This window comes from Nyctibius grandis, chromosome 8 (assembly GCF_013368605.1).
Source record: "Nyctibius grandis isolate bNycGra1 chromosome 8, bNycGra1.pri, whole genome shotgun sequence".
Lineage (NCBI taxonomy): Eukaryota > Metazoa > Chordata > Aves > Nyctibiiformes > Nyctibiidae > Nyctibius > Nyctibius grandis.
In genome coordinates, this window is record NC_090665.1 from 6061141 (window position 1) to 6205319 (window position 144179).

The following is a 144179-nucleotide window of genomic DNA, read 5'->3' on the forward strand; positions in this document are numbered from 1 at the left end:
GATGATGTTCACATACCTTGCTGCTAGTTTGGATGACTCTTCTGCTTGCCTAACTTCATCAATTGGCAGAGCACTCTAATGTTTGAATTGTTGATTTCTTAAATGGAGATGCCTTATGAAGTACCTGACCTTTCAAGTATGACAGTTAACCTGTTGTACAGCTGCTTATTCCAGATATTTTATATGTGGTGGTGTTTATAAAGAAATAGAATTGAGTTTCTGTGATTATGGTCTTCTGCAGCCTCACTGTAACACAGTGGTATGTTACATGGGTTTATCTGAACAGCAAGTTTAAAGGCTATAACTAGCTTTGACCACCAAAAATGATCAATTGAATTCTTTGAATTTCTTTGAAGTGGAAGTCTGAGGAAAATAATTACACTCCATTTTATTAGGGCTGTTAAACAAACCAACCCCCAAAACCCCACACCTTCCACATACTTGGTTAACGAATCATTATTTAATGCGTGGGATTATTTGTGTGACATGGTAACTTGAGGGCCCAATTTTGGTGTGTCAAATTTCAGAGCTAGTACTTGTAAGGCTTTTACCTGGCTTTGTCATGTATTTGTGTCTTCCTTCAAAACTAAATCTTCACTTCTTTCATTCCCGTCTGAACACTTAGTGTGATGCAATGCTATCTCAGGAACTATCTAAATATGTATATTTTTGCATTTCATTAGCGGTTTATCTGTCTGTATTAGCAGGAGTTCTCAGCTTCTGATTTCTTTTTAACCACCAGTGTCTTGTCTTATGTCTATATGTAATTAGTGATGCTTCTGAACGTGTCAGACTTAACTGTTTTTTATCTCTTTTTGCCAATCTAAGCAATGTAAATAAACTGTTTAAAATAACACTGCTTATGGCTTTGATAAACAGGCTTTTATGAGTGTCTACTTTGTGTTTTCACATAAAAAGCGTTGTGTTGGGCTCCAACCTACACGTGTACAACTTGGTTCTTTTTTGCCTTAATATACTCACCATTCTCCCCTCTTTCCCTGGATATGTGTATCCATGGGTTTTTTTGTCCTAATCCATTCAATCCATCTGAGCTAAATATGCACTGACACTTATATAATAAAGTGGCTCTAGGAAATAAACTATTCAATAAATACTACGCTAAAAAATCGACAACTGTTTTTGGTTTCTTTTTTGTTAATTTTGGAAGGACATCTTCCTGGTCAACTCCATGCAAACTTATGATGATATCAGCCTATCATTATTCCTCTGGTCTTTAATTTCCAAATTATTTGTATTTAGCTTCTATGTCAAAACCAATTGAACCTCTAGTGCTTACTGTATTGCCTAATCTTGTCATTACCACTACTGCCCAGCTCTTGTTGCTGAATGAATGGAAAATGATTGTTCCGTGCTGAGTCCTACTGCTCTCTGTTGCTTATAACTTTCTGATGGAGGAACTAGTTTTGCTCAGTCTTGCTAACTCTTGAAGAAGGAGATTAAGGAGGAAGACTATGCCTGCCTCCAGCGTGACTTTACCCCCTTCTGCATTCTGGATGCATTATGATCTTAGCCTGTTATGTCAAGTTTCAGCATGAGTTGCCCCTATTTTTATTAAGAAACAGGTGTACTGTTGAAAAATTAGGACTAAGAGAAAAATGGCAGCTCAGTCTCCTTGTAATTAAATGAGGTGATTTAAAATGGACAATGTATTCATTGCTTTGTCTACTGCTTCTTGACTATGCTCTAAGGTGATGTACTCTAGCAGCAGTTAATTGAAGGCACACTTGGTCCCAAATGGGTGAGAGGATGCCCTACCACTGTGTACCTTAGGGTTGTACTGAAGCCCTTAACTGCCTTTTGGATATTGACTGGCAAGGGACCAGAAGTTTTTCAGTGAGAGAGAAGTGAAAACAGTGAGATTTTGGCTTAAAATAACAAGCTGATAGGTAATAATTAACACTGATTTGCTGATTTGACAACTTCTTCTCAATCTAATTACCCAGAGTAATATAACGAGTCTTTTGTATAGTGGAGAAAATAGTGGGAATCATCTGACCCAATTTTAGTAAGGCATTGTCTTGTGTGACAGTATTATGTTTGCTAGCAGAGGGGAAACTACTAGTGAGCGAATACAAAACTGGCTGATCTCTACCCATGGGAAAGCGAATCTTAATAGTATCTGTTGTGGTCATATCGAGTGGGGCTCCCCAGGGCTCTGGGCAGTATTTCTATTGACCGAGTGGGTAATGGAGGGGGAGAGTGTGCTTATTAGTTTTACAGCTGTCACACAGCAGCAAGAAACTTGAGTACATGACAGAACAGGATTAGAGGTGGAAATAAGCTTTCTAAGTTAGAGAAGTGCTCCAGAGAAATAGAAAAAAGCAAAATTAAGACATTTCTACAAATGAGAGGTTTTCCCCTACCTTCTCCATTTCCAATACTACATGCATATGCCATAGCATTAGAACAAGTACATAATTTTGGGGGGTATTTTGGTTGGTGTTCTTTTAAATTTTAGGTGAGACTGGTTCTCATAAACCAGAATGTTAAACAATAATACATCTATCTGTTAAGGGATGTGCCTTGTTGAGCACCAGTAGTCATCTGGTTTTGTACAATACCCAGCTTCAGTCGTGATACGGACAATTCAAATCTCCTGAATAATTTTTTTAAACTTCAATTCAGAGAGTTCAGTTGAATTCAGTATAATTTCTTAAGTCTTTATGCTGAGATTTCTGTATCAGTAAAACTATAGGATCTATTCTGCAGCTCTAAGGAATAAAATCTGGGATAAAAAGGACATTTCTTTCTAACTTAGCTCTCATTCACTTACCATTGTGCAAGAGTTAGCCAGCCCCCATTCAGTATACAGAAGAATTGTTTTCATTCAGACAGACTAGAACTCTCTGAAGAGGAGGTCAAAAGATGATCTTTGTTTAAAACACAACCTTCTCTTCTTGTGGGCTGTACAAAATCAAATAGTTCAATGAGCTCCTGCTCCTTTCTACAAGAATCCTTACTCATAACCATTGTTCTAAATCGGTACCACTTAAAATTGAAGAGCAGCTATCAAAGGAAAGGGTCTTCTGTTGGGTGGGTGTCAAGTGGGGATATCTCACTGTCCTGATCCAGACTTTGAAGGAGAGTGCAGTTTGCTAGCAGCATGCTTGCTCACTTCCCTTGTTAATATGTCTGTCTTGAAGTTCTGGGTAGTAGTGCTCCAAGGAGAAAATTCCTTTGAGTAGGTGTACTGTATGTACGTTGCCACGGCGTTTATTTAAGTATGCCCTTCGACATTTTGAGAAGAGTATGTATTGTGTTACCAACCTACGTTACTAGTTGAAATACAGAATAGTGCTCAAAAGTTTTATGCTATAAAGGGTGGTTAAGAAGCCTTTTTGCTATCGAGTGATAGTTTGGAGGGAGTACATAGACCAAAGCTTGTACTGAGGCAGGGTGACGTGTAAGGAAGCAATAGTTTGTTTGCTTGCTTAAAAAAATTAGAAAGAAGCCAGCAGTTGGCCAAGAGACCCGAGGAAGTCTGGGATACAGGTTGGAGCTGAGCTCTTCTTTTGTTGATATCTGACTCATGTGAACTTCCTCACGTAGCTGAGTCCAGGCTTGAGCAGTCCAGCCATTCACAAACCTATACCTAGAATTCATAAATCCACTCAGGGCAAGCTATTAAAGCATTTACGGACTAAGATGATTAATCTTTTATAGGTTTTTGTTCAAAGAGAAAAGGTGGAGAGATTACAGCTGCTTTAGAGCACCTGTTTGTGAATCTGTTGTAGATTCAACAGGACGGCTTGACCTGTATTTTGCAGAAAAACAGTTGCTGTTTCAAAAATAGGAGCTGAAAACTCAGCTGTGAGATGGATGTTTACAACCTCTGAAAGCCAGCCATCAGAGACAAAACAGGGGCTAGCTAGAACGTACTTTAAAACCACAAAAGCTATTGGGAGCTTAAAATGTTGGCTGAGTGCTCTATGCAGCTGACATTGGAAGGGTGAAGGCAAACTGATGCCACGTTCTTTACCCTGGGACCAGTTTTAAGCGCAGAGCCAGAAACCTGCTCCCTCCCATCAGTAACGAAACCTCAAATGGAAACGAGAACACCACAAAAACAAACTGATTAAACATCTAATGAAATAGATGTAACACTGTCAGAGTTAGGCAAACAAAAGTTGTTTTTAGATAAAAACATTACCACTATTTAGGGCTGACTTTTCAGCTAGCACAGAGTGTTCTGTCAGCCTCTATACAAATGCAACCATGCCTTTATATGCCTAATTTAGGCAGTTAGAAGTGCAATTACCACCCTCCCTGCAAATTGTAATTAGTTTAAGCTGTCTTGGTGCCTTTATCAGCTGATCCATACACTGACTTTAAGTGGAGTCTGACTGCAATGGGAGCTACCTGCTGTTGTTGAAGCAAGTTATATGTATGTAAATACATATATGTATTAAGTAGTGAAAAAAAGATACTTACAAAGAGAGGTGAAACATCCTTTTGTTTTCACCCTAGTGTGGGTACTTTATATTGCTGAAATTAAGCAAAGTTCTGATATTTATATTAATATGGGTAAAAGAGGAGAACCTTTATACCTCTCATTCCCCTTCACCCTCCAGTGCCTCAGTTTCTTCAAGGGCTGAGGAAGAAGGAAGTGGCTTTGGCCTCATGCTAGAGAGCCCAGCTTTGCTGCTCAGCTTACCAGGAGCACTGCAGAGCCCATCTTATTTTGGGGGAGGTAAAATCTTGCACGTCTGGAAGCCCAGAAGCAGGCTGGGTTCTGCCTTGCCAGCTCAGGTTTCCCTGGCACTGGTGAAGATCGGGTAAAGGATGACTTTTTGCACTTCTCTTCCACCACCTCCTTCCCCATCCAGAGATCGAGGAAAGCACAGCAGCCTGGTAAGCACACTATCAATTTATTAATGGATTCTTTAAAATGGGATTGACTGGAATATAAATTGTATTACCTGAGCTCTTGGAGATTTTGTTTCGCATACAGTTAAAACGGGTAATGTTTCTTTGTTAGTGTTTGGAGATACTACCTACTTCTCATAAATATTCAGCTTCTCTCTTTACCCAGTCAGTAACTCACTGGCTGTGTTGGATTGTAAGTTCCTACATGCTTTCTGCTGCTCTGTGATGGCAAAGGTGGTATTTCAGTAGTTTCTCCAATGTTTTAGCCTGGAGGGAATGTAAATATAAGCATAAATGATTTTGAAAATATGCCTTTTTCTGTGTTTCAATGGCTCCTGCGTTAGAGTCGGTATGGCTGACAAATCAGCACTGATTGCTAATTAAAAAGCTGAATGTATTAAGGAGTTTCACACTTCCATTTCTTCCTCAGATTGAAGCTCTAGCTGTATGAGTGAGTGCTAGTGAAGCTCAAATGGATACAGTCTAATTACTTGCCATTTTTGCTGTGACTTAACAGTTCATGAATTGCAGTAACTCTGACTGACTTACTAATTGCTGATTACTAATTAAATGGCAGAACTTGGTTTTATGCACCTCTGGCTTTTACCCCCACGAAAAGTGACACTCCATATCTTAACAAAAAAAGCTTTCTCTCTGCTTGTTTGTTGATATGTAAAAGCTGATGCTCTCATCCCTCTGGAAAACAAAAATTCTTAGGGCACGTTTAACAATAGTGGTGGATAAATATATTTCAAAAATAAAGTTACTGCTGTGTTGCTTATAAAGGAGGCTTTGGAGAGAAACTGTTCACGGCAGTATAACAACTCAGCATGTTTCCTGGCACTCTCATTCTCTTATGGATCCCCTCAGCCCTCATTTAGTGAGCATAAAGACCAATAAGATTTTTAGCCTTGTATCTGCGGACAGGGACAATTCATTGACTGCCACAGGTACTCCCTGGGTCACCCAGACAGGAGAACAAATGCAGGAAGGGAGTGCCTTTCTTTTTCTTTCTCTTTATTTGCATTTTCTATTGAACATACTCGGAATTTAATCTGGTTCTTGAGAGGATTGCTACTCTCCTAATCTGTGATATGTTTTAATTTGTCATAGTGGTCTGTAGAAATGAGCTGTTGAGGTTGGGAGTTCTTCTCGTGCTGATGGTGTCCCTGTAGTCCTGAGTGGCAGCGGGCAGAGTTATGGAGAGCTGGTAAACCGTATAACTGCTATACCTTTCCTCACTAAATGCCCAGAAACATTCAGTTCTATTCCAGTCTTTAAATCAAGAATAAGAGCTCATTAAAATTGCTGCAGATCTTTTCAACTCAACACATTAAATATATGGCAGCCTGATAAACTTTTCTTTGTGCTGATTTCAGTCACTGAATTTTATCACAAAAACACAGTAAAACTTTTATCCCCCAAAGAACAGCTGCACCTCTGAAAGAAAATGATGCTTCTCTAATCTCTTTCAGTTTGTGAGCATGCCCCAAGTGTGTGAATATTTCAGTGCATAGTTTGTAAAAATCCATCAGAGATAATGCTCAAGAGCAAGGGTCAAAAGAGATGGTATGTTACTTGAGATCCCATTTATCAAAAAGCACAGTGTAAAAATCCTTGGCATATAGGTGATCTTAATGGTCCCTTCTGGACTTAAAATGTATTACAGAGAGAAACCACAAAGTCATTTTTATAATTTAAAGCTTTATCTTTTCTTTGTTAGTAATTATTCCTGTCTGAATATCACTGTTATATTATATTATTACTGTGAGATAATAAAAAAGACTCTGCGTTATTGCGGTCAATACCCGTAATAAATGTAAAATTTGGCATTCTAATGGGTAGCAGAAAGGTCCCTTTCTCTTTGCCTCCACTTCTCCCATCTAAAGTAAGTATTTCATATCGTTGCTATTAATAGCAACTCAGAGTAACACATGTGTACAAAGACAAGAATATGGCAGCATCTGAAAATCAAACTATCCAAGGTCATCATACCTGAACCACCACAGTAACGTTTAGAAAATCTTTATGAGGAAAAGAAGCTCATGTGATGTCTTGAAATTAGGTCTTTTGACTACAAGACTTCAGAAAACTTTTTCTGATACTTTATGTCATTCATGATGGTGTGATCTTTCAAAAAAAACCTGCAAGATTTTACAAAGATGTACAAAAACCCAGAGAAACGGGGCAGCTGCTTTCACCAGGCACTTGTGAAAATCCACCAAGACCTACTGTGCCTCATTTTCTACATGTGCCTGGGACAAGTGAGATCCACCTGCCCTGGTAGTCTCGGTGAATACTGAGATAAAGCCTTCTGCAGCTGACAGCCCACGGGATGAAAAAATTCCACCATTTCCTCTCTTTGACTAGGACATGACTGGAATGACTCAGCTCACGGAGTTAGTGTAGCAAGCGTGACCTTTTTAAAGACGACTGCCGTATGGAGCCTTTTTGCCTCTACTTTCTCCAGTTTTCCTTTACTCAAGAATGACCAGCTTCAAAGAAAAAGTTCACCGCTCTAATTGAATATTCTCCATATTGAGAGGGGTAAAACCAAACATTCTTCTCAGTTTACTCACGCATAAACTAGAATCATCCAAGTGTGACATCTGAAAGGAACTACATGATTATAATCTGAAATGAGAACAAAGTTCATCTTGTGTGATTTCTTATTTTTCCCCTGCAGACTTTGAAAGAGATTTCAGAATCTTAATACCCATTAAAGCTCAAGAAAGCCAGGGCTATGTGCTCCTGTGTTAACCTTTTTAGTATTCTGCTGGCTAAGTCTCTGTCCGTTCCACCTTCTCCTCCCAGGTTAATGGGGTGGTTAACAGGGGAGGACAGGAATGATTGGCCAATCACACTACAAAGAAACTGAAAAGGTCAAAGTAATGCGCTGTGTTATTCATGGACTATGCCTTGCCAAGATATCTTAGATCTCATGTCCTCTCGTGATGAATTGCAACAAGAACAAGAAACAGCCCAACATGAAATTGGCTCTTGTGACAATGATTGCGGTTCAAATTGAAAAATGTAAAACTCTGGCCTGCTGTTGTTCTGGGTTTTGAGATTAAAGATGTGCAATCACATCTAGCCCCTGAATAAGCAGCATGTTACATTTGTACGACTTCTCAGCTGGGTTTTAAGTACAATACAGTGTATATGTATATAGGTTCTTCTAATTTTAGCCATGGACTTTGTTTTGGAAGTACTGTGTGGTGCCTAATATCCCTCCTGTGTCTTCTGTATTGATAAAACTCATTATTAGTTTATAGATTTCTTCACATGAGACTTCTTTTTAAGTGGTGTTTTGTTTAGAGATATTAATATGCTAATTCCTAAGAGGCCACCCAGAGTGGACTGTAAAACAGTCCTTGTTCTCAGGAGCTTGCAATCTCTATAGTCAAATTTGAAGGCGAACTTGATGTAACCATTCTTTTCTCCTTCATCTTTGGTGTGAAACGGAGATGGAGGGAGATACTGGCAGAGGCAGGAGCGTGACTGAGGTGCTCCAAATGATTTTCTGAGCCCTGTCCCTCTTATTGACTACAGAGGGAGATTAGCAACAGCAGACTACTGATTTAACTCCTAGCAGTGGATGCCATTAGTCGATCTCCTCATTTAATCCCTACCATGGGATGTCATGAGTGCATCTCATCTTCTTCCTCTGGTCATGTGTTTAAATTAATACTTCAGCTGTAGACTTATTCTCCATCACTTTGAATCATAACCTTGTATTTTTCAAGTATTTTTATCATATTCCTTTGACAGAAGAGACTTCACAAACAGTGAAAGTGAAAAATGTGTTTTAAGACCAAACACTGTCTGGTCTGCCTTCTCTGAGTCGTAATTAGTGTTGTAGCCCAACAGTAAACATATACCTAACACCTAACTGCTTGTGCCCCTTGTCCCTTCCAGGGCTTAGTACAGAAGTTCTGGCGTTTACAAGGAAGCAAGGATTGCAACAGCAAGCAGGAGAGTTACAAGGCAGTCTTAGGGGAAGAGGGTATTTATACCTTTTTTTTTTTTTTCCTTTCTTTAAATGGGTATATTGTTCTTTGCTTTTCATTGAGTGGTTTCAACTGACATCAGTTGCCTGGGGCCATTGAACTTAGCTGTCAACAGATAAATCATTTTTGTGACAAAAAAAATCTGTGATGGAGGGAAACAAACCCCCATCATTCATTTGGAAACTAGTCTTTGAAAGAGAAGTGACCTGAAAGTGGAACTCTTGGGGAGTGGTCTCAGATGTGTCCTTGTGTATGAGACTAAAATAGCCACAGCAACCACGGGCCAGACTGTTTTTAATGTGCCCTTAACCAAAAGGAGGATGAGGAATGAAGTCCAACTTGTAATAATATTTCATGAATGAGAGGAGCCATGGTGTACATCATCACCCTGTAAAAATCACCAGTTAAGAGGCCAGAGAATCATTATAAGACAGCCTGCAACTTCTACGAAAGGCAAGTTAATTATTATTATGTGTGGTAATTTTTGTAGGTGATCTTAGTGAATCTCATGCTTTAGAAACTATACTGCATGCAGCAAGCATCAGAAATCCACCCCTCGCTCCTTCTTCCCTGTTGTCCAGTCAAAATGTGATATATTCATGGAGTAAAGTTGACTCTCAAAGTGTCCTGAATAAAATACTATGCAGATTTGGGCCAGGGGATCTATGGGTATTTTTGGAAAACAGCAACGCCCTTCGCCATGGCAGAGGCTCCTTTCATGTTTGCTTTGTGTTGTTTCATAGCTGACTTCATCTCCTGACAACTGCTTTAGTCTGTGGCTGTCTGGAGGCTAAAGGGCACCGTAGCCAGGTGTTGGCCTAGATGTTTCTGACACCTAACAGATTGGGCTGTGACCTCTCTCCCCCTCAGTGATGTATTGATCTGCAGCATAAGACAGGTTTTGCACCTTACCCGATCTCTGAAAAGTGAAACGTCACATCTTGTCTCGGATCTGGGTCTCACAAAGCTCTGCGATGACACTGGTACATCTTTCTCAGTGCACTTGGATCAACTTGTTCATGTTGCACAGGCAACTGTTTTTCACTAACAATGTTGCTTTTTTGTTCCCAAAGATCACCTGTTTGCAGTGCACTTTATTCTTTTTCATCATTCTATGTGAAAAGACCTGATTTTGCATTAAATATTGCAGAATTGTAAGCCGTCTTGCATCAAATTAAGAGTATTTTCTTAAGAGCCTCATGATTTACCCAACTGTGAGTTGACTGTGACTCGATGATCCGTGGGGAGCAGTCTTTCTGATTTAGTGTGTGTCTGCTCATCAAAGATGGATGATTGCCACTATGTGTCATAAAACTTCATCTGACAAAGCCAACTCCATAGCAAAATAGTGTCGTCTCCAAAGGGCAATAATTCTTTGTTTCTCTGTCCCGCATGTTTAAGGAGCTCAAGCTAGCTCAGAATTTTTCAAAAAGATTTCTTTATACTTATTCTGTTAACAATGAACAAAAGACCATCAAAGCTTTTGCCAGCTCTTTCTTAGTTTTCAAAAATCGTTTATGAAAGCCTAGGAAGATGGTCTCTAGCAGCTAAAAATCTGTAGGATTTAGACTCCTATCTGTGATAAATAGCTAAAGGGAATTAAGTGGCTAAATACCTTTGAGGTCCTGGATTTTTAATTAAATCTTAGGACTGGGGGCTGGATTTTTCCTTCCTTTCTATCTTTCTGTTTTCAAGTCACCCTTGAATGAGAAAATATAACCAAATGAACGCTGTTTTTATAGGGTGAGATTATTTTCTTACAAAGTAAACACAGTGAACGAAAAGGAAATACCAACCTTAGAAAAGACTGCTCACGTCAGGTGGGGGTGCCTGTCAACCATCAGCTGATAAGGCGATCTCTGTTGAAAAGTAGGTGCGTTGCTTTGCTCTCTGATGACAGGTCTGAGGGGATTTGGGAACCTGTGCTCCCTTGAAGACCAAAGCGATGTAAGATGCGCCTACGTGACAGACTGCTGCCGTGGGAGTGCAAGACGTGTCGCTGATCCTTAACCAGGAGCTTCGCACTGGAGAAGGCAGGCGCAGTTATTCTCTTCCCTGGAGTGTTTGTGCATTTTTTAAAAAACAATTACCATCCTTAGGGTATGGACAAAAGTGAAGGACTTCACATTCTTAACCATGGGGCAACAGCTGGGCTCCTTTTTTTTTTTCTTTCTCCTCTTGTAGTGTCACGTTTCTTGCACTCGTAGTTCCTGCAGCCCTAAGGTGCAGGATGCCACTTTTCACCTATAGATCATACCAATATCTGTAGTGTAAAAGACATTAACCTGGAAAGAAGGTGATGTGAGGCTGAATTCCTCTTAGCCGAGGACGGACGGATCCCTGTTTTCAGTGCTGCTTGGGCAATAACCAAACCAGGAGGATCTTGGAGAGTTTGGATGCAGAATATTCTCAGAGCAGAAAATACAGGGCCTTCTTTGGCTGTGTGTTACTATTTAAATAAACAAGACGATTTAAAATAAGCCTTTTACCGGCATTTATTCCAGCCAGTTAAGAGTAATGAAATGTAGGAGTGTCTTGCTACAGATGATACCCTTTAGTGAGGGGAAAGATCATTAAGGGGAAAGTTGGCTTTTGTTCACAGAATCACAGAATCACAGAATGTTAGGGATTGGAAGAATCTATTGATTGACCTATCAAATATCTACAGTGTTAACGTTCTCGTTCGCTGTATGCGCATGTCTTGAGGGTTAATAAGGGACAGTTTTGTATTTCCTAGGCTCCAATATTGCTGTGTACTTTGAGTCCCCTTCATTTTCACTCTCTGCTTCTTGGCTGTTCTCTCCCTTTTGTTCTTTAGGTAATTGTCTTCTAATTGGTATACGTAGTCTTCAATTAGTCCAATCTGCAATTGTAAAGAAGTGGTGTCAGAAGCATGTCCCTTCCCCTCTATAAAAACTTTTAAAAACTTTTGCAATTAGTTTATTTCAAAGCTAATTGTCATTAGAAAGAAAAATACATGAAGGCACCTCCATATAATTGGCTGGAGTAGCAGTACCTGATTTCGTAACTTATTTTTTTCTCCCTTTCCATTTGGATTCAATTCCTTTACTGCTGTGGAATAGACTCTTTCATTGAAATCTGTACACTGAAAACAGGAATTTATCACAACTCTGTCTTTAAATGGCATTGAAAACCAGGCACTTTAAAAGGAAGGGGTGATGAGGAAATTAATCTCAGGCAAGTTTTTCTTGATAAGGAAAGAGAACAGAGGCTTCTGGCATTTATATGCCAAAAATCAACACAAGGAGAAAAATGAGTCTTCCACATTGCGGTGGCAAGAACCATTTTTCTATTAAATCAAAATGAAGTTCTGAATAAATATGTTTTCCCATGAATATAATACACCAGAGAATACAGTAAATGAATAGATGACCTCAGTGTCCCTTCAAAATAAAAACGTAATTATTCTAATAAAGAGTACATTCAGATGGACACATCTTCCTTGCAGAGGTGATTTCAAAACAACCAAAAATATAGATTAATAGTACTGTGTACAGGTATTCTGTAAATACCAGGCATTCGTATTTTTATGGCTGTCTCGCCCCATACCTTACCTTTATTCACACCCTTTGTCAGCTTTTGCACTATGCAGCATTTCTGTAAGGTGAAGATGAGAATCATCTCCCTTCACGCTGAGTTATATTCAAGACCTAGACCCTATATAATGTGAGGATCTAAAGAATCAATCTTCCAATTGCATTTTAAGCTGAAATATTTAAAAAAAAAAAAAAGAAGTCCTAATCTATCATCCTGACACGCATTCAGTGGAGCGTTGCTTCTTTAGGCACAACACAGAACAGCTGACTGTGAATTAATCTGAGCGTGGCTTCCTATTGTATTTATTCATATATTGAGCTGTTACTGAAGTGCTGCTCAGCCCTGAACTCGAAGCTGTGCCATGTGCTCAGGCTATGGTTTGTGCTGGTGAGGGGTGTGCGTGTGTGAGAGAGACAACAAGGCAAGCAGGAAAGTTTGTGGACAATTACTTCTGCCTGTCTGGGGTGCTGAGGGCACAAGGAAGGCGTCTGGGAGAGGAGCTCTGCCTCCCCCTCCCCACGAAGCTTGCAGGGGTGACGTTTGCAGCAGATCGGCTCTGCGTAGCACCGTGCATGATGCCGTAAAAAGAGTTTTCTGCCACGCTGGTGAACCTTGCTGGGCACTTGCTCGTGGGCTTTTGCTCCTGTTGCCAAGAGATGTGTTGCAACAGGAGCAGGGGGAGGTTGGGGCTCTCTGAAGGCAGCCTCGCAGGCTGGCTCTGCTGTGACTTGCTGACAGTATAAACATGCAGAGGATTAGAGAAAAGAATCATTATGCTAGCCTCATTTTTAAGAAGCTGAAATAAAAGCTTAGGAAATCATTGATCTGGCCAAAAGCACATGGGAAGTCTCAGAAAGACTAATCACTTAGTGCCAAGCTCCAGTCCGGAGGCTTAGCCATATTAAAAACAACCACCAAAAATCCAAGATTCTTCTGCAACAGACCAAATTAAAATGTCTGCGTAACTTTCTTCTGCGGTTACCAGTAATCTTTTCTATTTTGGGGGTAGTGCTTGCATTTGGGTGAGCACAAAGGGTGGTAAGAGGAAGGGAAACAGGTCCCGAGTGATGGGTAGGGTGTGGGGTAAGGGCAAAGGGGGCACCAGAAAAGCAACAATTTTTACAGCAGCTCCTTTAGGACCATCCAGCGGTGCCTGCACTGCTGGTCATGCCACCAGAAAGCCCTGGTGGAATGATGTTCCTACCTCGAACCATGGCTCAGCTGCTGTTGTGTGCTTTTCATATTTATAGAATACTTGTCAGCTCCAGCCCCCAAAATAAGTTCTAATATGGCATATCAGGGGTGGGAATAATAGTGGCTTACATAATTGCAGTGTTACTGACACAGCTGATGAGTTGATGATGTTATTTGCACAGCAGTGATGGCATTCAAACCCTCGCCGACTTACAATTACAGTGTATGCTCCGAGCCCTAGCATGATTTAAATTACGATATGAACACAATGAAAATACAGTCTCCTGACAAGATAAACGGGGGTGGAGGGGAATGGCTTAAAAATCTCTTTTCGGTGGCTGCAGTGTTCAGTAGTGCTTATTCATGGCTTTTTAGCTTGCACATTTCATTTTAAGAAAGTAAATTGGAAGCATTATGTTCTGCCTTTTTGCCTTGATTTAAAACCTCCCTGTGCCCGCTCTTCTGCTGTCTGACTGTGGTGAGCCACCTTCGGGGCTCTCACTGGGAAATGCAAATTTTTAAAATCAATAGCTTCATTTTTTTTTTTTCCCCACTCTTATTCTTTCCTTCCCCGATAACTGTTTAAATAGGAATCCATGTGGATGGGAGTAGGTAGAAGGACATAGTTTGTAACCAGCCCAAACGTGATTAGTGTTAGAGCTACAGCTGGTGTAGGAAAGTGGATTTGGGAGAAGACTTATGACTTACTCCCAAGCAGAGCAATAACTGGCCGCAGACTGATGTTGAGATTGAATCCCAGGGTTACATAGCCAAACCCTGCACCGAAGCCCAAGCATGGAGCCCTGCAGCACTTGGTTCACAGCGGAGCATTCATTACTGGTGTTGCCAGTGATTCACATGGGGCTCATTCCGGGTCTGATCCCAACCCACACAGAGATCAACATTGTTGGGTCAGTCCTTTGCACTATTTGTACTTGGTTTATGTTCCCCCACCTCTAATTCCCTGATCCACACAGTGTCCATGTGTTGCCACAGTGTGTGCTTGGGAGCTGGTCAGCAGCATCTCATCCCATCTACAGGGGCTGTGCTCAGCTCTTGGTAGCTGAACTTGCTGCTTGACATCCTTGGAGTGAAGCCCCTTGATAACTCTCCTGAACACATGAAACCATACTTCTCCCACCTACCCAGCTATACTGTGTCTTTATGGTCTTTTTCTCAAGTGCCTGGTGACCTGAGCACTTATGAAGACAAATTGGGCTTCAAGCTATTTTTAATCTTCCACTGCTGTGACATCTTACTTTCAAGATATCCTGAGTATTTGCCTCCTCAGTTACTCCCAGCAGTGCAGTGGCAGCATTTCTACTTTGGATCAATGTCTACAGCCCTGGCCCAGCCAGAGGCTCCTCAGGGCATGACTGCCCCTCCATTCAAGTTCCTCCTGTTTCTTCCTCGTTAGCTCCTGATTTCAGGCTGCTCCTGACCCTATTTCTTTCACTGGATTTTTCTGTTTTTCTCTCTGTCATTAGTCTGGCCCCTGTGATCAGCTGGAGGGAGCAGGAAAAAAAGGGAAGGGCCAGAATGAAGATCAAATGGAAAGAAGGAAGAAATAGAAATAAAAGATGCCTTTAAAGCAAATTACATGCTTAGTCCATAGCACATCGGTGTGGTACCTATAGATTCTTTGGGATCAAGCTAAGCAGAGGAGTGTAGGGGTCTGGGGACAGAAATTTAAAAATGAACCAGGTACTCAGTAGCATTTACTTTGTGCTCTTTACGTTAATACTGGATTTATTTTACATTGCCCCAAAATTCTCCTTTGTGCTTCAAATTCTTACATTGATAATATGTTGTGGAAGATATCAGTGGTGGAAATTGTTGATTTGGGGATCGGCAGAACAAAAAGCAAGCGAATTAACACTGAGAAAACACCTGGCCTTCTGTAAGAGTATGGATGTATAGTGTTGGTGTTTCAACTCTCTGCCTTCACTTTTATACCCATGAGTCCAGGAAGGTCCCTGGGGAATCAAAGCAATGGGCTAATGCTGGGTCTGCATGCCTAGTGCTTAGGGGAATTAAGTTAGGACGGAGAGATCTCTGTGCTGGTGGCTGAATGAAAATGAGAAACAGGACAAGAAAAGCAAACTTGTTTGGCCCACCTGAAGGAAATTATACTACTTTTTAAGGCAGAGGAATGAATGGTAAGGACCTCTGTGTGTGCCCGTGGACCAAGAAGGGGCCAGCCTCAATGGCACAGTCTTGCTGTGTTGCTGAGGCACCAGCACAGAGCTGCAGCACTGACAGGCCATGTCACAGAAGTATTTATGTTCTTTAATTCTTGGGGAAAATCAAGTGAATGGGTGAGGCTGTGTCTTTCTCAGTGCCACACATCAAGGCAGTTTTATTCTGACACAGAGCACGAAGGTGAAAAGCACAATTAGTGCAGCAGAAGTACCTGGATGGACTATAAGTCAATTAGTCTGCTCTGAATTCCAGTTCTGAGTTTGCTGGGAAAAGAAAATGACCTGTGGCCCATGTGAATACTGAGGTGATTAGCTCATTCTTAACTGAAATGGTTTTATATTGTTCTCTAAGGTTGGACAGAATCTGTAAACACTTATGGTTTTGGTACACTTAATCTAACGCCGTTTATGCAATGAAAACACAGAGTTCTTTGGGTAACAGGCAATGCAACAGGATTAGCTGGAGGGATGAACTGCAGAGGGTCTGATCAGGTGAGGCAATATATGGTTTCCCTTTGGCTTAGGATTTGATTCAGACCTGCAGGAGTTTTTGAAGATGACATTACATAGATCCACACAAAGATAAGGGACAACACAGGCCTTGTTTGGAGCATGTAAAATATTTCTAATCCTGCCCTTTTGTACGTGTTGTCCAGTGATGGATAAAGGGGAGAGACTCGCTGCTGTGAGCGTTCAGCCCTGCTCTCTGGATGCCGTCCTGATTGATTCGCTCACGGCGTGGAGGGATATGTAAGCAGCACTTGCTGGCTGCAGCTGAATTACAATCACTGAAAGATTTCAGCGTGAGGGACCTCTGGAGGTCATCTAGACCAACCTCCTCCTCAAAGCAGGGCTTTGTGGGAAGTTCACATCTCCTTCTCTGAAAAACTTACTGCATTTCTGGTGATGCCCTATCAATCAGTCATTTCTGAACTTGCCTGGATGCGTCTGGTTTTGCCCTGAAATACCACAATGCAGGTATATTCTTTGCCCTTCCTACGCACTCATTGCGATAAGACATCCCACATACGGTTCCTAATTATGTGATATGTACCAGCTACAATGAGGGAACACTGCAATACTATTCATCATTCAGCGTGGTTTTGTCCAAGTCCTGATGGGCCACAGATGTCATGAAACTTGTCAACCTTTGCTGCAAGGGGGCTGATCCAAGGAACAGATGTCTGTGGTTGATGGCTTACTGATGATCCAAAGGGAGCTTTGTGGCTTATCCAAAAATGGGGGAGCTATTCTAGTCACAAGCTAACTTGAAAGCACATGTGTCTTTTAAAAGATCGGCATGAATTTGAATACAAACACAAAATATCACTTATAGTACCTGCTAAAGAGCCTAGAATGAAATGAGAAAGAGCCAGGATCCCACAAGGACAAACTCCTGTAGGAAAATAACTTTGTGTAGAAAAAAATGTAGATGGATAAGCAGCAAGTCAACTCTATAAACCGTAAAATCATAAAACAATGTCTCGCATGGATGCATGTGTATGCATTCTCTATAATGCCCAATCACCCAAACTTCCTAAATCCCAATACAAATGAGGGGAGTCACTCTCAAATAAGAAACGTGTGCTTTTGAAAATATATGCAGGAGCTATAAATAATATGTAATGGCAAAAAGGTTCTTCTGGCATACAGGATCTATTTTTATTACTTGGGAGCTATTAGTGATAGAAGGCAAAGAGCTGCCTTTAAACATGAAGTACCTCTCAACATTTTCCTTTGTCTCCCAGAGCTGCTTGCTAAAGCACTCTGTGGAGTGAATATAACCAAAGGAACACTACTTGAAGGGCCTATGAGTAAGTAGGGATGGCTGTATAGAGTAAGGAGGAAAAGCGAGGCATATGCCTGAGAAGAGCTACTGATATTTTAATAAAAATGAAACCCCAATCTGTACCTTCCATTAAGGTCAGTTAGAACAAAGGTTGCTCAGTATACAGAAAAAAGTAATGGTTTTTCTGTTTGTGCATTAAGTGAAGCACATTTGAGCTGCTATGGCTGCTTTTGGAAGGGAGGGGGTTTACGCAGTGGCACAGGATCTGAACTGCCACGGGCAGGCCAAAGTCATTTCCCTACATTTGCTCAGTGATGTAGCCCAACTGACTGTGCAACTCTCTCCTTGGACCTGCTTCTAGAAGTATTCGTAGCTTCAGATGCTGATGCCAAAGATAAACGTGTTGTCCCTCATGCTCCATTCCTGTATTTTCACATGCCTCATTCGTATGCACTGCTCTTCTCTGAAGAGAGAAGGCTGACAGCCAGCTCCGTTGTGCATTTCCGTCATAAAGGAATGAGTTCAGTGAAACACTGAAAACCAGCATTTGCCAGTAGGTTCTTAGCACACTAGCGAAGTTCCAATGCTAAAAGCAGATGGAGGAAAGAGTGTTTGCTGATGAGGAACAGAATAAAAATAATACTGATGATGGTAACGAATTACATTTATTAACTACCTTACAACTCAGATGATCTTTTTGTACTTTATAAGCCCTCCTGAAATCGCTGTCCAGCGCAGTGTTTACTAAGAGCTGTCTTGTTGAGTCATGCTATTTTTCACAGCAGTAACAATAGCAGGTAGCAAGTGTTTATGGGGCTGGAGACCTTCTCTGGTAGAGGGCACCAGGTAAGGAGACTGCTCATTTATAACTGACAGCATGATTAGCAAGGGCTGGGGAAATGTTTATCTAAATCCTTATGTGGGGAGTGTTAATGCCCAGAATTGCCTGTGATTTAACTGCCAGGCAGCTACAACCAGCTACATTATTCCAATGTTTAGGACATTTACTGCTCAGTTGCTAGATTTGCTGCTACTTAAAATTATTCCAGTGACTTATTGCACCCTATAGCTTGGTGGAATAGACCAAGGCCTTTCTCATCACAAAATACTCTTTCCCAATAGCATTAGCAGGGTTTTGTGTGAGGGCCTAAGAATTATGGATATAGATGATATCTGTTATTAGACCAACTGATTTAGCTGGAGAAAAACATGGTTTTCTATACAAAAACTTTCATGCTGGTGTGGAACAGCAAACTTGAAACTTCCCATGTCTGCTTCAGACTTGAATAAACCCTTGTGTGCCCGAAAGCTCACTGTTTCTTAGTAATCACAGCCTCTGTTTTTATATTGCATTGCTGGTTTAGCTGTGATCGGGAGGCAAAACTGCTCAATGTGTGGTCACTAAATAGCTCAGCTTTATGTTAGATACCAGTGTCTGGAGGGTGGGAAATGGGCAGGATGCAATTGCTTCTTCCAGTGTAGCTGAGGGCCACATAGGCATCTTGCTGGGGCATCTTTTCTTTTGTGTGTGAGACACAAAGAACCAGAGACTCACAAGGGCAGGAACTGATTTTAGGGACCAGGAGTATTGATAACTCCTGAAATCCCATTGTCAGCCCTCTCTTACACAAAGAGCTCTGCGAATGCTGTCACGTTTTTGTTGTCCCTACAGTGGGGCTGAATTCATCAATGGGACTCTCTGGTTGCCTACATCTCTTTTGTACTGCCTCAGATGCAGTGGGGCAGATCTCATTTTCTGCTCATGCACTCTCCTAGCTTCCTCTGCCTGGTCTGAATACTTCACTCAGTGCCAGGTTAGCAACCTCTGCCATAGGTGGTTCTTCTCTGTCTCGAGGCTGTTGCTGATTCCGAGTTAATCCTTTCCAGGATGTCTAAGATGTTTTCTCCAATCTTAGCACGAAGCCAGTCTTTGGTCAACTCTAACAAAAATTTTTGCATTTCTACCTAGTTGCTCTGCTCTTCCTTTCCTTCACTCTCAGTCTACCTGAATCAGTGTCACTAACGTTTTCCGTTTGTATTTGCACTTTTCTGAATTTGTTACACATTAGTGTTATACATTAGACTTCCACTCCTGTTGCAGAAAATGTGCTTTTCTGCACCCTTTCGCATCCTTTGCCTTCCCCCTCCCTTTTCACAGTGGGTCCATGCGTTCATGAAACACCTGGCTGCATCAGGGCCCCAAGACAAGAACAAACCAGAAATCAGTTTCCTAGTTCAGGAATAGCCAAGTTGAACTAATAGCCAAGAGAGTGTGCCAAAACGCAACAACTTTTGAAGCCTGCATACTCTGAGAACGAGCGCAGTTCCCGGTGGCTGTGGCGTGGGCTTGGATGACTTTACAAGACGTTACAAAGTCATATACATCAAATAACTGTCGTAGTAGCCAGCCCAATATTATTCAACAACACGTTCGCTTTCCATCAACACACAATGAATCTCCCTGCTTGCTCCTCTGGCTGACCAAAAGCCTAGCAAGTCTATGGCCCTTTTCCATGGCTTGATTTTCAATTAAGAGATAATGTCAGTGGAAGAGCACAGTTCATCAGATAGTGTTCCCCTGCTGTTGCAGAAGGCAGAGGTGTAGTAAGCAGAGGTCAACTGCTGAAAATCTGTGTGCCTGGCTTAAAAGATTATATGATATCTTAAGCCAGTTTTACTTCATTTCATATTCACATATATTAGTGCAGCTTTTGTTACATACTTATCCTTATGTAAGTTACATCTGTTCTTTTATTCACTCATCCATGTTTGCTCTGCTTTCAGATTTATGAAACAGGCATTCCACTGAGCTCAGCAAATGATGGGCATAATAACTTATCTAAATTGCCAAGTATGTGATGCCCTTGAGGTAAACTCAGATGTGAAGGTTTTATGAAATGTCTCACATGTGGAAGTGTAGGAAAGTTTATTTGCCAGCTCCTGTCTATCCTTTGGCTGTTCAAATGATGTTAAGAGTATCCTATGAAACTGCTATGAAAGCCTAGGGGTTAAATGGAGGAGAGAAGTAGAACTACGTTATTGTCTTCATAGGGGAAATGGAACCATACTGGCACTTGCACTTATTTGGCTCTCCTCTCTTTGGATGTCAAAAGTTTCTGGCTGATAGGCTCTAAAGTATCTATTTATTTAATGAAATGCCTCTCACTGTAACAACATAGTGAGGCTTTATTAATGAATTTATTCTTGTGAGATAGGAAATTAATCTCTTTTTATTTCTTTATTTTTTCCTCTTACAAGACTGCAGAGAAGCAAAGGCTGTATAGAGGAAAGAGGGAGCCTTCCTGCTATTTTATGTATCTGAGATAGTCTAAACCCCCCCGCCTGTCTGTAGCTGCTATAGAGTCCTGCAGTGGCCGTGCAGAGACCTGGTTCCTTGAGTTACTCAGGGACTTTACTGCTAGTCCCAGCATTTGTGTTCACATCAGATTTCACTTACATCATATATAACTGTCAGCAAAGAAGCTAGTCAATAATGGCCAGACCTGGCTATTACAGTTGTGCCCCAGCTTGCTTAAGACCCAGTGGCTGGATTGAGTTGAATTATCAGGTTAGTTCCCCTCAATCTCTCTTGGAAGTTTCCTGCTCATTGCTGCTGATCCTTGTGCATTGGAGGTCATTGCTCAAATGTGGCCACCAGCAAGTTCAGCCTGGGAATTTCTGACAACTATGAAAAGAAGGGAGGTGGTAAAAAATTTTTTAGGAAAATGTTCCTGAGGTAGACTGGGACTCAGTCCCTCTGTTAATTGCTTGAAAGGTCTTAGACCCAGGTGCCACCTTCCCCAAATTGCTAATACAAAGCTCCCATTTTATCCAGGGGACTGCAAGGAAAAGTGTTGGTAAAATCCTGGAGAAAAGGGATTTTGGGAGACTGACCCAGCCCATTTTTCCTGCCTCCGAGGCATTCTTCAAGTAGATCTAGTACGTGGGTAAAGCCTCTGTAGGAGGATATTTCTTAATCTCCCAAGTTAATCCAGGCTCTCCTGGGTCAGCTCTCCTTGTGCCTGGAGCATCTGTAGCCTGGTAATCCTGAGAAAGGTACTTTCTGTGCAGTGATCTTCTCTTTTCTCCAGCTAAATATAAGGTCATTTTTCATTTCGTTGTATTTAGAGCTTCCAAAAACAATTAGCCCATTTGATAAATTAGTTCGCTTAAAAACACAAATTTGTCAGTGAATTGGATGAGCAGCACAGCACCCAAAACACTTGAAGCTACACATATATTACCACTTTGTCATTCCTGTAAATTCAAAATTGCCCACATTAACTTCCAACTAATTTGGTAAGCCCTCTGCTGTGACAAAGGGAAACATGCTTGGGTGTCAGGCTTTGTGCCCTTCTATGTCAGATTTCAGCCGGAATGAATTTTTTATGGCTGGCTCTAGAATATAAAAGTCTGAAAACAGTGGTTTGTAATGGCCGTTCTGACAGACCCTTTAACCATTTGGAAAATAGGCACTGCTATAATTCTGCTGCATTAGAGAAAAATTGTGAACGCTTTCATTAGGTGCAACAGCTGGTTCTGTTGCAAAAGCCAAACTTCATTGGTGGTAGCATAGCTGTCAGCTTTCCAGAGTTTTCCATTTATAGCTGATTGTATAAACTCCTTTATGTTCTTTTTTGCTTTCCAATATATGTAAATTAATTCAATAGCAAAAATACAAATAACTACCTTGTAACTAGATCTGTGTGAAGGTTCTTTGTAGGCTTCTACAATCACCATCATGCGATGAGCAAACTGAGAAACACTGAACTTTTCAAAATGGTTCTGGCACAAGTGACATACTGTAATCCACACCACATCAATTTTTAATCATCACACATAATCCTCCTTATTAGTAATGTATTAGAATTCTTTAATCTAGTGTAACATTCTTAATTACATCTGATTTAAAAAAACCCACACAAACCAACAAAAAAACCCAACAGAAAAATCCCCAAGCTCCCTAAGTGTTTTCCTGTCTCCTCTATTAAAAAAATTTTTTTTTGAGGAACATGCTGAATATGCTGAAATTAAATTTTGGAAAAAAGTAAAGTAGAAAAGAAGTATTTGATGATGCTTTTCATGTCTTTGTTCTGATATAATATAGAAAAATATTTTTGTATTATGAAACAAACAGTGAGTTCTGCTTGGAACAAGATGCCTCAAATCAAGATGCCTCAAATCAAATATTTGAGTTGTCAAAAATGAAATGCAAAACCATGTTCAGAATGTAAAATTTTGAAGCACCAAATTTTAAAAGGGCAGAGAGCAGATTATCATGGATTCAGTAAATTTTATTCCTGAATATTGAATTACGCAAAGATTCATGTGGCATAATATGGGATACCAGCCCATTTTAAAATGTTAGCTTGATTTCCATTAAGATTATACTGAAAGTAAAAGTATTCAGAGAAATATAAAGGATGTATGTACATGCATGTGAATACTCTGAAAGAAAATACTTTGTTTTACTGAATTTACAATGAAATATTAGCCAGTGTCTGTTGCAATATGTAGGAATCTTTTTAGTACCACCAACAAACTTTTAATGAGCCTTTAATAAATATTTAGATATCTGTGCACTTGGTGTGACTTTCAGCCACGATCCTTTCTCAGCAGCCTCTGAACTGTGGTCGTTCAGAGCTGTGAAAATCAGGCTGCTTATTCAAAGACCTAACTGTGGATTAAAATCCTGACTTTTGGAAAAACTTTGGAAAACTATCTTTGATATTTAAGTCTATTGTTTGAAAATGGGAAGGATAAGTGCTAGAGAAGTACAGGGAATAGTCTATTTGTAAATAGGCTATTTGTAAATATATCAATGACCCTTTGCATTCATCTTGTTATCAATGTTTATTATATATGGCAGGAAATATGTATGTAATTGTGTAAATATAAATAACGGCATATCATATGTAGCGTTTGTGTTGCAAAAGGTTCGCATACGATCTGTAGGTAGGTGTGAGAGATTTAGAGACTATCCTGGTGCAATGTAAAAGCAGTATGAATATTTATCCTTTGTTTTGCCTCACGAGCATTTGAAAGAGATGAAACCCAGTCTGTCTATAATTGTGGGCATTTAGGTTTTCGTTACTTCCTGAAAACGTTCTGTACTTGGAAAAGTTTATTAAGAGCCACTGATCTGACAGCTAACCAAGGCAATACACCTACACAGACTTTATCTCAAAGGAGATGCCTTCTGAAATTTTAATTCAAATCACTTGGATATATGGACCCTGAAAGTGCCTGGACCTTCCACCCCTGTGATTTGTTTCAGATATCTCTGTCTTATTTGCTTCTTCTGGTTACACTGACTCAGTGCAGCCAGGGTTTGGGTTTTCAGTATCTTCCCTGAGATCTGTCTGTAAACCCTAAATCCCAAAGAGGGACGATTTCAAGTCCTACCAGTGCAGAAATTCAACCCTATGTTCTCCAGCCTCCCCTCCCAGCCACAACCTAGAGTGAGCGTGTGATCCTCTGGGATCTGACGGAGCCGTAAGACGTAGGGTAAGACCAATGCTTTGAACCTTTAGCAACGTTCTCCCTTCCTGGTGATGTGTTACTGTCCTTTTCCTCAGAAGTGGCTGCGTCTCTATGGTGTTGAATGCCCAGAGCTGTGATTTGCTCTGGTTTGAAAGCCTTTGTAAAAATGTAAGATACTCCTATTACATCCCAGCCTGGCCTATTATTCATAATGTCGGGTCAGATTCATCTGTACAGAGAATCAACACAAGACTCCCTGCATTTCACAAATCCTTTAAGTATTAGATTGACCAGTTGCTGTTCAGAGACTCCAGAAAGGCATTTACCTGTCTTTTACCTCTCACATCACCAAAGCGTCATCTGAGCTCCACCAAGGGACCTAATTTGTCAGGCTGAATTTTATTCCCTAACAACTCCCCCCTCCACACCCCCGATTAACACAGTGCCCCATATGACAAAAATGGAAGAGAAATATAATTATCAGCCAAAAATAAGCTATTCAGGTTTGGGTTTTTTTTGCGTTAGGTAACCACATGAGACAATTAACATGGACAAAGATCAACCATAGGGGCTAAAGCAAATAGTAAATACGTATTTGTGGCTCGTGCCTGAGCACTAACAGAGTTCAAGGCACAGCGTCAGGTTTCAAATGGCACCCACTTTCTTTTCTACCTTTTGAACAGATATGACTCAGGTGGACATTTACTCCCCAATGAACAATGTACTCTCCTGCCCTTTGCTGCAGGTTCTTACCTTCTGAATTTTATTCCACACACGTCCTTTATCATGTCTTCCTTCAAGGGTGTCCGTGGCATCTGCCATTAGCAACTGCAGCTGTGGCACCAAGATAAAAATTATCAGCGTGGAATTCAAACAGAAATAACTTCTCTAAACACACAGATTAAAACCTAATTAAAAAATCATTTGTACGCTGATGATTTTATTACTCATCTTTCACACAATGAGCACTGCCACCTCATCTTTGCTTCAGCCATTACACTGTATTATTGTGGATATAAAGTACTTAACAATGGGAAAAAATCCTTTGGAAAATTTGTATTTAAGTCTACATGTTTTAATGCAGTAAATATTTATACTTAGTAGAAGAAGACTTGGGTTGTAAAGAATAAAGGCTCCTTCATTCTTTAGCTGTCTGGGATGTTGTGTCGTACATGGATGCTTTTTAGTATTTTCTCCCAAGGCCAATGTATCATAATTCAAGGCAGCACGTAAAACCTCACAAGAGGACAACATTAAAGCTGAGATGCTTTTACTGTAGCTGGAAGTATCTAGGTCATTTTCCCTGCTTTTACTATCCTTTTTCTTTGGCAAACTCTCCCTTCTCCCCATCATTCAACATAACAGAGCATAAAACCAAGGCTGACAATTTCTAGTGTAAACTATAAAAAGAAGCTGTAGGAAAATACTTGCTAATCAGTCCTTAGTGTTAGAGGGAAGGCTCAAATTCAGGTTTGTTGTAGTATTGCCTCACTCCAGTACCCTTTGAGGTTAGTCATAGTATTGCCTCACCCTGCACCCTTCCCAACACTTGAAAAAGGTTCAGTTGCTCTTGATTCAGTGACAGAGAGACAAGGGTCGGATCCAGGGTGTCCTCCTGTAAGCAGCCATCAGCGTCAGCATTTAGAAACAAACTGGGAGAAACTTGTATTTAATAGCTGTGATATTGCCGTGCTCTATTAAGTCTATTCCGAAACGTTTAGCTGGTTAAAGTGAACCCAAACAATAGTTTTTGGTGTCGCTTCCTGAATTTGTTACTAATTACAAGTAATTGGACAGTATAAGCGTAATCATTCATAGAGAAATTGCATCTCTTCTTTCTGTACCTAGGCGGGCAGCAGTCTAATATGAATACATGAGGTGATGAAACTTAAACCACCAGTGATTAGGCTCATCTGCGCAAGATATAAAAATGATGCCTAGAGTTTCAAGGAGCAGATCTGTATTTCCTCAAGTTTCCCTTCGCGTTCAGGTTTTTGAAGTTAAATTTCTTTGTCTCTATGCCAACACTGGATAAAGGATGCAGGAATCTTCTTTTGAATCTCTAAATAAATTTGCTATCGTCAGTTCCAGCCTGCTTTCGCTGTGCTTGTGCAGCCACTAAGTTGAATCTTATAGGTCCAAATATTTGATGAAAACTTTTAAGTCATGCATCAGTATTCATGAAAAACAAAACTGCAAATTTCTGCCTCTGACTTTAATGCGAACAGAGTCAAGAACCTGTCAGAAATTTTCCATCACCGTACTTTTATGACAGATAATCTCCTTCTATGAATCCAGAATAGACCCAGCCCAGAGATTAAGGGAATCAAGGGCAGAATGGGCAAAGCACAGATCCTATGTCAAACCAGGCAGAGGAGGAGCCAGTCAGGGGAAGGGGGGGGATTTCTCCATTGCTTTTCTTGGAGTGATTCTGAAGAACTGGTCGAACAGCAGCCACTGAGGCAGGGCCCAGGACATCTGTCTGTCACCCCCAAGGGGCCACTCGGACAGTCCAGCCAAGCTGGGGACCTCACTGCTTTGGGCAAGAAGTTAAAACAAGAAGCCTTTCCGATTAAAGTTTCACTGATATTGATATATCTCAGTGAAAAGTGCCTAGTGTGTGCTCTGGTTTTAATTTTTATCACCCAGAGTTTTTCACCAGCTCTATTGGCAGAGAAATTGTGTATGCTACAAGAGCGGGCGGTTGGCAAACCACAGTCATTCTGCCAAAGCTGATCTTTTTTGGAAAATCCCCTCCAAGGAAAAATCTGCATTTTTAAAAGTATCTTGTCCTCATTTGATTTTAAATTGAAATAGATTTCTGCTTTTTTAACAAGCTTTCATCTTGATTTGTGATGTACAAATATGGTGACACTGAAATCATAAACCTTGGAAAGATTTTCTTCAGGGTTTTTCCCCACTTATATTCAACTGTTCAAGCTAACAGAAATCTTTATTTTCTCAGGGTCTATGAATAAATACTGATCTAAAAAGTCCTCAGTTGAGGTTCTCTGTGCCATAAATTAGGACTCTATTTATTTAGTTATGGGAAGCCATTTACACAGAAGAGTTTATAAATGATATGCCTTTGGGATCCTTGCTGTATCAGTGCAAATTGCACTATTACAAATTCAATGTGTTTTAAAGTTTATACAACTTACATTGTATGTGATAATAAACATTTGGCAACTTTAGCATTTTCTAACTCAAACAATTTAACTGCTTTGCTTGGTCGTAAAGTCTTATCTCAGTTTTACCAATGTAAATTCAGAATGACCTCAGAGGAATTACTTTAAATTTTTATTAGTACAAGTGAGATTAGAATTTGGCCAGCTGAGTTTTCTTCACGCAAAAAATTTAGATATCTCTTAGAAATGTTGCTGAAGAGTGAGAAGCACATGGAGTCAGTATGGGTGCTGTGATTCTGACCCCGTGGACATGGGGGGGCTGCCTCTGTAGCATCTATTCAGAGCTGCTGAATCACGCCAGTACAGCCCAGTCCTGCTAATGTTCATCCTGCCTGGACCTTAGTGAAATGAGGAGGATGACAGGTAGGCTGAGCAAATGAGGATCTTTCACTCATTCCCTGGATCGTTTGGGTGTGCAGACACAATGATGGGCAGCAATGTTCTGTGCTTGAAGCAGTTGGGAAATGGTCCCTACTGGCATAAGAGGAGCCTGTGCAATGCGGGTTGGTGCCATCAGGAAAGGTAAAGCCCATTAATCACTCCCTGGTGAAGCCACTCTGCAAGTTCTTGCTTGCAGTCTTGTGCCTTAACACTGCGGTGCCTGAAGTTTACTAAAATATTCTAGCTACGAAGCATCTGAGTTACCGTTTGCACAGACAGGCTAAAGATATATTGTACAGGAAGATGACAGGACAAAGAAAAATAAATGAATGCTGAATTAATACATTTTAATGCTCTGGACAGAATAGCTGGTAGAGATTTTCTGCCTTTATTCTTTTAAGAAATATTTTTACTTTGGGCTCGGTAAACAAAGCATATGCGTTTCGTTGAAAGATTTACAATCTGTCACTTAAATCTCCCGGTATGGACCCTCGTCCTGCCCAGTCTGACTCCTAAGAGACTGAAGACCTTTGTCTTGGGTGGCCTAGAGCCTCCCCCAAAAAGCTTTCCAGGGAAGTCAGGCTTATGATTACTACACAACAAGATACAGGCAGCAGTGCAATAGCCTGTGCTTGACGTGTGATGTACTGAAAATGTTGTACCCTGGAGAAAAACCTACCACTGAAATATGTACCAATAACTCAGGACCCTTTAGTCAGCCTTGAAATGTGGGCCTGCTGAACTTCAATACAAGAAAATTTGCATCAAAAGGAGAATGTCTTTTAATAACACAGTTTCTTTGCAATGTCGTTTCCCCTTATCTCAAGCCCAGGCTTCAAAGTCTGGCAACCACCTCCTGCAGTTGCAGGCCGCTGCTCGTCTTCCCCAAAGCAAGCTGCTGTGAAGCTTTAATTCTACAGAGCTTAGGAGCTTTGCAGGGCTGCAAACAAACGTCAAGGGACTGGCTTTGGGAAAACAGGAGTTTTTAGTGAACCGAAGTTGGATCATCAAAATTGGACTGCATTTAAATGAGGAGCTTGTGGATGGAAGGACTTTATTTTTTTTTTTTTTTTTTTTTGCTAGAATGAAATGCTTAAAATTTGCATGTATGTGAGCTCCCTCCCTCCCCCATCAGAAAACCTGCCAGCCTCGTGGAAGAATAACCATACGGTACTTTCTGGTTGCTGGTCATCGATAAACTATCAATCAAGCTACTAATGACACTAGTCTTGCCACAGCCCTGCTAGCATCACTGCCCTCATTTTACAAAGGGAAAACAAAAGCATAGCAGGTAGACGGGCTTATTCAGAGACAGGGAGCAAGTCATAGATGGAGCCAGGAAAGAAAATATTTTCTCTCCTTTCTTCCCTTTCCTCAGCTTTAACTAGATTCGGCCTGTTTTGCTGCAGGTGGTTTCTGATGTTAGATATCTTAAAGTAGCATGATCTGAATAATTGCAATCATTTTCCCAGACTGATTTGGGGAGGTTTGGGAGAAAAGAAGAGGTTTTAAAAATATGCCTACAGATGAGTCATGCTGGTTCTATAAAAGTCATCCTTGCAGGTGATTAGCACCTCCTCTGACAAGGCACTGCAGTTGGATTTTAAAACTACTTCAGGTCTGCACATTCAAAAAATTACTTCCAGAGCAAATTGCAGAGCAGTGCTCTGCCCCAACCCTTCCCTGGCTCCCTGCCTCTAAAGGCCAAAAGAAGTATCAGAAATAAATACTTACCAGTTTGACATCGTGCTGACTGATGTCCTGCAGGTAGGGAAGGGTTGCTAGCTCAGCCAGTGCTTGATTAATCACTTGGGACTGTTCCTCGACTCTTTGCAAACGGCCGAGGAGGCTGGCGTAATGCAACTTCTCTATCCCACGTGAGCACGGACAGCGATTGTCCTGTTTTCTCAGCAAAAGCAAGTGGGTTAGTGGAGAGTCGGAGAAAACACACTTATCCTTTGAGTCCTATGCCTTGAGGCTTATAATCATATATATTTTTGTTGGTAATACTACAAGCAATATGGCATCGAGCACCTTTAAGATAATGTTGCTGACAATCTTTATAGAGGGGAAAAAAAAAGGACTTTCTTTGCACAATGTCTCTGGTAGTACTAGAAAAATAAATATGTAGTCATATGTCGAGGGGAGACAGCAGATAACAAACATGAATGCAATTTTCTCATTTGGAAATGGCTTTTCCATAATCCCCCCTGTTAAATATTATCTGACGACTTTTATGGATTGCTTTTAAAGTTTCAGTGAAGAGGTTGAGGAAACCGTGCAGTGTGTCAGCTTATGTTTGTTTGCAGACTAGGCAAATCCATAGTTTTCAAATATATAACCTTCAGGGACTAAAACCTGCAGAGGTGGTCTCTGATCCTCCAGGCAGCTAAGCACATGGTAAACTTTAAGTATGTGAATACAGAAAGTCAGCCAAGTGCTTGCATAAAATCTCAGCACCTGCTGAAGTGTTTGATGGATGGCAGCCTTACCACCATATTTTCAAAAGTATTCTGGTGCCAAAAATGCAAATAAGCACCCTACTGAGATTTTCAAAAGCAATTTGGCCTAGATTCCCAACGAGATGTAGCCATTGCATATGTGAATGCTCAGCCCTTCAGAGTGAAATTTTCATTCATCTAATCAGGGTTTTGAATGTGTTTAAGTGCCTGAAATTCCAAGAATTGGCATAGATTTTCAAAACCATTTCCAGTACTTTTAGCAGACCTTTGTTCTGGCAGTTGCCTATGGTGGCACGTTGATGCTGCCATTTACATACACTTCCAGGTAGGGGATTTTAAGTCCAATTGTATATTGAACAGGGTGAATGGAAAGTTTTGAATGACATTTATTTGTCAATAAATGACGTCCTGTTTTTAAAATGAACTTTGCTTGGCAAAAGATCTTTTGGTTTGATGTTGATCTTGGTTTTGCAGAAATTTGCACTAGGCAAGCATGAAGTTTTATCAAAATGACTATCAACATAGTCCTTGTATCAAGTCTAAGAATTTAATAACAATGCTGTTCTTGCTTTATGTACACCTTACAAGAATAATAATGGAAAAAAGCTTAGTTTTCTTTTAACCCTAGAAAAATACAAATAATCCTAGTATAGTTAATTTTATCCCTTCTAATATAATAATATAATTGTAAAATAGTATAAAATAAAAGACGATGCACTGGAGACCAATGACAGGAATGCAGCTATAATCTGGGAGCTCCAGATACGAAAGCAACTGAAAAGCTGAGCCAATGAACTGGTATTTCCATTAGCTGAAGGAGAGAATCAGGGAAGAGGAGCTCTGGTCAGCAGTTCTCTGGTGTATTGCAGATAGCTCCAGTCAGCTGTGTTTGGAGAGGTTAATTTAAACCCAAGCATCATGGAGCAGAAATGCCAGCTCGGTAGGAGATACCTCTTTTGAGAGAAGTGTGGTTTGATTAGTCTATTAATGAAAATGCCAAGAGCTTATTATTCTTCTCAATAAACATCATACAGGGCTAAATTCCAAAGAGAGCAAACAACTGAAAAGGGAAGGAGAGATAAAAGACAATGATAACAGAAGGTCCATTGTCTATAAATAGGTTCAGATAAGACTGGGGTGGCAATTAAACCTCTTATAATTCAGGCTGAAGGTCTGTAGTGTGTTTCAGCAAGAGAAGAAAAGGCAGAAAGCCTAACTGGTTCTAAGATGGATTTTACTCAATTTATGAATAGGAGATTATGTGACACAAAGGTGTATAATAGCAGCTGATTTGACTTGCAGAGTCAGCAGAGCCCTTCCAGGCCTACCTTCTCATGAACTTCTGTTGACCCACCTCTAAGAAGGGAGACCAGGACAACCTTCTTACAAACTATTTTTAACATTTTAAGAGTCTTTTTCTGAGGACCTGACCTAGTATTAGTATTAGTAGGAGCCGTCAGCAAGAAAAAAGATTCCTGTGATCTCTGATATGAGAAATTGTAAGCTTGACACAGTCTAGCTAGCATGGCACTAAAGCAAGGAACAAAATGGAGCCCCATCTCCACCTGATCATTGAAAGCCAGATAGCTGTGTCCCCAGATAGAGCTGTGTGCATTAAAATAAGGAGAAGCAATCAGTTAATGAGAAAGAGAGCTCTTATCAACAGGAAATAGTCTCACAACATTTTAGATTCAGCAAAAGGTTTTTCCCTGCTATTCTTGAATTCCACCCAAAACCTTTTTGTGTAAGCACTAAGAAATGATTATATTGAGTCATCAGCTAAGAAAGCAGGTAAAAATCCTCTCTCATCATGCTGTGTTTGTTGGGGGCTTCTCCAATGATTAAGAAAGTAAAGGCAAAAAGAAAACTTTTTTTCTCTGCTTGGCTCTCCAGAAAAATATGAGAGCAAGCCACTTAGCCATGGGGAAGCAATTGGGCATCTGTGCCAACATGCACTCTGTGGACATAGCAATGCCATTTAAGTTTATAGTAGGTTGGAAGTAAATAAATAAATAACCAACAGCAGGGTTTTTTTTTGAAGGGATTAGAGGAGGTTGAACATTGTCAGAGGTGGCGTTTCAGTGACAATGAAAAATGCAGACAGAGAAAGTAAATAACTGCTGCTGACAGGAGAAAAAAAAGTTCCACGGGGAGCTAAACCACATGATGAGAATTACATGAACTATAGCAGAATTCAAGGGGCTAGTAAGCTGCAGTAAAAAACATTAAATAAAGTGGCCAAGCAATCAGATGAAGATGAAACCAGCTCAGGTAGGCACAGTGAAGTTTAAGTAAAGAGCAAACTTAAATGGAGACTTCAGTGGAAAAGAGTTGGCTCCTTTAGCAAAGAGAAGAGATAGATACACATTTGAGGAACGAGGTAGCAAAGGAACCAACAAATATGGAGTATGTATACGGAGTCACCGTTGCATCCTGGTTAGAAATGCAGTAACATATTAAGACAGGAAATTATTAAATTATGATGCTGTTACTTGCTAGATGAGCCTCACCCCTATTGTCTGGTATTCCAAGGAGAATTTAAAGAAAAAAGTAAAAATGAGCAATTGGTGGGCTTTCTCTTGAGGACTTTAGAAAACTTTTTGCTGCACGAATTGCCTTTAAACTTAAAAAAAAAAAAGAGGGGTTGTTTATCCCCAGAGGCATCTTGGAATACCATCCTTCTAGGAGAGAAATAAGGTTCTTCTGCCTGAGGATCAGCCGTGGGACATTTTCATTCCTCTGACCCTGAGATGAAAAAGCACCTACAAAAAGCAGATCAGCCTGTTTTGGATGCGGTTTACCTGCTATTGCTGAATACCCAGCACTAACAACCAGAGCAAGACATGACAGGGTTTCATTGCAAAAAGGAACCAGAGAGCATGTGAGAGGAGTGAATCATCTGTCCTTTCATGTATTGAGAATTTTGGGATAATACCCTCCACTTTTTGATTTTCTCTATGCTCAAGAAAGGAATCATCTCTTATGCCACTTCTGTTTATAAATCAAGTTTAATTGCTGAGTGCTAGGAGTGCTAAAGAAAAAGAAAAGCAAAGTGGCTGGTCAGCCTGGATTTCAAGCAGGATCTACCACATCCAATACATGTGGCATGTTTAACCATCAGCTTCAAGAGCACCACTTTGCAAAAGTCTGGAATGGCCCCCAGTAGTTCTTCTTTTCTATTGTGGACCCTTTACCATTACTTTTCAGCTCAAAATCTGAATGAAGTTATGTCTTGCAAGCAGCTCTGCAGTGTATTGCGATAGCAAGTGGAACAAATCCATCATAATGTTTCTTTAATGCCCTTGGTATCCTCCAGAAAATGTGTATGCTGAAATCTGTATGTAGTGAATGCTTTCCCTCTACTTAAAAAATAGACAACAGAACAGTGAGATCTGTAAATGTACACATCATGCTGTGAATCATATGGTAGGTTTTGTTCATCTTTGTAATATGAGCGGTCTAACAAGCCTCTCTGTCCACTGCTTCTCCTGTTAAGTAGCATCATGTGCCATCGATGTGGGACTACAGCAGGAGAAAGGCAAACTTGGTGTGTACAAAGCAGCAGGAATTACCCCAGTGAAATCACTTGGTAGAATAACCCCTTGTCAGGGCTGGTAATCTTGACTGGAATACGAGTAGCTGAAGGTCTGACTGATATATATTTTTTAAGGCACATACAATAAGCTTTGTGTCATGGTATGTATTTCTGGGTAGATGAGGTCTATGGCGTTTCCCCACCAGCAGCAGATGATGCTGCACAGGGACCAGACTGCAGCATCCTCTCTCAAATGCTTCTTACTTTACAATACACAAACGTCCCCTTGATTTAAATGGGACCGGCTGTTCTTTATGAAGAAGGGGGACCAACAGAAAATGCTCTGCTCTTTTAATCTTTAACTTCACATCGCACCAACAGTGGTGCATGCATAAATCATATAATTATCTCTAGGTTGTGTAGCTGCAAAACTGAGGTGGCAGAATTGACTTATATTAAGCATTGCCATGGCTTAATAAGCTCTGCTTTAGCACTAGAGATGTTTTTGTCAAAAAAAATCTGATTAGGACAAGCATTTTGCATTGTATGTTTGTGTCTGCAAATGAAGAGGGCAGAAAGGGATGTTTGTTCTATTAAAAACAAATACATTCTTTCATCTTCTTAAAGTAAGTTGTAAAGCTAGAGTCTGTATCTGAAGGTTGTCTTCCAGAATTTTTTAATTTAGTTTGTGTGTGAAGGAAATAGGATGGAATCATATTTCTAGCCTGAAGAAAATTTTGGAATACTTTCAAGGAAGCAAAAGTGGCCAAATCTCTGCCAGGTCCATAAAGAGATTTTAATCACCAGCAGCAGAGCAGTTCTGGCTCTGTGCCTATCTGTATTATCAGGTATAATTGGCTTTGTCATTTGCTCTTAGGGTCAGAGGTTCTGTCTGGCCCAGATCATTCAATGCTATGAAAGCTGAAGGGAAAATGAATATGTTTCCACCAATAATGGATGTGGAATTGGCAGCTGTTTGTTCTAACTCAGTGATAATTTCTTCTGTCTTGGGGCTTTCCTCCTCTCCATTAAAGCTCCCATACTGACTCCCTTGGTGGCTGGTTATAAATCTATAGGACCATGATTCAGACCTGTTATCCCATTCTTGCTGCTGCTGGAGGTGGCACTTGGGTAGACCTTGCCTGAACCGTGTGGATGCTATGCTGACCTCTTTGAAAAAAAGGCAAGTTTGCTGCCTGACTTCAGTGGTGCTGGGATTTCACCCTGTATTTTTGGGAGCCCTCTTCTGTTTCAGCAAGAATATTTAAACGTATGAGGTGAGGTCTAGAGCTGGTAGAAAATATTACTGTGTAGGAGCAGTGTAAATTCATAGAGCTAGTGGGGACTGGCTTGAGCAATCCTAACACACCACTCTGCTCTCATCTCCTACGTGATCAGTTTGGTTTCTTTTCCCTATACCCTGTATAGCCGATACCACATATCTCTGCTTGAACCATGTGGTCCTGTTCCTCCAAATTCATTTACAGAATAGGGTAGTTATGGGGAATCCAAAAGATACGAGATTTCAAAGTTTTTTCTCTTCCTGATACTTTTTAGATACTGAATAACTGCAATAGAGGAATCTCACCTCTAAAAGTTCAATGTTCTATCCAAAGAGAGAATTGTGGGGTAAAAAAGTTTTTCTAAAAATTGGAGTTTTACTGAGGCTTTTAAGAAGGACGAGGGTTTTATTTTATATCCAGTACCCAAGCATCTGTTTGTTTATACTTCTAGCTTCTTAAATGTTCGAAGTGCAATGCACACAGCAATAACAGATATTTCACTTTCCCAAAGATGCCACTTCTGTTAGCCTGCACATCAATAATTCGGGCTTTTGGTCATCCGAAGCCAATAGCACACGGCTTCAGGAAAGAACTGGGAAGAAGCAGCTGTGTGTTTCCTTGGGGATGTCTGCCCTCAGCCTGCTCCACCTGCCTCACACCGACACAGATGCTTTATGAACGCCCATTTTGGCGAAGCACTAAGCACCTTTACCTCCCACTAAGCATATGAGTTCAAGCACTTACTGTTGTTTCAGCAGCTGCTCTCTGAAAGTAAAGGAGAGAGAGCTTCCCCAAATACCCAGCTAATGTTTCTTCCTTGCCCGGGGTTGCTAAGTAGCAGTTTTTGTCAACCTCCTATCTGATATCAAAACCTAAGAATATAAATCCTGTGATTTGCTAAGACACCACTGACGAGGAAATGGCACCGATTCCTTCGACATACAGAAAAATAAAAAACTGTTATTGCTAGGGAAAAAGCGTTAACATTAGCATTTACAGTCTGGGGAGGAGAGGCTTCTTCCACTCATTTTCAGGAGAATAATATAAGAATTGCATTAAAACAGTCTAGTCTACATGCAAATTTGATTTTTGACCTTTTGTGCTAATCAAAAGCCATGGTGCTAAAAAGCTGTGTACATTATTGCAGAAAGTATGGGGTGGAATTAACTAATATACCTTCAATACGGTTGTAACAGATTTGAAGGTTATATTTCACATACTTCACTACAGAGGGATCAGGACCTAAATCACTAGAAATGCTTCAAATAGCAATTATTAACTCTTGATGGAGAACCTGGTGATATGTGTAGTATACTAGGGGTATTGAATATAGCGAGTAGTTTTGGTGGTTATGTGAAGTAGAGATATAATATAATAGACCATAAAGATTTAAGAAAATTGCATGCAAAGTAATTTTAAATAAACTGGGTACACTGTTAAATAATTAGGGCTACTTCTTTAGCTACTGGGTTCAGTAGCTAAAACCCAACTGAACTCTGTTCCTAATGCAATTCGCTGAGCATTTCTGGACACAGAAGGAACATGTGCAGAACAAATTACCCACCAAAAAGCACATGTCATTCACACATGTACCGGCTCCTGCTGCCACACATGCTACACACCAGAAACTGAATTTTATACTTACAGTTAATTTTGTGCTTCTTATAAAATCCATTACTGGCACGATCCTTTTCCCAGTGTTATCCCAATATGCCTTTGTTTCTTCTGCTGTGAGAGGACAGAAAGGTGCTTTCCGGTCTAGGAAAGGAAATCACAAAACCATATACTGTTTTTATTCATCTGCGTTTTCCATAGAGGATCTAGCAAGATGATGGGTAAACTGGAATAGGAGAGAGGAGGATGGGGAGAGCTGTGTGGACAGTCAGGGTTGCTGGCACAGAGAAAGGGGTCCTGAGAAATCCCCTGACCCCCCTCATTTAGCAAGGATCATGGAGATCACCCTTGAGCTATCACGGCTATTAAGCAAGTTAGCATACCTGAAAAGACTGGCAGCTTTGTATTTGACCACCTTTCCAAGATTTTTCCAATGTGTTTGCTCCTGAAACCCAGGGTCAGCAAGTACTGCTGGGGAGGCAGGAATGGCAACTCAGCTGTCTGCGGCAAGATGTGAATTCCATGAGGATCTGGAATAGGGAAACGGAAATAATTTCCACTGTCACATATCTTTTCAGTTGTAAGAGTTACTTTTCTTGGAGGGAGAAAAGGAGGAGTGAAATGTAATGCAGAAAACTTGCCAAAATACAGGTGACCAAACCAACCCATCCAGCTATAACTGGGTTTTGAAATTCCAGACTTTGCAACCTTTTTCATCAACAGCTTGAAATTTGCTGATGCATAAAATAAAACGTGTTCTTCCCATTTATACACTTTTCATGCTGATAATCTAAAGCATTAATAACTCAACACTTCAGTAACATAACATCCTGATCTTTTAACTGCAAAAAAAGCTGCCTTGTTCTTCCCTGAATTTATGAGGTTTGATTTCCTACAGATTCGTGCTTTTACTCTCACCACCACCATAATCCCAGGCTTCCTGCATGTCCTTTCTGATCCACCCAGCTGGCATGTGACAGCCTGTGCTGTGGCTTGTCCAGAGTTTCTGACTGTCACTGCCAAAAAAACCTGTGTATCAGCTGAGTCGGTCTGCCCTGACCTCAGTGAGGACAGATGCTCAGAGCAATTGTATAAACCACTTTTGCTTAGGGAACCAGACCAGTCCCTTCCTCCCTCCCCTTCCCCTGCAAAAAATAAACCTAGATTGAATGTCAGTGTCACTTTTCACAAAGGAGCGCTCTGTTTTCAGTGAGCTCTGCTTTTAAGATGCCAGGCTGTGCGGTCACAGTGACAAATGGAGAACCCCAGTCAGAGCTCTCCGGACTTACCCCTATATAAATCAAAGCGAGTGGACCTGATATTTCCCTTGCAGCATGTTCTGCTTCTGACAGATTCTCGATTTTGCAACAAACTGCATTGTATACTTGGATTTAAATGTGTGTCTGCTCCTTTTCCTTGGAAATAAGGAAAACTTTGAAATCAATTCAGTCCTTACACTCTAGCAGAACTTGGACTAAAATTGGATGGATGATTATTACAGAATAGGAAGGTTATTTAAAATAACATTTTTATGAGACATCTGATATTTCATACGCACTGTTAAAATGGGGCTTAGCTCATATTTTTAATTTCACCTATGTGAGATACAGAGCCGCAGGTCGAATGCTCAGTGGTACCACACCAACAACGAGCTGAACTTGTTGCTTGTGGCGTTTTGTTTAGTAGGCAGTGTGATTTTATGTCAGTGCTGAATAGGCAAGTTGAGAAACCCCTACTAGTCTGACTTCACCTAACATTGTTGTGAGTTATCTCAGCATCAAGTCCAGGGAAAGGAGCCGCGTCCACTCTGTCTGACAGATTTTCCAGGACAGAAAGGAGGGAGGTCAGGAGAGGTCCCGCCTGTGTGAGAGCTCTCACATCACTGCACTGTCAAACCCCTGATACCCATGTTGTTTTTTCTTGGCTGTCTATTCCATTTAATTCCTGGAAACTTCAGTTATCCCAGAACCTGCACTCAGAGAAACTTGTGTAAAATTGAATTAAGTCTTTTAACCAATAGATTTTTGTAAGCAAACATATTTGAGGGCAGAACTGGCACTATTCAATCTGTTGTATAATTGACTAAAGTACTATAGGACTGTGATCTTTTATCCCTTTTTTTCCCTTCTTCCTTTTCCTTATTGGGAGGAGTAAGAAAATGACTGGTGACACTTTCAGAGTTATTCAGTGATTTATGAACACAAACTGAGTTTCAGTTCAACACTTGCACACTTTTGCTGCTTATGTGTTCCTGGAAGTCGCACCCTTGCCGTAAATTGAGGGGATTATGTGAAATATGAATTTATCTCTTTTAAAATCAGATCCAGGGAGTTTTATTTTATGCTCCTTTTAACGCCAATACTTTTGTCCTTGGAAATTCTCTGCAAAGTCACATCAGCAAGAAAATAGTAGACAGGGATTTTACAACCTCTGTGATAGGTAAGTCCTCATTTTCCCTCTTCCAACAAGCCCAAAGCTACTGCCAGAAACCCAGTACATGGGTGGTCTGCAATTTGCAAAACTCCATCTAGTTTTATGCTGGTTTCCTAAAGCAAAACAAAAATGAACAAAACATGTTTACTTGTGTTAAATATTTGCTCAGTTTTGTGGTAAACACTTGGTTTCCTAATACCTATTTGTGTTTTTCAAATATAGATTTTCTTTTCCTCCCCAAAGACACAATGTGTGTCCTTTTGGAAGCCTTATTTATCTGCTGGGTGCTGGGGCTCAGTGGTGCTACAAGGACTAAGCCATCATCCCTGACCAGGGTGTAACTCTGGCAGGGAGCGGGCAGCAGCTCAGCCTTTCAGACCACCCTGCTGGAAGCCACAGTGAGGGCTGAGCTACACATCTATTTTGTGAGACAAAGATAGAGGCTTTCTAGAATTTGACTTGAGAAGTGTGCTTTTCCCTTTGCAGTTCTCAATCACCAACTCAAAGCCAGGCGTTATCAGGGTCAGCTATGTTCCAGGTCACCAGGTTAATGACAGTAAGAAATGCCTTTTATCCCCCTGCCTCTCTTTTGCCAAAATGTCATGCCCATTCCTCTTGACATAAGGCTGTGCTCACCAGAATTTCAGTGTTTGTTTACCCCAGGAGATGCTATTTGAGTTCACTCTGCCAGGAGATGACAATGGTCTCTGCAAAGCCCTTGTTCACTCTGGATCCTACTTGTCCTCAACAGGCTAAAGGAAACCTGGCTATCTATTCCCATCCCCTCAGCTGAGATGCTCTCAGAGGTGGCAGTCAGTCCATTGGTGCTCGTAGAAGGGAGGATATTTTTGGAAAGCAAAGGCCCTGCTGCAGGGATGACCATTGGTGACCAATGGAAATCCACGGAGGTGGGAATAAACCTGGGTCTCACTGTCACCACAATACACTGCAAATCTACCATTGAACAAAAGATTAGTTGCAATAATGAAATTCAACAACTGAAACATGAGGCTTCATGGATAAAAATAATCTTTATGGGGGTTTGCAGTGTAAAGTCTGTGCTTCTCCTCAGTACTGATTTGATTGCCTAAATCGTGTACAATCATAGAGCAAATCTCAGAAGTTGATTCCCCCCCCTCAGAAGCGTAGAAACATAAAGGCTCATGCTCCAGACTCTCTAAAACTCTTTTTGCCAGCCTCACACACAAACAGTATACAGTGCTTAAGAGCATGTGAAATCTGCTGTTACCTGTATAGACGTGCTCCAGGTAATCAGGGTGTTTTCTAGCGAACGTGTCCTTTATCTTGTTTATTTTGCCAGCCTTGACTCCTGTCTCAAATGGTGTGTACATAACCGAAAAAGTTGCTTCTGTAGTGATGGCATTTTCAATCATAGCCTAAAAAAGGCAAAGAAATAATACATTTCATGTTGGTTAACGGCTAGTTAAAAAAAAAAAGAGAAATAATTACTTTCACAGATTATATTTTCCCTTTAATAATTGCACAGTCATGCAAAGATAACATATTTTGGTCTTGAATATTAATTAGAGGTGAATTTAAATTAGTTCCAGAAAATAGTGCCTATCTATACTCAGAAAATCAATTTAATGGAGAAAGAACATTTGTAAACATTTTTCAGTGTAGCGAGCCTATGTCTTCAATGAGGAGAAAAGTATTAGATAAATTATCTTTTAGATGAAAAGAAAAAGTGATTCCATGCTCTCTGAAGGTCACATCTTTCATCTGAGGGTTTTATTCAGTCCTTGGGAGCTAGTTAAACAATACTAAGCATTCATATTACCCCTTGGGTTGGCCTGAATCAGACACTGAATCTATACGGAATATTAGTCTTAAAATATTGCATTTAAACACCATTTGCATTAAGAGTAAAATTCACTCCTGTGCAGAGGGCAACATGAAGCTTATGAACTTTGTCATCCCATAAAAATGACTCAAATGATGCATTGTGCTGGTCTTATGCAGAGAGGTGGATTTCACACTTGGTGGACCCCAATGAACTGGTGCTGGAACTGCCAGGAGGAGCTACCAGCCTGGAAACAGCCTTGTTCGGTACTCTTATAGATCAGTGCAAGGGAGATGCAGCTGCAGTTCCTCCTGGGTTGGGGTTTGGGTAAGACCACATTCAGCACTGCTTCAGCTGCATCTGTTTCTAACGAAGGTTTTGTGTTCCTGACGTGGGCAGTCCTTTCTGGGAACTGGGGGAACTGCAAAGCTGCATTACTGTATCTTGGCAAAAGCGTAAACATGGTTAACAGTGGCAGTACTAACACAAGGTTAATAGAGATGGTCAGAAAAGCACGAGAGGAAAAGATATATATTTTTTTAACAGGGTGAATGAATCTCCCAGATCACCTTATACACTGAAGTGATTCACAGAAAGCATCGGTATGGGACTAGCTTGGTGTTTTATTGACACATCATCACTTTTGTTCTCAAGTCTGTCCTCCACATATGTAAAATTATCCAAGACATAGCGTGCCTCCATGAGTCGTTTGTTTAGCTTACAACTGCTCCCACCAACGCAGAATGGAAGGCTGAGGGTGCCAATTAGTTAAGTATCTATGTCCTTCTTTTTAATAGCTTTAGACAACAGGTCCTCTGATATTGTCTTATGCCAGTTTATTTCCGTCATGTTCATTGGGTTGAGGTGTGCAGAAATACCATAGAAATGCTATAATTGTTTTGAGCAATTTTTGTTTTGAGCAAATTTCGTTTTGAGCATAGGCTGCCATACATGCACCCTGAGTGCTCTTACACTGAATACTCTGTCTGGATGTAGAGGGTTATCACTGGGGATTTGTTTACATTTTAGATTACTATATTTAGTCAGCCCATTATCCTGCATTTACTGGAATGGAAGCAATCTGGAGTGGGCAGTATTTAGCCTGGAAAATTAACAAGCTTCAAATGTGTGTAATAGTATCATGACCACCTGGGGCAGTAATAACATCCCCCTCCGTGAGAAGGAGTTCCAGCTTTCCACAGGCACAGCCGTGTTATCCATGGTTAATGCCACAGATCTGGAAGTACTAGACCAGAAAATAGCAAGTGTGTCCCCCTGCCAAGAGCTCAGGGGCCCATGAATGGACCTGTGCCCGTTCCTCCCTGCGGGAATACTTAGCAGTCTGCACTGATTTATAGAAAAGTGATTTTAGGATTTCATATTTCTATGGACTTTAATTATCTTGTCATTCAGGGTCCTTAGAGGATCAGTAGCAAAACAATGGTGCTGATCTAGGTTTCCAAGGTACACTTTTTAAAAAGCAGAGGCCAACTTGTTTGAGTTTTACTGAATTTCATGTGTAAATATAGGCACAGAATTAGGTCAGCCTTATTTTGTGTGAGACATCGGGTATTCTGCTGATTTTCTAGAGCTTGGCAGCTATTTCCTCATCTGGATTAATATGAGCATGGGAATGTGTTTTTGGGTGTATCCATACACTTCAAATTTAAAATACATGTGGAGTGAGGCAGCAAGATGAACTTTCTGCCTGCAAAGTTCACTTTTGGCATTACCATCCTCAAGAACAGTTTGAAGTCATGCCCATAATATCTCTGTATTGCCATGTACCCGTGGTTACTCTGCACAGCGTGCAAATAGTGACTAGCTTGGAGGGCAATAACGGTAATATGTCAGCCAACGGGGAAAAGAATAGATCCATAGTTTCTGGTCAATACTGCTACTGAAAGTATTATTATTACCCAAGAGCATTTTTTTTCCCCAAGCTACTGACCCTGGACATAGATGCTATTTGTTTTATTATCCTCTTGGATTTTTATGGGGTAAAGTCTTTAAGGATATAAAACTTCAGCCCATAAAAACTTCGGAGGAGAAAACTTTATACGATGAAATCCCTAAGGATTTTTCTGCTTAAGCCTTTATGCACTGCAGTCCATATCCGTGGATGAATATCTGGCAACAAGTCCAGGAAACAGGGATGCCTACAGGACATCATCTGTCATGCTGTGTGCTGTGCAGCTACTCAAGATACAGTCACACTGTGGAGAGGATTGCAAGGGCTCCAATGGACTTTCAAGAGAGTCCTTGCAGAGGGGACAGGACAGCTGGGTTTTAATATTTGCATGTGTTTTAGTGTCTTTCCATCTGAAGGGTCCTCTCTACGAAGTCCTCTCAGACACATTAGGGAGAATGTGGCTGTTCTGGCCTCAGAGTGGAAGAAGCGTCAGGTGCTTTCATGCGTATGTGGGTAGCAGTTAACTGATAAAGATGATAAAGAAAGATGATTTTTTTTGCATATCTTGCAAGTGAGCTCTGCAGCGATATCTCATCACGTGGTGCTACACTCAAGTCTTCAATTCCAGCAGAGTTAGAAAAAGTGAAGTCCTTACTGTGACTGAAATCATAAGAGCTCCTCTAGCAATATACAGTAATGTAAGAACTACAATTGACATAAGTCCACTGAATGTGGTGGTTTACCTCAGCAGGGGACAAAATCTATTGCTTCAGGGAAGATGCAAGAACTCAAAAAGAGGCTGCAGAGTAATCTGATGATAGGGAAGATATCTTTTTGTACTTATGGGATTGATTCACGCTCTGCTATGTCAGGGGGTTTATACCCCTGTTTTGGAAGTGTGGGGAATCAGAGAATGTCTGCAGAGAAACCATCTGGAGACAAAGTGTCTCAAGGATCATTTATATTGTCAGAACTTCTATTAAAATAGCAATTAACTCTTTCATGAAACACAAGTGTTCACAAGTTTGAGGGAAGTACATTGCTATCATGACAATTAAAAAGCCAAAAGACATTCCTAAACAACAACCTTTGTTTGATCAAGGGTTTAAACATATATGACCCAACACCACATACTCCTCTTCTCTGAGCATCTTGGCTCTGCAATATCCTTACATTCTACCATATCTAGTAATGTTACATTTCACAGACCTTTTAATAAAACTTAAACTTTAGCCTAAACAATCTTATATTGTCCCTTCTACATCCGCTAAAATTCTGTTAAGAGCTCATGAAATGAATAGGTAGATGCACAAGAAACAAAGCTTTCCCATGCCAACTTTTGAAGGCAAATATTATAACTACTTCAATATTTTTATGAAGCTCTTGCCATTTTGCCTGCTTAGAGCAGATATAGAAGAAGAAAAATGGCACTGTAGCAGCAAATTCTTCATAACAGTAACAGTAGCTTTCCCTGCTACAGTCCCTAACCTTAATCCTCTTTAACTACAGAAAGGTTTAATTTGGAAAATCCAATTATCTTGACATCTAGAATTAGCCAAAAATTTAGATATCTTTCTAGTGCCTTATCTTGCAGCTGCAGTGCACACTCAGCCAATGTCTCATTTACAGTACAGCAGGAATTGATGCTTTTATTGATGATTTTTATTAATGCAATGATATCAGTCAGGGTAAAGCCATTAGCCTCTTCTATGAACTGCTTCCAGTCTTAGGCTGGTAGTTAGAATTACGGGTGCACTGCGGTGCAACTTACGCGCTTTTCTCTATATCTTTCCAACCATAAAGAAGTATCTGGCAGCCTTGCCACTAAGTCTGTTGCTGTTGTGATATGAATATCTTCTCACCAGCATGATCTTCTTACATCATTTAAATTTTTTTTTTTCTGCAGGAAAAATAAGTAGACAGAATGCCAGAGCATATCCTTTTCTCAATATGTTTATGGTATGAATAAATCACGTATTATACAATAGATGAGAACTTTCTGCTTATCTGCCATGTAATGCCTCCCCGTTAATGTAGGTCACATCAAATATCAGCTTATTTAGGTTCTTAAGTTATTAACGTATTTAAGTCTCCACGAGTTATTTTGTATGCAGTATATTTTGAAAGCGGATTTGCAGAGCGCCACAGCAACAGATCCATGTATTCTGCTGCCTTCTGAAAGGCAGAGGTATTGCAGATGGGTTACCTAAGGCTTCGAGATCTGTTTGATACTTCAGTAAGTATCTCTTTATGTTTTGGGAGAAAAGAAATCCATGGTTTATATCCTTCCAAAGAGATCTCTATTCATTAAAGAAAAGCCCTGGAATACATAGCGTATGGAAAAGGCTGGAGGCTGCTCTTGAAACTCCCTGTCTGTGATGCTGGCGGGTGGGGAAGCAGGGACTGAGCAGAGACGTGGAAATGCAGTTCTAGTCTGGGGAAGGTCTCTGCCCACAAGCCCGTCCTCCAGTCTCACAATCTCACGTGCATGGATAGTGCCGTGGCAGTCCTCAGCTCTTGTATCACTTGCTACCGACTGAGGATCTTACCCTTTCACCTCTGCACAGGGGTAAATGTGACGGATGTCAGTGTTTCTTTGCTATGGTGGAGCAACTCTGAGACCAATGCAAAGGCTATATTTGCTCTGCAAGGCTGATCCAGAGCGTTGACAAGGTGAGCCCCTGTTACTGCTCAGATTACAGTTTGTTGCCGTTGGTATCTACCGTGCGTATCTGTACCAGGTGGGAGCTCTAGCTCCAGGCTTCCCTGCAGAGGTGGCTCCTGGCCTGGGCCACCTACCCCTGCCCCAGCTGGAGCCTTGTGACCCCCCGAGACTCTGCGGTGTGAGCAGAGCCGGTCCAGCGGAGCGAGCCGATCTCCCTTGGATATCAGCAGGACTGACATGCTGCGCTGGCAGGCTCTCAGCCACCCCAGCTAGCTGTGGTGCAGACACGCTTCCTTGGCATGGTAACAGAGACAAAGATAAATCTGCAATGGGGTAGTGAGGTAGTGGGTGCAAACATCAAAGAACTGCCCCCATAAATGGGCCAATTATCCTCTACATGAAGCTATTGGCCAAAACCACAGATTTGAGCCAGTTCTGTTGATATTGCCCTTTAAGGATAAGAGAGTTTTTGTGGTGAGAAATACCGTAGTTCCAATAAGGCAATTCGCTGTGACTGCCCTGACCAGCAGGACTGCCCTTCCAGTGCTGGCAGAAGCTTTTTGCCATCAAAAGTCCTCAGCAGGTGTTGGGTCAGCTCTGCATGGCTCCTGCTATGTCAGGAATGGGTCACAGTTTAAACAGCGGGGTTTTTTTTCATGAAAGAGGATTACAAACTGTGCTCAGCTGAACTGCTTTGGTAGCCTGGGCTCAGAGAGACATCCTAGCTCAACAGGCAGAGCTAAAGGTTGAGCATCGCTGAGTGCTTTACATGAATGTAGTCAGAGCCACTGGCCAACACCTGGATGCTGCATCCATCTGGTGATTCAGGCAAATGCTTGAGAGACAGGGAGTGACCCTGGCAAGTAAATATTCCTGGGAGAAATGGGGGATACTTGCTGTAGGGGCTTTTCAGGGCTGTTAGCCCAAAAAAGAGAAAATAACGGAAAATAAAAAGGAAACTAAAATGCAGAAACTAACTGAAAGAGATGTCAGTCCTTCCTAGTACTGAGCTCAACATCTTTTGGGAACTTGACTTAAATGCGAAGAGATGAATCAGACAGCCAGAGATGGTGACTGATGTGATTAGCCTGTAAAATGGACAGCACTGTTCAAAGGGGCAGCGAAAAATCATGCCTGAGTCATTGCAATAGCAAACTACTTTATATGTGGCTGAATGGCTGCTAATTTAGTAGAAGACAAGTTGACTGTATATAGAGATGTTTCTGAAAAGTGACTTTATCTCTTGTTGTGTGATGTCTTCTGTAGTTCTTCAAGAGCAGATGTACAGATAGAAAGCCACATAACCAGTAATGATCCTGGGACCAGCACAAACTCCTGCCTGTAGCTTTATCTCCCCAAGAAAGATGTATACAAAAAAGGGAAGAGGATAATGGATGTGTAACTTCTTAAGGACCTTTGCAACTCAAGGGAACAATAAGGGCCCGAGAACAGCACAAAATGGCTGGTTTTCTATGCTGATTTCTCAGGTTTCCTTTGTAAATCTTAAAGCTCTGATTTGCAACCCAGTAAAAGCCAGAATGAATTGAAAATTCTACTTGGGAAGTATGTATATTACTTTTGAGCTGCCCTGTAGGTTTTTTAAATGGTCTGGAGCTTTGCTGGCCAGGTTGTTCCTGTTAAGCATCTTTAAGGCATGATTTATGGGCCTCTGTTAACAGTTAAAACCCTAATTGGGTTGCTATTTTGTTTCACATTGGGATTTCAACAGCTACCAAATACAGCAAGGTATGTGTTGCCTATTATACTCAACTAGTATTAAATAAATCCATCTTTCCTGAAATTAGAGACAATTAATCCATCTGTTTTAATAATTGTGACATTTAAACTAATAACTTCTCTTAACATGTAAATATGATTCAAGCAACAGTTATTCTACCATGAATGATCTGGTACTAGAAAAACAGAAGTAGGTAGAAAATATGTGGAGGTAGATATTATTAAAGAAAAAAAAATACAAGAAAAATGTTAAATTCCTTGGTTTTGTACATGCAGAATTGTTTCTGGAATGGAAATATCAGCAATAACAACAGCAACAAAAAGCTCCCCAATCGGTACCAACATGAGAGAAACTCTCTGTTATGTTATTTGCCTTCTCAATCCAGTTTTCAACTACTCCATATTTTTACTGGTGTATCTGCGAGCAGAATGTAGCTGATTTTTACAGATGAGAGCTACGTCTTACAAATAGTGTATTCCAAAGACAGACTGGTCTGAATCCCTGAAAAAGGCACACATAGGAAGAGGCCTATTCTGCCCTGAAAAAATGTTAATAATTTTAACAAGTTGCTTCAGCCATGATGCAATGAGAATGTAGGAAACGCATGAACTGGTCAGAAGCTGCACTGAGATCATCTGGATACCAGTGCAGGGTCTTAAGAACGAACTGATCTTCCTGCTTATGGGCCAAAATCTTTTTGTTCTTCTAATGTGCAGGATGAGGAAAATCGTTACATACTGATTTTCCACCAGAAAATGAAAAGCTCAGTGCTTCAAGGCAAGTGTTGTCCTTCAAAATGGCCATAGATACAGAAGAGAGAGGATTACCTACTGGTTTTTATGAAGAGAGATAAGAGAAATGTCATCTCTTTTCTGACAGGAGAAAATTCAAAATTAATTCTTAAAGCAGCAACAAGCTCCACAGACCTCTGAGACAATATGGACTTATGCATATTAGGCACTTCCTTCTGCCTGTACACACAACAGTCATTGACCTCAATGGGTTTTTCCCCTAGATTTGATTAAAGAAGGGACTTTTCTGCAGTGAAGTGTAGCACAGCATGATCTGCTAAAATAGCTTCAAGAATTAATGAGAAATACATTTTCTCAGTGATATGATGGCCAGGCTGCCCAGAGAGCTTGCCTGTCAGCTCCTATCAGTCATTTCATTAGAAGGATTTCAAAACATCCCTGCTGTTGCCAGCTTGGAAACCTCATGCTCCATAGCAGGACACGGGTCAAGCGTGAGCACGCAGGACTGGTGATGAGCCTCGTCGCCGGCTGAGACTGCAGAGGAGGTTTTGGCTACCAAGAGTTTTTTCCTTTTAACTTCCTTGCCTTGGATCGCCACCCCGCAAGGTGTGAGATAAAGCTGAGCTCTAAAGGAGTTGACAGTGTTCATCACTGCACTGTAGGTGTTCAGCCGCCTCGCAGGGCTGGGTTATCATTTGCTTTATTGTGTGATGTGTGTATTGCTCTGTGCTTGCAACAGCCCAGATTTTTGAAATGGAAGCACCTGATGTTTACTACAGCAATGAGAGAGCAAAACTAATGTCTGAATATCCAAACTTCCATGTCAGCCAATGCATGTGCTACTGGAAGCTTTCTCTGTGACGCTGAGTTTAGCTGACAGAAATATTCTCAGAAACACAAGTTAGTGAGCTTCATGTGCAGCAATCACGGAGCCAGTATTTTCAATGTGCTAAGAGCAGCTCTGTGATGGCTGCAATCTTACCCAAAACACTGGGGTTGAACTGGAACTAAAGCTAAGAGCCCAGTTTGCTCCAATGCAAATTAAAGGTCTCCATTTGAGCTGTAGCAAATACACATTGGCTACATTATGGAATTAAGGCTTTTAGCACAGGTGGTTATGGAAGCATACAGATATGAACCTACAAGCTTTGAAATGCCTTCCCGGCGTTCCGTTAGTTTCTGCAACGTATGCGTTGCCGTTGCAATGGCACTTTGTGGAAGACTTTGGCTGGATGGGATTGACTTTGGGTATAAGTGCATGCTTAGGTGCTAGAGCTGAACCTTCAGCATAAAATAGGCCACGTGGTTTTCACAATGGAATAATAAAAGCAATTAAATTTGTTGTGTGCTAATGAGTTAAGCCTGAGATGTTTATAAATTAGGTAACAAAGGCACTTTATACTAAGATGTCTGTGCCAGACATTGGTGAAATCAGGCTGCGACTTTCAAGATATTTGCAAAGTTCTTGTTTGACATTAGGCATTTTTGACATGGTAGTATGGGCCTGATATATTTTTACTCATGGAATGAAACATCCAGAGTATATTGCATGGTTTTTAGCCAGTGGAAATAGTTTACAAAAGTGTGAGTAAAACTATACAGTTTGGAGAGGGATTCTTTCTATGGGATGAAGTATCTCAAGTCTATTGTTTGTTTTGCTATTACCAGCTAAGAAATTGTATTGCTGACAATAAATGCTGGGGAGCTTAAGCTGAATATAGTAATAAGTAAGTTTAAACTGTGTCTTGCTGTTACCACTCTAGGGGTATCTACCATAATACATTTAATAACTTTCCCATTATTATTTGCTGTGATGAACTCTATTTAACTTGCCTGTTTTTAATCTAACAGCCAATACACAAATCATCCAGTGCATATTCTTTAGTGGGTTATGAAAAAAAGCCCATTCATTTTCTTATATGTTAACTTGGAAGGTATATTTTCAATCCATGGAATAATATATTTGAACAGAGAAAAACGCCCAACTTACTGAATAATATTATCCATTGCAAATTACTTTTTCACCTCTCATCAGCCTTATACCTTTATCTCAGAGTGGAATGGAAGGTGGGTATTAATATTCAAAACCAACACAAGGCATTAGATATTACATATCACGGTACAGAAGATCCAGAAATAGATGATTTACTTTAAAGGGGATAATCAAAGAAAGCTAATCAAAAAGCTAATCAAAAAGAATATTTAAAGTTGCCTTGAATATGATCCATAGGTACATATACAGGGAGAAGGTAACAAGTACTAAAGGATCTTTAAGCTTTCAGAGATGAATGCATAATATAAATTGCTGGAAGTTTGGACTGCACAAGATCGATCCCAGTTTGTAAACAGGGGGAGAAACAGGGGACAATCATGCAACAAATCATCTATTAGACGGGTTATGGTAAGTATTCTATTATTAAACTGTTTAAATGGAGATTGGGTAACTGTCTCAAAACCAGCCTCTGCTTTCCTCTTTTGGCACCACTGCAGGAAGGTAAGGGTGCAATTTTGTTGTTTTTTTTTGCGGTAAGTCAGATAATTCATCGATATGAGCCCATCTGGACTTAAAAATCTGACAGTACAAACCTTGCAGTGTGCCTGAAGGAGGTACAGAGTCACATGGAAGAGATCACTGCTGAAGAAGAAGAAATACGTAAAAGTTAATAATGAGGAGGGGAGCGATTTGAGGATGTGTTAAGAGGAGTTTTGAAAAAAGAGGACTCCTGGCAGTTGATGCCAGGGATAGAAGAAGTTCAAAGAAAAGTATAAAACCAAAACCAGGAAAATAAAACCAAAGGAGATACAAGTTAAAGACAGCTCTGAGCATGAGGAATAGATCAGGAGAGAAAAAACAGTGATTTAGAAGTCAGATAAATAATAAAGAGCTTTGCAGATGTGAATTAAAAGCCTGAATTTTTTGCAGTAAAGATGTCAGCTGAAGGATTCGAGTGGTCTGTGAAACGTTTTGAAGCCATGAAAGAGGTAGAAGAGAGGCTATGAAGAGGAAAAGCCTTTTCCAGCAGTTAAAAGAATCATGACAAGAAGAAACAAAAGTAGTCAATGACACACCAGAAGATTATATACATGACCCACTGATCAAAGCAAAGAGTGACATATCTAATCTAAAAACCTTTCTTCACAAAAGTAAAAAACAAACCATCCTGTTCACCGTCTATTCGCTTCCTCCTCAGAAAATTTTGCTCACAGTTGTGAGCCAATGCTAGCGAGTTCTGGGGCAGAGGAGTAGTTAGGAAGAAAAGCGTGCATCAATAGCTGTTGCTTTGGTTACAAAGGCACATGAGCGTGTATAGTCGTGACAAGTTATTTTCAGCTTTATACTGTGAAATAGAGAGAATATTAATAAAGAAGATTATGTTACCTCTGCTTGGTCTCTGTGTGGTAGAAAGTCCCAGGGCAGTGTCACATGCTACATCATACTGCGTAATTGTTGCTGTGTGCGCTGACGACACTGAAGTCACCCCTGATGCTGAGTGCACAGAACTCATCGGCTCGGGAAGGAAGACGTGGTTACTGGTGCTGGGGATATATCTTCATGAACAGCGTTTCTTAAGTGCTAGCTATTAACTTGAGTGGGAGCGGTACTGGGCACCCAGCTGCCTCTGCTGCGTGTGTGTCAGCATATAGATACCATCGAATCCTCAGCCTAGCCCACGCTAAGGCGTACGCACAAAAGGCACAAAACTGCAGAGCAATCTCTGTCTCCCAGTGAAAATCAAGCATGGTGGGGGATCAAACAAATGGTTAGATCTCTACTGACATTTCAAAGCTTCTGCAGATAAAGATGACAGCAACTCAGGTTCAGGAGAAATCACAGAATCACAGAATCACAGAACGTTAGGGATTGGAAGGGACCTTGAAAGATCATCTAGTCCAATCCCCCTGCCGGAGCAGGATTGCCTAGACCATATCACACCGGAACGCGTCCAGGCGGGTTTTGAATATCTCCAGAGAAGGAGACTCCACGACCTCTCTGGGCAGCCTGTTCCAGTGTTTGGTCACCCTCACCGTAAAGAAGTTTTTCCTCATATTTATGTGGAACCTCCTGTGTTCCAGCTTGCACCCATTGCCGCTTGTCCTGTCAAGGGATGTCACTGAGAAGAGCCTGGCTCCATGCTCATGACACTTGCCCTTTACATATTTATAAACATTAATGGGGTCACCCCTCAGTCTCCTCTTCTCCAAGCTAAAGAGACCCAGCTCCCTCAGCCTCTCCTCATAAGGGAGATGTTCCACTCCCTTAATCATCTTCGTGGCTCTGCGCTGGACTCTCTCTAGCAGTTCCCTGTCCTTCTTGAACTGAGGGGCCCAGAACTGGACACAATACTCCAGATGCCGCCTCACCAGGGCAGAGTAGAGGGGGAGGAGAACCTCTCTTGACCTGCTGACCACACCCCTTCTAATACACCCCAGGATGCCATTGGCCTTCTTGGCCACAAGGGCACACTGCTGGCTCATGGTCATCCTGTTGTCCACTAGGACCCCCAGGTCCATTTCCCCTACGCTGGTCTCCAACAGGTCTGCCCCCAGCTTGTACTGGTACATGGGGTTGTTCTTGACCAGATGCAGGACTCTACACTTGCCCTTGTTATATTTCATTAAATTTCTCCCCGCCCAACTCTCCAGCCTGTCCAGGTCTCTCTGAATGGCTGCGCAGCCTTCCGTTGTGTCAGCCACTCCTCCCAGTTTTGTGTCATCAGCGAACTTGCTGACAGTGCACTCTATTCCCTCATCCAAGTCATTAATGAATATATTGAATAGTACTGGTCCCAGTACCGACCCTTGCGGGACTCCGCTAGACACAGACCTCCAACTGGACTCTGTCCTGCTGACCACCACTCTCTGGCTTCTTTCCTTCAGCCAGTTCACAATCCACCTCACTACCCGATCATCCAGACCACACTTCCTCAGTTTAGCTGCGAGGATGCTGTGGGAGACTGTGTCAAACGCTTTACTGAAATCAAGATAGACCACATCCACAGCTTTACCATCATCTGTCCACCGGGTTACGTCCTCATAAAAGGCTATCAAGTTGGTTAAGCATGACTTCCCCTTGATGAAGCCATGCTGAGTGCCCCTAATGATCCCCCTATCCTTGATGTGCCTAGAGACAGCACCAAGAACAAGTTGTTCCATCACCTTTCTGGGGATGGAGGTGAGGCTGACCGGTCTATAGTTACCCGGGTCCTCCTTCTTGCCCTTTTTGAAGACTGGAGTGACATTCGCTTTCCTCCAGTCCTCAGGCACCTCTCCCGTTGCCCACGACTTAACCAAAGATGATGGAGAGTGGCCTAGCAATGACTTCCGCCAGCTCCCTCAGCACCCGCGGGTGCATCCCATCAGGGCCCATGGATTTATGGACATCCAGGTTGCTTAATTGGTCCCTGACCCAGCCCTCATCTACCAAGACAGATCCCTCCTCTATCCTGACTTCTTCTGGGGCCTCAGGGGTCCGGGGCTCCTCAGGACAGCCTCCAGCAGTATAGACAGAGGCAAAGAAGGCATTCAGTAACTCCGCCTTCTTTTTATCCTCTGTCTCCAGGGCCCCCACCTCATTCATCAGTGGGCCTACATTGCCTCTAGTGTTGGCTTTACCTGCAATGTATTTGAAGAAGCCCTTTCTGTTGTCCTTGACCTCTCTTGCAAGGTTTAATTCCAAGGAGGCCTTAGCTTTCCTAGTTGCCTCCCTACATCCTCTGACAACAGACTTATATTCCTCCCAAGTGGCCAGCCCCTCCTTCCATGATCTGTACACCCTCTTCTTCCACTTGAGTTTGCCCAGCAGTTCCCTGTTTAACCATGCAGGTCTCCTGGTGGCACAGAAGGAGTGGGAATGGGGCATAAACAGCATGGTGATGCCTCTTGGTACTACAGGGGTCCAGGGAGGCCCACGCATGAACTGTCTGTCAGGAAGAGAAATGAACTGTGAGCTCTTGAGTGAAGAAGAGATGAACCAGACTCCGACCACTGCCAAAATCCTTTGGCCCTTGCTATCTAGAAGATGATTGTAATGTCTGGAAGCAATTCAGTAGCCCCACTTCTGTTCTGGTTCATTCCCACCTTAGCCCAACCACAGCTCCTGGCTTAGCTTCTGCGAGGAGGCACCATGATGAATCTTGTCCTTCATGCCACTTTTTTGGCCCTGTTACATAGGTAGGACAGTCTGAACCCCTGGGGGAGAGGACAGTTATGACAGCTTCTCCTTTAAAGGTTTATTCTTTGAAGCTTCATGTCCATGACATCAAGAAGGGAAGTCAATGGATACCAGTGTTAAGAGACAAAAAAAAGACATTCCATTCGAAGAAATGACCCCTTCATAAAACTTGTTTGTGAACTCAAGATTTTAAATAAGTCTGACCCAGTGGGGAAAAAATATCAAACTGTTCTGTACAGAAGAAATTCTCTGCTGGAAAGCATATGAAAAAGTTCACAGGCACTGCAAACACTAGCCCAGTGGGTAATTCTCTGAATGAGATGCACTTTGCACTCACAGCAGTACTGGAATTCAGCAGCTCCCAGGACTGAGATTTTTTTCCATTTGACCAATAAGAATGCAACTAAGAATAGTTTTAAAAGGAAGAATTTACCATGTGAGTGAAGATAAAAGACCAGATTCTGATCTTCATTACTCTGGTTTATGTCAGACATATTTTGCACCACTTCACATAAAGTACAGATGTCACAGATGTTCTCACAGAATAAACCCAAAATAAATAGGATGAGAATCAGACTCTGAAATTTTATCGCAAGGGACATATATTGTTCCTAGTATCATCAAATTCCTTGTATGGCCAAAGAGGACCTGAGGGTCCGGTCCACTCTGGGAGGGAGACGAGTCTTCCACCACCTGAGGGCCAAATGCTGCAGTCCCTCTGAAATGTATTTTGGTCACGTTGAAACCAGGGGGGTGAAGGCTGGAACACCACGGACAGTGATAAGCTCCTGCAGCAATAAGCCTCTCCCAGCAAAGGATCTAGCATCCATTCACCTCCAAGTTCGTGTGAGAGCTCTCCTCAGAGCAGAAGAGGGTAGCCTGAAACTTAAATTTGTGCTGATGTGGCTGAACAGCCATCTCAAATAAGTATCACTCAAGAGATGAGTCTCATTGAAGTCAATGGTCTACTCCCCACATAAGTGATCTTTGTAGACTGGGGTCTTGCCTAGCCATCCTTCACAGAGCACTTTAGGTCTCTCTGAGACCATTCGCTACAGTCATTTTTTCCTCCTCTTCCAGTTGAAGAGTTTGGAAATGTGTCAGACGATTAGTATCATGCAAATTGCAAAAGGAAAGTGTCACTAAGGTAGGAAGACTTCACAAAAAATAGCTTAGGGGACTATACAGTATCCAGAATTAAATTTTATAGCAGTCCATAAAATTGAAGTATGAGCCAAGGGTTAACAACCTTGAATTTTGCCCTTAAAATTAGTCCAAGAAAATCTACTTCATTATAAATATGGTGGTACTATATAGTGTCCTGTTGATTGATATGCCCAAGAGCTACCTTTGTCGGCAGTCTTTAAGCAGTAATCCTTCATTGTGGTCTTAATAGTGAGATAGGCACCTCCTTCCTCATTGGGCTATCAATTTTTACCTGCCAATACAGTTTGATGAGCTTGCTTGTATGCTCCTCAGTGCCTCCTGTCAGCCAGTATATATAGTCAGCAATCATGGTACTCCTGGTGACAAAAGCAGAATAAATGAGTGTACAGGGAGAGAAGGATGTATACAGCAATATTTAAAGGAGGTAATATTAAAAGACCGTAACATGAGGTTTGTATCAAAAGATTACACATATGACCAAGTGACCCACTTAGTAGATGAGGGCAGGGCTGTGGATGTAGTCTATCTAGACTTCAGTAAGGCATTCGACACTGTCTCCCACAGCATCCTCCTAGACAAACTGGCTGCCCGGGGCTTGGATGGGTGGACTCTTAAATGGGTTAAAAACTGGCTGGATGGCCGAGCCCAGAGAGTGGTGGTGAATGGGGCAAAGTCCAACTGGCGGCCGGTCACTGGCGGTGTTCCCCAGGGCTCTGGGGCCGGTGCTGTTCAATATCTTTATAGATGATCTAGACGTAGGGATTGAGTGCACCCTCAGTAAATTTGCAGATGACACCAAGCTGGGTGGGAGTGTTGATCTACTGGAGGGTAGGAAGGCCCTAGAGAGGGATCTGGACAGGTTAGATAGATGGGCCGAGACCAATGGCATGAGGTTCAACAAGAACAAGTGCCGGGTCTTACACTTCGGCCACAACAACCCCATGCAGCTCTACAGGCTGGGGGAAGAGTGGTTAGAAAGCAGCCCGGTGGAAAGAGACCTGGGGGTGCTGGTCGACAGCCGGCTAAACATGAGCCAGCAGTGTGCCCAGGTGGCCAAGAAGGCCAATGGCATCCTGGCCTCTATTAGGAATAGTGTAGCCAGCTGGTCTAGGGAAGTGATCGTCCCTCTCTACTCGGCACTGGTGAGGCCGCATCTTGAGTACTGTGTTCAGTTCTGGGCCCCGCACTTCAAGAAAGATGTTGAGGTGTTGGAGCGAGTCCAGAGGAGGGCGACCAAGCTGGTGAAGGGTCTGGAGGGTCTGACCAACGAGGAACAGCTGAGGGAGCTGGTGGTGTTTAGCCTGGAGAAGAGGAGGCTCCGAGGTGACCTTATTGCAGTCTACACCTACCTGAAGGGAGGTTGTAGTGAAGTGGGAGTTGGCCTCTTCTCCCGGGCAACTAGCGATAGGACAAGAGGACACAGCCTCAAGCTTCGCCAGGGGAGGTTCAGGTTGGACATTAGGAAGAATTTCTTTTCAGAAAGGGTTATTAGCCATTGGAAGGGGCTGCCCAGGGAGGTGGTGGAGTCACCATCTCTGGAGGTGTTTAAGAAAAGACTGGACATGGCACTTAGTGCCATGGTCTAGTTGACATGGTGGTGTCAGGGCAACGGTTGGACTCGATGATCCCAGAGGTCTCTTCCAACCTGGTTGATTCTGTGATTCTGTGATTCTGTGAACTCTCAGTCTTTGTCCAACTTTAAGACAAGCATTAGTAAACATTTTTTAGCTAGCTAAACTATCTGCAAGCAAATAATCCCACATTTTCTTTTAATACCTGTTCCATATTTTACTCCGAGCAAATATTTAATGACTGCTCTACAATATTTCAGTCTGACTTTTCTTTTTTTTTGCCTTTAAGTATTTGTGGGTAAAATATCTTATATGTAAGTACATTTCTTCTAGGACAGCAACAACATGTATAACACCCTTCAGCTTGGCAGTCTGAGAATATCACTGGTCTATGGCAAACTCAGACACAGTTCACCTTTGATTAAACTATATCTTAAAAAATACCCCAGACTAAAAGTAATCAGCTATCTTGCTACTTAATTGAGTATGCTTTAGTACTCCCACTGTCTGTGACAATCATTGCATTCCTCTTTCTAGACTGAAGGATATTAAAAAACTATTGTGCAATGGATATTAATGCAGAGTCTTGACAGACTTCAGAAAATCAGTTTGCTTTTATGGCTGCCTCTCCACACTGCTCTCTGTTTCCTTTCCTCCAGAGATTCCAAATCCAATTAAATGTGACTAGATGTAATTCCAAATTGTCACTTCAGTCAATTAAACATATAATAATCTTGTGTACCTAATTACTAGCACCAAAAGTTTATTTGTTGATGTAGTGCTATCAATGTGTACTTCTGCATGTTCCCCTTATCATTGCCTATATATTAATTGTGCTTTGACATTACTGTAAATTGAATTCGAAATTTCCCCCTAGTTAAAATGTCTCACAAACAGTAATCCCAATCCTGTTGTAATACCCTTTCAGAATGTACTTTCCAAGGCTGTATTATGTTCTTAATGAGATATAACCAAAAATACAGGGATTTAACAATAAACATTTCAAAGCAGGCCCAGTATCAGGGGGTAACATATTGTTACAAACAGGAACTAAATCTTCCCTTAGATGTTCTCATACAGCTCCCATTAATTTCACTGGGAGAAAAGCAATTCAGTAGGATCCACAGATTTCTGCATAAGGACTGGGTTTAGCCATAAGCTTTATCCAATGCTCATTCAAATCATTGGCAAAAATCCTCTCGACTGCACTAGAACAAAGAGCAGTTTCTAATTGAACATCGTTAGCCCAGCCGGCACAGGATGAACAAAGGATGAAATCCTCATTGCCCTGAAAATCATTGGCAAGACTCTCATTGACTCCAAATGGTGCCAGGGTTTAATCCCAGGAATGACATATGGATCCTGTGGATGAAGCAGAGAAGGTGAGCAAAGCATCCAGCTTTGCCTGCTTGAACTGGTGATGGTTTTGAGGAAAGACCTTCACTGTGTCCTGAGATGCAAAAGGGAAATAACCATATGGCACAAAATTGAGGGAAAAACTGAATGAATCTGTCATGTTATTCTGTACCTTTGGTCTACTGGAGATGATCTACAAAGCTTCCAGCTCCCATGGCAATGGCAATAGCTGGTCCCTAGCAGTGCATGCGAGCAGTGGTGGTCTCCTGTGGCCACCTCATCAGAAAGAAGGACTTTCAATCTAAATTTAGATCAACTGTCAAGCACTAAAGCCTTGTCTTTTTTGGAGTCAAAGGACATTTGCAAGTGGTCATTTATAGTTTAGGATCCTATAGATATATCGCCCCCCAACTGCTGTCATTTCAAAGATTAAAGCTGGCAAATCCTTAACCCCGAGCATCACCTTGCCGCTGCCTGCCACTGCGGGAGCACTGCCATGGATCAAACGCAACCAGTCGATACAGAGACACCTGCAGCGTGCTTTGCCATCCCTACTGCAGGCCATGGACCAGCGAAACAAGGATCCATCCCACCAGCAGCACAACACGACATCCACTGTGCGACCTCCCACTCCTTGGTGGTAGCCAACGCTTTTTTCTCCCAGCGTGGCACTGCTTTCAGAGGTGAAGATGCGCACAGAGCCCTGGGCAAACCTGGAATAAATCCTCAGACAAGTCGTTTCATCTTTCTCTGCTTCTCAGCATCAGCTGTAAAATGTGGATGATCACATTTGACTGAGTACTTATTTGGTGTGTGAGTCCTCCTGATGCAATCTTTTGCTAATTCTTGGCAGCATGCTCAGCACAATGTCGCTCTGATCATGGCAGAGGTCTCCAGGCATCGCTGCACTCCAGACAATGCCTTTCCTCTTTATTCTTCCCTCTTAATTTGTGCTGATTTAAATAATCAGAAGCACACTTACATTCCCAGCATTCACGTTTAGTTTTTCAACATCTGCTTTTACCCCTGCTAGATTTCTCCCGTACTGCTGTGCATTACATCAGGAATGGCGAGGCACACACGTAAAACCCATCCAAGCCTTTTGAGTGCCTCTGTCCCAATTTTACTTCTCAGTTCCTCAGCCATCAGCGAGCACACACAGGTCAGGATCGACTCTTGTTACTGTGACCTCGGGGCTTACGAGGGACTTGACTTAAAAAATTCAATTTTCAAAAGAAACACAGGCATAACTTGGTCTAGTGGAAAGGTGTCCCTGCCTGTGGCAGGGGGTTGGAACTAGATGATCTTTAAGGTCCCTTCCAACCCAAACCATTCTATGGTTCTATGATTCTATGATTAAGGCTCTATGTGGATGGCCTATGTCCAAACCCAAATGAGCCCAAGTCAGAGAGTTTCCTTTGATGGCCTCTGACGCTCAATTCACAGAACCAAAGTGACACATGCAATAGGGATCTATGAATTTCCAGATGCAGGGACGCAGGTGAAATTATGCTGTCTGAATCTGGTTACAGGGCTGGGCACTGAAAAATATTTAGGGACCTAAACACTCAGAAACCAAAGGACCGATCGAGATGTTTAGGCAGGTTAAAAGCCTGGCTCCCATTGAAGTACATGAAGGCCTAAAGCACCAAGCTGGGTTCCTGACTCCTAGTAAGTACCTATCCATGTGGCCCATGAACGAGGCTTTATATTCAAATTTATTTTCCTAGTTGCCAGTTTGAGCCAGCATGAACTTCCATAACATAACCAAACCCGCCTGGGTTAATGTAGTAAGCCTGGATCAAAAGGTGCCTTGCAATATCTGCTCAATCTGGCCACTTGGTGGTGCAGAACAATAAGATATATTTCTATGCGTGCAAGCAAAGAGCACACCACAGATCTTAAACTGTCTCCCTCAGCTGTCGTGAGACATGCATAGGACTTGTAATAAAAGAGCCAAAGGTAGCTTTTGCTGCATGACAGCTGCTGACACCAACAGCCAGGGTACAGCCAAATCCTTCGCAGCCGCCACGCAAGTCCGTGACAAGAAAACGGATGGTACAGGTATAAGACACAGTGGAGTTTTCTGGAATGCACCAAAGTGTTACATTGCCAAAGGAGACGATAAATTAGCGTTGTTGCTAAATGTTGGCCTGTTCATTTACCACTGTAAAAAATATGAGGGCAAGGCTCAAGGTCAGCTCCTTCGGCCTTGGCGGCTCCCCTCGAGCTGAACAGAAAGGAAAGAAGCCCTGAAGGGGAAAGGAGGATTTCTTTGCAGATGGCAGAACCTCAGGAATAATCACAGCCTGTGCACATTAGAGTAACTTTCACTCTTCTATGCTATTCAGCCCCAATTGCTGCTGAGATCAGGAGGCTGCTAAGTGGCAGCAAATTACCTTTGCTCCCTACTTCAAGTGATCTCACCTGGATCTGCAGTAAGTGGTATTAATAGAAGGCCTTGGCCACTGCTATGTGATGTTAGCCCAGTGCAGACCCCCTGTTTGGAAAGGGTAAGTGTATCTCTATTTTTTCAGTTTAACAAGAATGTTTGTATTCATATTTAGATCAACTCTAATGCAGACACCTGGGTATTTGAGATTTCTAATACAATTATACTGAGTCTGAGAAGCAAGATGCAAAATAAGCTACTGCTCTCTTCTGGATGACCTTTCTTATTTTCTTTGGAGATTCAAAAAAGAAAATTATTTTTATAACTGGAATAAGTAGGAGGTAGTTATTTTAATGCAATTATCCTATTTGAAAAGTCAACAAAATAGTAAGTTAATTTTTAAACATCTCCATATATCCTAAATAAATGTAAACTCATTACTGTGAGGTTGGAAACCATTAGATGATGAGAGATACACAGAACTTCAGAATATTGAGCAGGAATGAAATTAGTAATGTCAGGATTTACCTATATGTAGGTTAGCCCCAAAATGGGGCAGAAAGTTGTGTTATCTATGCATAACACCTTGATGTTGCTGATTCCTGCAGAGGACTGGCTAAAACTTCATTTAAAATATTTCACCAGTGAACCTTAAATGGACTGGGCTTCTGCTATGAAACTCTTCTGTCCTGCCAAACCCTTCAAGGTTGGTGATTGGGTGTGCTTGCTGTCTTTGCTGAAGTTTCTGGGTCATTAGCCTATTGCTAGAAAGCAGAAATAAGTTTCCTGCAAGGAAAATGGCACCTGTATTTAGAATACATTTATTATTATCTGTCCCATGGCTGCATGCAGGTAACAATTTTCTGCGCTGTATTGAGATTGCTATGCAGTGATAATGAATATATCTCATTTAATGGCAACTGCCATGTAAGGACACAGAGAATGCTCTACATATGTGAGCTGAGCGGTGCACGGGGAAAGGACAAGCCTTTTAAAATGACAGGGGATGCTTGAGAAAACAGGTCGCTAAGCCCAGCAAGATCTTGGGCTCTGTGTGCCCTGGTATGAAACAAGCAGCAGTTGGCATGGGTGCGCTGTACAGGTCCCAGGAGGTGTGGGAGGCCCCAGTGCCTGTGTCAGCCTCACAGTCGAGCAGTTTGGAGAAAGGATGGGGTAACTGGGATGAAGTGCTTGATGACAGAGGTGCAATGAGAGTTTCAGAGGGACACGGTCCATGCTTGTTCTGGCCTCTAGCTTGTGCTTGCTCTGCTGTCTCATATCTCTTTGTACCTCGTGCTCCCTGGGTTAGGGACGTCTCTTGTACTGCCAAAGTTCGGATCTACTTCTGGCAGGGGGTGTGGAAAAACTCATATTGAAGGCTGTCTCTTGCCTCTGGTGTGTCCCTGTCTGAGCAAGCTCTTGTTTGACGCTTGGACAATCTTGAGTGATAAAGAATGATGTGTGTGGCACAGAAATAACGGCCGGTAATTTTAGACACAGACTAACATCATATGTTGGTGTCAAATTAAATAATAGGCCGTGTGGACTTTCCTTTGGGCTTTGCCTGATCCCAGCACTTGTCAGAGCTGCTTTCCTAGGCCCAATTTATGAAGCTCTGGGGAGGACAGAGGTGACACAACAGCAGCAGCTCTCGGATCCCTTCACGTGTAGGGGAAAACCAGACCCAGTTCCTTCCCTAGGCCCGGCCTGCGTGCCCTCCCCGTGCGGCGCGTGGGCCGAGGCGGGCCCTGCTCCCCGCTCAGCCGCCCTGATCGCTCAACAGCCGCCGCGGAGCCGCCCTGGGGCAGGTGAGGGGCGGAGGCGGCCCGGGGAGGGTCGGGAGCTTCCGAAATACCGGTGTGAAAATAACCCTCCCTGGCTGGGAGAGCTCCTCCGTGCGGGCGAACCGCGGGGCCCGGAGGGGCCCTCCCAGTGCGTCCAGGTGGGCCGGGGGGGGGGGGTGCGGGTGTTGCTATGACAACGTTTTATTTTTTCTTTTTATAGAATTTTTTTTGTTGTTGTTGTTTATTTAAGTTTAGGAAAACTGAAACAATTAGGGTAGAGAAAGAATATAAACTTTGCTGTGTTTCTGCAAGAGAAAAGCCGGGTGGGGAGCATGGGAGGAGGTGTGTGGCAGGGACAGGCAGCTGGCGGCTCCCAGAGCTTGTGTCCCCAAGCCCAGCTATTTCTGTCACTTTCCTTAGTGCCACCGTATGCTTTGTAAAACAAACGCGGACATACAAACTAACCCAAATTATTCACTGAGATTTCAGCCACTACTTTTTCAAGTCTGACTAAAATGGGGTGCAGACCTGCATTCATACAAGGGAATGAGGTTTACTACTTGCAGACATAGTTTGCTTTTCAGTTGACGGGATTATCTAGATTTTGTGTGTTTGTTTTTTTTTTTTTTTGATGGGAATGTCAAAAAGCTGAGTCAGCCCTATCACAGCTATCAAGATGCTAAAACTTTTTCCTCCTTAAGGATTGCTTACCCCTACTCTATGCAGTCAGATGAATATGAGTTGTTTGTTCTGGCAGAGGGACAGACAGTCTGTTTTCCCCTACATGTATACAACTAATTTCAAGTCAGTAGTGTTCTAGCTGGTGATAAAAGAGCTATCTTAAGCTTTTTACAGAACACAGTGACACTGTTAAATCAGCACAGCATTTTGATTAGCAGAAAGATGAGAGCTATACAGCTTAATGATAAAAAGGGGCAAAATCCCTTCTGTACTTAAAATTCCAGTTTCAAAGCAAATAGGCGGCCATATTTTTCTGTAAGTTACCTTGCTACTGATTCAAGGCTATTCAGTGTCAGCAATAGCTTGCACTAAAGAAGTAAAAAAGAAAAATTGCTTTAATGCCTTATTGCTCATCTGGTTAGACCTTCTCCTGCAGATGCGTAACAGGCAGCTGTGGGGTCACAGCCTGTGGGCTTGGTGACTTGATGGATGCACAGGCTGTGGGGAGGTTCAGGAGCTTTGAGGCTCACCCTTGGGTGTATGTTCCTTTTCTAGCACTCTTGTCCTTGAAAGCAGGGGTTTGGCTGCTCTGTACTTAGAGATAGTATGGACCTCCGAGGTTCTTCTGTGGCTTACACATCTCCTTGCCACATACATGTCCCTTATCCTTCCCTAAGGCAGCAGTCTTTATATTGTGAGGAAGGCTGGGTTCTGCTTGGCCTTCTCCAAGAGCATTTTCTCAGTTTTGTGACAGAAGCGAGCCCAGGACTTTTTCCTGAACTTTCCATTCTGGTTATTAAGTGATCTTTTGGTCAGCTCTGACCACATGTGCTTTGGCAGGGTACGTCCAGTAGCTGCTATTGGAGGCTGATCCTAAGCCTAAATGCCTTCTAATGTCTAAAACTTCCTGGTAACTTCCAGACTAAATTTATATATAATGCATTTATGCCCATTTGTTCATGGGCCAAGATGGTCTTCCAACTGAAATAGGTTTTCTCCCTTCTGAGGTTTAAATCTTTCCTGTGCTTGTCAAGAGCAGTCTCCTCACTTCAGAGATACTGATAGAGGAGAAATATATTTACTGGCTGACATCTCAGTGCAAGTGGTTGCAGCACTTTGGAATTCATCACTTGCAGATGCTGTGACCCCTCAGTGGTGTTTCTAGGATTGGTTTACAATGCCAAATGGCCTTAGGCTGCACTCTATATGGTGGCATCCTATCACAGTGCTATCCTGAAGGAATCACTATGCAGCTGACAAAATTGAGAAGTGAGGCAGATATGGGCATATCAGACTCCTTACATTAATTCAGACGTCCTTGCATTTAGACTGCTTCATACGCTTATTCTCCTGATACTGGGCTGCACTAGTGAAAACTGCACACAGAGGAACTTGAGAGATGCTTAAATTACAGTTGACTCTACTCTAACCTATGACTTTCTCTGAACTGAAGAATTTGGTCTGGTGCCTCCTCAGAGACAAAATCTCAGGGACTCTCAGCTTGACAGGTAGGCTGAGTTAAATGTGATTAACTGTGCTGCTTGTGCCAAGCAGTACTGTTCCCAGCCAGCCACTCCTGTTCACATACCCATACAGTGTTCTGGGTGTACGTAATGGACTATGCAATAACTTAAAAAGCAAATGAGGTGGGTGGGATGGCAAGGGATACTTAAAAGCAGAAAAAGCAATACAGTGACCTTGTTCTCGTGCAAAAAGCAAGCAGAAATAAATGACAGCTTATGCTAAGAAAAACCAAGCTTGTATTTCCAGAAACTGCAGCAGAATATCTGTCCGCCATGGTCTGTCTGTAATGAGCAGAGCACATTGTGCACCATTAATGGGGTTTGACTAAGACCAGTGACTCCAGTGAGATGACAGAAGTAGTGCTAAGCTTAGTTTAACACAATCTGCAGAAGCAGCTCTGCACAGTTGCTGTAACACTGTGTTAAACTAGGCTAAACTCTGAATACTGCTGTAGTCACTGCTTTTGGAACCACTCTGGATTCAGTCTGTCAGAATGTTCCTCTCCTTTACAAAATACATAATCTCATTTAAAATCATCTAGTTTCCTGAAAGCTACTCAATGTGGGGAAAAAAGGCTGACACAGTTCCCTCTTGCCTGCTGATGTAGTAAACTTACTGATTGCTTATCTGCAGTAACACCAACCACAATTTTCTTTTTATTTTTGAAATCATATTTATGAACACCTTCTTGGTTCATACTGTCTTTTCAAATATGGGCATTTATATGTATTGCTTCTCAGGAAAGATCAGTTTCTGAAAGTGTATGTTTTTAGATGTTATTATTGTTGTTGTTGTTAAAAATCTTTAGGGTGAATTCTTCAAGGGGAAAACCCTCTTCCCCCCCCAACTCCCAGCACCCTAAACATTTCCTTTTGTATAACACCACTTGTTGGGTTACTAGTGAATTTCTGGGTTTGAAAGTATCCTGGGCAGGATTCCTCACCTGATACAAAGCAACATACTCTCCTAACACAGCTCTAAAATGTCTGGCTGATCAGTGGGCCTCAACTGTTGTGGATTCAGTAGATAATGATTTCTCTCTGAATCAACACCCCAACAAGATTTTAGGAAGAAGAGACTCTTATCAGTGAGACATAAAAGGACATCTGGGAACTATCACAACACTTCATTGTTTTTCAACAAAATGTTTCACTTCCTTAGTTTGAAAAAGCTTTGTCTGACAAGTGAGCTGTGTTTTCAAAAAAAAAAAAAGGACGGGTGGGTTTATGATCAAGTGAAATATTCCAGGTTTATCTGAAATCATATTTCTAAGAAATTTGGAAAAGCTGTTTCCTTGTCTTGGGAAACCTATTCCTTCTCCCTGTCCTGATATGTGAAAGCTACTGGAGATTACCTTGACATAATCTCAATGCATGTCCTACAGAAGGAAAAATGCTTGTCCCAGAGTTTTTGGCTGAAGTCCAGCACAGAGAATTGAAGTTCATCTTCCCAAATCCTCTCTAACTCTGCTTGGATAAAGTTGTCTTTTACTCCCTGTATAAACTGTTTTGCTGCTGTTTTAATAGCTTCAGAGCTCTACCACTAGCATCCATCTTAGATGATGAGCAAAGTGACCCTTTCAGTCTCACGCCTAATTCGCACTGACTGTTCTGCCATTAGTTAGCTAATGATTTGTGAAATATCTTGTGATATACCTTCTGGTCTTCAGCCGAACACTCCTCAGTAAGTGACTAATGTTAGAAGTAGTGACAATAAGTAGCAAGTCACCATTGCATTTCCCCATGCATTTCTTTCATTTAAGCATGTTAAGTGGTTAAAAACTTCTGCTGCATGTTGAAACTTTTAGTTTTTGGCAGTGTTATTACAAGCATACAAGCAGAGCTTCCTCTTGTAAGCTTTCTTCCTGCCAGCAGTTCCCATTCACACCAGCAATCTAATCAGCTGCACGCAGGCTAAATTTTGCAGCATACCACAGTGTACCCTGAGATCTTGATTTTTTTTTTTTTTTTTTTTTTTCCTTCCCTCTCCCAACCAGAGCACACCTGAGCTTCTGCCCAGGGTTATGGGGAAACCAGGGAGTGGAAGATGCTTGTGTCCAGGTAGCTTTTGTGCCAGTGCAGCCCTGGGACCTGACCAGGGCTCAACCCTGTGCCTGAGAACAAGTAAGTCCTCCTACATACGTTAGTCTAACTGTAGCTAGGGACATAATTGGGATTATTCATGTTACGCCAACTGGGAGGACTGGAGCTCTGCTGCATGTGAGATCGTATACACAAAGTCAATACAAAGCTCCCACTGATTTTGGAAAAGCCTGGGTGTAAGATGATATCCTTACTACTGAGAGCTGGAATGAAAGAGATACGGAAACCATTAGACATCCACAAGCAGCGGAGTACCTTGCAGCTTCAGAGTATCTCTCTAAGCACCTGAACACAGCAGCTTGGCGCAGGTGATTCCGGAAATAAGCTGGGTTCAGAGTAATGCTCCTTCAAAAGATGAGAGATGGGCAAGTTTAGATTTCTAATTCTTAAATCATTAAAATCTACTAATAATCAAACTGTGACTAAGACACATATTGTAGACACTTACTCCATGTAATGTCTCAAATGTAACATCAACTGTCACTTTCTCTCTTGACAGCTGTGATACATAAACAAGCATTATTAAAATTTTTATTGAGGTTATATCATAAATGCAGTTTTATTAGGGTTTTGTGTATTGTTCTAGAAAAAATTTCCTGTGATAATATTCTTATTGCCTTTAGCTTGTAGATAACATAACAAAAATGCTGTGGTACAACTTCTTGTCAACCCCCAGCTCCACAAACATGAGTGACAGTTGTCTGACCCATCTACCTGGAAAAGCTGTGCATCTAGAATGTATTTTAATGTTAACTCAGAAGACTTTAAAATACTTTCTGTACAAGTGATAGGTTCCATGTGGGTGGGTCTTGGCATGTTTCTTAGACCCTTAACTCTAACAGATGCAATTCCAGGTGTAGCAAATTACAGGCTTTAAGTCAATATCGGAAAAAGATGGAAGGGTAAAAATAGCATAAGCTAAGCAGTTAGATTGGCAGGCAGGGTATCTTTCTGATGTGAGCAGGAGGAGGGCAAGAGTGACAGCTCCTTCTACATCTAATTGATTCCAGTTGGGAGACCCCCAGCAAGTGACTGGTTTGTCTGGTCAGCACTTCTCCCAGTGTTCAGAGAAAAGCTACATAAAGCATGTTCTAGGATGCAAAGTTTAATATTTATCATTAAATACATGTTTTATAAAGTATTTAATGGTATCTTACAACATCAACAGAGCTTAACACTACATTCTATTACAAAGAAAACTTGTAAACCGGCTTTTGTTTCCTTGTTGAAAGTTCTGAATATCATGTTAGCATTAAAGACTACTACTCTCGTGATTTCAGTCTACTAATAACCACAGAACTAGTCCTATTCATAACCAAATAATTTATTAAATTTTATTCATGGTTTTGAAACTATGACATAAATACATTTGTAAACACATTCAGCTATAAATTCACTTTTATGGAAACACCCAGTGCATTTTAGAAGACCAATAACTATCTTTTCTGTATGTATGCAGCACTCATGGACTGTATGTCTGGCACCTTCAGAAGGAGCTTTCAAAATAAGTTAAAACCTAAAAGTATCTCCAAAATGCTGTGGACTGGTGAATCGGATTCACCTTGCAGGCACTTTCTCCAGTGCATACAGAAGAAGGCCTAAAGCTCTGAATGGTTACATCCATATTTGCAAGTAATTAGATATATAAGGAGTGGATTAGTAGATTAAAGCAGCTAATGTTGAGGCCCCTACATCTATATGGGAGACAGTTGGAGCTTTTATTTCAGACTAGGCATAGTCCTAGATGATCTTTAAGGTCCCTTCCAAGCTAAACCATTCTATGATTCTATATGGCTCAAAGCTGTCTTGAAGGTCAGCCGTTGGTTTGGATTCCCATGCCTTCATTAGCTGCTACTTGTAATTTGTGCACAGCTTATGCAGAATGTGCAGGTAGTTTTTTCTGAAACTAATCTAGTTTGTGAGTGCCAAAATTGGTCTGTGAGTAATGTAGCGTGCAAAAAATGGAGAAAATCGAGTAAAGTGCATCTCAATCTCACTATTGCGCCAAACCAAAATGCTAAGGTGGATGTAACCAGTGACATTTCTGTTGTGGCACAGTAAAGCTTTGCCTTGTGTGAGCAGAGCTGCTTCGTGCTCTGGAGATGCAGCTCTGCTGAAGACCATCCTAAGGTGGTATAGGAACTAGGAAGCCTCTCAGAACTATGCTTTCCCAGTCCAACATTTGGAAAAATGCTCAGAAAACTGTATTAGGAGAAAGTGATACGCTGCAGGAAGTACCTCTCTAGGAAGATGTGAGGGGACAACCGGTGACAGATGATATCATGTAACTTAAGGCACTAATGGAGGAAGTGCAGACCTTAGCAATTGGGGGCACATCTAAATACTGAACTAAAATACAACAGACGAAACAGGACAGGATGTTAAAAATTAGTTGCCCTTAATGAGGGGAACGAATCACTCTTATCAGTCATGAAAAGATAATGCCAACAGCGAATACTGTTGTATTTAGCTGTAATTATCAGTTCTCAGCTGAACGTGGCTCAGATCTGATGGCCACCAAAACTTAATTTAACCAAAACAAAATCATCAAAAGATCAAATACTATCAGCATTTAATGATTTGACCAAAACAGTAATATCTTATGTAGATGACAACTGGTACTTCTGCAAGCTATTTTAAAGGAGATTATTGCTGCTGTAAACTGTAGTCAACAGTTGATAATAGTAATATTGATTTTTTTCCTTTTTTTTTTTCCCTCCCTCCAAGTGATTGGTTCTACCACAGCTAAGCAATAGCACTATGAGGGGAAAAAAATTAAAAAATCGATAATTCCCTGGTAGTTAGCAACATGTTTTCTGTAAGTCTTTGAGCAGGATGTGCTGTGCTAGGCTTATAATAAATATAGAACTGTAGCAGATTTTCAGAGAATTAGATATCAGCTCTCCATTTTCTATCTTTTTTTTACTAGGCTCAAAAAGATCAACTGCTTCTCTCGATCTATAAATTCTATACTGAAAAATATTATAGCACACCCTAATAGCTTGAGCAAACATCAGAAAGCTACCTTTGACTCCTGGCAGTTTAGTTTGATGTTGCTAGGCTCTCTGTAGCCTATACACTAGAAATAATTTCTGCTGTATTACTACTCTACCCAAAAGTAGCCCTTTGCTGTACTGATGCAGCTCCAGTTTAGTAGCCTTTGTGCAGAGCAGTGCTAATTTAATGCCAGGTGTGTGCTAAAACTGTGCAGAGCTACTCCTTTGGCTTTTAAACCTGACTCTGATGTGTTTCAGGTGATTTTGGTGAAAAGGAGGGGGGGAAAAAAAAAAAGGACTGAAAATAGGAAGCAAAGGAATCATACAAAGGTTAAGAGGAAAACCCTAATTCCAGGAAGTTCTCCTTCAAATAAGAGCAGATGGGGGACCCATCTGGCCAGGCAGAAATGTGCCAGGCTATGCATACAGAGAACAAGTCCGTGCTCCAAGATCCACCTCCAGCCACGAGCAGTCTTGATGCTAGGCTGGTTAATCCAGTAATTAATTAGGAGGGATGTGCTTCAAGAAGGAGGCTTGAAAGAAGAATTAGGAAGGGAAGAAGGTGGTGGACACACTGGCTGCAGTGCAGTCAGGATGATTGCTGTAAGTGGTGATTTGTGCTGTGAACAGAAGCATCGGTCCTTTGGTCTTTCTACTCATGTGCCTCCCATGGGAGCTTCAGGTAGAAAAAGTAGTTTCAACAGGAAACGTCTGAAAATGGATAGCTCTTATATTGCACAGAGAAAACTTCTAATCTGCAAAACTGCAAATATAGTCTCTACATCTGAAGATTAAAACTTGTGTTCTTGCCAGGTTTTGCCCCCATCTGTCAAATGACTAGGCTAAAGTAAACTTGAAATAGATTTTCATTTATTTTTCATCTTCACCGTAATCCAAAGACTGCCCTGTTAAAAGCCTTTCGTAAATCATTTGGTCAGTTTTTCTCAACAAAACAGTCCTTAAGTAATGCCGTATATCAGCCTCTTTTTTGACATTTTCATTTTTTCATCTTGACATCTTCTCTTAAAAATAATACAGTGTTTGTCCTATTATCTTTTTTCAAACTGTAAGGCGTGGGGAAGAAGGCATCAACTCTCTCCCCATCATAGCAATTGGAGTATGTGAATCCAAGATGCACATGTTAGTCTGGTTTTCTCTCCAAGTTTTTCTGTCAATCTTACTGCCCGGTGTTAAGCAAACAGGTGTGGCAAGAAACTTGGATGGCTACATCAAAACTGGCTGCTAGAAATGACATTGCCTTTTCTCTATTGATTTCCTTCCCAAATGCAACGGGGATTTAACTCTGACTGACATGAAAAAGCCCCTCTGCTACTATCCACCACATCACTCATGTTTGCCCTTTATAGGCCAAGAAGAAGTCAATGAGATGATTCTATAGATGAAACAAGTGAAAAAATACACTTCACTGCTAAATCAGATAAAGTCATTTTTCTTGCTAGTATGGTGAGTAAAAACTAGCTTGTTCATAGAGGTTCATGCAGTTATTTTTTTAATTAGAGTGGCAGAAGCTTTTTCTTAGTTGACCGTGCCTTCCTATGATACAGTGTGGTCTTATGTACAAATGTATTTTAATAGTCAATTAGAATTGACTGTTAGAGAGGAATTAGGCCATTTTTCAGAAGTAAAAATTCAGTGCTAAAGCAATATGTGTGTCTATGCAGAGGGGTGTAAAGCTAGCACGGGTCAGTGTGGCAGTGCGCTGTGCTGGCCCATCCATGCGTCACTGGTACGGAGTGACTGTGCAGATGTCGTTGCTGAGGCGTTCTTCACCACAACATTAAAGACAATGTCAGTGCAAGCAATGTGTCAACTAGTATTCAGCAGAACCATGTATTCAGTTGCTGTAGACTAATACAATGTTTTATCTTCAGTGAATACTGTCAATCAGTACCGCTGGTTATCCAGCCCCAATATACGTACAGATGAACCAGAAAAATCCTGTACAATTACATTGAACCTCAACTTTCTTTTCCCTTGTTTCATCTGTGTGGCAGGCAGCTTATTATCTGCAGTGTAGTACTAGTCTTACATCTGTTTGAGTCTGCCATGCTCTGTTTTGTGATCCCAAGGGCTGGTTTGAGTTCAACTCTACTAAAGGCAGTCAAATTCCTGAACCCTGTGGTAGCCAGGAATCAAGCTCATCACATTTTCCTGTAATTTGCATGTGCAGCTATATTATGATTTTATTTAAGTTTTTATTTGGGGACCTCATGGTGGTACATTTGCTTGCAGCCAACTTTGTATTGTAAACCACTTTTCCTCCCAGTGCTGTTTTAGGGAACTAAGAGGGATGTGTCTTGGATACACAAAAGCTTGTGGGCTTCCTTGCTCTATGTGGATGTTTACCAAAGCTGACAACCTGAAGATGAAAAAAAACCTCCCTGTTGCAACAAGCTGGTAGAAATATTTGTTAGGCTTGTGAAAGGCACGCAGAAACTCTTTCTTCCAGGGGGCAAGAGTGTGGTGGTTTCAGTGCTAGTGGGCATGAAAAATTGAAGGGAGAAGGGTGTCTGCAGTGAGGAGACTCATGTGAAGGGACATGTGAGGGGGGTAGGGCCTTTTTCCTGAGCTTGGTTTCAGTTACTTGGTGGCTGGACAGGTTCAGACCCATGGGTCACAGAATCACAGAATCAACCAGGTTGGAAGAGACCTCAGGGATCATCGAGTCCAACCGTTGCCCTGACACCACCCTGTCAACTAGACCATGGCACTAAGTGCCATGTCCAGTCTTTTCTTAAACACCTCCAGAGATGGTGACTCCACCGCCTCCCTGGGCAGCCCATTCCAATGTCTAATAACCCTTTCTGTAAAGAAATTCTTCCTAATGTCCAACCTGAACCTCCCCTGGCGAAGCTTGAGGCTATGTCCTCTTGTCCTGTCGCTAGTTGCCCGGGAGAAGAGGCCAACTCCCACTTTACTACAACCTCCCTTCAGGTAGTCATAGACTGCAATAATGGGTCCATGGGAAAGTTTTCTTTCTGTCGCCACTAAACGCCTGGCTGTGACTGTACCCACCCTGCCCTGTGCTTGGGGACCTTTTTCCCCCTGTGTGAGTGCTCTGGTCCCTGAAGGAAGGAGCACCCTTTCCTCCCTGCCCTGGCCACTCCTTTTAAAGAAGTGACATGCAAAATTAGGAGACATCTGTGTTATTGAGAAAAAAGCTGGAGGACAAAGAGGCCAGGACCACTTGGTAGATGTAGCTACAGGAGTAGCCTTACCAAATACTGCTTATCATGGCAAATCTGGCAGAGTCCAGAATGGGTCTCTTCGGTGGTAATCTGATAAATCGTTAAGAATCCCTTCTAATATAGTTATCACCACTGAACCAAACAAACAGCTGCAAACAAAGGCAGAAAAGCTTCTACCAAATGTAGGTGGGTCAAGGAACAGGACCAAATCCTCTTACACTGAAGGAGCACACCTGACTTGTCTTTGTGCAGTTGGATTTTTTTGTACAACCAATCAGAAATAAGTGCAGTTTATGGCATCACAGGCGAGGACCTTCAGTGCACAGAAGAAACAATCTCATAAAGTTTTCATATCTAAACAGACAGGAAGGGAGGATGTGTGGATTCCCAAAAAAGGTTTCACACAACGCCTTTTCTCTGTCAGTGAAGTGAAATATAACTGCCATGCTAAAAGGTTTTGCAGCAGCAATTTGCTTTGAATTGCAAGCATAAGATAAATGCACTATACAGGTCTCGATTCCTCAGCTGTGAAGGTGGTAAAAAGGAGAATGTTCTCTAGTCCAGAACAAAGATATTTAGAAAGATCTTGTTTCAAAGCTCCCAAAACAGCTTAACACAAATGGAGATACTCTGCATTCCCTGTCTTTTTTGCATAATGTATTACCCACTCACTTTCCAACTGTATAAGTATGACTTTCTTGACCACCAAATTTTCTGATGTCATTAGGACTGCTGTCATGCATCTCAACTCTTATAAAACAGTTCAATGTTGCTAGACTTTTCCTTCCGTGAGGAACTATGTTTCTTCCAGGGCAATTTTTTTCTTTTAAATATGCTTTCCCTAATTAGGATCCCACCACACACTTTGTGGAGATAAATGTTTTTGCAATATAGCATCATCAAAGCCAGGGGGAATATAGCCTTTGAGGTCAACGGTGGAAGTCTCGGCCCATAAAATAGGAACTACGTCACTGATACACCAACCTGGAAATAACATGATCGAGAGTTGAGAATCAGAATCCAGAGAAAATGCTTCTCACTTAAAAAGTAATAAAAAATTTAAGTACATCGAAATATCTGAAATGCAGCAGGAATTATTTTTTTAAGAGTACTTCTGGTTTGTATTATCTAAGGCATCTCAATGGAATAGCTTTGTATTAATAATATCTTATCTATTATGTATATTCCAATATGCCTAACACAATTGCTGAAGTAATTAGGTGCTGCTAGTTCTTCTCTCTCTTTTTCTTCCCTTTTCTGAGTAGATAAAGAGATAAGAAGAGTAGTTTAGAGCAAAGTATACATTACGTTACAGACTTCCCACAGATGAGCAGCATCAGCCATTATGTTTCTCTTTTTTCTACTTCCACCTAAAAATCTATGCTCTTCTTGAGCTCTTATATTCTTTCTCCATTTTAATGCCTACTGATAGCATCGTATCATGGCATCATTGCATTATTTATTTTTTATTATTTAATATTTCACTAGAATTTCATTCTTCAACTTACTTCAATATAGTCCTGTTTTAAAGGTGTGTAATAGGGAGGCTGGGGAATGAAGTAGCAGCTGAATTTTGAATTTTTAGTCTGAAAGTTCTGAATTAATCTGGATTAGAATCCCGATTTATTCTGTCTATAATACACTGATCAGGTTTTGAGAGGCCTTTTTTTCTGACAGATATTGCATAAAGCTTGATCATTAATAATTATTTTAAAGCTTTTGTAAGTGTTTGAAAAGTCACTGGGAATAATGCAGAGGATTTAGAATTAAATCTGTGAGGCTTCAGCTGTTTTAGATTTTTTTTTTTTCCCTACTGTGCCTTCATAAGAGAATCCCTCTGTTAAGTCATCACTAAAGCAATCGCATACTACTTAACAGAGGTGCTATTTTCTACTTCATGTGTCTTCCTATGAATTGTGCAAGAGGCATTAGAGAGCCCTGCCTTCCACCGAACACATAAAAAGGCATAGCAGAAAAAGCTTTACAGATTTATTACATTCTCTATGCATTGCCTTTCTGTGAGGGAGGGAGAAAACTGGCAGCGGGTCATGCCGCGGAGCAGAGTCTGCAAGGACACGGGAAAATCTTTGCTAACCCCCAAAGATTTTGAACAATCCTCATTATCATGAACATATTTTTCAGGCATTAATTGGAGATGAAAGAAACATGCCACAATGCCTGATTCCTCTTCCTCCCCTTGGCCCTTACATCTGCAATTTCCAGATGAAGGGAAGGAGGGAAGGGTTTGAAGCCCACGGATGCTCTGGGAGGTGGCAGGTAGCAAACATCCTTCCAGATGACACTTCCCAATGCACCTCCTACCACCAGCCATGGGCTTCCTATGGCATGGTGGCAATCCCATTGGGAAGAGGTGGGACTTCTCACCTATGGCAGGCAGCCTTGTCCCCCTGCTGAGGACCTTATTTCCAGAGGAGTCTTACAGCACCAGCAGCCCCACTGCAGCTGGGCAGGGAGTGATCAAAAGCAAGCAGAAATGAAACAAAATGCTTTTAGTCACTTGCTGCCGGGTAGGTGATGCTAACACATTTTCTAGTGCTTGATCCATGTACAGGATCTCTATGAACAGTAGCCTATGTTTAGACAACTGGATCAAGCCACATGTCTGTCATTCTTCAAATCTCGTATGCCACGAGTACTGTAGCAGATGAGGAAGTGTAAATGCAGTGGCAAAAAGCATATTTCCAATAGAAAGGTTCTGTGTTATTTTCCCATGTGCAAACAGTGAGTCACATGGTGTCAATGCAGATTTATTTTAGCTCGCTTGGAGGAAAAAAGCAAAATAAACAAAGAAACTGTAAGGGGATAGAGAATCTCATCGAGAAAGTCTTGTATATCATGTTTTGAAGGATCCTCCATCTTCAATTGTCATGGAGTTCAGCATTGCTCTCTCCAAGTTCAAACAAAATTGAATCTTAACAGTTTCTGAGCTGTGTATCTGATGCACTGTGGGTTGTTTTTCCACATATGACTGCAGCTTTATGGATTTCTCTGTTGGGCCTGGCCCTCTGAAGAGCAGGAGTAATTGGGGGACTGCTCTGCTGAATGCCGTGCTCTGCTTCAAGATTGTTTTCATCTGGGGCAAAAATTCAACCACTGACATTATTAGGCTGAGCAACATAAGGCCTAAGTACTAATCTGAGGTTTCTTAGTCAGTTCTTGACTTCTCAGACCTTCACTGTTTTGCCATCTGCTATAATTGAAAATTGCCTTCTGCAACCAAAGGGAAAATCTAATTTCTCAGCAAGCCATATGGGGTTATTAAGATCATTAAACCCTGGTATACCATAATGCCTAGGCCAAAAGGACCACAGGGCATGTAAATATTTTGTGATTCATTTTATAGCTTCAGACTGCAAGTTAGGAATTATTTTGATGGCTATCTGATGATGAAAAGTGGTGGTCAAGTAGGTTACTACAGATGTTGCTTGGTGAGGTCAATCCATGGCACGTTTGTTCAGAGCTGTGACAGATGAGAAGTGGTTTTAATAGTGTTTGATTGCAAAGGGTAAATCTTTTGTATCAACCTGACAAATGATCAGAACCCAGCCAGTGTCCTTGGTTGTGCCAGTGATGCTAAAGGCAGCCTTAAATTGTGATATTAAGAAACCAGAGAATATAATGTCCACTTTTCAGGAGGACCCAGACTTGGCTTCTCATACAGGTTCTAAAGCTTGATGATAAAATTGTACTCCTTTTCCTTTCTTAAGAATGGGAAAGCTGTCCCCCAGAAGATGCCTGTTCTTGAACGTTGTAAAACCGAGCTGCTGGAATTTTTCTCCGTTTTCTCTATTTCTCTAGTTGTGATATTTTGTAAGATTTCTTCCTAGCAAAACCCACTTCTATATATTTGATACAACTATGTGTGAGAATATTAAAGCTGATTTTTGGTTAATAAGGCTTCAGAAATGAATGCAGGAGCTGTGAAATTTACATGAAATTAAAGAAAGAATAGTTCAATAAATGCAAATAAATGCAGAAACGAATATTTTAATTTGGATTCATGATTAATGCCAAAGGATTACCAGCAAACCATTACAATGTGGTGATGACATAAAAACTCAATGGGAATAAAAATTCTATGTGCACTAGTTAACTGATGGCAGTAAGCTATTTTTAGTAGGAGAGCTCAGAGTAATTTATTTATTCTTTTTGAAAAATTTAGCTCTTGATTATATTTCAAGTTTTGTCTTTATGTTAATTATGCCTCAGAATATTTTTTACTAGTATACTATTGTATCAGTTCCCACGTTTTACAATGGGACAAACATGGGCAGTAGATTTATTCCCGTTCTGCAAGTCATGAAATGAATTATATTGAAAATCAGCATTACTAGCTGCCACTTTTCTTTGTGCTGTGTAACTAAAGGAGTTAAGAACAAACTGTTATAATTTATATATAAGAAACAGTGAAGATTTTTTTTCCCCCTACTTCAGTTTTCCAGTGATCTCAGTCTAACTGCATTTATTTTCTCTGTAGGTCATGGGTTTCTGTAGGTCATGGTTTCTGTTTTAAGACAATTGAAACCAAAGCATGTCTGAATAGGCTTTAGTTTTTGTAGCACTGGGGTCAATACATCTTACTATTATGAAGTCAAGATAATTTAAAGGAGGTAAAGAAAAATATTTCTTATTCTAGTTATATTTATACTGTCCAAATAGCTTCCTTATTTTAGTGTTCTGGGCAATCACAGTTAGAATAAGAGAGTGATCATTACAATTGTTACTAAAGTTGGGAGTCCAGTCAAACTTTGTCTTTTTTTTTTTTTCTTTTCTAACATGGTCTCTGAGAAGCCATGAAAAAAATGTGGTTGACTTTTAGTTTGCATGAGGAGTGCATTTTTTTTTTGTGGTTGTTTTTTATTTTTAATGGGAATCTCTCAGTCTTCCCCACGTCCTATGCATTGGCACCTGAAAGGAATACAGTTTGTGTGCCTGCTAGATGTGCCCTGGGAGAGCATCTACTGTGCTCTAGCCACTCATGGCATTCAGGCTCCTGACCCAGATGGTACTTGGAGCTAGTCTGAAGGATGCACCCCCACAATGTGGATGGGCTCCAGGTAGGCATAGCTTTATCGACAAAACATGCTTGGGAAAGGAGTGGGGATGGGAGATGAAGTCCTTGTCAGGATTCTCAGTCTTCTCATGAGTTTGCATATAGCTAAATGAAGCTGCTGCCATGATGGCATCACATTTTTATGCCAACGCATTATTCTTCACCACTGTCTCCTGTGCATTAGCCACAAGCATGTGCCTCCTCTTTTGTTGTAACTACTCTTTTATAGTTACATTTGAGATTATTATATGAAAAAAAAAATCCTCACCCTGCACTAATTGCAGTGTCCGTTCTAATACATCTCATACAAGGTGAAAAATGAACAGAAACCTCAGTAATGAAGTGTTGCTGGCAGGACATGCATGCACTTAACAGAAAACTATTGTTATGCCTGAATGCTAATTAAAGGCAGCACAAACCCAGCAAAATCCTAACTCATGTGAAACTAATGGGAATGTCATCTCCACCATGTGCAAGTTTAGTTTCGGGCTTCTTTATGCATTGCTGGTAGTGCTGGTCTTTGATGTGGATCACGAGTGAGCCCCTGAGGAATTATGTAATGAAAATAATTTAAAGCCATCCCTGACCTAATCTGGCTTGAAAAAGATCAAGAGCTCATAATATCATTACTGTCATGTAAGACTGAGCATGTCTATATTTGTCTAGCTTCAGTCTTAAGAGTGCCCTGAACTATGTACGTGACTCACCTGCATATCCTTACCTGTTGCATTATCAAAGCACTAAATGTATATGTGGCTATTGTGGCTTAGTCTCACATTTTGAGAATTAGTCCAACCTAAACATTGGTGCCATGTGTAAGTCTTGTTTTATTGATTCCTCTTATCTCATTATTAGACTGAGTTTTCCTGTACAGGATTTTTTGTAGTCTTTGCTTAATTTTTGATTTCAGTCTTAGCAGTGTATATAACCGATATTTATTTTTACCTGTGTGAATGATTCAGAGCCTCATCAGGCTGCTGCAGTTTTAAGTAGCAGATTACAAGCTTTGTCTCAATAAAACTGGCGATACTGGAAATATCTTCTGGATATAACTTAAAGCAACTGTCTACAGCAGCACCTTTACTGCAAACCTGTACAAGAAATAAAAATGTTATTTACTAATGTTATAATACACTTTTTCTTAGGTAGAAATGCTTTTTGTAACTGATAAATGGAAAAAACCTGACTTCTAAGTAAAATATACCCTGACTTTAACTAGAGTTAGCACTACAAAAATCAGTACAAATACATGTGAATGTAATATAAAATGCAGTGTCATTTTCCTGGAAGGGATAGACAAGAGATCAGATAATAAGCTAAAAACTAAAAAGCACTGTTAGGAAGGAAACTATTTTAAAAAATAAAGGCTCAATGTCAGGCTCCCAAAATGCGTGGCTGTCTTGAGATCGAGGGCGAAGGAGTAGTCTCAGGCAGCTATTTACTTATTTCAGTAAGCCAGTGGTGAGCTCTGGCTTAGGCTCTGCTACCTTTGTCCCACAGGTAGGACAGCGGAGAGTGATACAAGGCACGGAAACCAGAAACTCTCCCCCTCATTTAACGGGAGGACCTGTCCTTCCAGAAAACTGCTATAGAAAGTAATAAGAATGAGATCAACCATCTTTCCCATCTTCTTGAGCCGTATGGAATATAGCAGAGAGAAACATCATATTTTCTGTTTAAACAAATACTCTTCCCGATAGATAAATCACCTGCTGTTCATCACAGCCAGTGTCTTTCTCATTAAATAATATTTTATTTCATAATGTGCATCACTAGAATTAGACAACCCACAACTCCTTAAAGTTTGGAGAGTCTTCAGCACTGGCAGAGCTATGATACTGGGCAGGACCACCTTCGGTCCTCAAATCTTTATTTAATTAATCTACAGGAAACTTGATTTTGTAATGCCAGAGAGTAGTAAAAATCAGCTTTTAGATCTTAAGAAAATTCAACTGTAAGCGATTAGTTACAACTGTAAACAAACAGATTAAATCTGAGCCTTGTCTTTAAGGACAATTACCATATAGTGTTACTAATGAAAATGCAATTGAATGCAGCTTTAAAAGTAGATTTCTAATGAAGATTAACAAATTAATATTTATCTAGGCTCTGTGCTTAAACTCTTAGATCACACTGAGACCAGTGCCGAGGACCCTTCTAGCACTGATATGCAATTCCAGCCTAATGTGGATGAACACAGCCTTTGCTTTAAATGGGATATAATCAAGGGGCTCTCACTTGAGTCCAGCTTTGCCAGTCACCAAAGCTTTAAAATGGAAGGAGGAGGATCTGGCCTGTTTGTCTAGCTCCTCATCACTAATGAGTTTAGTTATAATAATTAGTTTCTCCTGTCTATGTAGTTAAAATCCAGTGGCTGATCTTCAGGAGGTGCAATGTCACCTCAGCAATTTGAGATCTCTTCAGAAGATTAAATCTGTAAAAAAAAAAAACAACAAAAAAAAACAAAAACAAAAAAAAAAAACCAAAAAAAAACCAAGCAGCTCTTCTGTATATGTATCTTTCTTCCCACGTGTGATCCTCAAAGGCAAGGAAGATTATAGACTCACATCCACACTTAACACCTACAAAGCTAACCCTATTTTTAAGATTTTTGTGCACTGGTTAAAGATCAGCTCAATTCTTTCCAGGCAACAAGGGTCGTTCAAGGAACTGTCACCCTAGTTTGGGTGTGATGAGTATTTTTCTTTCACATCCCTTCTCTGCTGAGCAAAGTTACAGAGTGTATATAGTAACATCCATACATTTAAGACTTTCTATCGTCTTGTTATCAGTAGAAGTTATAAATCAGAGGATTCATCACTTTTAACTTTGCTCATGGTACTGTATATATCTGCTGAAGTGTCTCTATGGATAAGACATGCTATATGTAGCTAAAAGACCCAGAGAATTATGTTCACATCAGTGAACATAAAAGTATCATCAAGTTTTTCTGTAATAACACTTTTCAGCTGAATTGGCCATGCTGTGACCTCTGCTAAATTTATGGGAATGAGAGATTTGAGGCTACTCCCTGGACTTTCAAGTTCTTGAATGATTGCGAGACGAAAAGAATCATTTAGGGATGCCTTCAGTATAAAGTGCTGCAATTCAGAGTTTCCTTGAGTCTTACTGCCAGCATGAAGAGTTATGTTTGGACCTGCATAACCCCTCAGTTATCTTTGACAAAAACCAAGACACGAGTCTCTGTAAGCCATATCTGAACAGATAAGGATTCAGAAAATATGTTTAAATACAGTGAAGATTGGGTTCTGCCAGGTGTTCTCCAAGACGTCTCAGTGTAAGAGTTCAAAGAAACAGATAACTCAATATTTAATATCACAAAATCGGAGTAATATTGTAAAGGGATGTGCCTACATTTGCGACCATCTAGGTTATATACTCTTTACTCTCTCCTGATTTTTGTGTAGCATTTCTGCAGTGGATCAATGTGTTTAAGATCAACCCCTCTGCACTAGTGCCGTACAAACAACAGCAACGTGCACCAAAAGTAAGATTCAACTTAATTTTACAGAAATGGCTCCTTCTGTACTAAGCAGAAAAGTTACGAATATACAAAATGGCCCTAGTGTCTGGTATTAGCGAGATGCACAATTAAATGTACTCACTGGTATAAGGGACCTTTTTGGTAGCAATATAGACAACACTGGAAAAGGTTTCTATTGGATGAACCGTCTCAGCGCAGCCCAAAAAGCACATCATTGTTTTCCAAGATCTGATGGAGATGGTACCTTCTGTGTGTGTTTTTCATCACCCTTTACTGTATTTTGCTGGCCTTTCTCATAAAAGGACTTGGCTATGCAGCAGGAGAAGGACTGTTTCCTTGCGTTGTCCTGTCTGCCACCGAATACTGAGTCTGACTGAGTGTTTTTGAGGGGTGAGGCAAAGACAGTGCCAGAAAGCACTTGAGAAAGCTAATTTGGGGAAATTCCCAGGGGAGGAGTTAGGCAGGAAGGAGACAATGAGCTGGGACTTTGCAGCGCAGGTAGGGATGTGGAGAAGAGTTGTAGAAAGACTCACATCTGAGTTTCAAAGGGGAAGAGATAAAGGAATATTTCCTAGGGATCCAAAGGAGGCTCCGTAGCTACAGATTGTTGTAACTTTGGGAAATGCTGCTGGACTGAGAACGAGGGGAGAAGAAAGGCTGTGCCATGCACAGACAATGATCAGGGAGGAGATTTGTTTGCAATTTTCATTTTTCACCTAGTAGAACCGAGTTTTCTTTACCTTGCTGTGGTCTGCAGTCCAATAGCATTGCCTTTGAAGATCAAAAGGGCTCTTGGTGGTTTTGGAGTGCTTTAAGTAAAAGGTAAAAGCAGCTCCATCTCACTCCTCTGAATACCTTAAGGTCTTGTCAAAAGGACATTCAAATATAGATGTGGACTTGGAAAGGCAGTTACATTTTGTACTGTTGAGGGTTTCTTTTCCCAGAGCTACGCTACAGAATTTTATTTTAATTCCAAACTGGGAAATTTGGGGGGTACATCTTACCTAAGTCTTTGGTGTGCTTTTGGTCGCAGAAATCTTGCCAATATTTTAAAGGTTATAGAGGCTATGAAATTGAAGCAAACGACTTAAACATTTGAAAATTTATAGCAAATCTGAGGTTAAAAACATGCAACGTACCATTTTATGTCCTTTACCATAGCTAGCAAATCTAACAGTGTTTTTTACTTTCAGATTTAGTCTACCTGAGAGTACCCCTGTCAGTAGACAGGAATATTTTTCCAGAAATAATATTTAATTAAAAACATCCTGCCAAAGGATATTTATATTTTCATAGGGGCCCTTGTTACAACTGGAGGCCATTGTGTGGGTTTTGTGTACATGCATCCTTTAGAAGACTGCTGAGTTATCCCGTTCAAAGAGATACCAAATATATAAATAAAAGTAAGGAATGGAAGCGTTACCTGCGATTTTTGTGTTAGTGGTGAACTGTCACTGATTATGTTACACTTTCACTGATAAAGGATGTTTCTCTTGCAATGTGTAGAACCCTATAAATCTATTGGTGAAACCACAGTCATATAAATGCTTGTGATAAAGTACTTTGTCAAAGGTCACAGAACAAGTCTATGATACTGTGAATTTAGCATAGATCTTGTTGTGGTATTAAGGCTTTAATTTTGGCAGTAGCAAGCAAGGAAATTTTATGAGAAAAGACCTCCCAGGCTTTAGCTAATAAGAAAGAGAGGAAAAGATCCCCCAAACTCACCATGGCTTTGGTAAAAGATCAGTGGAAATGTTGATCATTAAGGTAGTTTCCTAGTTAGCAGGCGTGTAATTTGGAAGAATAAAATTGGAGCTCTGGTGACTTGTACGTTGGCATGTTGGAACTGCTTTCACTGAAAACAAGGTGAAAGGTCCAGGTGTAAGAAACTGGCAATGGTGACAGTTTACTAATCACTGCTATAGGTTTGGTCTATGTTAAATTCAGGAATACAGTTGCCTTAAAGAAGATGCCCAATAGATATCCATCTACGTGTGTGGATATACATACATATCCATAGCAAATTTAGCTTGGGAAAACAAGTAAATTTGGTCAAATGGTGTGTGGCAATGAGATTCTTTAGCAACCTCCATGAGATCCCTCATGCTTTCCTCTGCCAGACTGAAAGCGTTAGGAGTTAGTTTGAACACAGCAATAACCTGCTAGCCTTGCGGGAGCTGATAGCTTTGCTTTTTCTTTGTTTCTTTTTTGTTAGCAGAGGAATGTTTAATCAAGCCTCTCCATTTTAAAGATAACTTTGTGGTTTTCCCTGGAGTGATTTTTTTTTTTTTTTAGAGTGGCTAATCAGAGGGACAAACCTGAAAAGGCAAGAAATATTTAATTAGTGCCTTTTCTTCTGACTAGCCAACAGTCCTAACCAGATGCCTGCTCTTCAGAGCCATCCAAGTAATCAGCCTGGTAACGTCACTGCATTGCACATCAGGCACCTGGCAAGTTGAACACTAACTGCATCCCAGAAAATGTCTCCTAAGGAAGGCTACTTCTGAAAATAACTTTCAAAACCTGATAGCAAGCCTCACAGAGGGCTGAAAACAAACTGCTTTTTGTGTATTGCACTGTAATCCAGTCTTTACAACTATTGGGCACTATCAAAAATCCTACAGCAAACCAGCATAACAAAGGACCCATTAATAGTGGTTTTGTCTCAGTGGAGAGGGGAAAAAAAAAAAGTCAGTATGGGGAATAAAAAGAGAGATGATTTTCTCTCAATAATATGTTTTCATGCAGAATAACTTTCCAGCTTCTATTCAAAGTCATACTGACATCTTGGTATGCAATTTCAGTCAGCAGAGCAGGAATTGTATATGAAACCCCTATCTTTATTGTTAATGAGATTTGTGTAAATAACTTGCTGGAAAACATATTGAAAATATATAATTCACTACTAAATATGAATGCAGAAGTCAAGTGAGAAGTAGTAAATTTACTAGGCTTCCTGCAATGTGCTCTGCAATGGATAATTCAAATAATATGTACGTATGATATTTTTGGCATATTAGCTGCTCTGTGCAGGGTTAGCACCAGATTCTATAACAGTAATGTGTGTGCAGGACACATTTGCTATCTTGGGCATATTATTGGTTACATGGGACTGGCTGAGAGCCAAATATACCTCTGAAAGCCAAATATACCTCAGATATGTTATGTTAGGAGAAATGATCCCTATTTCTGTTCAGAAAACCTCTGTTTGCCAGAAAAGCATGGACCTGGAATGATTTACTATGATGGTAAAGTATTGACTTTACCAGATGTACTTAATGGGCTCTCACCATGGGGTCAGGTGGGGTGGGATTCAGCCTGCTCTCCCCACATTTCCATGGGATTTATCTTAAGCCCTGAATATTTCTAGGCTTAAATTCCCTCTTTGGCTACAACCAGCCTTTTTGCAGGAACCAGAGGTACATGGAAGGGATTTGGTGACCAGGTGGGGCAGAATGTTAGAGAAGTTCAAACCTACATTTGATGCTCCCCAAAGGCTAACAGGTTTTGCATATCTGTCACTGGTTTGGCCTTTTTTTTTTTTTTTGAGACAAGAGCTCTCTGCAAAAATGAGATTTCAAGTGCCCACCAAATTCAGAGGATATAGCATTTTAGTTTGTGCTCATTTCTAGGTGGATGCTGCTTTATAAAAATAAACTTGACGTGAATCTTTCCCTCCCACAGAAGCTAACAATGTTCCCTGGAGCACTCCTGAGCCTAAGTCATTCCTGTTTATTGGCCCAACTTCAGACAAAGGCTTTACCTCCCCCCAGTGCAAACTTAGGGGTCTTTCTCATGTTGTAAATAACTTGCTTTGGAAGCACTAAATCAGGAACAAAGGTTTTAGGAAAATATCATCCGTTTGACTTTAGCTTAATCTGTGTGCTGCACTATAAATCTGTGCCTCTCATTACCAATCCCTATTTTATGGAGTGTTCCTGTTATCAGTACTGCCAGGGTGAGAGGAGTAGACACAGAAACAAAAAAAATCCAACCCCAAAGCTCTCTAATGAAACATATATTGTGGAATCAATATACTACAGTAGTTTCTGAGGAACTTTATATTCTGTACAACATACTGAAATCTCCTTTATAGATTGCCTTTGTAATACAAAATTTGTCAGTCCTCCACTGCGAGTCCATCCAAGATCAAACCAAACTGACGATGGTGTAAATATTCCATATGAAAACCAAACAATCAGACAAAAGTCAAAACTGATGTTTTGACTCCAGTCACCTCCTCTTGATAGGATTGTAATTCAAAATGCCTGTTGGACTTTGCAGCAGGAGCACCAGTCTGTTGATAGTGTTCACACGAGGAGATGGCCAAAATGAATGTTTTTTTGGAGGCAACTGTCAGCTGATGTGATGTGACTATAGTGGAGCAAGATTTTGAGAGCTGTTGTGATTGCTTGGAAAAAGCAATATAATTTCAGGCCAACTAATTTAATCCCTTTGATGCCAAGAGATTTGCCACTGCTAAGTCCAAACACAGAGATATGTCACCAGCACTTTTATTAAGGCAAACTATGTGAAAGGTTCACTCCATTTTGAGGGACAGGATTATTAGGGAAAAGCAATAATTTGCTGAAGCTTTATTTTCATACCATTTCTGGATATGACATTAAAGTTAGCTGCAAGGCCATCTCTCCCCTCTCTCCCCTCCTCTGGATGGTGTGGGTTTGGTAAACTCCACCAAGAATCCTCTCAACAGTATTGTCAGCATTAGAGACACAGCACATATCCATGCCTCAGGAATAAACAGAAATAAAGCTCTTCCCTAAAGTAACGTAACCAGAATTCATTCCTCCCTGCTTTTTATTGTTTGGTTCACCTCTGTAAAGCTTTTCAGCATTTATATTCATTTTACACTGTCAAAAGCTGAACAGGAGTAAGATAACAAATGGTTCTGGTAGCAGCTGTCACCACCTACTGTCTGTGTATGCCTGTGTGAATCTCTAAATGGAAATAAAGTACTTTAATAACACATTTTCTCTAAACTGTCCTCATGGATAAAGTTACTCTCAAATCAGTCCATGAACGTTTTCCAATTCAGTGCCCACTTCAGCCTGCATCTCTGCCTCTCCTCTGCAGAGTCTATGTAGGTATGCAGCAGGATGATTTAAAGACATTTCAGATAGAAAATGCTTTAACAGCACACCTTCTCTGACTGCCGCTTGCCTGCATTAGCTGATTTTGGTGTTTGAACCTTCTCCTAACTTGCCTAATTTTCTTGCTATAAATTAAGCCAATTGTCCATTGCATTTTTGTGCTGTATTGTCTCTAGCCAGGAAGCTCCCAGAGCCACGAATTAAACATGAATTGCTCTGCCCTCCCTGTTCCTGTATGATACCTTCCAGGAGCAGATGGCAGCTGGGAGGATAAATGCCTCCAATTTGTTAGGGCCCTGAACTTAAACTCCCCTTTGAGGGGCTCTAAGGCACCGCTTTACATTGAGAGACATGAGGTAGCATCACATGGTTGGGTTTATCAGGTATCACAATGCCTGTGATACATGTGGGGTTGGGGCAGCTAAAGCTTTTTAGGTGCCCAGCTTTCAGAGCTCTTTATGGATCTAGCCAGCAGTGACATACCCTGAGCGTTGCGTGATGTTAACTGCTGAGCAGAAGGCTGAGCCCATGTCTTTCAGGATGGGCTAGTGCCTCATCCAAGGCTGTCCCAAGTGATTCTTTCTCTTTTTTTTTTTTTTTTTTTCCTTGTGTTACCTACTGAGGAATCCACTATGTGGATCTTGCCTCCATTTCTCAGTGATGGTAAAACGTGTGGTTCGCATGTGTTGAGGTCAATGAGGCTTTTGATTGTGACAAGTGGTGGGTGATTATTATTTTTAATCAAATATACTGTTTAATGTTTACAAAGTATGGAGAAAATACTTGGTGTTTTTGAGCACCTATCACCTCCAGGTAAATAATTTAATAGCATGTGAGGAAGCCAGTTAGAGTTAATTAGAAATTGACTGGTCTGCTTTGGCACCAAAATGATTGGAAAATGTGGTCTGTCCTTTCTGGAATAGGGATTTTGCTCTTGTACACACACGAGTGAGGAAATATATTGTTTTATGGTCAACACGTAGTATTCCTTTGAGGAAAAAAGCACTTTATAAGCTAGATATGTAACAGCAGTTCAAGCAAGAAGAATGGGGGCACGAATCCTTATAGACAAATAGCTGTGCAGTTCCTCAGCTTTATTTCATGGTGATGGGCATGCTGGAAATGTCTAGAAGATTAATGGATTCAAATTCAGTGATCAAAAAATGGGAGCATGTCCAAATGGATCATTATAACAGATTCCCACTCTATCCCACAAGCCAGATTTGAGCCATCTGTAAGCTCCATGTTCCTGGTCTAAAATCTTCTGCAGCCGTAAAAGACAATAAGTATCAGTAGGAAAAAGAAAAAATCAATTTCTTGGCTTTGCAGCCTAAAAATATAGTGATGGCACTATAGGGAGAGAAAAACTGCTGATTATCATGGCTTTTTTTTTTTTTTTTAAGGCAAGTTAAAAGAGTAGGCAGTATTTAGGAAACTATTTTATTATTGGAGGTTAAAAGAAAATTTCTAGAGAGTAAAGTCAGAATCTCAGACTCAGGCTTTGTGGGATCGGTGACTGCCATCTTTGATATTCTCTGTCCAAGACCTAGTGTACTCCCAGGAAGTTTCTAGAGGACCTATGCTGATAAGGATAGATAATTTATGAATCTGACTTTTAGCTCCAGAAAGTTGGTGCTAAAAATAAATATTTAGCCTTTCATATGTTCTCCCTTGAGGACTGTCATGGTGTTAAACCGTGTGTAGTCCTTGCACAGCTCTTGGTGAGAACAGATAGGGAAAACTCTATAAAGTCCCACTTTCTACCCCTTTCTTTCCAGTGGATGACCAGGAATTCTGGTCTCCATGCTCCATGTTGGGGGAGGAAGGGCAGGCAGAAATGTGGCTGTGCCCTAGTCTTTCTGCAGCAGCTAGCACTGATCCAATGGTCACACAGGCACCACATCCAAAGATCCTAATCCTGCGGCGCTCCCAGGGCTGCTCTTGCAGCAATGCCTCTAAGCAAGCTGCCTGTGCTTTTCTAATGTGCTCTACCAGTAGACAGACTACTTAAGATGAACCTCTTTTCACGTAGACTTTTATATAGGTAAAACCTGTTTTTTGCTTCTCATATTACAAAATTGATGGAAGGCTTGGTTCAGCCATGTGTTGGTATGCAATTATGTCCACAAGGCACCGGTGCCACAGCTGCTTTCAAAATATTTGCTTTTTGCAGATATTGTTGCCTGGAAGAGGGAGCGTGGTCTTGACAAAGCCTTCTCTGCAAGCAGTGAATCACAAGGCAATGAGCCACAGGAAAGGTTAATCTAAAAACTCAAGGTGTGCAAAAAAAAGATGGCACTAATGTTTATCTCCCTGCCATAGGAACAGTGCCCATAATAGCCATCTGTGGAAAATGGAGATATTCCAGCTTGTGGAAGGCACCACAACAGCACTCTGGTGAATTAATCACACGCTGTTTGAGGCCTTCACCTCACATGTGGGATGCGTTTTGTGTCTCTGAGATATTCTATGCTGAAAGCTGTGTGCTGAGATACTGTGGACTTCTTTCTGTGCACAGCAGTCATGAACCTTTCTCATTTATTTTTTAATCACGGGGGAGGATTATTTTCAGAACAACAGGGTCTGAAATTTAGATTTGTGCAGGTTTTAAACAGGCTGATGTTTCTGAAGTCTTTTACGCTCTCTGATATGAGGAGATTAGTTTGAGACAAGATCTTTCGATCCTCATAAAGGTTTAATGTTATTTTGTAGCTAAGCTGTTAATAATTGACTAGAGATTTTATAGATATACGTATATGGTTTCCACTGAGGTTTTAAGCTAAAGAATGATTTCTCATATCCTTCATATCCCAGTCCAGATGTTCAAGTCCTATTTCCCTACGTTCCAGCAGATGGATGCCAAAAATGTAGGAAAATTTACAGTGTTTCTCAGTGTAGCATATATAATATAGCGTATTATTGAGCTAGGAGGTAGAAGAGTGAAGACTAGTGTCCCAATTTCTTCAGCTATTTTCCTCACTAGCCACAGAAAATACTTAATTCTTAAGCTCTAATGGTGAGAGTTCTCCAAGGGAGCATTATTTTTTCCTCTCCCAGGCCAACTATAATGCAACTGACTAACACGAAGTCCCTCCTGATTAATTTAATGGTAGCTAAATAGTGTAGAAATAGTGAGAAGCCACCAGTTCTTCTTTTGATAAGACTGCATTCGCAATATCTGCAGTAATCAGCAGCATGCTGTCCAACACATAAAAGTCTTTAAATTAAACAAACATTTCAATTTTCCTTTCTGACAATAATTTTCCTCTTTTTTTTTTAATCCAATAGTTGCAGTGCTAAATTTCAGAACTGCCTGTTATTTGCATCTCTGAAAAAGAACATGATCTAAAGAATGATAATACCACACGAATATATAGATGGATCTAGAATAGACATTTTGTCTTAAAGAAGGGCCAAGAAATGTATGATATTTGCAATATGTAAGGTAACACTAACTTTAGTGATACTATTGAAACTTAATGCTATGCACACAGTTTTCTGGATCACAGTCTCTAACTCTAAATGTTGTAATGTCAGACTAAAGCCTTAATTTCCTTAAACCTGAAAAATGTCTGTAAACATTTTGCACCAGAAACCTTAACTTCAAATTTTCTGACCTTTGAGCTTGTTACGTATTGTGTGTCTCTTCACCCAAGTGAAATGCAGAGGAATTTTTATTTCTTCAAAAAGCAATGGGCAGTACAACCACAGTTCCAATGTAAGTAGCTTAAAAGTCTTCTGGTTTTCATTGCATCGTCTCCAATTTGTCTATATCCAAACAAACAGACAAATTGGAGACGATGCAAAGAAAAGCAACAAAAATGATACAGACGTTTAGAGAACATGACCTGGGAGGAAATACTAAGAGGATTGATTATATTTTATTTAGAGAATACTGAAGAGAGGTATGCTAACAGGTTGCAAGTACAGAGATAATAAGGTGGTTAATTGCTCTTCATGTCAAATAAAGATACAAAAAAAAAGTTATAGGATATTTTGCAGCATGGAAGACGTGAAAAAACTTTTTGTCAGCTTGCCGATACAGATGAGAAGTCCCTCTTACTGGAGATTTTTAGAAACAGGGTACAGAAGTGTCTTTCAGTGATATTCTGGTTTTTGCTTCTGAGGAGAGCTGGATTAAGAGACTGCTGAGAAGTCCCAGCCCTACAATTCTCTGATTTCCTGATCACTCTGTCCACAATCCCAGGAAGGAATTATTTAATCTCTATTTATTCTTTCACCAGGATGTCTATTAGCTAGCCTTTCCATTTCCTCTTAGGAGCAGAAAAGTACTCCTTTCCTCTCAAGTAACAAGTGCTTTTGTCCCCATCAAAGCTCATTTCTGAATGTGGGCGGGGGGGGAAGCCTAAAAAAGATGATGCTTTCTAATTTTACTCACTCACTGCTATGATATATATTGTTTTAAAATAAAATGCCTTCAGTATTGTAGAAAAAATGGGAAGAGGATATTTGTTTGTCAACTGCAAACCTCTAATGTTTTACAAATGCTTTTGAATTAAGTTTGGCAGTACAGCACTGAAACAAGTCTAGTTGGACCCTTTTTCAGGATGTCAAGTTCATAGCTGAAGTGATTGGGGTCAGAGTGGAGACGAAACCTTAAGGGAGAATCCAGAGAGTCCAGCTTGCAAGTCCTCTATTCTAATCACCAACCATATTCCTGTAAAGTGGAAAATGTGTCTTTTTTTTTTTTTATTTGAGAAGCAGACACTGGCCTTTAAAATCTTTACAGCCACTAAGAGTGGGGTTTTTTTTGCATCATGTATCATGGAAAAAGTCAAGCCCTCGTCTGCACAGTAAATGTTAGCAGCTGGGTTAATTGTGAGGATATAGGGCACCTTTCAAGGTTTATAAGACAGCTATGCTCTTGGAGATACTGTTTTCAAAATGCTCTAATGCCATCTCTTTGAAAGCAGCATTTGGCTGCAGAGTGCTACTATTTAACAGGTTTAACATTACTAAAAATTGAGACACTGATGCCTTTATTAAATTTCATTCTGCACACAAGCAAACAGTTTATCATAGTCTGTTCCCAGCAATTGTAATCCAATTTTTGTTATCTTACATTGGTTAAAAAAGAGAGAGAGAGAGAGAGAGAAAGATACTGTACATCAATCTGATAAAAATGTTTAAATAACTGGTGCTTTTTTGTGATTATGTCGGTTTTATAGAAGCATTATGGAAACACGACAGGGTAACTAAAATCTGATTACGTCTAAGTCCTTGCCCATTATGTGATTATTATGAACCATGACTTCTACTGGCACATTATGAATTACATGGTCGTAATACAAGGGATTTCCAATATAATTAACTGAGATTAGCAGCACTAGAGAAATCTGGGAATAATGATACAACTTTGAACAATCAGTTTTACTGTAAATGCTGCTAGCTCTGGCTTCCAGGAAACAGGAGGCTGGTGGTTGCACCCGTGACCCACCTGCTGGGGTTTCCTACACCTCCTTTCTCTTCCTCCCCCTCCCCGCCCCATGAAATTAATTGCAACCTTGCCAGAGTGTTAGGAACTCCTTCTTTTACTCTTTTCTTCTCATATTATACTGATAAAACTCAAGGCTGGTTAAGATTTTCAAAAATGTCAAAGGTCTTTAGATACCTCCTTTTGGGGGGCTCAGCCTGATAACTGGAAAGGGCTGTTTTAAAAACATAGAAATAACTACTTATTGAAGAACAGATCTGTTTAAGACAGCTCAAGTTTGAGCACTTAAAGGCAGAAAGTCATGAAAACTACAGATTATTTTCAAAGATCATAGCCAAGGTCATGTTATTTCTTTAGTGTCTCAGGCAGGCAAGAACTCTTCCCTTCCACAAAAAAAGCATCTTTTGGACTCTTAGATGCTGAAGAGAAAGCTGTCTGTGTCCAGGGGATGTTGCTCACTACTGGTCCTGTCCTTTCTCATGCAGGAAAAAAAAAGGATTTCTACACAGATCCAGTGGCCATTTTCTGGCTTTAGAGGAAAAAAGGGAAACAGAGTGCATGATGAAATGCTGTAGGGAATAAAAGAGGCTAAAACAGACCACCTGTTTAACTGAAGGATTAAACATTTTGCCCAGTAGAGCATGGACAGCTGGGGTAAACTCCCCTGATTATTGAGATATCATTTGTCCCTGATAGAGCTGGGATTAAAAAGGGGAGCATTTCTTTTCACTCTGTGGGACTTAAATTTCCTCCATATATAAATACAGTTGAAGACTTAGAGAAAAATACAAAATCACCTGAGCTTTTTTTGGTTCAGTCCAGTGCCCCCCTCCTTCTATGACTTATTTGTAGCTCTTAATTTTCAGCTTTCATGTGCAATTGCATCTCAGGATTTTTATCAAATCATACACATCCCAGGTTTTTGCTCCTTGTTCACTGTCATCTTATTACACCCAGTCAGTACAATGACAGCCTTTCATTTACTTCGCTGTGGTGATCATACTTTAACCCCATACCTCCATTGCTCTTGAGTACTGCTCCACTGCTGCTGTGTAGTCCTCCTGCCTGTAGCAAGTGCTGGCTTCCTTAAGGATCCTCTGAAGCCGTTTGTCCACCTGGGGCAAAGGGCAATCATCAGGTGTGCTCAGAGCCTCTGCTTTTTCAGATTCACAACATGCTGACTGTGTGCTTGTAGACATCTCGGGATCATCAAACTCGAAGTAAATGTCCTCCTCATCAGTGTAGACCAGCTCCATTTCTATGTCCATTAGGCTTTGCAGAGGAGTATGAGACAGCGGTGTCGGGATTGACCGATTCTCTAACGTTGTTTCTTCTGTTACCACAGCTGGTTTTTCAATGTTTTCTGACTTCCGTTTACGGCTTGCTCTGTCTACGTCATCACTTTGTTTTTCTTTATTTTTCGCTGCCACTTTTATTCTTGCCATTATATTTTCTGCTGTTCCACTCCCAAGGTGGTTTTTGAGCTCTCGCAGTGCTTCTGGAATATCATTCCATTTGTTTGCTGCTACATTTGACTCCTTACTACTGTGCATTCGCTGAGAGGTTTCATTCCTGCCATCCACGCTTATGAGATATTTTTGGAAGTTAGTGATTCTTTCTGATGACATAACTTGAGCAAAGAAAGAGTCCTAGGAGAAAATGTAGACAAGTTAAGAATGCTCAAACGTCGCAAAGCCAAAAAAATCATGCAAATGTTTTCTCCACTTGGCATATTGTAGGCATCATTATGAGAGAAAACTCTTCAATAGTTAGTACATAGAATATCAGACTCGCTGTAATTACTTTCTTTCCTGTGTAAAAGTTCAAGGCATCTTAAATATTTTTGATAGCTCTCAATAACGGATGTTTGTTTATGTAAAGTAATGCCAGTGTATCAGTCTGTTATATCTGCAACAAGAAGAGAAAATCTGGCTTTTAATCAAAAGAAAAACAACCCAAACCCTGTGACTGATTGACATGCATTGTATGTTTTTATGGGGTGCAAAAAAAATCACCGTGGCCTGATTTTTGAGAGCTGGTAAGCACAGTGGCTGAGGTCAGAGAGGGTTGTTCAAAAATCAGGCAGAGTGGATGTATTCCAGAGTGGCACAAGCTCCAAGTGGGGTCCCAGCTTCAGCTGCATTTGTGCTAAGTTCAGATCCAGATTTGAGTTTCAAAGCCGTTTCTTGTTGAACCATCTGCAAAGGACACAAGTGTTGGTACTAAGGAGCAACCCTCCTCCAGTAGTTAACAGCCTAATTCTCAGTTCAGGGAACCAGCGGTGGATTCAGACTGGTACAACAAGGTGCAGAATCAAGTTCATAAGCCTCCTCTCAACACCAGTTCCTGTACAATAGGAAAGGTGACTTGATCTGCATTGTAAACTCATAATTGTGCTCAGATTCAAAGGAAATGTTGATTTTCATTTGCCCCTGCTGACTTCAGAGTGAAAAGGTGGAAGGCACAGGTAATTTTCTTCTCAGTTTTTCCATCGGTTATGAAAAGCTTAATTGTAAATAGCTTTAATGATGACCATCTTTCAGAATGGTTTGTTAAGCATAAGCACTCAACCTTTAAGCTGGTGTTATTGTTCAACAGACCTCCGTACGTTTAGCACCAGTTTAATGTACTTAACTACAGGTACAGATTGTACAAAGGAAAGATGCGTAATAAATGCGTTTCTATACAGACAGAAACGGATTTTAAACCATAAGCAACTTGTTGAGTTTTAGTGAGGGCCCTAGGGTATGCACTACCGCACTCGTAAAAGCTGCCAGCATGCGTCCTGGATGCTGTGGTACAGGGAACCTTTACTGTTTAGGGCAAGGGGTATTAGGCAATGGACAGAAGCATATAGAAAGGGGTAAAGGGAAGAGGTGAAGGCATTTTAAGGGGTATGAGAAGTTGATACTGAATTTTAGTGTAAATAGGGTTTCAAATCTTTGACATGTGTTTCCCCTCCTCCCCTGGCTAAGCCAGATTGCGACCAGGACCGTCACCAGCCCTGAAGCTGGGAACTCGTTGATTTTGACATTTGTTCACAACCTTCAGGCTGAAAACTTTACTGTAGCAGAACTGCCTGTGGAGAAACTTATTCCTCCTTCCACGACTGCAAGAGGAGTGAGAGGTGAGGGGATAATTGTGTGATTTAGGGTAATTTCAGCAGACTTTTTTCAGCAATGTGCTGAGCAATCACAACTCCTACTGAGTTCAATGGGGATGAAAAACCACTGGCCCTTCCCAGATAGTGCTCCGCTCTTGTCAGAATAGAGCTCAAAGGAATCATATTTATAGCAAGCTATTTTGAATGGCAGCAGTAAAGCAGCTGGAAAAGGCTAATGTACGTGCATCTGGCAGCAATTTTACCTGTTTGTAAGACATTCAATCCCTTTTTAAAACAAACCATAGCATAGCCTAAAGATTGGAAGCTGCATTTTTTCGGTGCTGGCTTCAGCACTAGGTAATTTAGGAAATTATGATTTATCTTCACTGTGCAGTGGAGCAGAGATACTCCAGCCAGCCCCAGGACCAGAGGAGGGGATGAGCCTGATATTCTTGTGCCATGTCATGCCAACATAACTGTCACTTATGGGACTTGTGATGGACCTCCACGTGGCCCTGCAGTATGTGGCTATACCATGTTCTGGAGGGGTGACACAAGACTTTCACAGCCTCTTGGGTGGGCTGTTCACTGAAGGTCCTATAGAGCTCTAGGAAATGAAATTTAAGTGTCTACATCAGGTACAGGTTTGCAAGAATTTTCATCTGACCAGCCATGTAATAATGAGGACCCCTCAAAGAAAATGAATGGACTCTTCTCTTTACCAGACAGCTCACAAAGGCAAAGCCCTATATCAGACGCGGGGCTGATATCAGTTTGAATGGGGAATTGGCTGGTCCAAACTGCCGTGAGACTGTCTTAAGAAGTTTAAAATAATTTACCCTGGAATAAAAAAAAATAGAGCACAAACGGTGAAATACAGACCAATAATTCTTTAATCACTCACAGACATTTTTCCAGTGGACCAGCACCTGAAATGAACTTTGTTGTATTAAGTGGATTTAGACCACTCGTATTGTATTTTTAGATATTCAAGCTGATTAACATGACTTTGGGTTGTGAGATGGAAGCACGTTGTAACTCAGGCAGGCTCACTTTAATCACTGCCTCAATAAAAAACACTTCCAGGGAAAAGCTTTTAGAAAATAATTATCTTTGTTAGTTAAGTATTTTCCTGAGACTTTGTTTAAAACGTCTGTTTTTTGTTTTGGAAGCATTTACTGTAAAATGCTTCTAATGAATCACTATGCAGGGGAATATAGATAGACAATTTAGTGCTATAGTCAGAAGGAAACTACTCTAAATTTGTGAGCTCTCAGGAATGATCTTCCTGATCAGTTACAAGCAAATTCAGCTTTCTGTGTATTTGAGAGTTAATCTTTGCCAAGAGACCTCTGTCCATGGCACTGCCAGCTACCACAGCTAAGTATTTTGTTGGATCTGTCAGTAAGGAAACCACATTTATTCATTAAGAGAAGCTTACAGGAAAAATAATATAAATGCAAAAGGAAAAACATAAGATCATTTATCTTGTAAAATCTTCTGGTTTTGTCTGTTGATTTCCCAATATGTCTAAGAAATCCTACTTGGGGAGAGTGGCCTGCCTACTAGATAATGTAAACTTCCTTATGTGCATGATCTTGTGAACCCTATTATTTCTGCTTTTTGTTCTGTATCTAGTTTGATTCTGCTTTCAACACCTTCTCCTATTATCTCACATCAGATTAGAGAAGAACCTGCTGTTAAATCACACTGGCACTTCAGCTGGCACCTAGTTGTTAAATTCTTTGCCAGTTCTCTGATGAGCCCTTTTTTCTTCAAAATTTGAACTTTTATTTCAACCAAAAAAGCTTTTGCCCTTACAGTTGTGAAAGAAAACCTTTCTGAACAGCAAAGACTGCAATGCTATCTTTCTGAATCTGCATATAGCAAGGCAGAACCACCGGGCTATATTCAGCATTGATTTAAGTGGAGCGATGGGAGAGAGGAATTTCTTCTAGTAGTTCTCAGAGGGGTTTAAGCTGCTTGGAAACTCACCCATTACATTGCCGTTACCAGCTCTTTGGGACGTGAATTCTGTGGGGCTGCACTTCAGAAAAAGATCCGTTGCCCAATTTCAGTAAAATCTTTCAGCACACAGTACAAGTTGCTGTTTCTGAGGATCACAGTTGCCTTTCATGGCAAAGGCTGTGGAGGAATAAACAAATTCAAGGAGAGTTTTCAGCCCAGAGAGATCTCTGAGCAATAACTCTAAGTTACAGCATCCTAATTACTGAATGGCAGAGCATGGCTTCAGGTGAGGAACAAGAGCGGTCCAGCTTGCTGACTCCCCAGTGTTGGCCTGCTAGATCATACCCTTGCGTGGTTCAGAGGTCTAGGGACATAGTATGGCTGCTAGGAAGCAGAAAGGGGACTCAACAGTTATGTTTCTTACTCTGAAGTAGGGTCCTTACACTTCAGGGCAGTCATCTGCTACAGTTCCTTTCAGTGCAAATGTTGGAACAGGCAAAACTGCATCCAAAATTATGGAGGAAGTATAAGAAAATTATACCACTGTTACTTGTACAAGTGTTATCCCACTCCTTCAATGTCCTCTAGTACAGACAGAAATGTAGTACTACAACAAAACACATCCAAAGCCCCACAACAGACAGGTCATTAGCTGCCCTCCTCTATAATAATTTAACTTATATTGAATTCCAGATATCCTGATCCATCAGTAAGGTGAGGATGCTCCAGTTTTGCCACTTAAAAATGAAGCAAGATTTATCTGTATTAGATTTACAGACAGACTTTCTGAATGAGCATGTGCACAGACAACAGCTATGCTGAGATCTGAACTGGAGATTTTTCCAGTCCATCTTTCAGCGGGATGACTTTTTAAGCACTTCCTTTACTGCTGAATACCACAAAGGCTCAGACAATCTATTGATGACGAAGGTCAGCACCTTCTTAGCAGACCATAAAGTGAGTGTCTCACAATCAGGTTTCAGACTTTTTAAGATTCTAGCCATTTCTTTAGGCAATGAAGCAACCTAGTTCTTTCATCTTGCTATTTTTATTGTTTGAAAGCCTGAGTCACATCTGATCTTTTTTTATTTTTAGTTTTCTTTTTGGGGAAAAAAAAGACCACTTAATGTATCTTTTTTTTGTTCAGTACTCTTATTTCTTTGTGATAGACACAAGTAATGGCTCATTCAGTGCAAAATCAGAACTCTTTACATTTTTCTTGCTGTGATAAGGGCACACTTGCCATTATTACAGCTGCATTGTCCACATTGCTGCAGTAAAGGTTTTGTCAGCACTTCCACTCTAAACACTATTTTCCCCTCACTGTATTTAACCTGTTTATAAAATTAATAATAAAAAATTGGGCTCTGGGTTGAAATTTGGCAAGGTTAATTGTGTTTTTTTCATAGTAGTTTGCAGGGATTTAACAAAATTATCCTAATTGTCCTTTGAGGCTGAAACTCACATATTAATTGTTTATGTGGTGCTTAGTACAATAAAGCACTAATCTCACTAGGCTGTAGACATAAGAGAAATATTAAACTGTATTAATAATTACTGTTCACAGCTATTAGATAGCTAGTTCACTAGGCACTCATGCAAAGACAGTAAGCTTAGGCTTCCTGTTGTTCAAAGTAACACAACTCCAATTCTTTCTATTACTTACAGTAGCTTATGGAAGTTAACTAAAGATGAGGGTAAATATGACAGAAATAGAATGTAAGAAACAAATGCTGGTTAAAACACTTAAGGATAAAGTGCAAAAAGAAATAGGGAATACAATTAAAATAGTCAAGAGAAGCTTTCACAAGGTGTGTTAATAATGTGGTTGTCATTGGCTTCTTGAACGGTGCTTAAATGCAGAAAGGAAAGGATGGCATGATCACTGTCATGTGTCGAGGAATCCAGGAGTCTTCTATGAAATAGTTGGGCATTGATTGGGCAAAAAGGAAAATAGATAAATCCGTATTCCTGCCAACTTGTCTTGAATAGTAATGGGATCTGCTTCCTCTCCCTTCTGAATCTTTTCCCTTCTTCACTCTGTGTTTTGTCTGTCTTATCTTTCATGCTTGCATTTCTTACAGTAAGGGTATAGACAGCCATGGTCCTGGAGAGCTAGCCCGAGTGATTTAAGAGGCTGCTTCTCCCAGCTGGTCAATACTCCCCTTCTCTTTTACTGCTGCAGCTCCTAGTGCATTTCTGTGCAAATTAAAACAGTTTAGGGTGAACAGATTCATGGAAGTGCCTGGGATCTAAGCTGATCCATTTCATCAGGCACTGAAGCAGGCTGGAAATATATACCATGAGCTAGGCGTAGCCAGTATGTCAGCCGTGGGAGAGGGGAAAAAGAGAAGGGGGATAGGCAGAACTGGAAAATTTCTGCTCTTTCTATCTTCTCCAGCAAAAGCCCATCATATGTATTTCTTTAGTTTCTTGGCTTAGCAAAGACTGCATGCTTTGGCACATGGCTGCCAATCTATAACCATCATTAAGGCAATTTTCTTAAGCTTTAAGGCAGCATCTTAAAAGGTCATGGTACTCACTGAATTGGGTGAGACAATTTCACAAGACAGCTAAAACAAAGCTCTTAATATTTTCCATTTCTCTGGGGCTTCTTCCCCTCCATGTATTCTTTAAATTATTATTTTAAAACTTCCTATTATTGAGTATCACAGCAAAAGTTAACTGCTAACAATTTAACACAAAATTAGGCACCTCAATTAACTATTTATTGGTGTGGAGATGCACAAGGATCTTATTAACAAGTTGTTTGAATAAAATTAGAGCTGTAAAAGGACAGTAGGCTAACAACTACAATTATAATTCAAAATCAAGAAGGAACCAGAATCTCCCCAGCAGCATCTCTCAGGACAGTGAGGCAAAGAAAATACAGAAAAGAAGCATCAGTGATCACAACCTGGAAGAAGGAAAAGGAAGATTTGGCACATAGTGAGGGCTCAGGATATGTGGTTGGTAACTAGTGTGACTAAGGAAAAATGAAGAGAGAGAAACTGAGGATGTTTTCTGCATATGTTTTTTAGGCACTGTGTAACTGTCTTCCTTACACTCCCTTCTAGTGAAATACTTCCTCTAAAAGTGTGGGAGAAAAATACTGAGAGACAGAAGAGACAGCAGGGAAAGCATTTCAGCTCTGCGTAATGATGTCATCCTATTAGCACAAAGCCCTGCATTGTCAATTAGGAAAAAAAAGGTCAGCGCTGTGTCTGACGGGGATGTGAAGCCTGGCTAGGCTTCCGCGATTGGATTCAGCAGCTCAGCACTGCGGGAGCAGAGCGGTTCATTTTCATAGCTAAAGGGCCACTGAGAAGAAAGAAGGAGAGAAAACAGAAATTTTAAAATGGCAAAGGTTTCTACAGCAGGCTCCTGAAAAGTGGAGTTGTGAGAAGAAATAATTCCTCTGTGTGAGGAACAAGGATGTATGTGTGTGCCTAAGGTCTAAACAGACCGGTGAGCTTAGGGTAATCCCTAAATGAAAAGGAATGCAAAGGTTGGTCCTATAACTGAGATGTTATGCTGAAAAAACTTGATAATTTTTTTTTTGGGGGGTACTGCAATATTTCCTAATTCTGTTCAGAAGACAAGAAAGCAATTTTTGAAGAGATTACAAAGCAAACGTCCAAGTGTCCTACTTGCTCTCATTCTGAAGGAGACGAAGAACTATTGATTTTCTGAAAAGATTGCTTTGAAATGGTGGGAGCTGAGTACTTCTAAAGAACGAGTGCAGAGGGGCAAAGTTTGGTTTAGGAGGGTTGCTGCAGACTGTGCTGGGGGCTTGATTAGATCTGCCAACACGCTATTAAGAGGTCTGCACCTCAAAACTGCTCTGGGCAGCCCTGCCTCCTGGGTTAGGCAGGAATTCAATGAGAGCTCACAGTACAGAGAGCAGCAATCTTACACTTCACAAAATAATCACATTTCTATGGCACCAGGCCTTAGGAAAGCCCGAAACTAAAGGAGACATTGGCAGACCTATAACAACTTCCATTGCCTATTGTGTGGTACACAAAACATATCAGCCATCAGATCCACAGAAAAGAAGGTGCCTGACACCTCGCATGGCACTCAGATCAAACATAGCAAAAGAGATGTGGCTGAGGATATAGATCCTTTTCTTGCTCTAGCTATACCAGACAAACAGGTTACCCTGATCGAGCCCAACCCTAGTTGCTGGTCACCACCCCAGGATGGGTGTCCCCTTACAGACCCCTCACTTCTGCTCATTGACTCATGTTAATTGAAAAGAGATGTGTTAGATGAGAGCTACTATTTTAGCTGTTGGTGTTTCTGTTCACCAAATGCAAAACTCCACCGCTACCGCTTGTGTTGTTTTATTTGGTAAAATGTTAGCTGCAACATCCAAGCTCCTAACTGGGACCATTCCATTTGAACCAAGACAACTTTGATAGCGATCCTTCCTTTTGGTTACACTATGTAATCAGAATGAAGCTGAGGTATATAGAAACTTGGCAAATCAGTGCTAGAGCTTTGTAAGTCACCAGTTCTATTGGACACTTAGTAAAAATCTAATATTTTTCTTTGTGTGCCTAATTCTTTGCTTTAGTAGTGACACAAAAAAACCTACCCAAATCAAAGTGAACCGAAAGGAGCAAGAGGGAGAAAAGGAAGGCATGAGAATAGGAAGAAAAAAAGGAAGTCAGCAAGTAGGGCTCTGAGAAACTAAGAAAAGGGTTAAAAAGGCCGTCATATAAAGATGAAAAGTGAATTTTAGTGGACTGAGGGGCTGTCTTTCTTCTGAATGTCCTCCCATATTGCTCCACTTCCCTGTAGGGGGAATCTCTCTAGACAGATGTCATTAACTGGAATTCCTTTTCTCATCTTTTATTGTTGTGGCTTTTATTTCTTTGGTAGTGGTGTTCTTTATGACTGTTGTATCTGATTTTCAATGTAAGAGCAATAAATGGAAGGAAGAGTGTAAAAACCATAGAGTACAATCCAGGGTGAGGGAACAAGGGAGCAGACAGGGTGCAGGCAAGTCCCTCCTGCTCTTCTCGTAATAAGGATGCTCTTGCAGCAGAGGTCCATGGAGACCACAGCCTAAATGGGAAATCTTAAAAAGCTAGTCCAGATCTTCCATTGATATAAATTAACACTGATCTGTCCCAAAGATTTTAGCAAGTCTGGAAAGATGGAAGCTGATGATCCTTTTTTGACCACAAATGGGTTCCAATAATCAGAAATTCATCTTTGCAAAGAAGACCAGTCAATCAATATACCTCTATATGTCAGCAAACAAAACTAAGTTCTCTTTTTTGCCAAGTTAGCTACCATGTTTCTGTGACCCCAGCAGTACAATTTCTCTTGAAGCTTCTGCTCAAGTGACCCTTAAAGGCAGTACTGAAATTCTTCTGCCTGGGTTATGGAGGTTAACAAAGACTCTAATAACTGGTGGGAGGTCATTGAAGCAATCATGCATATGAAATCATATGCACATCTATAACCTGAGATTTTTCTTATGCCATGAAAAGAAACGCAGAACTACTGGTGCTTAATTCTTTGAAACTTTCAGAACTGTTTCTAGACTCAGGTATTCCTGCAGTGAGTGAAGGTTAAACAGCATGTTTATAAAAAACCAAACCAAACAAAGTGGAGAGATTTGTTTCCAAACCAACACTTACCTCCAACAATTACTTAGCAATTACTGTTCACTGAAGGTAACAGGCTAACCTGAAACCTGGAGCTGGCTTTATTGAGCGGATTATATATACAGCAGTGAAAATGCCTGGGTGCACAGGAGAAAAGAGAGAAACTTTTCTGGTGGCAATAAGACCTGTTGAAATAGCCAAAGCATCATCATCAGGGACTAATTTGGCTTGGAGTCTGCTTGATTAAAAATAAGAGATAATAATTTTCTTATGGCTCCATAATTCAGTTGAATAACTCGGTTATCTGATACTGCTTTGTCATACAGAATGATCTGTATGTTGAAAGCCCTATTCCGGCATAAACTAATTAATTTTCGTGGCAGGACCAGTACTGTGAAGTGCTGTGCTTCTATAACGTAAGAGAAATCGAGGAAGCACAATAACTCACAGGGTGAGGCTGAATTTCCTAGTAGATAAGTAATTAAATATTATGAGTCCCACTGGGATGCAGAGATGTTAAGCAGAGGTATTAAATGAGTTAGCCATAGCTGTGCCTCCGTCCCTCCTTGGCTCCTGATTCAGAGCACAATGGTGGCAGCTCTCATCGACCCATCCTTTAGACTCCTTCATACCACCACTACAGTTGCCTTGTATTAATGGTGTACCTCCAAGGACTTTCATCTTAGATACAGTATTTTTGCAGTAATGCTAGATAGAATGAGGCAAAATTCAGGGGTCAGAATATATGGTAAAGCATTTGGGTAGTTTATCTATCCACCTCCTTATTTCACTAGCTGCTTTAGCAAATACTCAAGTTATGCTTATTCCATTTCTTACAGTGTGTAATAAAGAACTTTAAATATTCCTACGCAAAAAAAAGCCTGGGAGGAAGGAAAAAGAGAAAGGTGGAAAGATAGAAAACTTACGTGACATCAGGTGAAGCACATGTCAGTAATTTGGGGATTATATTAATTAAAAAGATATTTTAGTACTTTCCAAAGTTGTCATTACAAACCCAGAAAATTTAGAGTTAGGGTTTCTGGAGGTTTTTTAACCTGTGTATTGCAACTATGCATTTCACTCGTAATTGCTTTGCAATTTGACGTGCGATGGTTTAATAGTGGCAGCTGAAGCGAATCCAGTAAAAGCTGAGAGCTAAAGCACGCATAGATGAGAGCTCCTGACAGGCAGAGCTTCAATTCAGCAACTTTGTACAGGCAATAGAGCTGTAACATAAAAGTTATCAGGAAAGAAAAGGTTGTGAAAAAGGACTGGCTGAAATAGCTCAGCTTAACATTCAAGGCAGTTCTTTTACTTTGACAGCTTTTAGTTTCTTAGTATGGCTTCTGGTTTTAATTTCTTCTCCTAGCTTGGTGTCTTCATTTTTCAGTGAAGAAATTGCCTTTTGTGCAATTATTTTAATCTCTGTGAATGTTTATTGCCTCTGCTGCATTATTTTTGTCAATATGAATTTTAACCTTGAAGTGCTACAAGAACAGTAGCGAAATTTTTCTCCCTTCCCTTGATGACTGGAAAGGTACATGGCACAATTTCTATAGTTACAATTTTCCCATTCAGGATATGCGAGCGAACCTGATCTTTGACATGCTTATATGCAGCGACACAAATCTGTAAGAGTATTGACAGCCAAGGGAAATCTAGTGGTGGTTGTGAGCCACTGAAAAAACAGCACAAAAATCTGATCCAGCAGCTGATTCTAACTGGTTTTGTTCATTTCATTAAATGTGTGGGTGGTTCTTGCCTTTATTTCCTATAAACTGCACTGGGACTGGAGCCAACACTGTCGCAGACTGATGCTGATTCTGTAGCCCATGCTTTTGTAACCTTTAAGTTATACTACTCTAATGTTTTATTTTATGACCTTCCTGAGAAAATTCTGCAAAGCTCCAATGGATGCAAGATATTGCAGCATGAATATTAACTTGTAATAAGGTGACCGAACATGTTACATCAGTTGAAAGAGAATTGTATCAGTTCCTTTTATCCAGTTGATTTTGCCAGGAGTAACTTGCACTGTTTGGCATGGCTGCACCTGGGATGCAAACATCAAGTTATAAACTTTGCCATCAGTAGAGATTTTCCAAGGTGTTCTCTTAGCTCTGAAATTTAGATTTAAAGAGAAGCAGGGGTTTACAATTGCTTTTGTGTCCTGAGTGCAGGTCACTTTTGGCCAGTAACCCAATCTATTGAATTAATAGGCTGCTGTGCATTCAGATTTGGGAGGTGAATGGCGATGCTGTGCTTCTTTCTATCCTCTGTTACTGTAAATCTCCCTGGGAATTGTTCTTCTGAAGGTCTTACAAGGTGGTTATGAAAGAATGAGTAATGTGACCTATTCATGTTGGTTTTAAGTTATGTGTAAAGCTTTGTTTCAAAGTCATTTAAAATTGTTTTTACCTAATATCAACCTGTCCATGAAAGAACCAACAAGAACCAAGGTGTCAGTTATCCTCCCCAGGCTTGAGGGCTAGGAAATGGGGTAAGGATGGTGGCAAATCCCTTTGGGATTACCAAAATCTGGGTTGACCCAGGGCCCAGCCCTCTGCTGCTGCAATTCATTCTTGTCACCCTCTGTATGTCATGAAAAAGGAAGCATAAGGGTGGGTGCTGGACTTGCACCTTCCTCCAAACCTGCCTGCAAGCCACGTGGCAGACAAACATTTTGAGGCAGCAGCCCACGAGTTCATCAGCTCCTGCCCAGGGGTATAAATGTCTTTTTAAATACCAGAAGCACAAAGATGCTCTTGTACACCTGTATGCCTGTGAAGTAGCTTTCCTCCTTTTTGATGCTGTGTTTTCTTCTCGACTGTTACTGTCTTAATGCTGACCAACCCTGAACTGTTTATTTTGAAAAAAACAGCATTTTCTGCTGTCAGAGTGACTCTGGTTTGCAGAAGACAGTAAATTTCAGGTTTTTCATTTGTGAGGCTAAGTAAAGCCATTAAAGCTTTAACCCTCAGTTATTCCCAGCAAGGCGTCATTTCAGAGGGTGCTGGAATTAAGCTAATAAATAAGTAGGGGGGGAAAAAAAAAACACACCAAGAAGCTAAAGGCAGGGACTTTGAGCAGGGCCTGCTTTGCATCCTGGCTTCTGTGAATGCTTGCTGCAGCTGCTCTTGCAGCTGCATTATTTTCAACATCAATCTGAGCGATGCTATGTAATAGCCTCGTTACAGAGGGACTAAAGAGCTAACAGAATCCTAAAATCATCAGACATTTTATAAAATTCACATTCTGAAATACCATATTTAAGCTATTTTTCAATGTTGGAATTTAAATGGGCACAATTACAGTTGTTTTTTATTTTGTTTTTCAACTGGTAGTTACTACATTGAGCAAGTATTCCTTGCGGTCACGGTCCTGCAAACACACACATGCAGCATCTTAATTTTATAAGAGTGAGTAGTCTCACAGAGTCACATACCATTAGACTTGCAAACAAGCAGTTACAGAGCTGGAGCTTATATTTATAATGAAGTGTGGAATGCAGCAAAACATTTTACATTGAATTTTCTGCATATTCTTTCAAAACAGCAATGATACGCAGAGTTTCTACATGTTTACCCTTTCTTACCATTTCAATCAGTTGATAAAAGCCCCAATGACTTTGTCAGAGCAAAGATAAACATGTAAAACACTTTAAAGGACTCTTACATGTCTCTGGAGGTTGCCCATAAAAGTCTGTTGGTGGTCACATTTGAGTACTATTACCACAGTATTTCATCTATATTTCCTAAGTAGTTCTGCAAGCTTAGGTGGGGATATCCTTGCCGTACCACCAATTTGCACAGATATAACTAATGACCTTTTAAGGAGTAGGCATCATAAAGGGAACATATCTAATAAAATACTTCATTTATCGATTCTAATGTAGTGCATTGCAGTATTATAATTCCTGAAAACAGTACAAGTAGAGAATGAGCAGCATGGCCACCTTGAAATACATCAGACCTCATCTTATTTAGCAGGCTGCTTACAACTTGGCTTCTAGAAGGTATGCAATGAGGTGACAATCTCAATGTTATTTTAAAGTAATTTCTCTAGCCCTCATGGCTGCAGGAAAAGGCTTGGAAATATAACTCAAGTATCACGTAAAGGCTCAGGAAATAAAAGGAAAGAAATCAAAGAATGTATTTATAAGAAAAAAGGTACCTTTTTTATCTAGTTAAATGTTCCTGGTTGCCTGCCTGAGGATATTTAATGTTTAAGGTTAGCAATATTGAATGACAGAGGGAGGTTTTTATTGGTTAGGTACTTTAATAAGAGCAAATTTTTTTTTTTTCATTCTAATTATACTTTACATGCATCTTTCTGGTAAGTGTGGGCAGATCATGTGATTTCTGTGCTTCATGGAGCTAATTATACTTCTTTTCAGTGCCGAATGGATCAACTTACTAATATTTGTGAAACACAAAGGAATTAGAATGATGAACATCCTATAAATAAATAAATGTATCTCCATTCATTAGCTCAGGAAAGCTCTGCTTTGTTTCAAGAAGTGATTACTGAAAACGCTTTACCATGTGTTTTATCAGCAAACAAGATGACATTAAGTGGCAATATGTTAAAATTAGTTGCCTTCCATTCTTTCAACTTTACTGGAAAAAAGTTACATTTTCTTTTCAGATTGTATTTCCCCAAGTATAAAACAGATGCATTTGGATAAATAGATTTAGAACATATTATTAAATTAAATGAAGAAAAGGAAACGTAACGGAATAAAATCCAAGTATCTGAAAAAAATTCTTTTCACAGGCCTGGAGTGGAAATCTAATGTTCCTTCTCTACTTTATCCCAGTATGAGGATGACAGGTATTCTATCATCTTCCAGCGTACCATCTGAGATGCCACTTCTGATTAAACAAGAATGGGTGTCCATTCATGGACAACCAATTTCCAAATCCAGTTAAATGTATTAAATCCGTTCCTACATTGCACACGTTGTTTGTGCTTAGTATATTTATTACTATTATTGCAATAAAGTTAAGTGGTGCCATCTGAGATCAGGTGCCTGTTATACTTCTACATATTCATTGTAAAAGATGTTTCTAAGTAGACCAAGCAGAGGAAAGAAGTATCCTTTGTGGTAAAATGGGGTATGGAAATGAGGCACAGAGAAATGAATCCTACTCAGAGACATATAGGAGACCCATGGTAGATCATCATCTCACTTTTAGGGTTCCTGCATTTGCCTTCTCTAAGTCCCATTTAAAAATAGTACTGAGCCAGCTCAGCACAACTGTACTTACCTCGGGGTCTCTTGAGGAACATCCCCATTGGGGAAGTGCTTGAGAAGTGAAGCACTGGCTTGGTCCAAGCTGTTGAGCTTGCTGGAGCGCACGAGTACGAGCACACTAGGGGATTGCATGGCTGTCCCTGATGCAGTCGGTCCTAAATGCTTTACAGTATGTCCCAGCTTAGTAATTCCAGCTCAGCTCTTCCCCACCTCCTTGTGAATACTTTCTGCCCAATATTTTGAAAATGGAAGAAATTGAACCTGCTGGAAGGTGTCTTGCTTATATAAATGGGAATTCTATATGCCCACAACCTGACTTCTACCACTTGCATCTCAGACCACTGAGTGTAAGCAGAGGTTTTGTCCCACCTTGGCCCACTGGAGGAGGTACATTCATGCTCATCAGGATCTGAGCTCCACGGATGTACGTGATAAAAAAAAAAGTTCTAAAATAGGTTTAGAAAAGGGTTTTAAGTAAGGTCCTTATTCATTTGTCAAGAGACTAAATTGCTGAACACACTTAAATCAGAGTAACTTGTTACCCTTACTTTCTAAAGAAATTCTTCAAAGAAATTTTAAAAATGCAGTAAAATATGAAGTCTCTACTGCTTCTAACCCAGACAAATAAACCTTGTAACTGCAGGCCACAAAACAGAGCTGATGGAGGAAAGACACACTGGAGTTATGTTCACAACTTGGAACACTGCAAGGGTTCAACAAGCATTTCAGAACAGAGTAGAAAATGGCATAAACGTCAGAGACGACAGTCCCATCCCAGTGCCAAGCTATCCTCTTAGGCACTGAGGACTAAATAATCCCATGACCAGAGGGAGACAAGTGAATAAGAAACACAAAGCAAAATCAGCACAATTAATCAAGTAACTAAGATACAAAATCTCAAAACAGAACAAATGTGCCATATTGCTAAAAAACGTTGTTTTGCAGCTAAATGAATAAATTTACTTTCAAGCCAAGCTTTTTTTTTCCCAGTAGCTTCAGCCCTATTGCTTCCTCTGCACATTTGCTTCCCCAGGTGCAACTTAGATATGGCATCTAAATTTCCCTACTTAACTATGCAGTTGAGGTGAAACCTAGACAAATGAATCATTGCATCCTATCCACACTTACTGATCTGCTGGCTCAAAAGTGCAGAGCAGAGCAAAACAGTTGTGGGGGAAAGTGCAGCAGGGCTAAAGCAACAAAAAAGGGGAAAGAAATAAAATGGAGATGCCTGGGGATTCAGTAAGAGGGCAGAAGCATCGAAGATCGGAGGAGGGAATAGAGAAATAAGGGAAGATGACAGCAATGTGAAACCTGTAGTTGGATGATGAGTAGAACTAATGAAACCAAGTCTCCTGGGCCTTTGTAGCTGGACTCTCTGGTGTCTAACAATGTGCAAGCTCTGCCCGAAGCTTTCCCTGTGGTTGGAGTATTCACAGTGTCTCTCCCTCGTGTGAATTTTCCTAGTGTCTATTTAGGGGGTTGTTGATGCTGCAGTAATTTGGAGATAGGATCCAGGGAGATCCAGATAAACAATAATTAAGCTTTTTTCCTCCAAAAAAAAAAAAAAGCTGTAGTCAGAATGAAATAGGACTGGAAGGAAGAGGCAAAATAGAAACAAAAGCAAAATAAAAAAGAAGGCCCTTCTCCACCTAAATCTTCAAAGCTGATTTTTTTTAAACTTACTTAAATAACTAATGGGAGAGGAAAAAAACTCTGGATGGAGAGAGACTGGAGAGCAGTTGTGACAAGTGCCTAAAAAGCTCCATATTGCCAGACAAGCTCCCTGAATGGAGATGGCAGAGATATAAAGAGGTTGATTTAAGGTGATAAAAAGAAACTAGGCATTTTGGGTGGGTGGGGGAGGAGATGATTGGAAGAAACCCCTTTGAGTCTCTGGAAAGTGCTGAGGCTGGACTGTAAATTTGTGTGAGGTGAAGAAAATGAAAAGCTGCTCCCTTGTTTGTCCCCAGCCCATTAAGTGTGAAGGTAATAGAGATGTGGGTTTCCTCTGTGATGGCCAGGAGTCCCTCACAGGACTATCCACACTGCAAGCACCAAAGCTACAGCCAGCTCAAGAAAAGCAAACTGTTGATACCCTGTCATTCCTCAAAGGGAAACGTTCCTGATGTGATAACGTGGGCCCCACCTAGACTCCTTCTGTGCATGGCATAGGGACAGGGAGGTACCTCACTTACCAGCCAGGTCTGTTTGCCATTGGCAGCTGTGGTGCCAGGTGGAATGTGTCTGGGTTCAAAAGACAACATTCCGTGTGTCCTTGGATACCAAACGGTCTGGTGGTCCACACCCCCCCACGCCCTAACTGCCTGCTCTCCCTGGCATTCTTCCATCCTCACCACCCCGTGTACCCCTGCATCCCTGGTATTCCCACCTAGACCCCTTCTGTGCATGGCATAGGGACAGGGAGGTACCTCACTTACCAGCTAGGTCTCTGTTTGCCATTGGCAGCTGTGGTGCCAGGTGGCATGTGTCTGGGTTCAAAAGACAACATTCCGTGTGTCCCTGGATACCAAACAGTCTGGTGGTCCACACCCCCCCACGCCCTAACTGCCTGCTCTCCCTGGCATTCCTGCATCCTCACCACCCCGTGTACCCCTGCATCCCTGGTATTCCCCATGACCTTACCACTCGATGTCCCCAGCATCTCTGTCTCCCCACCTCCTTGTGCCCTCACTCTGTCCCCGTCACCTGGTCTCCCTTACATCCCCGGCACTCTCCCTCTTGCCACCACCCAGTGTCCCCCATGTGCCCACCACCCCTCATCCCTGGCCGCCATGCTGCCTGCCACCCCTCCTCCACCTGCATGGCGAGCCCCCGGGCTTGGCCATGACTCAGTGGCTAAAAACAAAAGTGGCAAATCTGTGCTGTAAATGAGTCCTCCCAGGCTAAGTAGCAAGTCCAGCCCACCTCACTTGCATTATTTATGATGGGTGATGGCTCTATGTGGGGTAACAAATTTGAAGCTCATTATAAACTTGTTTGAGGTTACTACTCTAAACTTCTTAGTTGCCAATCAAGATCTGATCCATTTTTAAAAACATTTTAACAATGTGCAATTTTAGTATAACAGAAATGTGAAACAAAAAAAGAAGCAAGAATTACAAAAGGTGAAATAATCAGCAGGCTTATTATAGAGACTGTCAGGTTGCTCAAGTCCCCTGATTTAAGTTAAAAAAAGAAAAAAAAAATACTAGTGCAGATGGATTGCTCATAAGATGTATTCAAAGTTGCTAGTCCAAACAGCATAATTTTTAAGGCTAATCGTTCCCTATACAGCAATGTTTGAATCGAATGCTTTTTATGGATGTGATTAGTTCGTATAGTTCTGTGATTATGCACATGGGATCTGATTCACAGGATTGCTTCTTTCTTCCTTGACAAAGGATAGATGTAAGAAAAAGCCTGAAAAGGATTGTGCTGGTTAAAAATATTCATGAAAAGTAAAACTTCAGGTTTAGAAAAGCCACATAAGGAGAAAAAATGGAGTTTCCAAATCTTTTCAAATTTCTACTGTGCAAAGAGTTGTGGTGTTTAAGGCTCATAAAATAGATTAAGAGTCCAGTGACACACAAGAGTGGATTTTTTTCTCTGCTCTCTGTCTGGCTATACATCAATAGGTCTTCTAGGCAGAAGAAAAGTCTTCCTGACTACATCAAAGATTCCTTACTAGGAGCACACCTTAAAAAATAAAAAGTAGGCCTACTTGAAAAATGTTTGTCAGATATTTTTTAGTGGATATTTTGTTTCCTCACTAAAAATATGCACCCTCCAAAATAACTTTTTTGGCTGAAAAATAAACAGTCTTCCAGCATGGGCAGCCTTCGAACGGGAGCAGTCATGGCCCTTGGTGAGATGAGTCGGTCACATTACTGCTGTGTCCCTCTGAGAGCAGTACAGAAAATAAGCATTGGCATCACACACTCTTGCAGATCTTTTCCAGTGAAAAGCTGGGCTGCTACGTTATTTATTGAAAGTATGTTTTTTGTAGGTCTAGGATGGCTCTTGCACCTTTGAAGAGATGCAACGCAATATTGGTGTGTTCAAATAAATCGTAAAGGACCACAGGAGAAACCAGTGCTTTGGGAACTGGATGGAATATGTACTGGACAGGGAGGGTCACAGATGTTTCCTACCAATCTGTTTGTTCACTTTGCATTTATAACTCGCAATTTCCCATCGCTAACTGGGTTAACTTTTCTAGGTGACTTCCATGCAGGTACTTGTTAGCTACAGGTCATACGCTAACGGCAGCTTTTGTTTGGACTAGGAGCTATCTGAAAAGCTGCGGTAAGAAGCCTGGTGTTAGGATATTTATTGGAGGTAAATCTCCTCTCTTATCCAGATTAATGAACACGAGCAGAGGCTCATACTCAAGACACCATGGAACGACGCAGCCGCTGTTAAATCCTTAGGGAGGCTGTTACCTCTCTGGTAGCTGTGCCCTTCATAAAGCACAGGCTCTTGCGTTATTGGTAGATCTGCATGTTCCCATATCCCATAACTCTGAGTAAGTGGCGTATTTAGAGCATCTATTGTAGCATTAAGAACAGGTTTCTGCCATGCTGTGGTGATGGAGAGCATTTTGTGACACCCTGGAATTGAATCCCCCTATTCCGAATGTACCCTCTGGCTTTGGATACCGCCACGCTTCCTTCCTCCAAAGCACATTAATTTTGGAGGCCTATTTGTTTTAACGCCTTTAACTGCCTACGTCATTCCTGAGAAAGAATGAAGCTGTGATATGTTGGCACATTAGTCTAAAAATCAGGATAATGCAGGACTGAGGTGAAAATGAGGAGTCTCACTAAGACTCCAGCCAGTGCTGGGGAAGGAGAAGCCCAAAGAAAAACAGCAACTTCTGCCTCTGCAGCTGTTTAAAAAATAATGATAAAAAAGACCAACACAAAGTTGGAGGAATTTAGTCCTTAATGCAGCCGGGCTCCTGCTCCTCCCCTCCCTGCTATTTTTAAACAAATTACTTTTAATATTACCTAGACATTAATGTTTTAGATAGGTACTATTCATGCTCCATAACTGCTTTTCATAAATGTTTTAATGGGTCCAGGCCCAATTCCACTGAGGTCAATTAGAAGATTCCAAATAAATCCTTCCTTCCCCTCCTCGTATTAGTATGCAGCTTATAAGAGGGCTGACATTGGTCTGTGCTTTTGTCTTAAAATAATCCAGAAAGAGATTTTCCTATGAGAAGAACTATCACTATATAATTTGTGGGTGGTACTTAAAGGGATGTTACCCAGGTAAAAACACTTTTAATTTAGGGCCCAATTTTCAGACATGCTGAACACAATTCCACCTGAAGTTAAATATAGGCTTTGGTGGTCAATACCTCTGAACACCATAACTTTTAATATATCTCATTTTGTCTCAGGCTTGTATTGTCCAGAATTAAGTTTAAAGTAGTTTGGAAGTGCATTGCGATGTGTTCTTTCTGCAAATATTGCAGCAAAATAGAGTGGTATATTACAATAAAATATGTTCTGTTTTATTTATGTCTTAACTTCATGCCTGTGAGTATCTGACTTTAATGAAATTCATTTTTAAATGACCTCAAACTTTAAATAACTAAAAGCATCTTTCTTCACAACAAGAATATAGCAGGTCTTTCATCTGATGTGCCATAAAAATGGAGGATGAGCTGTAAAATACCTTGGGAAATATTGATTTTTTTGTTTGTTCATATTATGGATGGCTAACTTGATAAATACTACTATGGTTTGGTGCAGAAACACAAGTTCAAATTTCTGTTGTACCTCTGAACTTGCAGTGTGGTCTGGGGCAAATAGTTTACTGAATGAGGCCCTAAGCCTTTGTGCTAGACATGCCTAAGACTCTGAACCCCAAAGGTCTAGCTGTAATCATACCTGCTTTAAGATACTCCTTTAATGCTCTTCAAATGCAATTTTTATAAGTACTGTTTGGCATACTTTAACTGCAGAGTTTCACATTTGTCCAGGATGTTTTAAGAAACCTGAAATGATTTCTGATGTTTGAAACCAAGCTTGAAATTGTGCTGAAAACACAGTTCTCACAGAGTGTTTTCAGCTGAATTAATTACAATACAATCAAGCTGTGGCACGTGGGACAAGAAACATCTGGTGATAACCTTGGCTGATCTTACTGTAGATTGCATTCATGAGTCTGAATGGTTTTCTGGACATATTGATATAGCCATTATGGTCTTTTTCAATTTATGTACTTGTGATGGCTTTGGCCATCTTGACAAAAAAACCCCACACTTAGGTCAAGGACTCTGGACTGGTTAGCTTTCAGTGAGGAATTACTTGTGGACTCATTATACGTTTATTGTCTAAGGCTCCTTGTAATAGGAAATCTGTTTAGTACATTAGCAACGTACATCATTAGCTTTCTGTATTCTAACTGCAACTATTAGAAACACATCTTCCTCCAAGAAGAGAACTTGAAACAATTCAACAAAAGAAATAAGAAATCAAGCTGTGCTATTCTTTTCATTGTCTTCTAGTTATATTTTCTGTGTATGCATATACGTACTGAGGAAATTTAGTGGCTAAATAGCTTCAAGATAGTTCTACCTTTTGAAAAGCAAAGAGAAAATCATCACTCTGTGAAGCTGAACCAAACATACAGCACAGGGAAAAAATCCCCATATGCCCAATACATGGCTATATTGCCTTTTTTTATTGTCAGCTGCTCTGTATATAAGCAAAATATCACCCATGCGATCTGGTAGTGTTCTCTGTCCACTCTGATGAGAAGTAAAGGATGGGAAAAGATGCAGGGCAAAAGAAAGCCAAGCTGCTTTAGATGTTCATGGCTTCTGAGTGCCAAGATACTTCTGGTGTTTTAAATTTTGGAAACATAGCTCTCAGACTTACATCTGAAAATTGAAAACAAAGACTGAGTAATCACGCAAGTAAACATACTGAATCCCATTGAACTTTCTAATAAAATAAAAAATCCTGACACTTGGTGGAAGAAATATTTTCAGTTGATATGGCCTCTCAGCAAATATGGGACAGCTTCATCATACTGCTCTTTTTTTATGCGACTGCACCCTTGTGTCCATTTCTCCTGAAGGATGAAACCATCCTGACTTGGGCAGTTTCCAGTTGCAGCATCGACAGACACTTTACAAAGGAGGAATTCTGTGAAATGGGTCCATTTCGGATGTATCTCTGATCGCTTCCTCGTGCTTGGCAGGTTTACAACACAGTGAAGTTATTTTGCAGCGGTAGGAGCCCAGCTTCAGCCGCCCCATGACAGCTTCTTCACAGCTGCACAAGTCAGTGCAGAATTGATTCACTGCGTGTGTGGTTTTACAGCTTTCCTGCTGCACTTCTCTTTCTTCCTTGACACAAAAACCAGCAGCTGGGGTTCTGCAGAGGCACCAATTTGGATGGAATTGGTTCTGAAAGACTATAAGAAATATTACTACCTGTTTGCAATAGGTGGCACACATAAAGTTCTTTGTGCTTTCTAGAGGCAATTGGAAGGGGAGTAATCTTGGCTTTGTATAGAAAATCTATACAAATATTGTCTCTTCTGCCAAAGAGTTCTTTTTTCTTAGATCTTCAAGTCTTAAATTTCTGTATACCCAGATTTATGACTCTTTGCCACTGTATTTATTGTAAATTGTAAGAGTTTTGCTTAGTTAAGGTAGCTACAGGGTTTTAACAATCTATAGAATTTGATCACTGAAGCACTGTTTAAATAAGGAAAAAAGTCTATAAAATCCTTTTGACCTTCATGGTATCCACAAATGCAGCAAACTTGTTTTACATTAGATTTTAGAGATACCCAGGGCATATACATTTTAAATGATGGAGACAGTCCAGGAGAAAACTGGTTTTCCCTGCATATCAGATACATCCAGACATGTATTAAGCGTCTCCTGAACCTATAAAGAAATATTTCTCTTCTACTTAATAAATGTGGGCCTGATTCTTGTACTTTCACTGGTGTAATTTCATTGACTACCACAGAACTACAGCTGCATCATGTCTATGAAAATGATAAAACCAGCACTTTTGCTGATCACAGTATGTAGCCTAGAGAAACGAGGGAGACTTTACTTAAAAGTCTCATGCCAGTTGCATTAAATCTTGGTGCAAAACTGAAAGTTAACATTTTAAGAAACATGTATTATAAATAGATTATGAAGAACATTTTTTCTGTTTAAGCTACTGGTACTCAAGACTTCATATGATTTGTGAGACTCAAAATTCCCAAATATGGTGTTAATTTTTCCCTGGGGATTGTATGTGTTTATATATATGCAGGCTGTTTTCTTTAGCTGTATTTGAAAGCTATTTAACAGTACAATGAGGTCCTAATTTTTACAGCCAATCAAATCTGTGCCTTCCATGTAATCAACTGTTTGCTTGTATAGCAGAACAAAGCAGTGCTCTATGAAAAATTAAGTTATATTTATTTTTTAATATTCTACTCAGAATATTAGGTATATGAATCACATAAACCAGAATGTAATTAAATTATCAGTTCCCACAGCAAGTTCTTCATCTTCTACAAATACATCTGAAACTGTATTAATCATATCCCTGCTTATGAATTCCCCAAGCTAAAGCTTTTGACGTTGCCTGCTAAATTCTTAACAGAAATTACGAAAATCCAAATACTAACACGGCAACTGAAACCACCCTGTTGCTTAAACAACAATATTTTTCAGAGATAAATTCTGACTCTCGAAGTCGTGCTCGTATTTGACTACCAAGAGGTATTTGCAAGCATGGCAGGCCTTTCTGCTCTTACTGGGCTCATGTCTGGCACAAAAATGTGCAGCAACAGGGAACAAACTAATAAAAAACCCATCCAGATTTTTATGTGCGTTCGTCAGCCTGTATCTTTCCCTTAGGCCAGCGGGATTCAGTGTTAAAGAGGTGCATTTGGTAACTGAAGAGCTTGTTCTGCAACCTCATTAATCACAGCTGGACATGTAGCAGGTATCTCCCACAACACCTCATCCAGGCTGCTGTCTAGCAAAGGAGCTACGGACTGTCTCCTGATCTGCTGCTCTGAGCTAGCAGACAGCGTGTCCACTTGGACTTTCCTTCTGGACCCCACTCGTCGTCCAGGAGAACTTAATGCATTTAGACAAAGTTACCCATCTGGTACTATTCCAGCACTGATTTTTAAGTCTAAATGGAGAGGAAAAATGTCTTCTAAAGCAACTGTTCTCTTGTTTTCCTCCTGCTATACCTCACAGCTAAGTACAACAGTTTTCTGTCTGGTTTAGGTGTGCTGTTCAGGTTTGGAATTTGCTTCCCTTTGCAGTGTTGAGCCAATGTCAGGAGAGGAGAGCTGCAGGAGAAAAGAATAAACTCTTCATGCGTTTTGAAATCTTGAAGTCATTCCCTTTGTATACAGATAAAATTTCTGTACAGAAAGTACATTCCAGTCATAGATATAACCTGAACATAAAACCTAGTGAGTAACAGCAGCAAATACCTCTCAGATAGACATGTAACTGCTGGTCATGCCTGTACAATAAACAATGCTGAGACTCAGTATCCCATGGACACACTTAAAAGATACTTCATTTATAAAAATCGTTGCCTTATAAAATATAGCATATAAGTGTACTTGTCTTGTTGACCAAAAAATTACATAAAGATTTGGAGTGTTCTTCCCTCTTTCCATTCATCTTAATATAGCAAAAGTTAAGCTGCTAGTTAAGGAACTATCTGCCTTGATATGACATTTGCATGTATCAAGGAACTATGTACCTGCACACACAGGTTATGAGTAGCTCACAAACACTGTGGGAGATAAAGTGGTACAGGTGAGACCAAAGCCCATGGTGATTAAGGCTATGTTCAAGTTCTTATAAATGATACTGGCAAACTGAATTACTCATGTTTAGCCAAGACATAGAAACCAAGGGTAGTTCTGCAACTAATGGTAATTTGGTTGCTCCTGTTCACTCATGATCATTTGAACGTACTTTCAAGGGCCCTTGTCTTGCTGCAAAGATAGTTTGGGTTGTAATTCAAGGGCTGCTCCGAATAATGTTCTGTCTTCTGGCAAAACTTTGAATATGAGTATGCTGCTGCTGTTAATTTGATTTGGCTGGTTTCTCAGAGGGTGTGAACTAAAGCTGAACTTACTATTACTCATCAGTGGCTAACACAAGCGCTTTACAACAAATAGACTAGCTCCATTTGAGTGCGTTTCAGGGATTTCCTTTGTGTGTTCAAAAAGGACAGGCAAATTATTTCAAAATTAAATGTGTAGAATGACCCAGTTTATTGCAGCTTAGATCACAGTGGAACACATCTTTGAGAAATCCCAGATCCATAGAAAAATACATTACCTGCAAGGGTGTAATAACGCTGAAGTGTTGGCTATTTTTCTTAAGCTAGGCTAATTCAAGAGAAGTAAAGTGAGTGCAGCTCACTTGCTTTCTCTCTGTAGTATAACATAGCCTCATCTGCCTGTGGTCACACAAGAAGTCTGTGATGGGGCATGAAAGTAAATCTGTAGCTTAGTCCCTCTGTAGCATCCTAACCACTGAAAAAGAGAAGCCAGCAAAAAAATAGAGTAGCGAAAGCAAGCAGAGAAAAAAGGAACTTCCTCCCTAGTTATCTCCTCACTTTATATTTTTATGTCTTGTATGTTTTGAAGTCCTTGCAAAATTTTTTCCTTGTAGCATAGTTATCTTCAATACAAAATAATCTGATATCCCACTTATCTGCAATTTTAGAAGGCTTCATGCACCACATTCGTATCTAGCAATTGTTAGAATGACGACTATCAGTTGCCAATATTTGTTCATTCAATATGCAACAGAAAGTAATCTTAGCTCAAAGAGTTTTTAAAAAATATTATCCATAGAAGTTAATGCCTGAAATACATGAAATAAAGTTCAGCATAATTAATATAGTAAAAGTCTCAGTCACCAAAAGGAAATTGCAGAATGTGGGTGTCATGCTGCTACCTGTTGCCTAGCAATGTTGCATACGTGTGGCACAAGATTGATAGATATCACCCACTCAGATCGCTGGATTCAGACCTTCACCGCCGAGTTGTCAGTTGGAAAAACTGCCAAGAATCAGAGAGAGAAATAACAGATGGGAAGAGAAGCATCACATAGTAACTTTGTCTCAGTGTCCAGCACCATGCCACCCAAAATATTGGGGATGTTAAATTTTATTGAGTCTGTTTTTCCAAAGGTCTATGTAAATATCTACATGTATATAAATATATATATATAAGAAAACTTGCTTCCTAGCTAGGTGTATCTGGGTCGTGCAAGTTGAGGTAATGATATCCTGAAATTAAAATGGCAATTCAGTTTCGTAATTTTTAGTGACTCACACTGCATTACCTTTAAGTAGGATGAACAGAAAATTCTCAGATATTATAGATAATTATAATGTTATTATAGCATTCCTGATAGCAAATGCTAAAGTTAAGATTAAGATGCAACACAGTGTTTTAAGCAACTCATACCTTCTCAAAATATACGTTTTGCTAAAATTTTCCATGATCCACTTGGCTTCAAAGTCAGCTTTTTCTGAGAAATCTTTCTATGGAATTAATTCTGCCATTTTTGAACCGAGCCGAGGAGCCTCCATATGTTCTATTTTAAATTCTGGACTTGCATAATTTCAAAAAATGACTAAAGATAGAAGTTTCAGACCTGACAGGTTTTATAATTCTCATTAGAGGAAGAAAATAATCTTAGTTTGAAGAAAATTAATTAAGTTTTTAAAAATAATGGCATCCAAAACAATTTTCTGCACAAGCACAAGGACAGTCTGAAGATGTTTTTTCAGGCCAAAATGGTTTTAACTACTGTTATATTAGAAGGAATGCTCTTAACTGTTTAAAGTCGTTACACTTGAGGAAAGCCTTATTTGTTTAGCCCCAACCATTAATAAGGATTCATTAAAATAATAACAAAGCACCAGAAAAATCTAATTATAAAAAGACCAAACAATCAATCCAATAGAGCATGAACTGAACAGCCATCTGTTGAACAGTCCCATTTGCAAAGAATTCAACATCCATCTTAGTCGCGGAAAACAGAAGAACTGTGAACACAAAAGCCAAGGAAGGTGTGGTAAATAATAATGAGTAATACAAGTGAAATAAATGGGAATAACAGCCGATCCTAATGCGCACGAAAGGTGCGGATTTCTATTTTTGGGGACATAACAGCGAACCATTGATGGATGCTGAAGAGAATGAGAGTACCAGCCCAGACTAGCAAAATTCACCAGGTCGCGTGGAGAGGGATGTGATGGGACGCAGGACACAGGGCTGCTGTCATCGGCAAGCTCCTCTGGAGCCCGCACTGTCAGAGCCACACTAGCTCCAGCACTGAGCCTGGGCTCGGTGCCTCCATGATATGGCTGTACAAATATCCGCCCTGCAGCTCATTTTAAGGTGGGAACACTTCCCTAATGACCCACTCAGGTAAGCGCTTTTTGTGTTCACAAGGAGTATCTTAGTTGCGTTCCGGTTTTGCTGACATTTGGTGCTGTTCAAAGCACTTAGATAAGATTTTCAGAAGTATCAAATGACTTAAAAATTACAAGTATCAGTAAAGCACTCTGCTGCCTCCCAGTCAGTTCCTGAAACACCCACACAGCAGTTGCTGCTCACTACAGCCAACTCCCACACTGAGTTTGGGACCTGGGGTCTCTTACATAGAGCCTAAGACCCAAGCAAGGTAGGTGCATGAAAAGCTATTTAGAGCTAATTAACAGAACGTGCTAAAAGGAGAGGTGTTTGGGGCCTCTGCCCTTCCTCAGGGTTGGGCACCCCAGCCAGCTGGAGTGGTGGACTGGCAGCTCTCCTAGTAAGGATCAGAAGCCCAGCTCTGCTCTTGCAGGTAGGCACCTACTCTGCGTTTCTGAGAGAAATTAATAGATATGTCTTTATTTTATTTTAAAATATAGTAAGAGGAAGCAGTTGTAGGGTGATTCACTTTTATGTTATCTCCTAGAGTTAGAGTGGCTGAAAAATGAAATATTTCAGTGTTTTGCATGTGTCCTGAGTTGTTCAAAATTGTACCTTTGAGCATGTGTTTCTGACTACCAGGGAAAATGAGGAGGGTCTGTCCTCTTTGGTGAGATGCACAAGCTTTGTGGCAGGGACCAAAAACTCATGGGCTTGCAGAGAGAGCACATGGGAGAGTTAGGAAGCCAGAAACGAAGAGGAGTCATTGTATGCCCTACCCTCTTTTTAGCTAATATTGGTGTAATGCAAAATGTTTTCAGCAGTCTTGAGAGTGGTTTTAGAAAACACCAAAACACAGAAGTATAAAATTATGAGAAAGTGGGCTTGGGGCTCTACTGAGAGGATTTTGCTGACTTTTCTGCACTGTTCCTTGACCTCAGCATGGCATTTGTCTTTTTTTATCATTAATGTGAATCTTCTTGGCAGCTGGTGATACAAAATGATGGCTTTTTTTCCATGTGACAAAAGAGAAAAGTATTTCTTTGCATTTATAGCTAAGGGAGCAAGGCAGGAAGCCTAGTCTTCTTCCCACAGCAATGTGGGCATCCTCAGACAGACATGAGCTGGAGGCCCTGGAAGAGCGTGTGCCATTACTCTTAATCTTCTTGTGGGTCTTCTAGTATTACTAGGCTGAATTCCAGTTTGTCATTTATATTCCACTCAAATGTTGTGATAACATTTACTTTGAAAAGAACTGAGGTAAGGTAATGGACCAGCTCAATCTTGCTTAAGCCTATTTAAAGGTACACTTCTTTCCAGCTTGAGGAATGTAACATTTTAGCTCTGTTCTGATGATAAGGAAGGCTGCTCTCAACTAAGAGGGTGGAAGGGTGCCAATAGCAGCCCTATTATTTGGCAGGCAGGAGGTAACCTTACAGTAAACAGCTGTCGACTTCACAGTCTTGCTGAATTTTAATGGCTCAAAGACTAAAGAGAGTTACGATTTTGCCTGAACCCTTGGGGTCTGGGCTGAATTACTCAGGGCTACATTTAAGCTATCACGTTAGGGTTGTATGCCTTGTCTATATAAATTCCTCAAAGATGCCATTAAAATGTCAGTTCTTAACTTAGCTAGAACTATAAACCACTTCAGCACAGTTTAAATCTCTGAACTAGTTTAAACCAATCAAAACAGAATAAAGGGAATATTGTGTGGTTGGAGGTACTGTCACTTTTAACCGCATGCAGGTGCATGCCGCCACTCCGTGTTGTTTTGGGTTAGTCTTGTTCTGCATGCAATGGAGAGTCAGGTTTAGCCTGGGTAACACAATAATATTGTTTACTAGGAAACTTAGAGAATTTGACCTTCTAACTTAACTTCAGTGTCTGAATGCCAATCCCTTTCTTTTTTTTTCTTGGGTGTCCATCAAAATTTAAAAGGGATGCTCAGACACTCAAAATATGGCCAACTACTTAATAAAGCCCCTCTATTTTTAGAGAATTACTTATTGTGATTATTAGCAGTATCAGGATATTGATAGGGATTGGAAACAAGAAAGGGCCGTAACTTTTAAATTAGGCCAGTGGCAAGTACCTTGTGAATCACAACTTGGAAAAGAAAAAAAAAATTCCCACCATTTGGAGAAGTCTGTGCTGAAGCAGTGACTTATGATCATTTCTTATACATAAAAAAAGAACATTTAAATCTGTACTGTAATTTTGCACTAAGGCAAGTACCTTCAGTTGCTACTGTGGACTAGGCACACATACTTACCTATCTGTCAGTGACAGCAGACAATTAAAGCAGTAATTTAATTGGGGATTCAGGATCAAAGAGTGCTGGGATGAATATTGATACCCTAATGGAGGATCAAGCTGTGGTAATGTGCAGTAAGATGAGCTGGGGTTTTGATGTGAGGAAAGTGAAATAGAGATGCAAAACTGCAAGTCAGTGAAAAACTGTAAATTACAGGTGACTAGCTACGTGCAGTTTCACAATCAGGCATATTTGCCTACACCTGGTATGCCTTATGAATATACACCTGCATGATACTGATATTTTTCTCACAGATTTGAGTAAAGCTATGCATTTTCTGACAGTGCGGCTGTATACCAAAGCACTGTCTGTTACAGAAGGTGAGGGCAAATATACTCTGCTGTACTTATGTTTTAAGCTGTAATCTTTATATTATTCTCTTACTCCTACTCCATAGGAGTCAGAAATCCTGCAGCACTTCTCAAAAAACTTACACTGCAGTGCTGATGAGTGTATCTTCAAAATGGACGTTGTTTGGAAGATAAACTTGTGCCCTGCAGAGAAGATGAAATGTAGATTTATTGAAGTAAACAACAACAAAAAACTGTATATTGGATTTTGAGTCCTTTTTATATTTTAGGGTCTACAAAATCAGGCTCCTTGCCCTTTATATTGCAAGTCAAGCAGGAACAACCACTCAAAGTTTTCTTGATCACCCGTCTTTTATGTCCCCTCTAATCAAGCATATACCAAATTCCAGAGGGATTTGAAAAGAAATACTGTATTTCTTTACTAAAAACAAAGCAGAGAGATAAAATTGCTCCCAATGCCTTATCAATAACAGTTTTCTTTTGATATCAATGGAAGCTCATTTTGTTGATATCTTGCCAAAGGCGTGGAGGCACTTTCAGTACATTCAAGTTTATTTCCAAAGACTTGTGCCTCTTCACTTAGGACTGGATTTATTGCCTCTGCAAAAATGCAGGTAAAACAGGCTTTATGCTGAAGAAAAAGGCAAAGCAGGAGGATTGGGTAGAGGTGCCCATGGAAAGAATACAGAGCAACTCCTCAGTCCCCTGGCTGAAAGCAGAAGCTGTTATGGCTCTGTGTTCCCATATATTAAAGTATAACACTGCTGCTTTCAAGAAATTACTTACACTTCACGTGTCCTTGGTGCTTTCCCAGCTTGATTCAAATTTCCCACTGTGCTGCCCTGTGTGGAGCCATGATGAGCCTCAGTGTTGTGTGGAGCTTGTTGTGTTAAACTGGATGTAATAAATAAATCGGAGTCAATGCGCAACATTGAACTGTCAAGCGGTACTTGGAAGTTCAAATATTGAGAGCTTAGCTTACTTATTGCCATGGCAATCACTATTAAAAATATTTTTAGCTTACACTAAAGGTAAAAAAATGAAGGGAAAGCAAAAGGCATTTGAAATGTGAAGTACAGACTTTAATTTTAAAAAACATTCAATAACTCTTCAGTGAGGGGACCTTTTATAAGGGAACCCTGGGTTTGACAATCTCGGATGATTAAACTTGATATTAAGTGTCTTCTCAGGGACCAAAAAAAAAAAGGTAAGTGCAGCTAGGCTGGTGCTGCTGCTGTTCATAGTCTGATCTTGTGTTTATGAAACAACTGATCATGGCCTGAGTGTCATGCAACATCTCTGCCTTGGATAACTCTCTTGGCCCCTTGCCGCCTCCTCCTATCTCTAAAATATAAAAATTAGCAATAGGTATTTTAACTCACTGCAGTGCTCTGGCGTTTAATTAATAGCTCTTTATAGAGAAGTCTATCAATATTTGTCAATATTTTTCCACTAGGCATTGCACTTTCTATTCAAAGTTCATAAAAGAAAGATGAGCCCCCCACAAAGTATTATGTAATAATTTATTTCAAAATGTAAAAATAATTAAAAAAACCTTCTTGCATTCCTTGTTACAAAGTCTGTGAAAGATACTAAGAGGCATGATAAAGGAGAGCTCTCTTATTAGGTATGTCATAGGGGATAGTGAATAGATGCAGGTAATTACTATTTCAAATGTCTAATGACCTTTTCACTAAAGCACAACGAACCTCTATCGTGCTCTGCTGCTTTTGGTAGAATGTGATCTTCATGCATATGGATGCACAAACAACTTCCTTGATTTTCTGATAGACTAATATCATTCAAGAATTTGCATTGTAGTTATTATTTTTTCCAGATGTTGGAGTGTGAAGTTTGAGAAATAAATGGTTTAAGTTTGTACTACTGAGACTGTGGCCAGAATTTGGAATGCGTGGTGTATCTATATCATCTGGTGTGAACACAGTGAGAAGTGATGTATGCCAGCATAAACTGTACAGGCATTGATGATAGAAGCAGATCAATAGGGATATTTGCACCAATGCAATTCTCTGTTCTTGTGCGGAGGCACACAAAACAGACAGGTGCAGCATCTGCCACATTGAATTGTTTGTAGTGTGGCAGCCAGGAATATACCTCAGCTTGCTCAACAATAAAAAGCATTTAAATATAAAAAAAGTATGTTCAAAAGATCAAAAATACTTCATTACCATTCAGACAATAATCTACAATGCCAAAATGTTTAATTATAAAGTGAACAATAGAACTTTTGTGTTATTTTGTATTTAGGGACAACCTGGAGAATCTAGAGTTCTGAGACAGAAAATCAAACGTTCGGGACTTTTGTGCTCCAGTTCTAGGGGACATCACAGTGCCTATTGTTACTGTCTGTGTTGTGAAGAAGTCTGTTGATTAGGAGGCACCAGTCTATTATAGCACTTTCTTATACAGAAGTACCAGAACTACTCAGATGGTTCTGAGTAGACCATTTCTTATTGCATTTAGATCTGGGGTAACTGGAAAAAATATAGGTGTAGTCAGAGTATCTTGGTTGAGGACAATTTTACTTGCTACTTACGTTAATCACAATATGTTTAGGCTAAACAGCTTGACCATGACTCAAGTGTGTGGGAGGCTTTCGTAGAATCACATAAGATTAGTATCTGGTTCCTTCATTCCAGCTAGTGCTATATTCATGCTGGATTACACAGCAACAGTATAATGCTTGTCATTAGAAAAAAAAGTCTCTGACTGTCATAGTTTAGTGTTGAGAAGGAGTGGGAAAAAACTCAAAGGATATCTCACCTGCTCAGAATTTGCTCATTAGCTTTTGGTTCTTGCATCATGCAGTGAAAACCCAAAAAAACCTCATCATGAGCCATTTTGTGGTAAACGCAAAACTGCAGCATTTCCTGTTTGAAATACATGAAACCAAACTGGAACCACCTTCAGTATTGCGACTGGGAAGGCAAAAGGTGTCTTGGCTGAGTGGTTCCCCTTCAGCCCTCTGTGTTGGAGAACTATCTATAAAGACTCTCTATACGGTGGTGATTTCTGGACAAAAGGATGAATTGAGTTAATAATCCGAACAGTGAGGTAAAGAGTAGTTTACAGTCATAGGTAGTGTGAAAGCCCTGTTGTTTCTTTAACTAAGGTATTGACTGAAGTTGGACTGCTATAAATCTTCCTGCAAGAAATCTGTATGTACACAAGCTTGAAAATTAAGTCTAGCCTGTTGTGATTGAGACAGAAAAAGACCTGACTCTCAGAACTTCACTGGTCTGTAAAATAACTAAAGGAAGGAGAAAGACAGTGTGATTTGATACACATTTTTAAAAAGAATATTGAAGTTACACTTCCACTTAATTGAGACATTAATCCTAAAAAATTGGCTCCTACATGTAACCTGAAACCTACATCACATTCTTCTACTTGTTTTCTGATATCACCCGTTGAAAGCATATCACAGAAAATAAATCCATTTTCTTGTCCAAAATATGAACAATTTCAAGAGAAAACACTGAGCTGAAGAGAAATAAGAAGAAAAGAGTAACCACAAGAGATAAATAAAATGACTGCCTCTAATAAACTGGGAACCTGAGTACTGTGTTTGACAGTAATATAGGAACTATAATTTGGCTCACAAACCTCTCAAGAAGTAGTAAAAACTGTTATGTGTTTTCTTGATGAGAAGCTGGGCATGTTGTTGACCTCATCTTTCTAAGATGTTTCTTCTCTGGATATTCAGAGCACAAGGCACTTCCACTGAAATCTCTTGTTCTGATTGCTGGAGTGTTATATAGCTGTTTTCTTGTACAATTGAAGCTATGCAGAAACCAAAGCACAGATCCAACCATGCAGTCGTAAAGGGTCTTGGGGAAACATTCGGATAATAAAACGTACACTGCCAGTACTGACTGCGGCAGTGAAAAGTGGTCAGTCATCCTCCTGCTAATACTCCACAGGCTGTCTGTAAGTGGCATTTATGAACTACCTGTCATTTAGGCAATAGTTAGTTCACTAACTAGTAGGATAATCACCAGACCATGCTGTTGGACTAGCAGGTTCCATTTAATGGCTGCATACATAGAAATAGAGCTCTTGGATAGCTTTCTAATCGCAATGTAATTCTTTTATAACAGGTATACTGGTACAAGCACAAGCTTTTCTCATAAAACCAGTTCCAAAGCATATAGATATTGACAAGCCAGTCATGGCAATAACTGAATTGTGGGGCTGAGTGTTAGATTTAGGTGCTCTAGGCAGAGTTTTAGCTTGCAAACTTTAAGGATGTCGCCAGTTAGCAATGCTGTGCGATTGCACCCTGGGGTTGGTCAGGCCGGCGGGAGTGTCAGCTGAGGAAGGAAAGTTTGTGGTGATGCTGGAAACAAAACTGGCTCTTTCATTGCACTATAACGAATTACATAATTTTGCTTGACACACAGTTTACCTTGGATCTACCCAGTTGCTCATGATCTTGGCCCAAATCTCAATTCTCTTTGTTTCCTATGATTTTGATTCTCCTTTATAATTTCTTATAGGTAAAGGATGGATTTCTTTCCTGATCGCTTAATGCTAGATACTGAAAGGTATTCAGGCACCTAAATTTGAAGAGATTAAATGTGTTTACAATTCTGGCATCTAGTTTCTCAAGCTATTTTAAATTGGGAAATTTCCTTTTTTTTGGTAAAATTTCTTGTCTGCCTTTCAGGAGGAGATATCTGCTTTGATTTTTATTCTTAGTTGAGGTCATTTAATCCATATCAAAGTATATGTGCATTTACTTAATTTGCATGCTGTGAACTGCCCCGGGGTTTCAGGACCAAATCTTTAGCTGATAGACATCTGGGAAATTTCCTGTATATTTCAAAGAAGCCATGTCAATTTATATTAGCAGAAGTTTTGGTCTTTAATTTTTTTTCATAATGGAATATCTGATCTGAATCCAAAATCCACAAATGACATCACCAGGTCGGGGGGGGCAGTGTGTCCAAAGACATTTGAATCATCCTTTCCTGCCTATATCTTTTTGTGCAGAAGTATTTCACTAAACATTTCTCTAAATGGGCATGGAAAAACTGAGCAGAGCATAGAATCTATAGAGGAAAGACAGTTGTGTATTTTCATGCAGAATTGATGACTAGTTATGGGAGGCAGAATTACCAACTCTAGAGAACACAGATGTTAACTGGCATAATGCCCTCTTGATGCAAATAAATACATTAGATGCTATAAAAGATTTTAAAACAGGAGAGCTCATCTTGGCAGGAGATATATTTGCTGGATTTGTGCTATTCATTTTGTTTTATAGAATTGCTGTGGAATTGGAATAGACTATTTGAGGAGCTTCTAAATGCACCAGTGGAATGAGACTTTAAATTCATTTTATTTGTGATGTTTTTAAAGGGGAAAAAATGCTTAATATGTGCAGAGACACTTCACCTCCCTTAGTACCCAAAGGGTCTGAGCTACATGCCTGGTAAACTAAGCAATGACTTTCTCACAAAATGATGAAAGGCTGGACAGCTCTTCAAACATGCAGGGTTGTTAGTATGTCTGGAGCACTACAGAGGGGAACTTCCCCTTTCCATTCAGAAGCTGTGATATTTGCTTTCTTTCTCCATCATTAATATGATTTATGATCCAAGTCTCACCGTTATCCCCACCAAGTTTTCACTGCCTGCTACTCTCCTCAAACCCTTCCTTTTATTCCCATGTGATTATTTGAATTCCTTCCAAGTAAAACCTGACAGAACATAATGGAACCTGTCTCCTCCCTTTCTCCTCCTACAGCTCTGCTCCTGCTGCCTGTCACAAAAATACGGGAGGTTTTTTGAGTCCATCTTTACCTCCTTTTATAACCAGGGGGATATAGGCATCTGTTTAGGGCAACAGATTTTAAGGTCAAAAACCTGTTGACATACCCTGGGAAGTGTTGCCAGGGTAGTTTAAGGCCATTCTATACCCTGCTGTTTGCTCTGGCTTTTTGTTATACATCCTTTTTATTAAGGCATTGGAAAGGACCCACACCTCAGCTGCTCACTTCAGTACCAGGATATGAGAGCAAGCCCAGGCAGAGAGGACTTGGAGAGTGCTGGAGGAGGTGGGCACTGGTCTGATTTGTTACAGCATTTTCAGTCTTTGAGTCCTGCCATTACTTTGTGATGTTCACTAGTAAGAGAGCAGAGCAAAGGGCAGGAGGGAAATGGGAAACGTGAAATGTGAGCCTTAGGTTTTTCCCTCTTTCCTAGGTGACTGTCACATTCCATAGCAGCTGCTTTTATATCTTACAGTCTTTTTTTTTTTATTTCCCAAGACATGTCCCTTTTAACTTCCTGATCTCATTTTTCAAGCATTTTGAAGCATTTTACCACATCCCTTTGTCCCTCCTGTTTTCCCTGATGTCAAGTTAGCTTTTTCTGTTCCGTGCTGTTGTTTTATGAAGGCTTTGTCTCCTTATACTCATCTCTCCTCTACGTGCTACTGCGAGCTCTCTTTACTAGTGTCTGCATTTCTGCGTCACATCAATCTCGCAATCTGACAGATGCAGCCTCTAAAATAACCTGTGCATGATACATACAACCTGAAAATAAACATTTATTCAGCGTTAGGTGCGTCATACCTGCAAATAATCTCGTTTATCTAGACACGTTTATTTTAATGCTTATTGTATAAATACCAGTATCTCAGCATATTCTACAATACCATCTGCCACTTGCTCTTGTATTATGCATAATTTAATACAGCCCTATGTTACTCCAATTTTTTATGTTGCTAAGTTCATACATAGCTACGTACTTTGACAAGGATACAAGTGTGTTATAAAGATTACAGAAAATATTACACTGAAGCTTAAAGTCGTGCTTTTGGGCTAGAGGATGTTAATTCAGACAAAGTATATGACACTAGCGGTTGCACAATGTGGATTGGTGCAGTATTTTTTCCATACTTGTTTTGAATCTTCTCAATAAATTAAATAACCATGGGTAAAATGACATAATTGTATGATAAGAAATAAAAGTATACCCCACCTGCTCACTGATTTGAGTTTTCAGTTCTACTCAAGCTAGAGAAAACTCAATTCATGTGTTCAAGTGAATTAACCTGTAACTTACTGGGTTGATGGAGTGTTTCTGTGGACTGTTATCTTTGACAGGACACTGAAATGGCTGTATTTGATCAGAGTGTTACTGTCTTGAAGAAGCCAATATACACAGTAAGGAGATGCAACAAGTCCTGCAGTAAGCTGTCATGTAACAAGCATTAGTTTCTCCTGCTTCCAAGGATTAATTTAACTTTCGGAACCTGAGATTACTTTTACCTTGGTTTCATATTCCAGGATGTGCTTCAGTATTTCCATTAATTCTAGCTTGTTTATAACATAATTAATCTATATTAACACTTTGAAAAAAAATCAAAATTTGCAACAGCTAAACCTTGCTGTCTGGTTTTTAAAAAAGCATTCAGTATCACAAGTCTAGCCTCTAGTTGTGAGTTGTTTTGATCGCTGCGTGCCTTTCCTCTGGGATATCACCTTTCTTCGCTAAGTTCCCAAAGACAGTGGTTGGAGGCTGGGAATGTGGTGTCAGGTAGTCCTTGAGGACTAAAAATAAGCTAAATTAAATCAGTTCCTGCTGACTTGCACACCTCGAACTTTATCCTTTTACCTCTGCATGGGTTCTGGCCTTGTGGTCCAAGGCCGTAGCTAAAATCCTACAGAGCTTCCCCGACGACAGGACCTGCTCTAAGTGGCAGCTGAGCTCTGAGCCCTCCTGAGAAATGCCACCCCCCGCGCTCACCAGCTGGCTCTTTGTACCATGGGTGATTGGGCTTTTCAGCAATACTCGTGCAAAGCCACCCTCCATCAATCCTCAAACAATTTGTGCTTGATCGCTGGTACTTTTTCATATTTAGGATAAAACAGTTCTCATTACCCCCAATTTGCAATCACAAATCCATTTTTGGTCAAAGTGATTTTAGAGGAATTTGAGAACATTAGTTCTAATAATAATGAAAAAAAGCGTTAAGTATTTTATTGTTAAAGCAGCGATGAAGGACTACTCCTGTCGTTGATACAGAAAGGACTGATTGGATGCAAAAAACCCCCTATATTCTGTGGAACTAGGGAATAGGACTTCAATGTTCCTACCCTCATTGACCTTAGTAAGGCTTGTACTTTTTAAGACTCTTCTAGTAGCTATGAGTCTAAAATAAATACTTTAGCAAATTCCGTGCTAGCTGAGCAGTAGGTGTTTGGCTTATTTCAGAGCCCTGATCTTATAGAGAAGCTGTATATATTGAGCAGATTTTTGTAGACCAGAGGATGAAAACTCTGGCTGTTAAGGTGCTTGATCATGAACTACAGTTGGCTCTGCTGTTGCTGCCCTAAATGTCTTTTCCTTTATAGTGGTCCAGAGCCCTCTGTTGCTGCTCACACTCCACCCCAGATCTATGGCGGACTTTATGTGTAACATAGAGACTGTCCAGAAAGAAGAGGCACTATCAATATGTAAAATGGAATCGTGGTGCAGCGAAGGTGGCTGGGATGCAGCGTTTTAGCACAGCTGTTTAACAGGGGTATTTCTTGAGGAACCTGGTTTACCATTAAGATATGGCACAGCAATAACTATAGCTTAACTGGAACAATAGTAGTATAAATGTAGACAGAGCAAAATAGCCTAATGGTGACTACCACATATGCTGAATTCATCTGTTCCCCTTCACGTTTAAGTGTGATTTTTGGACATAATATGTAGTTTCTCAAGTGAAGAAAAAAAACACCCTGCTTTTATAAACTTAGCTACAATTTAGCATCTTTTAAGACTCTAAATTACTCTGTGCACTGCTAGTGAAAGCTATTTAAGTAAAACTGCACAGTGTTGTATCTATAATGAAGTATCAGAAATTATACATAAAAGTAAAAAGAACTGCAAACTATTTTTCCTTATTGTTTTATCCACTCCATTTCCTTTCAGAATTTGGCATTTGAAATTAAATTGAGTCTACTCCCAAAAGGCAAAATACAAAGATCATATGCACAAGGATCATTAATGGACTGTGCTGGAGTGTCCTTTTGTGGGTCCATATTTTACATGCCTGTTACATTAATTATTGATGACTTCTACCACCTATTCATGATCGTGGCACTTCTCAAAGTACAGAAAAAGAGAAAATTAAAGCAAGATGTCCAGGTTATTTGTGGTTTTTGATGATGTGCCCTGATATACCCTCTCTCATTTTCAAGGGACTGTCATTTAAGTAGAAGGCACTTGAACTTACATTCTGATTTTGTGTTAGCTGAGGCACTGGAGCTGGGCTAAGGCATGTAGCACCATGTTCCTCTGGGACTTTTAGGTGACGGAGGAGGGTGTGACTGGTGTACATTGCTGGGGTCATACCAACAGGTTTTGCAGAATCAAAGGCAGGCTGCCTCTGAATTTTTCCAATAATCACGAGTATTTACAAATCTCAAATTGGAATTTAGTCTGGTTTTGATAATTGGCTTAATTAGAGGTTTCAGTCTGCTTTCTACAGGGGAATGAATCTCATTTTACTTAAAATAGAAAGAAATTTGTTCTTCTCCTGCTGTTTTTGATAGGGTGCTTGACTACTCTATAACCCTTGTGGGAAAATATTTTGCTTAAGTTCTATTTTTATCTCCTGTTTGTTTATTTTTAATTACTACTTCAGTACCCTGGGATTTACCATCGATCTTCATCTGCCTACACAATTATCCTTAGCTTGCTGAAGGATTTGTTTATTTTTTAGGTTATATGTACTCTTTTAACACTTTTTTGTGTGTGTGTCTACGTGTAATGGGAGGATTCTGCTTTACTTGGAGAAGAGGTGGATTAGTATTAGTGATGTTACAAGTGTGTAACACAAGGGGAAGGTGTTGCCCGAACACTATTGCCGTCTTGAGGTGATCATCTTTGTAACAGCATCTCAGGGGAATTTGTGCCATAGAATGAGGTGTTTCTGCCCCAGGGTTACCTAGGGAACACTGTAACATAAATGTGGGAGGTTAATGTCTTTGAGTGTTTTAAATGTGCTGAAGTTCTTTGCGAAGCAACTCCCACTTGCTTGAGAAATATCTCTTAAATTTATGAAAAATTAGTCTGCAACTTCACTGGAAGAGACAGTTTTTACTTCTCACAGTACTGGAGGGTCTGCTCTCTGTGTGGGTATTGCAGTATCATTTAAAAATGAATCCCACCATTTTATTTTAATAAAGTCTTATCTTCCGTCAGTAGATCAGTGTGATTCAACTGATATAATCTAAGGTCCTGTCCTAAAATGTATTTTTCTCCACCACTGAAGAATTACTTTTCCTATGTAAGCAAATGAGGAAAACGTTTTCTGTCCAAGTTAAAACAATATTGGCAGCAAAACTCCAAACTTTTCTTCAGCTCTCTTAAAGATTTCTGATATATTTCTTCCTAAATTTAAATATGTATTGTACAAATTTGGCTGGTGTTGAAAAGGGATGAAGCATGAACTATAGATCGTGCTATCTGAGCTGCACAAGGAGACTCCTGCACCCAGGATCTCCCTGATGGCCAGTGCCATTCTCTTTGAGTTCATGCTTGCCTGTGTATTTACCAGAAGAGACTTTTGTCTGTGAATGTCAGCTTTTGGACTTTATAAAGTAATAAATAGTAACTTGGTTTGTGATTAGTCTGAAAGCTGCTCTGAATCTCTTGCATTTACTTGCTTTCCAAGATTATGGGCTGAACAATTTCTAAGAAAAGGTCTGAAGAAGCAAGTTGATCACTGAGACATCCTGTAAAATTCAGGAGGATTATAATTATAAGCAGTAGAGAAAATCTATAGAAAGGAGATAATTTCCCATTAAATTCAATGTGGCAGTTGTCAGCGTGTATAAATTGGTGAACTTGTGGACTTCAGTGGAGCCTGCTTACACAATAGGAGGATTCAGCCCTACCAGTTTTTGAAGCGAGTTCTGTAGAACCCATTTTATGTCAATTGCTTTAAATTTTATTCGGTTCCATATGACTAATTATTACTGTTCCTTCTGTGAGAATGGACCAAATGGCTCTTGTCAGAGCCTTCTGCTGAAATGACTCAAGAGAATGATGAGTAGTGACAGATCTTGCAGCTTATCAGTGAGGACCAAGGAAATTTGTTGTCATGAGTGGTACCCACATGTGCTGGAAAGCTCAAGTCACTTAGGCTAACCCTGAACTTGGCTCTCCTGCCTTGCTGTATTCTGTATTGCCACAGAGCTACAGTCTTGCTGCAGGCTGTAAAAGGTCAGCATGCTGTGCAATTAATCTAAATTACATGCACATTTCAGAATATGCCACATTGCATCATTTTAACCATCATACAAACAATTACTGTAGTTCAGGTAGAGGTCGCTTTGAAAGTTTCCGTTGGCCTTAAGTAAAGAACCTTTAGTTTTGTAGGGAAACAGTGGCATAAAACCCTTTATTTTCTCTAGCATATGAAGTCTGAAACAATTACAGCTTACCCTGTAAATCCATTTTCACAGAATCACAGAATCAATCAGGTTGGAAGAGACCTCTGGGATCATAGAGTCCAACCATTGCCCTGACACCACCATGTCAACTAGACCATGCACTCAGTACCATGTCCAGTCTTTTCTTAAACACATCCAGAGATGGTGACTCCACCACCTCCCTGGGCAGCCCGTTCCAATGTCTAATGACCCTTTCTGTGAAGAAATGCTTCCTAATGTCCAACCTGAACCTCCCCTGGTGAAGCTTGAGGCTATGTCCTCTTGTCCTATTGCTAGTTGCCTGGGAGAAGAGGCTGACTCCCACTGCACTACAACCTCCCTTCAGGTAGCTGTAGACTGCAATTTTCCCTCATTCTCTGCAATTTTTGGATTTCCTTATGTTCCCCTGACTCAGGGAAAATATTAATTAGGACAAGCATGTACAGTTCCCCTAACTGTATCAAGTTTGAATTGCTGAATCTGGTGACTGGCTCCCTTCCACAGCGTTTATAGGGAAATTTTTTAAAGAAAAGCCAACAGCTGACCATGCAACTTATCCAGATTTTCATCCTAAACTAGGAAAAAAAAAATGAGAGTTTAACTGTCTCCCTTAATTCCTTTCTCCAATATATTGTTTGGGGTTAGAAGATTTCTGCCCCATGCATGTACTACTTCAGACTGTGCTGAAGGGGTGCACAGCACTTTGAAAGCCATTTACTCTGCCAGGGCATGAGCCTCTATTGTGGAAGGAGTGTTTGTATGCTCTACTCTTGGAGCAGCAGTACTGGGGAGGGGTGGCTGTAGGAGACGGTGATTGGGGTTTGCTCAGGCTGGTCCTTTATCAGTGCTGGTAGCTGAAGGACAGCTTCAGACTAAGGCTGTTGTAATCTCCACTGAACAACACAGCAGTGAGATTCAATCCCACATCAGCATTTCTGAATGATAATGCCTGCTTGAATTTTCTTCGTTTTTCTCTCCCTTTTTTTTACCCCTACTTAGAAATATGTATGTTCTCTTCAGTTCAAAGGGAATTAAACTTCCCTTTCAATTAGACTTATTTCACAGATGGAAAAACCGAAGATGGAGAACCTGGTGCTACAAGGTGATTGCTACAGTCACGTTATAGCTGAGTTTGCATTTGCAAAGACACCATAAAGCAGATTTCACGCTGCTGCCACATCAGTGAATGGCCCATGATAGATAACGCCTCGTGTATGGGGCGCTTGGGTTGAGGTACGGGACAAATGGCACAGGGCATGCACTACAGATGCTGAAACGCGTGACAGCGGCAGCCTGTGGTAACAGGGTTGTTGGACTCCCATTGTTGCCAGACGAGTAGAGGGCAGGATCTGAATTGTTCTTTTTCAGGTCCCATGCTGTGTTAATGGCGGTGAACAGCTGAACCCATGTGTTGCTGTTGTAATTCCTTCTTCAGCAGTATTTCCCTGTTCCTTTACCACTATATTATATATATTACCCTTTTATAGATGTACTTCCTTCCATCAAATTTCATACTTAAGAACAAGAAACCAAAATGCATAGAAAGGGTTTATTTTCCCCTCTGTGGGAGGCAGAATGCCCTTCCCTTTCCCCCAAAACACAAATCCTCAAGCTCCAGCAGTTAAACTGCAAACCAGAGCACTCACATTTGGATTTGGAAGCATTTTGCACGCACAGATGGGGCTCCACAAGGTGCAAAGCAGTGAAGAATGTTGTAAATTGTTGAGTCAAGTTAAATTTAAAAAGTTAAAAAGGGAGGAAAAAGAACCAAAACTGAGGGAGGTGAAGGAAGAGGCTCCAGATGTGGATCGGATGGGATCTGACTGTTCCAATGTTTCTTCAAGGCAACTGTGGAAAAGTCGAGTCTTCAGGAAATGTTTTTGGGGAGCACTGGAGGTGATGAGTTAGGGACAGGGTGTTTAGAGGCACCTCCCACCCACAAGAACTGTCTGTTGGGGGGAGCTGGAGGCCCATCCCACGTGTCTCCTTCACACCTGCATGGCGCTGATGTGACGGCTGGATCCTGGCTTGCCTCCCAGCCTCTGAAATGGGAAAGCAGGAAAGTACAGGGGGAAGGGAGGGAGGCTGCCAGGGCCTGTAGCCCATGCTGGGCTTTGTGGGGCCATGGCTGGCAGACCAGGAATGACTCCCCTTCTCTCCCCATTGATGGGGTGTGGGCCAGCACCCCTGTCATGGGGTCATTACTGGGGACTGAGCAGGTTCCAGGCTGCCCCTGAAATGGAGGGAGCCAAGAGCTCCCTGAGACACCTCTTGCTTTTTCCACTGCTCTGGGTCCCAAATGAAGGTGTACAGTAATTGGCAGTCTGTCCCTCATATCTCATTTTAATACTGCAGTAATTCCATTTTAGACAAGCTGTGTACTTTTATCTTCCTAAGGGATCTCAAACAAGCTTTTAATTTTCAGCAAAACCTTTGCAGATCACCTTTAAGATCAGGGTCGGAGCTAATTTTTGTGGAGTGCCTGAGGCACGGCTCAGGGATAAGGATGGAGAAAGGGTCTGAAATGGTTTTGGAGGTTTCAGGGGGACCTCCTCACATCCTGGTGCTCGAGCACAATACACAGCACAGACCATGGTGGGAAGTGCAGCTTTATTCAAACAGCAAGTTCAGAAACTATTAAAACACAGTTGTAGTGAAGAAATATTGTAAGTAAAAGAAGGAACAATGGGCTGTGCCAAGAACCTAGTTTTCCTCTCAAGCTGGGAAGACTAGGTGGACTTGTCTAGTTTCGTGCTTGCAGTGATGAACAAATTTGTTTCTCTTGTCCTTTCCTTCTGGTGTTGCACCACTGTCTCGCATATTGGCACATTGTGCAAGCCTCAGCTCTGGGCTTAGTGTACGGTATCTGTTAGTGGAAGACGTACTACAGTCCTGCAGTGGGTGTTATGGCTTCTGGAGGGATACTGTACCCCATCTCCAGCCCCAGCATCCACCTTGAGAGTCAGTCTGTTGTGTGATTTGGTGGAGTCTGGGGAGATAAGATATGTAAGGAGGAAATGAATCGCAAAGCTACCAGAGAGATGTGAAGTTGGAGTAAGAGGACAAAACCACCACCACCCCCAAAAACCCCACCCCCCAAAGCCAAACCCCAAACAAACAGAAAACCTGGAAGAAGACTCCAAAACCATTTTGTTTTGTGATGTACAGGGGGAGGAAAAGGCATTATAAATGTAACTACTATGATTCAGACAACAGAAGAGGCAAGAATTATGTAGAGCAGAAGAGAGTTTCAGTTGGAAAAATGTGATTGAGTTAAGAGGAAGAAAAATTTAGGCTGCATCTCATGAGAAAATAGACTAATTGTGAAATCCTCTACTACGCTTAGATCTGTGCCCCCTGGGAAATAACAGAAAAGACTGTTTCTCAGCATGCAGAAGCCCCTAGAGAAAACACCAGTACTTTAGGAAGAGGTTAGGCATAACTGCAATATAGTTCATCAGCAGCAACCCCATTCCTGCGCTGACAGGAAAGAACTAGCTAATTTATCAGTAATAAGTTTTTATGTATCTCTATTTCCATATGCCGAGGACACTGAGATTGCTGATGAAGGTTTTTGGTTACAGAGGTGGTTTTACAAAGTGAGAATTTATCTAATAGGAACAGATCTAAAGCTAATGGTTCATTTTGCATGGGCTGCCCAGCAGATAGTAATAGCTATTTGCCTCTACTCTCAGCTTAGGCTAGATTTGAACTACTAAATTAAAGGCAAAATAAAATTTAAGGTATTTCTTTAAACTCTTTTGTCCCCCTGGGAAGGATTTGCAAATACACTTGTATTCATCATTTAGAAGCTTTCCTGTTGCTTACAAATAATCTATTTTCATGACACACCTTATCGAAAAAGTGGCTTAGTGTTTTTCATCATCCACTGTAGCCTGTTTTCAAAGCGAAAGACATTTTGAAAATATTTGTTCACAGTATTGTTTGGCAAACTTCAAAATGCATTTAAGGTTTAAAATAAAAAAAAAAAATCATGAGCATGATATGCAACTAGATGCTATTTCACAATTCAAAATTGATGTTTCGACCTCCTCTGATCATCCTAAATATGTCGGTTGTCTATAGCTGCTGCTACTTCTAGATCCATTTATTTGCAGTCAATGACGCAGCTCAGATCTTTGCTTGGTGTCTGCCTGTACCTTTCACTGTAGGTAAATATGGTTGGCTTTACCACCAGTGCCAGCTAAAGCACTTTGCGCCCTCAAAAGATCCAGGCAAGGACTGTTTCTCCAAGCTCACTGTGTTTGACATTGGCTTTTAGTCTGGTTTGAGCTGGAACTTTTCTTAATGCTCTTTATCTCAGTTTTCCATCAGTGACATTTCAGAGTTGTTGCATGAGCTCAAGCTGATCTTACCGCAGCTAAAGGGAATATTCCATTTTCTCCTCCATCTTCATTCCTCCACCCTTGCTCTCAGGGCTTATCTGCACAGCTGGTGTCAGCTGTAGCTTTTATCTCTACCTATCCTTGAGTCAGTTCAACTTACCAGGCCAAAAAAAAAAACCCCACAAAAACAAAGCTTACAAAAAGATGGATAATTTTCTGTTGGGTTTGTGAGTGGAATCAAGAAGACCAAATGATGCCAGAGGCAGTGCAGGGCAAGGTCTGGGCTGAGCTGGGTGAGCCTGGAGGGAAGGTGAGGAGAGGGAAGGTGGGGAGCAGGACCTGCCCCTTCCGCAGCAGAGAAGCAGGGAACTATCACCTTGTCTCAGCCTCTCTGGTCCACCCTCCTGAGATAAACCTGCTTTTTTACCTGACAGGGATGCTGTGAAGATAAACTGATAGACATTCAGGATGTGTTCAGCCAATGACTGTGGAGACAGTATTGCCCAAACCAAAGATCTCTTTTCTTTGCTTTTAATTACCAGATTTCTTTCTATTAGATTAAGGATTTTAGTGCTAATTTTCATGTCCTTGTATACATTTGTCGATTGCACTGTTGAAAATGGAGACGTATATCTGAAGTAAATGGCTAAATGATAAATACAAAATTCTGATTTTTATCAAGGAATGGTTTATACAGAAATAGAGTAGTATTACAGTATGTGCATAAAACTTACCATAGAAAACTTAACACTGAATTAACATGCAAATACACATATTATCTTTATATCAAATAAGTGAAATCATAATATTTAGTTTTGTTAAGTAAATTTTTCTGTAGAATTCTTGCCCAGAGTACAAACAGGACAGGATATTTGCAGTTTCAGCAGCCAAATGGAAGACAAGTACCAACTGGTTTTTATTACATACCATATTTTAGTGCGTTGTCTATTATATATGGTCTAATTTATGTCCTTTTCACACCATCACAGTTATGCCTCTAATATAATAAAAAAGAAATGTAAATTTCCCAGTACTTTATATTAGATATATTTTCATTCATTTAAAAAACAACAGCAAAATAAAGCTGTAACAATGCGTAAGGTATGAAAAGAAATGTTAAAAGTTTGTTCTTTCTGGCTAGGATTCATTACTTGTTTATTTTCCATAGGGAAATAGCAGGAAGAATAGGAAAAGGAGACTGAGAAATGGCATGCTGCCCTTTTTTTTTTAACCTTTAAAACTATTAATCAATTTGAAGAAGCTGTTTCAGTCAACTTTGCCAGTTCATTCTTGTGCATATTTAGCTTCAATCATAAGTAACAAGAATGTATTGAATTTGTGAATTGTGCACTCAGGTAGATAGTCCACCTGTGTTTTGACCAAACAACGTAATTTTAGATCGTGAAGTAACACCATCCCAGTAATTGAAATAACTCTGTAGGTCATATCTACATTCAAAGAGTTTACTCAATGGAGGAGGGCTGGCATAATCAAGTTTAATTTGAAAAGCAAAGCAAAATTGCTGTGTGCTTGATCCAAAGCCTATTGAAGCATATAGGAGTCTTTCAGCTGGTTTCTTCACTTCTGTATGTTATCTGTTATTAGGGCTGAATCAAACTTGGTTTCTTCAAGCTTAGCAAATTTGGGTTTTCAGTAGCATTAACAAAACAAGAAACAAGCTGGTGAGACAGTACAGATTTCCTCTTAAAAAACTCTAGAAGACAGCCTTGAAAAACTGTGGGGTTTTTTTCCTCATTTTTGTCATAGTGAGGCTTCAGTTCAGTACCCTCACTTTGTGCATCTCAGCAGACTGTAGAACTCCAGTGTTTTCGTGCGTTACTGGTTGTGGCCTAACTGAGGAGTAACTCTACTGAAACCCTTGGTGTTGCAGAGGCATAAGGAAGAGCATAACATTTCTAAATTGTATAATGATCTGCAAACAGGCTAAACTAGAAGTTATTTACAGGGCTGATGCTCAGAAGAACCACACTGTAGATGTGACACACATACTATGTACCTGACATTGCCACTATATAAAAAGTGGCCATAAACACAGTTTTCAACAGTGGCATTTCTACAGTTCCTTTTCAGAGGAGATTTCTGTTTCAAAACACTTTGGGTTTAACTTTTTGCTCAGTGTCAGTAAAACTTACTGTGCAAATGCTAAACTTGGCTTCTAATAACTGTGCTGAGTGTTGTCCACAGAAATGAGCCCTTGTCTTAGAAGACTTCTCATTTAATCCTTGTGCAGTGAGGGTTTTACATGTAAAGATAAACTAAGTCTGGTCTTTATGGTATATTCCAAAGATAGCATTGAAACTAGGCAAGACAGTTCTAAACTGGTGGTCCTCTGGTAGACACTATTTGCATTTTTTTTTTTTTAAGGATTCCTTGATTTTAATAGAAAATTTGATATATTGAATAATATATAGGAACAAAAAAAAAGTACTGTGGCTACATTTTATATAAAACAACTGGCTAAATGGTGAAGTTAATTCACAACAGTTGTTGGTCATTGACAAATTATTTCAGGTTCATCTTGATCTGTTTTCTAAATGTTATGCTTTTTATCATGCAAGAAATTTCAAATTTTATGAGCAGTAGCAATCAATACTTATAGCTTGATTTCTTTTTTTTTTAAAGGAATATGTGAGTACAGGACATCTGTAGATATAAACCATTACTTCATGCTAGAAATATCTGGATAATCTTTCATGAAGTAACTCTTGAAAGTGAACTGTAACAATGCAAATTATTTAAAAACAATTTTCAAGCAAGTGATTTCTTCCGTCATGGTTCATTCTAACAATCTTTTTTTCAAGTATTTAGAGGGTCAATTCATCTTAATTTTAGATTATTATTAAATTAAGTGCTTGATGACTGTGGCTAGGATGGCTTTTACTGTCTAGAGTGTCACAGTAGAGTGTAATAGTCCTAGATTTGAAATGTTGTCATGCTATTAAATGACTATGTTAAGGTATCATGGAAAATAAACAACTAATTTATTTTAATCTTTCATATTCTTTCAGAGACGTTTTTCTTCTTAAGTGTTTTAAAGTTGCAAATGAGAATAAAAATACCTACCATTGATGCTTACTTCGCAGTTATATAGAGAAGACTTATCTATAGCTGACAAAAACCAGCTTTCCTTTTCCATAATGTAGTTGGGTTTCTTTATCTCAGACAGCATAACCTATACTGTGTAGTTCTGTATTTGTTCTTGTAAATCTCTGAATATAAGCCTTTCTGTAGGCAGTGCTTTACATCCGTCTGTCAAATACAATTGGTGTTCTGCTTACACATAGGGCTCGATTTATAAGCTGTTTATTCATAATGTACCTCCTTCTGCCTGTGCAGCCTGTGTATAATTACTAACAATTATTGACTATTTGATACTTTTGGTCATATTAGTGTTGTCTGTAGGCTGAACAATCTGTGTCTGGAATTAGAGCCTCTAAATGTTGCAATTAGCTTACAGGAGCAGGAGATACCTGTGTAGTTTTTCCCTGCTTCTTTTGTTCCTCCTTAGATCTGTCACGTTTAACTAATTTTTGCTATGCAGTACATAACTGTGCGAAACTACAACAGAGAAGGTTCCCCTCCCCACCCTCCTGTGTGGTATGAGGCAAAGCGTAGGTATTATCATCTGCAGCACGCTTCAATCAAATCAACAGCATGTGCTACATCTTCATTTTAGAAGCACTGCAACCAGAGTCTGCTTTCATACTAAAGAAAATCAATCCTCCATACATGAAAACAGTTAGTAGTGGTCTTACTTGAGCTTAACCTGTACTGAATTATTCATGGTTGAGTTATCCAGGGAGAATATTACCTTTGTAGTAGACTGCTTGAATTGCCTCTCTTGTTTGTTTTCATTGGGGCAATTTTACTTGAAGGATGAGGTCCTGTATTTGCCGGACACGAGAAGATTTCACACTGGCTGATCCACCATGTTGTGGGATTTTTTTTTTTTTAATTTTTTTTTTCCCTGTTGTGTTTGTTGCATGTTGGTTATTTTTTTTTTGTTGTTTAGGGTCCCAGCATGGGGTCCCAGAGTGAATGCTAGTGCATTTGAATCTAGATGGCTCCCTGTTGACATGCCATCTGCAGATGCTCATGTAGAGTATGTTTTAAGCAGCAAACACCTGGGGTGCTATATTAAAAAATGCTCAGCATTTCAAAATCCCAGTGATGGAGTGTAATATGCTCTTGATATGCCACTTGCTGTTAGAACTATAAGCTGGATCCTGCTAAGTCCTAATGCCTCCTGTTGAAATGAATGATAGCAGAGAATACTTGGGATGTGAGAGATGCATGACTTACAGGTGTATTAAAAGGAGTTTAACTCTGTCAAAACTCCTCTTTTATTTAGACATAGTCGTTCTAGGCTTATGTTCTTTGCTGTCTTTTTGAAGGACTACAGTGCCTCAAAGTACTACTTCCTCAAGTACCCCCAGAGTAAGGGGATGAGCAATAGTTGCTACCAGACCTTTAGACTCATATGATGTTCCTTATTTTAGTGATAGGAGTTAGCAAACGTTCGAGTCATGTCATTTTATGGTGCCAAGAAGTTTCAGTAAAACTGAACAGTTTTTGATGAATATGTTGTCCAGTGGTAAAAGATGAGGAGAACCTACAAAGAGCTGTAAGAGTGTGTTGTGTGTATAATGGCAATCAGAAATAGTTACTAACTTGAATTTTATAATATCCCATTTAATGGCCAAAAGTGATAAAAATGAAGTCAGTAAATACTGAAGTAATTTTCAGACTAATTCAGAGAGAAGTAAATACAATTTGGGTCATGTTACATTTGATGACCCCAAAACCCCATTCAAATAAGCACTATGGATTTTAAAGATCTACCACGTCTTTGTTGATGTGTTATTGATCATGGTTAGTCAGCACTTCAGCTCTTGTTGTTCAAGACTGCTTAAGGCACTAAGATCACATGTTATTAGCAGATTATATTGTTCAGGTACTTTGCCACGTTTTTTTCAAGGTATTTTTACTGATTGTGTGTGAGAGAAGGAGGAACTTCGAATTAGTTAACATCACTGGTTCCAATAGACTGGAGTGTTGTTCTAGAGGACAATATGATACAGTCTTCTCAAGACATTAATTATTTGGTGTTAATGATCTGTATTCACAATTGAAAAGTGTGTTTGAAGTTCAGAAATGCTGTAGTATTAGCCTTGAGATAGAAGCAGTGCTGAGATACACAGGTAAATCATTGTTTCCAGTTATTCCTTTTTATTTAACCTTTTGCCATAGCTAGGTGTAGTACCTTACTCCTTTGATTCCTAGAAAATTATGAACTACCTTTCTTTTTACTTTTAGCGAATGATTGTGTGTAAATG

At 40.5% G+C, this 144179-nt stretch overlaps 1 protein-coding gene across 1 annotated transcript; it reads right to left on the minus strand.

Moving 5' to 3' along the window:
• Positions 1-11559: 11559 nt before the first annotated feature.
• Positions 11560-94771, minus strand: SPATA16 (spermatogenesis associated 16). Its single transcript, XM_068406489.1, has 11 exons — positions 94748-94771; positions 93008-93640; positions 78863-79008; positions 66894-66983; positions 55500-55584; positions 40268-40415; positions 36969-37115; positions 36617-36729; positions 29426-29590; positions 24876-24956; positions 11560-11760 (listed from the first exon to the last, which is right to left on the minus strand). Exons 1-11 carry the CDS (start codon positions 94769-94771, stop codon positions 11560-11562), a joined length of 1833 nt encoding a protein of 610 aa, XP_068262590.1.
• Positions 94772-144179: the final 49408 nt, after the last annotated feature.

Coding starts and splice junctions, on each gene's coding strand:
- SPATA16 (XM_068406489.1), bottom strand. CDS start 94,771: ATGCTGGCAGCTTTTACGAGTGCG. Junction 55,585..66,893: donor AGATACTCTGAAGCTGCAAG/GTACTCCGCTGC, acceptor TTTTGTCACCAG/GAGTACCATGATTGCTGACT. Junction 11,761..24,875: donor TGTGGAATAAAATTCAGAAG/GTAAGAACCTGC, acceptor TTACAATTGCAG/ATTGGACTAATTGAAGACTA.